The 144,179-nt window shown below is 36.4% G+C and overlaps 4 protein-coding genes across 4 annotated transcripts in view; 2 read left to right on the top strand and 2 right to left on the bottom strand.

Moving 5' to 3' along the window:
• Positions 1–12,120, top strand: part of LOC140166205 (putative GTP-binding protein 6) — a 15,780-nt gene extending 3,660 nt beyond the window's left edge. The window contains exons 2-8 of the mRNA XM_072189611.1: positions 411–1,236; positions 2,252–2,341; positions 4,448–4,677; positions 5,564–5,772; positions 6,861–7,009; positions 8,012–8,170; positions 11,389–12,120. Coding sequence (XP_072045712.1) covers positions 497–1,236; positions 2,252–2,341; positions 4,448–4,677; positions 5,564–5,772; positions 6,861–7,009; positions 8,012–8,170; positions 11,389–11,530 — 1,719 coding nt within the window. The 5' untranslated portion in view covers positions 411–496 and the 3' untranslated portion in view covers positions 11,531–12,120. The remainder of the gene's footprint in view (positions 1–410; positions 1,237–2,251; positions 2,342–4,447; positions 4,678–5,563; positions 5,773–6,860; positions 7,010–8,011; positions 8,171–11,388) is intronic.
• Positions 12,121–30,067: 17,947 nt separating this feature from the next.
• LOC140166204 (uncharacterized) lies at positions 30,068–58,411 on the top strand. The gene is made up of 8 exons (XM_072189610.1): positions 30,068–30,229; positions 46,350–46,544; positions 48,356–48,481; positions 50,334–50,471; positions 53,666–53,767; positions 54,278–54,448; positions 57,070–57,433; positions 57,965–58,411. Exons 1-8 carry the CDS (start codon positions 30,125–30,127, stop codon positions 58,087–58,089), a joined length of 1,326 nt encoding a protein of 441 aa, XP_072045711.1. The 5' UTR covers positions 30,068–30,124; the 3' UTR covers positions 58,090–58,411.
• A 7,156-nt stretch (positions 58,412–65,567) lies between these two features.
• On the bottom strand, positions 65,568–94,803 carry LOC140166203 (protein Red-like). The gene is given in 19 exon segments (XM_072189609.1): positions 65,568–65,946; positions 66,864–66,901; positions 68,090–68,201; positions 69,084–69,341; positions 69,866–69,892; positions 71,615–71,658; positions 72,574–72,642; positions 74,450–74,702; positions 75,864–75,938; positions 75,940–76,019; positions 77,065–77,228; positions 81,740–81,783; positions 83,425–83,525; positions 84,973–85,087; positions 86,530–86,627; positions 87,347–87,476; positions 88,101–88,208; positions 89,218–89,290; positions 94,669–94,803. Coding segments are annotated over 19 exon segments (1,827 nt in total). The 5' UTR covers positions 94,679–94,803; the 3' UTR covers positions 65,568–65,918.
• Positions 94,804–101,288: 6,485 nt separating this feature from the next.
• Positions 101,289–140,294, bottom strand: LOC140166202 (TBC1 domain family member 9B-like). Its single transcript, XM_072189608.1, has 26 exons — positions 140,152–140,294; positions 139,062–139,225; positions 137,877–137,954; positions 137,657–137,755; positions 135,975–136,061; positions 134,529–134,662; positions 133,296–133,498; positions 131,870–131,938; positions 129,562–129,694; positions 128,424–128,534; positions 127,393–127,481; positions 126,363–126,502; positions 124,424–124,489; positions 116,846–116,993; positions 116,253–116,456; positions 115,204–115,298; positions 114,434–114,580; positions 113,613–113,724; positions 113,207–113,463; positions 109,818–110,017; positions 109,463–109,636; positions 108,637–108,808; positions 107,498–107,610; positions 106,871–107,216; positions 105,704–105,819; positions 101,289–105,242 (listed from the first exon to the last, which is right to left on the bottom strand). The coding sequence occupies exons 1-26, from the start codon at positions 140,193–140,195 to the stop codon at positions 104,604–104,606; spliced, it is 4,140 nt and encodes a 1,379-aa protein (XP_072045709.1). The 5' UTR covers positions 140,196–140,294; the 3' UTR covers positions 101,289–104,603.
• Between the last annotated feature and the right edge of the window lie 3,885 nt (positions 140,295–144,179).

The following is a 144,179-nucleotide window of genomic DNA, read 5'->3' as shown; positions in this document are numbered from 1 at the left end:
CTTTTAAAAAAATGAGGGCAAGTTTTGAGTTGGGCTTTATACAAGTGTTAAGTTACCGACTTACCAACTCTGTATTCACTTAAAACCAATACATCTTAACAACCAAAAATCGCATTTTAATCAAATAACTTTTATTTTGTAGCAAATACTTCAGAGTATAACCATGGGCAATTTCAATTTCCTGTCATAAAGATAACAGAAATTTGATGATGGAGGTAGAATTTTTTGAATGACCCTCCTGTACCCACATTTTGGTGTCAGTACACCTTACTCATTCTGTTGTAGTAATAGAGGCCTACTGCAAGTGATTTTGTGGTGGCATTTACCCTTTAACCTGCCAATTGTATGAAACGTTTCCAATAATTTCTTTTTGTTTTACTTTAAACTCAAATCTTTCATTATAATTGCAGGTACAAATGTAGTATACCAAGATGATGTGCCGTTCTTAAACAACAGAAGTTTTATTCAGCTTCATGCTCGACATCAAAGACCAAATATGTCACGTCTCATATTGCAGTCTTTGGCACAAAAGAGATGGACTTCATTTCTACCAAAAACATTAGCAAAGTCGGTTTCTGAGAAACAGTCTTACACAGCATTCAGTAAGTCCAAATGTGATCAAAGATTGGTCCAACATCATATCAACTTCCACCTACGTCTGACTCACCAGAAAAACAATTTTATTCTACCAGTGATATCAACTCTGAACTTGCCATCATGTACGAATATCAAGTATGTTCACTCCCACCGTGCCATTCATACAAGTGCCTCTTGCTTGAAAAAGAAGCGTCATCATAAGCACGATATCAAACAGGATGAAGATGCAGATGCAGAAACAGACATTGATGATTTTTACATCGATCAAATCCTTGATGAAGAAGATGACTTATCAGATGCTGTTGCAACACACCCTATCCACGGTCATCGCATCTTTGTTCTTCAACCAGATGTGAAATGGGGTCCGAAAAAACAGCTTCATACCAATGCTAAGTTGCAGTTCGAAGAAGCCATCTCACTAGCAAAAACAGTTGTGGATTGGGAGGTTGTAGAAGGAGATATCTATAGCTCCAAGTCTCCCGATAAGAAACGTCTGTTTGGTAAAGGAACGTTTGAAGTCATAACAGAGAGGTTGAGGAATACAAAGGGCATTACAGCAGTGTTTGTAGGTGTGGAGAAGCTTACTGCATTGCAACATAAAGAACTTGAAGAAGTTTGGCAATTGGAGGTCTTTGATAGGTATGTACGGCATGGGATATTCCAGTTGAAATCCTTACACCCCCTATGGAAGACATGACCTTAATTGTCCACACAGGGAGTGTGAATATCAAATGGGGGTTATGGATTTCAACTGGAATAGCCCAGTTTAAATTGTAAGATATAATAATAATAAAACACCTTTATACAGGGTGTATCAAAATAAAGTATACAGTTTAAAAAATGCTACTAGATTAAAAAGTAAGAAGAATTTGGTCAAACTTCTTTGAAGGTAACTTTGAACATAAAAGTCTTCAGGTCTTTTTTGAAGTGCTCAGTTGTCACAGAATCTTTTATGTGATGAGGCATGCCATTTCCTCAAAATTGAGGCAGCAACAACCAGGCAGTTTGAAGCTGATTTTCTGGTCTAACATGACCTGACGAATGTCTGGACTGATGCCCTCATTTGTCATCTTTCTGAGTTGATGACTGAGAAACTTATGCGTTTCAAAAGTGTCAGAAATTTCCACCAGATTCTGTGGATCTAAAACTGCTCAGTTGTGTCCGAATTGACCTTTGACTATATTTGTTATGAACACATATTTTTAGAACTTTAGAGTTGTACATGGGTCAGTCATGCTATGGCGCACAACCAAAGCCATACAAGAATATTTTCATGAGTTCAACGCGATACAAACTTTAAAGTTTTGCGCAGTTGTCACGACTGTAAAAGCATAACACAAATACATGCGCAGTGTAGGTGACTGAAGGAAGTTAAGTCTATCAAAAGTCTCTGTGGTGGCCACTTAAAATGATTTAGTTGGATCATAAAGTACTGTCCCGTAGTATCATTTCTTGCTCCATTTCAGGTATTCAGTAGTAGTGTTAGAGAATCTATTATGTGATGAGGACTGTCTTTCCTGAGGATTGGAGCAGCAAGAACCGGGCAGTTTGAAGCTGATTTTCTGGTACCTGAGGTGGCCACTTACAGTGATTCAGTTTTAGCTACATTAATATTAGTAATATCATTGATCATTATTTTTTTGATCCATTTCAGATATTCAGTTGTATTACAGATATTCAAGGAGCATGCTAGGAGCAAGGAAGCAAAGTTACAAATTGCTCTCGCAGAAATCCCACAAATAAGGTCAGTGTTAAAATCGGGCAAGAGACTGTTTTATCCTGTTGGCTTTAGCCATAAGGGGGATATTGTGATGAGTGTATTGATGTATTCCTTCTGTGTGTAGGGGTGGGCGTGGGGGTGTATTTGGGTTCCATGGAAAATCCATACTCCAGACCAATGCAAAAAAATGCACAAGCAAGGCTAGCTGCATTCAATAAAAAGTGTGTGTGTGTGGGGGGGGGTGTACAATGTAGGGTAAAGTTTATGGGGTTTGAGTGAACAAGATGTGGATAAACTCATCTCGTCTTAATTGAATACATTTAATATCATAAAATCAGTTCATTTCATGTTCACAAATGGTCGCTTTATATAAACCAGGAAAAAATGTCAAACTTGCTCCATACCTTGACATTTACAGGAAGTTACTTTTTGCCACAATTTTGTGAAGTGTTTGGAATATGAAATACAGTCATTTGATCATTGTCGGGTTCCTCAAAAGAGGCATATTTGCACCTGTATTACTCACCAGCTGGGCTATTTTTTAATTTTCTTTAGAAAGTTTACTTTTCCCTAGAGAAAATTTACTTGCCACTAACTATTAGCATGTTTCAACAGAGGGCATTGCAAAACCTGTGTTTCGCATTAAGACGACTTCCAACACACCTTTTACCGCTTTTCCTGCTGCTTCTACAGTGACCTCTTACCAGAATGCAACACAGTTTATGCATTTTATGTGTATGTAACTTTTACTCACTATTGACAGTTTTGCCTATCATGGTTCGTACTAAGAAAGACATTATCAGAATGATGATTGTTGATCCTTACATCCATTTGGACATATCCTTTCTGTAGAGGGTGTATTATAATACACCCTCACAGTTTCAACAGAGGGCATTGATAAATTGCCCAACACAGTTTTTGGTGACTTTGGTTTGAGAGTTGTTTTTAGGTAATTTTGGGTCGCTGATTTCAAATATAGCATTAGTTTTTGCATATCACATCAAATTTTCACTCTATGGTATAACCCGCTTATATGAGAGGGTGTATTGCCCGGTCCATAAAGTTACTAAATCACATGAACCCAATTCAAAGTCAAAAGGTAAATGCATAAATATTGACATAATAATATCAACTATATAAAGGTACAAAAAGTTTTCTAATTGATGTTTTGAAATCTGATTGTATAACAATTAAATGCATGACTATAAATCATGTAGAAATATACAAGATTCCATGTGTTTCAGAGCTCTATTATGTGGCGCAAAGCATCATGGGAAGGTATGATTGTCTGCTATTAAGCTGTATTTATCAGTCCAATTCCACTTAATGTACAATATTTTTAAGACAAAGGCAAAAAGTATAACTCATCCTGTCCTTGCTTATTAAACATATGTGTTCTAAATAGTAATTCATGAAATTTCACCATTTGTCATAGAAAAAAACTTGACCTGATAGGGAAAAACTGATGCCATATGTGACACGATCAAGGGAAATGAGTCGGATGTCACTAATTGATTTTGAGATATTGGCAAAGAAAGTGTTACAATTCTTTTGTTTTATATTGTTTTCAGCGACTGATAAATTGATGTAACTTCACAAAGAAAAGTCATATCAACATGGGATTTTCAGTTTCTGAAAGCTCTAAATGTCCTCTTTAAAAACAAGTGTAAAACTCATTTTCGAAAAGGGCCAACATGTGACTCATTCCCCTTGATCATGTCACATATTGGAAATCAGCGACCCCAAGTTAGTTAAAAACAACTCTTAATTCCAAGTTACCAGAAAAAAAGTTAAATTTTGTTGGTCAGGAGAGGATTGTACATATGACTTAGGAAGTGGGCCCCCTCGTCTCTACACCCTCTTCAGTCTGGATACGTCCAACCAGAAATAAGGATTAACAACCATCATTCTGATGATGCTTATCAACTGTGATTGGTGAAACTGTCAATAGTGAGTAAAAGTTTTGGTTTTGTTCAAAAGAAATCTTTTATGTTTACCAACAAACTTGATAGTGATCTGCAGAGAACTGTAACAAACAATGTAAATGCTTTCTATGGAAGCACGCTATATGACAAGGAAGCGAGTGTTTATTTTCATCCCTGGTTATCATGATACTTATGATATTTTCAGGTCACGACTGAAGAGGAAAATTGCAAACATGGACCAGCAATCAGGTGCCCAGCAGTACATAGGGGGCGGTGGTGAGACCTACCTGGAGGTACAACAAAGGCTGCTCAACGACAAAATGAAGAAGTTACAGAGGGCGCTTGAGAAGGTGAAAGTAAAACGGCTGATAATGAGAGCTACGAGAATTAAGAAAGATGTACCTATCATTGCTGTTGTTGGGTATACGAATGCAGGTAAGAGCATCAATATATGGGGTGCATGGGGTTTTGGTATAGACTACTTGATATGTGACATCATTGCCCAGCAGTATGCACACGAATTATGGCAATTTACATTGTTCTTTGCCCTGCAGTGTGCGTACGCATCGTAGTTTGCTCAGGGCATGTGCATTTTAAATCGCCCACCACATTTCATATAGTACAAGAAAGCCATAGAACAGTGTAGCGGTTCATTCAAGCATATCGATAGACCAGTCCCTCACCTTTGTTGATAAACAATGATGTCAAGTGGTCTATACAGGGTGTATCAAAATGATTGGTACCCATCAGTTTCCAGTGATTATGGACATGACTGGCGCATCAAAATGCAACATAGGATCCGCATAATTTGTTGATTAATATCTTTAACAGTTATGTAACAATAAATTATGGTTATTTCAAGAGGATCTAATGTTGCATTAAGAAGAAGCAGGCTTTTCAATAACCATTAAAACTGTCGGGTACCAATCATTTTGATACAGCTTGTACTATTGCAGGTAAGAGCATTGGCTTTATGGGGTGTATGTGGGTTTTAGAGTGGCAGGTCAGTCACTTGGGAAGATATGTATGTGCAGCTGCCATGATCTTCTTTTCTCACTTAAACATAGTTTAAGATGTCAGATGTTCAGTAATTCTTAGTTTTCTCATATAAACTGCACGATTTTGATAAACTTAATTTATGAACTGATGGGGTTTTGAGCAAAATAAATCTCTGAGAATGGCTCATAAAATGAAATTGAAAACCGAATTTTTATTTTGATCGACATCAGACTCATTTTGCTTGATCGCATCACATATAATTGAGGACCTCTGCTTTAGACTTACACTGAACTATATTTAACACTTGATTCTTTCAACACAGGTAAAACTAGCCTAATAAAAGCATTGACTGGCGACTCAAAGATGATTGCAAAAGACCAGTTATTTACTACACTAGATGTAACCGTCCACGGGGGTAACCTTCCTAATAAGATGCGGGTCATCTATGTGGATACTGTAGGCTTTATTTCTAATCTCCCTCATGAGTTAGTAGCCTCATTTGCAGCCACCTTAGAAGATGTATTACTGTCAGTAAGTATGTCAACACTTTTTGTTAAATACACAGCTTATAAGAAAAATAATAATTGCAAGAATCAAGGAGGTATCTTGTGACCTTGAGTTGTGCCATCTGCTTCTTGATGTCCTGCCACTTCCTTCTTTCTTTAGCTATCCTGCTAACTCTGGCCAAAGAGATGATGTTCACTTTGTCAGGCTGCATGCGCGGGCTTGTGGGAAGAGATGACTGGTTAGTATAATTAGGGGCTTTAACCCTGGTGCTGTATTGGATATTCTTACACACTTGAGTATAGTTCGTGCAACCTTATTGGTTCTTACCCGTGTGATATGACACGATATCACACACTTTAGCGCGTGGGTGTCGACGCAATACTCGTACACGCTATTTGAACCAATCGGAGGTGCATAGCAACAGCAGGACTGATCAATTTTAAGCCCTAGGTAATTCCATGTAAAATGTAGGATTTAGTTTGATTAAAATTTGGTACACTTATGATATTTTTATTTTTATTGAAGTGTTTAAAAATGAGAATAAAGGTATTGTTTTTAGCCGCTGTCGTGCATCTATCGTCTCATATAACACGGGTGACATCATTATTTTACTCGGGTTCGCATCGTTGTTTTACTTAAAATAATGATGTCGCCCGTGTTATATGAGATGATAGATGCACTCCAGCGGCTAAAAACAGTACCTTTATTCTCTAATTCATCATGGTGCAGTTTTGCTCATTGGTAAGCTAGGCAGATGTGAGGTCCTCTCCTAGCCACCCTGATCTGTGTGTTTCTCACAAGTCGGTCATCACCTCACACTACATGCTACACTATATGCTACCAGGGACGGTCTCCTCCTTGTATGGTCCATCATATAAATATGACAAGAGAACACAGATTTTTGTAGGGGGGTCTTTGCACATATACCATCTAACAATCATCAAAAATGCCAGGTGCAAGTGGAACTATTGTTTTAATTGTTCATATAATAACTGTATAGTTAGCGGGCTGATGATAGGCAGTTACTTAACTTAACATGAGGCATTAAGAATCGTCTGATATCACTGTGTAATCCACTAACACAATGCACTGTTTTCCTATAATTTTTTCAGGATCTGATAATTCATGTACGTGATATAAGCCATCCTGACACGATAGCACAGAAACTGAATGTGATACAAGTATTAATGAATATTGGTCTCCCTGAGCATCTACTACATAATATGGTGGAAGTCGATAATAAGGTGGACTTGATTGGAGAGTAAGTATGATAATGCTTTTTGTCTTTGCTCTGTCAGAAAACTTACCATGATATGCCACTGAACATGTAAAATACTTGCACCCTTCCCATAAGAATTCTTACAAAGACCACACTGCTTTGAATAATTTAAGCTTCATTTAAGCCATAATGTGTGGTTTGCTCTACAGCGAAGCCCTCGATTTTTCTAGAATTTCTACTCTTTGCATGATTGTAATGCCCAATGGTGTACTAAAATACCAAGTTAAAGATTACGCCTGAAGTGCTTTAATTACGTTAAAAAATAAGTTTTTACATTAAATCCGGAGATCTCCAGTTTTATTCAGAGTTCACCAATTGAGTGCTTGCTATAAACACGTCCTGTGAATGTCAGGTCATACATGTATCATTGAATCAGTGACGTATAAATTGGGTGCATATCGCTATTTGTCGTACATCTTATATATACGTCCCAGCTGCATGAAGCTCCGTGCAATAATACATGTAATACGACCGACAAGCTAATACATGCATTGTAGGCGCTGGAATGAAAAAGCAATTTTCTTTGTTTTACCTCATTTGTTTGTTTGGCTCAAAATTAAAAGGCGACAATGTGATCAGTGAAAACTAACATTTGAATAGGAATCTATTTTTTATGTAAGACTCAAGAATTTTGTGATGCCTCGAGGAAGCCAAATGGATTATATAGCCTTGTGAGGCATTTTTTGGAAAATGACCCCATGCCCAGAGATGCCAACCCTCCCTAATTTGGAGAGAGAGTCCTTATTTTTGAAAAAAAATTGTCCATTTTGACATCCAAATTTGGCAACCTCCCTATTTCTGGCAAGTTTTGTGCCATTGAAGTTGCATGTAGTTTTGAAAACCTCCCTATTTTTGGTTTGAATCCTCCCTATTTTCTGGATGTTAATGTTGGCATCTCTGCATGCCCCTTTGTTGCTTAATTAACTCCAATACTTTACATGAAGTAACAAGGCATGTCCTATTTTGCCTCCTTTTCTGCATTAGTACATCTTTGGAAGATGTTGACGCCCATGGTATTATCATATCAGCTACTCAAGGAACAGGACTTGGTAAACTACAACACTATGTAGAGAAGAAAATACTACAGGTCACAGACACAGTGGTTTGTCAACTCAAGATCTCACTTCATAGTGAGCAATTAAGGTAGGTCTAGAGGACACTTATGGTGTGGGGTAAGGGGCAGGAGTAGGTCAACAGGAAGGTATATTGGGATACAGGCACAGAGGAGAGAGAAAACAGAGAGCGTACCACCAGTCAAAGTCCCCATGTATTGTATACGGTGAGTTCTCGCATATTCATGAGGGCCAATTGTTCGATCGTGCCGTGTCAAACAATCACACCAGCACTGCGTGCCTTTGTGTATACGCGATAGAGCGTTGCGTGCTTTCGCGATTACGCGATAGACCATGAAAATACGCGGTAATTGCGTAGTAGTCTCGCCTGTCTCATTTCATGGAACAATCGGCCCTCGTTATCGGATGATGCGGAGACTCTGACTGGTGGTACGGGCTCTGTTTTCTCTCTCCTCTGTAGATACAGGATACTTATGGTTTGGGGTAAGGGGACAGGGGAAGGTAAACACTCGCAGAAAGGTAGTGAGAACAGAGTAGGTCTACAGGACATATGTGACTATACGCGGCGAATGAGCTGTAAATTCCTCCCCGGTCAATTTTGTTTAATTTTGTGTTTAGAAAATATACATCATAAGCTTTAAAATGGTATATCATTTGATTTCAAACGATATCCAGAAGAGGGGTTATGGTTTGTTAAACTTTGCTTCTTCAACAAAATGGTAGCTTTTTTCGAGTCTACACGTGTCTCTTTTTCCACATTGCTGGCAATAAATATCAAACAGTCATAATTGGCGGTCATTTCAAATCATCCCCAAGTCAACGAGGTTCAAGAAAGTTCTCTCATTGTTAATTGTTGGTTATACAAACCTATACAAAATACAATGCCTGGTAACCCACCACTTGAACAGGTTTCAGCCAAAGCAAACAAAGACCAGAGCTGTTAAAAATTGGTTATTCCTTCATGTAATTTTGCACGAAATTAGGGTTAGGGTTAGAGTTAGGGTTAGTTTAGGATTAGGGTTAGGATTAGGATTAGGGTTATGATTAGGATTAGGGTTAGGGTTAGGATTAGGGTTAGAGTTAGGATTAGATTACACGAAATAATTACATGAAGGATCGACCTAAAAATTCTATAGAAGCTTATTATCCACTGATAACCATTGATTGGTGTTTGACTATAAAAAATGAGATAGATGTCACGCCAGCTTGTGTTACCGATGAATATGACCTTCATGCATATTTTACACTGTAACTCAGAATATGATTTAGGGAATTTACGGCTCATTCGTGCTGTACGGTCACATATGGGTTAAGGTACAGAAAATAGGATTTGATCAACTACAACGCTATACTATGATATAGGACCTATGCGAACTATGATTTGCGTATTGTGTGAATGACATGCACTTTTGTGAATTTACACCAACGTAAGTTGGGAATTTATTGACTCGCACAGTAACAAAACCAAATTATTCTTGCCTATTACTAGCTGATCATAGTATACAGTATGTTTTTAAAAAATTTAAAGAATATACTACATGATCATAGACATACAGTGGTATGTCAACTCAAATCTCACTTCATAGTGAGCAATTAAGGTAGGTCAACAAGGTGCTCATAGGTTGGGTATTGATGATCACATCAGGAGATTGATTAGTTTGATAGGGCTTGATAATGATTGTACTATGCAGAACATAATATACTACAAGTCAAAGACACATACAGTACTCTGTCAATTCCAAATCACCCAAGTGATTATTCTGAGATAGGTTTACAGGTTCACTCTTATGAGTTTGCATACAGAAACTTGGGTAGGCCAACAGGAATATAGTGGGAAAAGAAGTATCATGTTAATATCTCTGCAATGAAATAGTGCATTCACACTTTTGAGAAATCTTTCAATAACTAACATAAAATATTGACTGAAATGGGCTATGCCAGATAAATTCAGTACTCCCTATGGAACACACAGCTGGAATTTATGTAATCGAAGCATTACCTGCTGGAATGCCAGTATATCTAGTAATTTTCTTATATACTGTGCTTTTTCATAACTTTAAGCATATATATGTTTTAAGGAGGCTGTGTACTCTCAGACATGCATGTAGTAAAAGTGCAATAACTTTGTAATTATTCACATAAGACATATAAAAGTATACATTTTTATGAAGGCAAGACATCAATAAATCTTAATATAAATACAGATTTGGGGTAAAAAAAACAATTTTGAAGAAAATCAAAAAAAGTGAGTTTTTGGTAATATTTGTTAGGTACATCATAACAAAAAAACACTCTTTCCAAAATATTTTATTTTGTTTTTAGCTCAATCCTGAGGCTCCATTCCAAAAACGTTTTTTTAATTTTTTTGATATTGGCCTTATATTTTGAGATATTGACCATATAAGGCATCAAATTGAACTTTTAAATTCACAAACGCTATTTGCACAAAATGATGCCTAAAATCGGAAATAGACCAAAATATAAAAAATAAGAAAACCGTTTCTTGAGTCGATCATGCTTTTTACGATGATCATATTTGCTTACCTATAGATGCTGTATTTATTGAGTTATCGTGTACCTAAATCGTCATTTTACCGAGAAAATGAACATTGAAATAATGGCCGTTGAAGTTTAAAGTGGTCACATTTTGCACTTTCATCGAATCTACGCAGGAGAATCGCGGCAGTTTTAATTTTTCTACCTTACATTACATAAACATCGGGTAAATCCACGGCCCCTTGAGAAGTTTGAGCGAAATCCATTCATAACTTGATATTTAAATCCTTAAAATATTGCAGTTGGAGTTTACAAATCTGGATTTTCATTCCTTGTATTTATAAAAAACATAACAAAGTACAAACATATCAAAAAAACTCAATTTTGCGAAAGAAACAATGTCTAGAGTACACAGCTGCCTTAAATGCCAGTCAGAATTCCAGACCTGCTCTCAATTCCAAGTGGTATTTCTTATTTCACATCTCTTGAGGGGGTATGTAATTCACCTGGAATAGCCTAATGCTACAAAGTGGTATGGATAAAAGCTTTTAAGTTTTAGCTTTCATTTGTACTAAAATAACTTTTCTTCAGATTCCCAGGTACACGATGATGATGTTCTACGCGCTCGATGATGGGTCAAGCATCTTGTTTAATATGATTGGTGACCTGCCAATCAGCATGACCTGAATTCATGCGCATATACAGGTGATACACGGTTAATAACTCTGAACAAATTGGAAATATATTTTACATCATTAACCAATATATTATCATCTCCTTGTTTTGTTGCAGATGGTTGTACAATGAAGCTACTGTCCAGCAAACCCATGAATGTGAAGATGATACTGAGAGTCTACTGGTGGATGTTGTCATGAGTGGTGTCGCTTTCGCAAAATTCAAATCAAGGTTTGGAGACTTGAGAGTTAAGTCATGAAAGTGATAGCAGTCCAGTAAACCCATGAAGATGAATATGACCCACAAGGGTCTACTGGTGTTGTCATGAGTGGTGTCACATTTGTGACCTGTCAGGTCATTGGGCAGGATCGTAAATGGAGAAATAGCCAAAAATCTGCCTAAGGGGGATTTTTTCACAATTTGGGTTTGTTGCGAATTTGTGATGTTATTAATGTTAAAAATATTGTCTGATAGTTTCAGACCGGAATATAACTGGCATCCTGAATTTTTTGAGAAATTTTAAAGGTAATTCCTACTCTCAACATTGTCAATAATATTTTCAAATTTTATAATACCATAACTTACAAACTCAATATCTTCGCTTAGGAATGTCTGGTTTCATTGGGGATAATGGCATTGTGGAGCAAAATATCTCTTTATTTCAGATGTATAAAAACCTCAAAATTGATAACCTGCTCAAAAGTGTCTCCTTTTGACATGACACGTCACATTTGCTAGATTCAAATCAATGATAGTCATGATAACAGTCCAGCAAACCCATGAATGTCAAGACGACCCACAAGAGTCTATTTGTGCATGTTGTCATGAGTGGTGTTGTTTTTGCTCAATTCAAATTTCAAATCAAGGTTTGGAGACTTGAGAGGTAAAAGTGAACTCGATGTGAAGACCACTCTGAGAGTCTACTTGGGGATGTTGTTTTGAATATGAGGGGTGTTGTATTTGCTAGATTCAAATCAAGGTTTGGAGATCTGAAACCTAATTCATGATAGCGGTGCTATATCAGTCCAGCAAGTGCATGAATTTGAAAATGGCCCTAGAGTCTACTGGCAGATGTCATCATGAGTGGTGTCACTTTTTCTGGATTCAAATCAAGGTTTGGAGATCTAACAGTTAATTTATAATACGCGCATGAATGTAAATCTTGAATGAATGTATCTCACCAATAAAAAACCTGACATATTGATTACCTATAGTTTGATCAACTCAAAATCGGCGGGCCTTATTACACCACAGATTAATATCAATATATTTTATTTTGGAGAATTGTCTTGTGACATCTCGACAGAAGTATTACAAATTATTATTTGAAGTCCTGTACTTTGTCTGCTTTCTATGCAAAATATAGACCAGGCAGATGAACTATATCACTCTTAACGTGGGTCTACTTTTCGACAAAGTGGTAAAAGCCTAGTAATTCCCACCAATTACAAGCTGATAAAAGTATAGTAAATATTCATGAGTTACGTTATAGTAATATTAGATGGTGCAGTATTTGTGAGTGGACGCGGCGAATCGGCCGTAAACTCGGCAAATTGTATTCTGAGTTAAAGTGTAAAATGTATGTGAAGGTCGTATTCATAGGTGTATCAATTCGTTGCGACAAGTATCTTATCAAACGCTGTTTAAATCAATCAATAATACTACTGCTTAAGAGGATAATAAGCTTCTACCTATTTCTATAGAATAGTTCTTGTCTTTGTTTGCTTTGGCTAAATCCTGTTAAAGTGGTAGATAATAAAGCATTGTATTTTGTCTAGGTATGTATAATCAATAATGAACAATGAGAGGATATTTCTGAACCTCGTTGACTTGGGGATGATTTGAAATGACCGCCAATTATGACTGTTGGATATTTATCACCAGAAATGTAGAAAAAGAGACACATGTAGAACCGATAAAAAATACAATTTTGTCGAAGGAACAGAGTTCAACAAATCATAACCCCGCTTTTGGATATCGTTTGAAGTCAAATGATATACCATTTTAAAGCTGATGGTATATATTTTCTAAGCACGAAATAAAACAAAATTGACCGGGGCCGACTTTACGGCTGATTCGCCGCGTCCAGTCACATTTGATATAATGAAATAATGTTTTGGTGATGCGATACATTTTTGTTGGTTTAACAAGCTTATTGAAGGTTAAAAAGTCTTTTGTTTGGTCTTTTTTTTTCAAGTTAGTTCAATCAATAAGGTACTAGACTATGGTGCATGACAGTACATATTCAAGCCCCTGCAATGTCTATTTTTCTTGTGGAAAAATTGAGCTAGCTTGAAATTCCTGTGGACCAGGAACTTACTGCCAATTGTTCCGTTCTATCCATACAAAACTTTGGGAGCTAATCCTGGCTGCGATGGTTATTATATATATGTGGGCTGACTGGGGTTCACACCTGTATAGAGGTGTATCCCTGATGGTGGTTATTATTATATGGTACTAGATTTCGCGGTTCTCGGGTTGGGCGGTTCTCGTGATAGGCCTATCTCTAATTACCCAACACCCGTTACCCATAATACTTGTCCTGACCTTTCAAACTATTACGATATACGTCTCTCAACTCTGTTTTGTAGCTGCGACGCTTACTTCGGAACCCATAATCTGAAAACCCATCGTTCGCCTCTTCCAAGCCCTGTCCTGCTACCACATCGGAGGACCCAAAAATACCCCGAAATTCTAGTAGTGTCTGGATGTAGGCTGTGAATGCAAACGGTTTACATAGGCCTTACCATAACTGATGATTTTTATGTTAATCATGTCTTTAAAATAGGCCTATTGGTCCGATGAGATGCACCTGTTAGTCACATCACTGTAATGCTTTCCGATGCTCGCACTGCGCCCGTCGGTACTCCGCGCCTACGCGATAAGCGCACCTTGCGCCTGCGCGATACACTCTTGAGCACGCGTTATACGCACACCGAAAGCACGCGTTAGCGAGCCATCGCGCGACGCGATAGCCCAGCGTGGACAGAGGGACGGACGGACACGCCATGATTAGTATTATGATGGGATCATCAAGATAATATAAAAATAACTACCTAGGGAGGCCACTGGCCATTGACCAGTGGATATCATCCGTGAACAAAAATTCACATAAAAGCGGTCATTTTCAAGATTTGAACTGAACGTACTTAATGTGAATAAGTATCTAAAACAAGCAAAAGATACTTCTTGCTCAATAAATCACATGTATTAAAAGGGCATATCATGATCCACAGCACCATCCCCCACACAGCACCATCCCCACTTTTCTCAAAATAAGTTGAGATTTTTATACCACTGGAAACCTCTGGCTACCTAATGTTTATGTACAAAAAATTTCTTCCAGTTTAATTCGTTTAGCAAAAATATTGTGAAATTACATTCTGGTACATCAGAATAACATTTCAACACATTGTCTTTGAAGCAGTGTAATACACATATTCGTGCATAACTCTCAAATGCAAAATCGGAATCAACTGAAATTTTGGGAACAAGCTTTTTTTGTGCATATCTGCTGACAAAATGTCATAAAAAGAGGATGCTAGAATTACAGAATACTCCTTTAAGGGGTCTTTGGGAAAAAATTATGAAATCAGGTAACCTTTCTGACCTTGTGAGTTAACTTGTTCTTGATATGTGTTTGGGTGATTTTTGAAAGTCAATGTTCATGTATGATACCCGGTCAGTATCATCGTGCCAACCCCAAATGCTTATAGAGAGTGAATTGCTGAAACATAATAGTATGATTGTAATAAATGAATTGTTTACTTTCTATTGGTTTCAAAATCAATTTGTTGCACTAAATGTGTAGGATTTAAATATATCTCGATGTTCTCAAAAAGTGATTGCAAAACACTTGTAAAGTGAACTGCTGAAAGATAGTAAAACTGTGCCTTATTTTATGAATTGTTTTTAAAAATTACAATTTTGTTGCAGTAGATTTGAGAGCAAAAATTCTTGTGTTCATATATAGCGGCATTAACATAGTATTAAAGCCATATTGTAACATGTGCTGAACAGGATGCCCTCAGCCTCAAGTTTTATCAAAATTATGATTTACACATGATATAACATACCCAGCAAGACAAAATATGATATTTTTAGTAAAATGTGCTTTAGGTGCTGTATTTGTGACAAAATCTGATATTTTAATAAAGCGATGTGTCCCATCGTTTTAATGTACAATACATGTATGTGATCGATGTTGATAATCTTGTGCGAACATGGCGTAAAGTATGGTCATAACATGTCAATAGAATCAACCTCATTCACGATCAAGGCGGAGTGAAATGCATTGGCAACATCAGTGCTGGAATTAAATTGCAATTTTCTTCGTTTTACCTCAGTTGTTCATACAAAATTAAAAGGTGACATATAACAGTAAAAACTAACATTTTGTGGAAAAGAAATAAAAATTTGTTTTTATGGAAATGTTACAATATGGCTTCATGTAGTATCAGAGAAAATCATGAAGGGCATTTCTTTGCTATCAGTATCAAGTGATAAAAATTCATATTAAAATGTCAGTATTTATATATTTTTTGTGGGTAATTTTGTTCAAAATATTAGTGAAGTATTTTATATTAAAATAAAAGATGAAATATGATGTACTTTTTATACTAGTCTAGTTTTGTTAAGGAGTGTTGTTTCCGTTTTGTATGTTCTCTTTTCTATCTTACAATGACGCTTACAATTGTGACGTGTCATGTCAAAAGGAGACACTTTTGGGCAGGATCGTAAATGGAGAAATAGCCAAAAATCTGCCGGGGTGATTTTTTCACAATTTGGGTTTGTTCTTGAATTTGTGATGTTATTAATGTTTAAAATATTGTGTGATAGTTTCAGCCTGGAATATAACTGGTATCATGTATTTTTGAGACATTTTTCAAGGTATTTCCTACTCTCAACATTGTCAATAATATTTTTAAAGGCCAATATCTCAATTTCCAATTTTATAATACCATAACTTACGAACTCAATATCTTCGCTTAGGAATGTCCGATTTCTTTGGGAAAAGCAGCGTTGTGGAGCACAATATCTCTATATTTAAGATATATGTAAAAACCTCAAAATTGTTAACCTGCCCAAAAGTGTCTCCTTTTGACATGACACGTCACAATTAATTTTTGTGAATGGTTTCTATATTCATGTATACTATCTATTGAAGGTAGCAATATCTAAGACTGCAACAGAGTTATAGTACCAATTATTTTCACCCCTGTATACCCTACACTAAGGTAAATATGTCATAATTAGAACCAGCTGCATCTTTTAGCTCCGATTTAAGACCTCGTTCGTTGAAATTGGTCAAGAAATGAAGACACAATGATCCAGATTCCCAAGGAAGATGCAAAATCAAATCAATTCTATATTTTTGCATCAACTGAAGATAACAATTTCTATATTCATGTACGTTATCTACTGAATATGGCAATAATTCACATATTTTATATTCATGTATGCTATCTACCGAAGATAGCAATTTCTGTAACCTACTGAATACACCAATTTCTATATTCAATTACAGGGTGTATCAAAATGATTGGTACCCGTCAGTTTCCAGTTATTATGAACAAGACTACCACAACAAAATACAACATAGGAGCTGCCTATAGATAAATGTTATGAAAGGTCATAAAACTATAAATCTTGGGCATTTCAAGAGGATCCAATGTTGCATATTGAAGAAGCAGGCTTGTCAATAAACAACAAAAACGATGGGTACCAAACATTTTGATACAGCCTGTATGCTATCTACTGAATATCACTATTTTTATACTCACGTATGATATCTACTAAATATGGCATTAATTCACATTTGATATCTACTGAAGATAGCAATTTCTATATTAATGTATGCTGTCTATTGAATGTAGCAGTTTCTATATTCATGTGTCACATCTACCAAAAATAGCTTTTTCTATATTTACACATCTACTGAATATAACAATTTCTATATCATGTATGCTATCTACTGGAGATAGCAATTTCTATATTAATGTGCTATCTATTGAAGGTAGCAGTTTATATATTCACGTATCACAACTACCAAAAATAGCTATTTCTATATTTATGCATCTACAATTTCTATATTCATATTATGCTATCTACTGAAAATAGCAATTTCTATATTAACATATGCTGTCTACTGAAGATAACAATTTCTTTATCACATATGCCATCTACTGGAGATAGCAATTTTTATATTTATATATGCTATCTACTGAAGATAACAATTTCTATAATGGCAGATTCTATATTCATGCATGTATGTATATCTACTGAATATGGCAATAATTCATGTATGATATATACTGAAGATAGCAATTTCTATATTCATGTGCGCTATCTACTGAAGATATTCAAGCATGCTTTCTACTGAAGGTAGCAATTTCTATATCACATATGCTATCTACTAAAGATAGCAATTTCTATATTAATGTGCTATCTATTGAAGGTGGTGGTTTCTATATTCCCGTATCACATCTACCAAAAATAGCTATTTCAATATTTACGCATCTACTGGAGATAACAATTTCTATATTCATGATATAATGCTATCTACTGAAGATAGCAATTTCTATATTAACATATGCTGTCTACTGAAGATAACAATTTCTTTATCACATATGCCATCTACTGGAGATAGCAATTTTTATATTTATATATGCTATCTACTGAAGATAACAATTTCTATAATGGCAGTTTCTATATTCATGTATGTATATCTACTGAATATGGCAATAATTCATGTATGATATATACTGAAGATAGCAATTTCTATATTCATGTGTGCTATCTACTACTGAAGATATTCAAGCATGCTTTCTACTGAAGGTAGCAATTTCTATATCACATATGCTATCTACTGGAGATAGCAATTTCTATATTAATGTGTGCTATCTACTACTGAAGATATTCAAGCATGCTTTCTACTGAAGGTAGCAATTTCTATATCACATATGCTATCTACTAAAGATAGCAATTTCTATATTAATGTGCTATCTATTGAAGGTGGTGGTTTCTATATTCCCGTATCAAATCTACCAAAAATAGCTATTTCTATATTTACGCATCTACTGGAGATAACAATTTCTATATTCATATTATGCTATCTACTGAAAATAGCAATTTCTATATTAACATATGCTGTCTACTGAAGATAACAATTTCTTTATCACATATGCCATCTACTGGAGATAGCAATTTTTATATTTATATATGCTATCTACTGAAGATAACAATTTCTATTATGGCAGATTCTATATTCATGCATGTATGTATATCTACTGAATATGGCAATAATTCATGTATGATATATACTGAAGATAGCAATTTCTATATTCATGTGTGCTATCTACTGAAGATATTCAAGCATGCTTTCTACTGAAGGTAGCAATTTCTATATCACATATGCTATCTACTAAAGATAGCAATTTCTATATTAATGTGCTATCTATTGAAGGTGGTGGTTTCTATATTCCCGTATCAAATCTACCAAAAATAGCTATTTCAATATTTACGCATCTACTGGAGATAACAATTTCTATATTCATGATATAATGCTATCTACTGAAGATAGCAATTTCTATAGTAACATATGCTTTCTACCGAAGATAGCAATCTCTATATGCATCGACTGAAGATAGCAATTTCTGTATCACGTACCTATCTACTGAATATGACTATTTCTATATTCATATGTTACCTACTGAATATGGCAATACGTCATGTATGTCTACTGAAAATAGCAATTTCTATATATTCACGTGTGCTATCTACTATGAAGATAGCAATTTCTATATTCACATGTGCTTTCTACCGAAGATAGCATTTCCATAATCTACTAAACACATCAAATTCTATACACTTATGCTATCTACTGAATATGACTATTTCTATATTCACTTATGCTATCTACTGAATATGATTATTTCTATATTCACGTACGCTATCTACTGAATATGGCAATAATTCACGAAAAATGTATTATTGTCTTAATGCGATCTGCTGAAGAAGTATGTGAAGCAACTCGTTCCATATAATTATAAAGGTCCGTGGATTGACACTATTGGATATATTGGATAGCTGACTGTAGTTTGATAGCATGAGATTAAAGGAAGGTAACCTGATATATTTGGAAAGTGGATTTATTTAAAATTGACGTATAACATAAAAATGTCGTCCCTTTCAAGCATTTATGCAAAAAGAACACGTAAATGTTTCTTGTAAATGGGACCAATTCCTTATGGAATTACTGACAGCGTGATAATCATGATAATATCGTCTACAGTGTTTTATTATTGATATTCATGTAAATAAATTGATATTAAATGAGAGATTCTATTTTTCTCATTAACATATTGAAATTAGGCAAATCGGTGTATTATATTTCCGAAGATATCATCAAAAAAAACTGTCGAATTAGTCTCAAGCGTGGTATACCACAATTAAGACTAATTCAACAGTTTTTTGATGATTTCTTCAGAAATATACCGATTTGGAACGCCTAATTTCAATATGTTAATGAGAAAAATATGAGCTTTCATCTGATACCAAATCTGCATTTTGTTGGGGAAAAGTGGGGGATGAGGCTATCAATCAGGTTACCCACCTATTAAAATATTGAATATAGCAAATCACACATGGCTTTAAAAATATGATTGTTTTTCTTTCTAGAAATTTTATTAGATTTCCTTTTCAGAAAATAAACAAAAAATTGCTGGCCAAATTTCAACGACAAAAGATACCCATGCCGTCACCATGTGGAGTAATTAGTTCTAAATAAAATCGGAAAATCACATCATTGAGTGTATTGAGTCATGATAATGGAAACTAATGCTATAAAAAAATCCTGACAACACCCTCAATAGTTTCAGGTGAAGAGAATAATGCATACAATGCACAATGGCGTAAATTTCTTTTGAGATTGGGGGCGATGGAGGTTTGTATTGAAATCCTTGAGACGGAATGAAAGATTCCCATGATAACTTTTCTGAAACAAATGCGCGCTTTGCGCGTGAAATATGCCATTTGAAAATTGGAATCTAGAATGGACGTTACTTTGGAACAAAATCGCACAAATGCGTAATTTTTAAAGCTAAAAAGTTGGCCTAATGGTCAAATAATTATGAGGTTTGGACAAAACAGACATAACAGTGCATATTAAACATATGATATAATTGCATTGACCATCCCCTCTCGACGATCTACACATGCATGCCCGGGGGGGGCACTTCAATTTGAAATGGATATAGGTGTAGGGCAGGGGCATTCGGTGAGAGCAAAATGTAAAAAATATGGGGTCATGGGTGAGAGCATGATTTTTGGTATTCGGTGAGAGCAAAATGTAAAAAATATGGGGTCATTGGGTGAGAACATGACCTTTTTTTAAATGGAATCTTTGGGTGAGAGCCGAAACAGCGCAACAAAAACCTCGAAAATCGAATTTCAAGTTCTGAATGGCTTCAAATTTCTTTGTTTTTTCAAAATAAGTGACAAAATCAGTGATAAATGTGAGTTGCTGTTAAAATTGAAAGTTTGTAAGGGTCTTTGGGTGACAGATCAAATGGAAAAATAGGGGGTCTTCGGGTGACAGAGCATGTGTTCGTAAAAAAAAATATGGGGTCTTTGGGTGACAGCGACGCTGAAAAAGGGGTCTTAACAGCCCTACATACGCGTCACCTCCAAAGTTGGAGTGCCCAGCCCCCCCCGGGCATGCATGTACGCCTATGGAAATACAACTGCATTGCTGTAATCTTGTCGCTACTCGGATGAATAATAATTAGTTTCTAATAATTTGCCATAAACTTTGTATTATATCGCGAATTTTTAAAAAAAATCACAATTATTTGATATCATCAGGACATTCCTCATTCAGAGTACAATTTGGTGTGTCTGAAGTGCTTTCAGGTCCCACAAAAATTACTCTGCAAACGCTGAACCGATTCTTTAACAAGTCAACATTCGAGAGCAATGCATCGTACATCGCATGCAGTAGGATGTCCTTCTGTCCATGCTATAGAAGAACTTGCTAAATGACCATATAATTTAAGTAGTCATGCGACAATAATAAATTTGTCTTGTCTAAGTTGTTTATCTTGGACTCTTCTTTTGTGGTTGATATTTAGTAAATGTATACGCACTATTCATTGTGACATTGGTCAAAATAAATAAACTTGCATTGTTTGTATACTTATAGAGTTCACCTTATTTGAAGACGTCATAGACACCCATGTACCCGCTCATTTTATTCGTTGAGTATAAATTGGGCTCTTAATTCTGTATGATCAGTACAACCAAAATTACCACAATGTAGCTTGATTTTTATGATTAAACCCAACTAAAACCTTTCTAAAAGTTTGTCAAAAAAGATTTTAAAAAAAATATCGACTTCGATTGGAGGTGACATGGTCAGTTCTGCGAGGACGACGGCGAGTTCGACAACTACATACGGAGTCCGGAGAGGGTCAATGTCGGAGTCAGGTGCAGCTGCAGGTACTTACCATGAATATGCAGAAATAGGCCCATCATCAGTGTCTGGGACTGTGACTCGAATGCCACCATCTTTGAAGTCGGTAAGTAACTATTTAGGCCAACTGTGTTGAAAAGTATTTCTATATGAAATGATTAGGAGTTATTAGGATTATTACATAGATCAGTGGGTAAGTTGAACTTGAAAACGAGTCTACTCCAGTGAAAGTCATAAAACTTGATACACTTGTATACCATTTGTACCAATCGAGGAAAATCTCTTGACTTCAAATGGTTCGTCACACACCGACATCGCCTGGCTAATAATTATTTGGTGCAGCAGAGACATTAAAATGAATACACGGGATCGATACACGTGAATTGCTATGCACGATTTTGATATCAGACGAAAATCTTCGAATACTGGGTTAGAAAATGATGAATATCTCCCGTAAATGAATTTTTCTCAAGAAACCAGATGTGGTCTCATACACTTGAAAATACGTGTTGAACAGATATGATAGTCGTTAGCGTGCGCTTTGAAAATTGGCCGTGCGCTTTGAACTCAAAATTTGACCAAAACTCTTAATTTTATATTGCGTTGGTCCTGTATGGACTACAGCGCGCAGCAGGCTATAGCGGCACTCACTCAAGTGGAGACCATAACCATTGACCGCAATGTCGTATACAAGCTTGCTCACACAGCGAGAAATCAATTACCCCGTCTTGTCAGTAGCCTTAGTCAGGTCACTTCGCTAATTATGCATCTCATAAGGTCCGAATAAAATGGGCATGGGTGGCTGTGGATTCAACCTACCATGGCGATTTATACCATGAAGATATCGGGGCGATGTCACTGTGCGTCACCTCCTGGGGTCTTCATTGGTCTTTGCCAGCGCAAACTCAACAACAATTGCATGTACAACAGTATTAATTGATCTCTAGTATTAATTGAACTGTTCCGTCGCATAGAAAACGCGCACGCGGAAGGCATGGTCAAAAGTACTATTTACGGCTTGGAGTTACTATTTACGGCTCATCCGGGACATTGAAAATACTATTTACGGCTTAGAGGTAGGCCTACTATTTACGGATAGTAGTACTGATGGTAGAACTATTTTTAGTCATGTGATCCACTTTTAACCAATCAATGAACAAGAATATATTAATGAAGTATAATTATAATAATCGCTTTTGAAAACTTGCTTATGATTGCATAGGCCTCTAAGCCTATAGTGTATTTATATGTGTAAATTGTTTTGATTGTTTGAAACAAGAAAGGTCTATATGTAGCGTATGGGTCATCGGGGTGGGGGTGGGGGAGGGGCACCGACCATGATGGAACACCGGGCCTGATGGGGGGGGGGGGCACAAGTCGTTTTTTGACAATTTTCCTATGGGATTTTCAAATTGATTGGGGGCACGTGCGCCACATGCCCCCACGCTACATCACTGATTTACGGATTGTTTGTAGAGCACACCTAGGGATGAAATCAAAACTCTACCGCCGGTTGACCGGCGGCTGTTACCGGCGGTTGAACCGCGTTCCGTTGTTTAGAACAGTAGAAACCGGTTCATAACCGGACGGAACCGCGCGGAACCGGCGGTCGACCGCCGGTCGAGTTTTGATTTCATCCCAATACATTTTGACAGCACAAGACAGAACCTGTAAGCGCCTTCAAACGAGCCCAATCTTAATTTACACACCTTCAACCGAGGACACACTTCCTAAGTATGTACGTGTACGTCCACGTGTACGTGTACGTGTAACCGTGTACGTCCACGGTTCCTAAGGGAGTGCAGTATGAAGAAAATAACGTAAAAAGGCTATTTAGAGCACAATCATATCGCGACCTATAGGTATAAGGTATGTCCCCGATTGGATAGTACCATGTCACAGTATGTCCACGGTAAGGCGACTCACTGCTGAAACCAGTGTGTCCTCGGTTGGCGGTTACACAATTTCAGTCCTCGTTTGGAGGCGCTTACCGGTACTGAGGTGTGGGGTGTGTATGTTGCATATCGTTGTTAAACATTGGTAGGCCTAATAGCTTATTCTTTAACAAATTCCATATTTCTTTTTTCTTACCAAATTATCACATTGCATACCAGTCGGCAACTGTTTCGCCACCTCCGTCAGTCCATGCATCAGTTTCGTTAGCCTCAGGTCAGGCAAAGCAAACCAAAGGTCGCAAACATGCCAAATTATCGACTGCAAATTCTTCCCGAAATGCACCAACAATCGTCCAGAAAAAGCAGCGACAGGCACGTTTTACCAGGACACCTAGTATACCTTCTTATATGACGGGCAATCAGGTATAGAGTCTAAACTTGCTAAATAACTGAATCGCATAAACATAAAGATTATTTTAAGTTGCATCGTTTTCGTCAATTCTTGTCATCCTCAGGCTTTTGTCATCTTATTCTTCTACATTTTTGTTATATTTATTCCCCTCTTCCTTTCCTGCATTTCTTCTCATGGGTTCAATGTCATTTTACTGTTATCTTTTCTTCTAATTCTGCTTCTTATCAGGCATTTATTCAGTTCGCCCAGGTTGAGGTCTTGTTCCTGTCCTTCTAGTCTATCCCCGGGATCCCGCGGGAGTCCATCTTGCTCCTGCTGGCTGCTTGTATAATTCCAATTTATTGTTTTTCACGCACGCATGAAAATGTGCAACTAACGTTATTTTTCCATGCGTTGGATGCCCATGCAAAACTGTACTCATACCATCATCATCATCGTTGATTTTATTGCATGCAAGAATATTGTTAGAAAACACATTTGAACTTGCACAACTGAATATTCACGCAATTTAGTCAGTCCCTCGACTCGAGTACGCAAAGGAAGGAGCAAAAATCATCCAAGATTGAATAGTGTTAACCAACGTTTTCTATGTACCAGTTCTTTTCTTACATTTCTCTAATGAATTCTCTGCTACCATTGCCATAGATTAAATTATTTTAACTAAAAACGAATATTATAGAGAGGGTATTATAATCTGTGGTTGTAATTATTATGTATTTCTTCACAGATATATCGTGACAGTTCTGTTCTTAATACTCCTGCTCCAATTTATACTAAAGACTCTAACATAAAATCTCCCAGGAAACCATCGCTACTTCCACAGGCAACTAAGGTAACGGCAATTTTTATTTTAAATTTTACGTTAATAGTTCCAGTTTTTTTTTAAAACATAAGTATTACTAGATGAATTTGAAATACAACAATGAACTATTACCGATGCCTGCATTATGAAATGTATCTTTTTTTCTAAAACAGAAAACAAAACCAGATTCGGCAAAGAGAAATAAGTTAAAGTCATCAAAACCTAGTGCACAGCCAAGTTTAAACAAGTCTGGCACTACGAGCTCACTTGCCGCATACGCAGTTGGTGGTCCATCATCACCTAAGGAATCTCCGCCATCATACTCATCACCACATGCCGCCTTCGAACATATTGGACCATCTACAATTCCACCAGGATATCCTCCTAAGAAGACATTACCAGATGCAGCCTTCAGACCATCTCCGTCACCACCTGCTAAGAGGACATCACCAGCATCAGTTTATCGGAATAAGAAGCTATTGATGATGTGTTGCTGTGTCCTGGTATCATTGATGGTTATCATTGGTATTGGTTTGGCTGTGTTATTGACTGTTACTATGAGTGATCGAGATGACGAAACGGAAACTGATGTAAGTACTTCATTACCTGTTTGAAGACATCTGATCAAGATTATCCTACAGAAATTACCCCCAGTAGATGGTAGATAACAAACTTAGGTGATATAGTAACATGACTAGAAGTGTGCTATCTACTGAAGATATGAAGGTCACTCTCTTAAGCTATGGGCTATATGAGATCAATATTAAGCCCACGAAGTGAAATTGATATAATTAGTAAGATGGCATACATACAAATTGCCGTCTCCAGTAGATAGCATATAGGCCTATTACCTAACACCTTTCTTGATATTACAAAGCCATAGAAATCTATGCTCAATGCAGTTTTGGATCAAAGTCTCAGTTGTTTAACCTGACCTGGATAAAAAAAAAGGTTCAAGCATAATGTTTCATTGCCGGTAGATCATGCAAGACTCGGAAGCTGCTTCGTACGGTATTCATTATAGCTTACATTAAAATTAGAGTGGTACTTCTGTTGATACCATCATCGAGATTAGAAATCAATCGTCATCAGAATAACGTACATCAAATAATGTATGTTTGCTATCTTTAGTAGATAGCATTATAAACGAAAAACTAGAAATTGCTATAAATTGGTATCTTCAGTATAGGCTATAATAAATAGAGACTTAGGGTACAAGCTATTGTATAGGCCTATAGTCAGTAGTTTGTTTTTGTTGCTATCTACAGTAGATAGCAGTATACTGTCTCCATTATAATAGTATAATATTCCAAATAAAAATTTATCAGCGTTATTTAGTAGCATCATGAAAATATCACCTCATGTCTACAGGTTAACTCTGGTGAAAACACTGCTATCGACGATCCTAATCCTGATTTCAGACAATCTAACCTGGGTTTTCCGATTCTTAATCCTGGTTATCCATCCACGGATCCAGACCCAAACACGTTTGTGTGTGAGAACCAAATCTTCCACATCAAATGTCATGCCGATTATGAGCGTATCCGTATACTGTCCACCATGTATGGACGGATTCAGCAATCACCCTGCCAGCCACTAGACCAGCAATCGGACACTGCACCTTGCAGTAGTTCCTTGTCCATTGATGTTGTCCGGAGGCGGTGCGAAGGAAAACGAGAATGTCAAGTTCCTGCTGAGGATAGACTGTTTGGGAACCAATGTGAAGGAATTGTATTGAGCATGTTTGCGAAGGACGTGAGTTGCCCAGAGTCGAATTTGATTTTTCAGTGCCTTTTTCTTTAAAGGATAGGATAGCTCATAATTTATTTCCAATGGGCTCCATTGACAAGAAACATATTTAACTGTGGTCTGTGTTCATTTTGAGCTATTCCAAAGAAATAATGAAGATGTTTACCTCACACTTTAGCATTTTAGTGGCGTTTCTTCCTACACTGTATGGTTTCACCAGACTGCCAACCCATCACATCGACTGTTTCCATGATCTTCATTTTTCGTTATGGAGAGGATGGTGCCCTCTGAGATCTTACCGTGTCAAATATCTGCCAATGTGAAGGTAAGAAGGCATCATCCCATAAATCCAGTTGCTTGATGTGACAAACACCCAGTTCCACTCGCTTAAAAACTATCATCATCTAAAAAGTGGAAATAAAAATGTGATAAATAAGTAATTAAGGGATCTGGAATGAGCGTTTTGAGCGTTTCGACAGTATTTTTTGTGGGACATGAGAGCACATCAGACATATCGAATTGCATTCTGAATACGAAGAATGTCTTTCTGATATCAAATAATTTTCATTTTTGAAATTCACGATATAATACAAATTTTATGACAAATTATTAAAACTTGACATTTTTCACATTTTTGATATAATAACAGTCCTCGAAGTAAATTTTATAAATCTAATGGTATATTCTTAAAGTGTATGTAGCTGGGAGGAAGAGCCGACGATCAATTGAAAAATTTGACCTTTCATATTGAAGATATGGATTTTATTTCCAAAAAGACCTAATTTTTTGGCGTTTTGGGGAAAAATTCCATATCTTCAATACGAAAGGTCAACATTTTCAATAGATCGTCGGCTTTTCATCCCACCTACTTACACTTTAAGTATAAATCACCAGATTTATAAAGTTTACTTCGAGTACTGTTAAATATCAAAAATATCAATTTTTAATCATTTGCCATAAAATGTGTATTACCTTGCGAATTTCAAAAAATCAAAATTATTTGATATCAGAAGGACATACTTCGTACATTCAGAATGCAATTCGATATGTCTGATGTGCTCTATCTAATGTCCCACAATAAATACTGTCCAAACGTTCATACCCGTTCATATTAATTCACAAATTCATAAAGCCATAAATGATGAAGGATCTTATAATAATATGAAATTGGTTAACTTTTTTTCAAACCTGAAATGTTAATTTTCGATAAAATAGTTGGCGAAATTGTGTGGTCGCCTGTTCCGTAGCCTATACGATGATGGTGATGATGATGATGATGATTATGATTATGACGATGATGATGACGGCGGCGACGACGACGACAATGTTGATGATGATGATGATGAGAAAGAGGAGGGGGGAGGAGAGGAGCCTGGGTGGAGATGAAGTAGGATAAGGTGGAGGAGGAGGAGGTATGGTCGAGTTTTGATTGCATCCCTACAAAGATATGTATCGCAATTATGTCATCATCTGTATGTCATCATATATATAGCGTCGACTTTTCAGGTGACGGCGCGGGGCTCCGTTGTCCAGTTTTACCTTCATGGTAAAAGAAAATAAATGCACATGATTGTCTAGTAAAATAATTGTATAACATAAAAATTTATACATATCTGGTTTGATAGACAAAGGTACATTCTTCATGTGATCATTAAGAAATTTCATCTAAATATTCAATATAAGGGGTTAAAGGTCAACTTTCATTACATAGGCAGGCTGAACGATCCTCGTAATTTCACTGAGGGATGAAATCAAAACTCGAACAGCGGTTGACCGTCGGTTCCGTCCGATTTCTATTGTTCTAGTTAATGGAAACGGAACCGACGGTCAATAAACATACCGCAATTATGTCATGATTGTCATCATAATAGCGTCGAGTTTCCAGTAACGGTTTTGCCTTCATGGTAAAAGAAAATTAATGCACATGATCATGATGATTGTATAGTACAATAATTGTATAACATATGTACGTAAAAGTAAATTTTTCTCATCATTAAATCTCATAAGCTACATAATGGTCATCGTTGTCGCGATATTATTCAGTACCGGTATCTGATATAGCGTTAACTTTCCAGGGAACGGGGCTCCGTATATATTTTTTTGTCTTCATAGTAAAAAAAAAAGTGTACAATAATTATATAACATGTACATGTATAAGGCGCATATAATTAATTATTTTCTCATCATTAAAATTTATAGGCTATGTATGATAATGGTCATCTTCATCAGACTCTTGTCCCAACCATGCAGAAATGTTATTGATTTTTACATAATATTACTGGCTTGCTTTCATAATGTTGAATAAAGATACAACAAAGCTATAACAACGGTAGCCCTCTCTTGTCTGTAACTCCAGTTACTTAGTAATGAACTTGTGAATGAATGAATTGTTGAATGAATGAATTGTTGAATGAATGAATGAATTGTTGAATTGTTGAATGAATGAATGAATGAATAGTTGAGTGAATGAATGAACGACTGAACGAATGAATAACAAAAATGAGTGAATTAGCGTACGAATGAATGAATGATTGATTGAATGAATGAATGAGTGAATGAATGAATGAATGAATGAATGAATGAATGAATGAATGAATACAATGTAATTAATGAAATCGAATAATAGAATGACTAAATATATAAATAAATGCATGAATAGATGAATAAATAAATAAATAAATAAATAAACAATATAAATAAATAAATAAATCTGAACAGAATGAATGAAAATGAATGAATGATTGAATGATTGAATGAAAGAATGAATAAAGGGAATTAATGAAAATGAATGAATGAATAATTGAATAAAATTAACAAATAAATGATTGAATAAATGAAATAATTAGCTATAATTAATGAATATTAGAATAATGAATGATGAATGAATGAAATGAACTAAATACCGGTATCATAAATTAATGAATGAAAAGTGTGAATAACCGAAATTGAGGAAATCAATTCAGATATGATGACTATATATATCCATTGACTTCATTTCCTCTTTAAAAAAACAATACACCAACCAACAGGTTTGTGATTTTGATTCAAACAGGGTCAATCGTTTCGGTGCAAATTTCCCCAATAAAAAACCATGTTATTATTTTGGTTCCATCAAGCGATAGGGCCAAAACACAAAGACACTAGCTGACACAGACAATTCTATTGTTTCCTGCTTATGAACTTTCCCTTCTATTCAAAGCCTTTAGGTAATTTTACCCAATGACGTAAGCAGCTCCAAGGGAACCTTTAAAGGCAAAATTGATTCATTTTACGCCCAATGTTTGTGATCTTCATTGTTCTCACATCCACTTGTGTATAGAGTAGGCGAATTATTGGGTTGAAGAAATAACAATACCTTATATATTGATGCCTGCTTGGTTAACTGCGCAATGCACCGAGTGAATTTACCTTATACAATTTCCTCATAGGTGATATGCGACAATACATGCATATCAGGTAGCTTTAGCTAGCTTTATATTCTTGTATTTTTATACGTTTTTACTCAAGATAATTATATTTGTATAATGGTAAAGCCAACTCTTAAACCGGAGCCAGAGAAGGAGAAGAAGGAGGTAGATTTGAAAGATGACAAGCTGAAGGAATGGGGAGTTATACCAGCAGTAGTGTCGGTAAGTGGTATAATTATATTTTTCTCTAAGGCTAAATTTATGGAGCGAAATGTAATAAAAACTGCTGCATCATGCATCACGGGTATACTATTAGTATGCTTGAAGTAAACATGTTTTTTATATAATGCAGCGCTACCCGGAGATGTCTCCACTGTGCATTGAAAATTTGGAGTCATAATAAAATGTCAGTGGTTTTCCAGGCCTGGAAAAAAATCATTTCCCAGGAAATATGTAGACACATGCATTTCCCTCCATCATATCAGGAAGTAGAGGTAGAAGATGAGCTATATTATAATACTGTATTATTTAGAAATAAATATACGAGGGTCATTCAAAAAGTTCTACCTTCATCGTCACATCTCTCTTACCTTACGGGCCAGGAAATTGAAATTACCCTTGATCATACTTTTAAATCTTGGCTACAAAATAAAAGTTATTTGGTTAAAATGTGATTTTTGGTTGTTGAGATGTGTTAGTTAAAGTGAATACAGATTCGGTGCGTCGGAAACGGTCTGAAAGGAAAGGCTAATTCATTTGATTAAAAAGGTTGTTCACATTGATGGAAATCAGTGGCGTAGCGTGGGTCATCACATGGGGGGGTGGGGGAGCGTAGCATAAAAATAATAGGGGGTACTCACCGTATACTCTCTAAATGTATAAAAGAGTGAAAAACTCACTCCCAAAAAGAGTGATTCACTTATAAGACCACTCAAAAAGGAGTGAAATGTGTTTTTTAACTTTAGAACCACTCAAAAAGAGTGAAAATCACTCTTTAAGAGTGAATTTAACTCTTTCAAGGAGTTAAATGAAGGACAACTCTAAAATGTGTTGTCCTTCATTTAACTCCTTGAACGAGTTGAAATTCACTCTTTTAGAGTGGTTTTCACTCTTTTTGAGTGGTTGTGAAGTTTAAAAACACATTTCACTCATTTTTGTGTGGTTTTATAAGTGAATCACTCTTTTGGGGAGTGAGTTTTTCAATCTTTTACATTTAGAGAGATAGGTAGTACGAAAAGGATTTTTTTTTACTTTTAAAGCTGTAAATTGCGTTTGATGAAGGCCTTGGAACTTTCTTTTTTTTAATGTTCTCATGATATGAGCCTGTTGTATAGTAAAAGATTTAATTTAAAACTTGGTGATTTTAACGATTAGATGTTTGAGAATATTCACTATTTTACCCTGGAATGACAATCATGTTCTTACATCAGTGTTCTTACATACTCGCAAGATGGATGGATGGATGGATAATCCATATCAATCATTTTCAATAGTCATTAAAACCTCAGATCAAAGCCCTTTATTATACGAAATTGATATACCGAAAGTCTAAATTTTCGGCCAAATTTAACCCAAATTGTCTTAGTTTTTACAAATTTTCCCAATTTTTTTTGGAAAATTTGGCTAGATTGAGGCAAAATTGGGCTATTTTTCGGGAAAAAATTGAAAACATTTTGAAAAAAGGACCCAATAATCATAATACCAAAATTGTCTTAGAAAAAGGAGTCATTGATATACCAAAAAAGCCGAAAATGCTACCCATATATTATTAGCGGCACGTCCCCGTATGGTCATTTGTACTAAGTACCCCCCCCCCCCTGGGATTTTAATACAAAATCCCGGGCATAAAATATATACAGAGTGAGAAGGCTACGTAATGTAACATCCTGTGTAGGTAGTGAAGTGGGGAGGATGAGATGTTAAGGCGTTGCGCTGTCGGCCGCTATTCGAAAAGAGAAGGAGGACCTTCCCCGGGCGGGGGAGGGCACTCGAATATTAAAGTGACGTACCTGTGCCTATACCGGAATATCGTGGTGGCACCAGGAATTTTTAGGGGGGAGGACAAAGTATTAAATTTCAGAGGGGGAGGGAGGGCAAAATCAACAAATTTTGCACAAAATTGCCGCAAAAAGGTTTTTTGCCTCAAAAGTGGAGGGGGCGAACTGGGAGGCAAGAAAAATATTTGAGGGAAATGCCCCCCTTGCCCCTTCCCCGTAGCGCCGCCACTGCGGAGTACGACACAAGGTGGTCTATCGGTGGCGATTTTTGTCAAAGGGTGTGGTTCAGTGGGGGTTCCAAAAATAATTGGGGTCATTATGTGTGGGCAGTAGTAAAAGAAAATGGGTGTGGGTGTCAACCGTGAAAAACAACTTCTGCTGGGCAAAAATGTGCAAAATATTGCGAAATGTTTTTGGATGGGCCCCCGGGATCGGCCACTGGTACGGTGCACTCATAGAAATGACTTGTTCGCCTTGTTGGCGCAATTCAAAAGGAGTAAGTTTGGACAACTCAAAAATAGTGTAAAAATTCATTTTAGTTTATATCCGAACTTAAAAATGCTGAAAAAGCTCAAAAGTTCCGTCAACTAATCAACTTTGTTGGCATTACTTAAAAAGTTGATGTAAGTCGTTGCGTCAACTTTTTAAGTAGGCCTAATGCCAACTTCTGAATTCAAGTTCAGGGAACTTAGAAAAATATACAAGGTTCAAAGAACCAATTAGTTGAGTTATTGTAACTCAGCATGTAAGTTGATGTAACTCGTTCATATTAAGTTACTGGTACTTATTGTTTTGAGTTATTCCAATTTGGTACTTTGTTACTTAATTCACGTAATTGGATCATTTTCTGCACAATTAGCAGTATTCAAATATTTATTTTTGTAATCAGGGCAAAATTTTGTATACTATAACACACCTCTAGAAAATTATGCTAACCTAGTTTCATTTTCTGAGTTGTAACAACTCAATAAAGTATAAGTGCAAATGATTGCGACCAACATAATGATATCGAGTCAGCGTTACTCACAATTGTACGGGTTGGCCTTACTCGGAAAGTTGACGCAACGACTTACATCAACTTACTGAGTAATGCCAACGAACAATTTCTATGAGTGTGGTGAGAGGGTCGCGTTTATATAGGTTTAAACGAAAGTTGGAAAATATTGAAAAAAAAAATCAAAGCATGGCTCGGAAGTGCATGGTACCTTTAATAAGTTATAATGGAGACAGCAAGCACGTACAGGGCCTACATGTTGTATATATTTACGACACCAAATGCTCGTGGGTCACGTAATTCATCGCTGACGTTTTGTATCTTATCATGCTTTATGTATAAACATGATACTACTCTTTTTTACACCGTCAAATGTCGAATGTTTCATTTCATGATTTAAGTGGTTGCGAGAAGTTTCATAAGTATTGTGTGGTGAGGAAACGAAAACGCGGTGCCTGGTGGATTGGTAGGCCTATTATTCGGTAGGGATTATTGATTTCTGAGAATACTGTGACGTTGTTTTATTTCCGACTTTCCAGCTTGGGGTAGGCCTATGCTGAGCACTGCGCGCTCCACCAAAAACCAGAAATTGTCACAATTCCGGAATTTTGACAGTTCCTAAAATTTGACGCACCAAGCCAGAGTGAAGTAGAAATGTATATTTTAATAGGTTTACTTTAAGGGATCTAAAATGAGCGTTTATTGCGTTTCGACAGTATTTTTTGTGGGACATGAGAGCACCTCAGACCTATCGAATTGCATTCTGAATACGAAGCATGTCTTTCTGATATCAAATAATTTTCATTTTTGAAAATCACAATAGAATACAAATTTTATGACAAATTATAAAAATTTAATATTTTTCAAATTTTTGATATATAACAGTCCTCGAAGTAAATTATATAAATCTAATGTTATATTCTTAAAGTGTATGTAGCAGGGAGGAAAAAGCCGACGGTCAATTGAAAATTTTGACCTTTCATATTGAAGATATAGATTTTTTCCCAAAAGACCTAATTTTTTTTTGGTGTTTTGGGAAAAAAATCCATATCTTCAATACGAAAGGTCAAAATTTTCAATTGATCGTCGGCATTTCATCCCACCTACATACACGTTAAGTATAAATCATCAGATTTATAAAGTTTTCTTCGAGTACTGTTAAATATCAAAAATATCAATTTTTAATGATTTGCCATAAAATGTGTATTAAATTGCGAATTTCAAAAACCAAAATTATTTGATATCAGAATGACATTCTTCGTATTCAGAATGCAATTCGATATGTCTGATGTGCTCTAATGTCCCAAAATAAATACTGTCCAAACGTTCATACCCCAGCCCTTAATGAAAAAAAAAAAAAGAACAAGCAAAGAGAGGAAGACTTCCGAGGATCGTGTAACTCCAGTTCCTTTTGAGAACATTTGCCTGGCATAGAATCCAACTTAGTCGAAATGGGTCCAAAAGAAGAGAAGGAAACACACAAACCAACCCAACCCAAACCATCCCAAGCCAACCCAACCCAAACAAAACCAACCCAATCCAACCCAACCCAACCCAAACAAAACCAACCCAATCCAACCCAAACCAACCAACACAAACCAAACCAAATAAGCCCAAACCAACCTATAACCAACCCAACGCAAACTAACCCAACCCCAACCAAATCAAACCAAACCAAGCCAGGCCCAAACAAATCCAAATCAACCCAAACCAAAATCAAATCAAACCAACCCAAACCAACACAAACCAACCCAACCCAAACCAACCCATCCCAACCAAACCCCTGAAATCAAACCAAACCAACCCAACAACAATCGAGTCGGTATATTGGGAAGGTTCGCCATAGTTTGAAAATGAGGTTCGCCAGTCCGAAAAAATAAAAGGGGTTCGCTAGCCCAAAAGTTATTTATAGGGTTAGGGTTTATAGTGTTGTAGGCGTATAAACAAAGTTTAGGACTATATGAACCTTTTAATAGGACTAGTGACACTTAGAACCAGTGACCCTTACATGACTAGCAGCCATTGGGACTGGGACTAGCGACCCTTAGGACTATAGCGGACTTGCGTTCCTTAAGACTAACTAGCGATCATTTTAGGATTAGCGGACTTGCGATCATTTTAGGATTTTTTTTAGCGGACTTGCGTGCGACCCTTAAGCCGGGCCCTTAAGACTAGCAAACCCTTAGGTCCGGGCCCTTAGGACTAGCGGATATCGCGGATGTAGACTACTAAATCACATAACATTCTTTGTTTGTACGAATGCGGATGTACTTTGTATATAAATACTGTGAGTGAATCGACGTTCATAATCACAAGGACAGAAATAAAGGAGGAAATTAGACTAAAATAATGTTTGTACACATTTAGGCTCGTATTTCATTTTTGCACATATCCTACGTGGATATAAAAACAGCTTTGGCATGTTTGTGCAGGTAAAAGTTCAATGAAATGGAAACTATAAACCTATTTTTTTAATGTTCAAACATTCAGAAGCTTCTAAAATACTTGATTGAACTTGAAAATACCTTGCAGGCCTACATCGTGCAGTCAAGTTATCCCAATCGGTGAGCAACGAGGCGCTTTGTTTACAGGCTGAGAACATTTAAGTCAAAAACAGTTCCAAATTTGAGATCTTTTGGGAAAAATGTATATCTTCAATACGTAGCACGAAAGGTCAACATTTCGAAGTAAAACTTAGTAATCTAATGATGTATTGTGTACTTAAAGTGTATGTAGCTGGGAGGAAAAGTCGACCATCATGTGAAAATGTTGATCTTTCGTATTAATTGAAGATATACATTTTTTGCCGAAAAGACCCAATTTTTTTTTATCGTTTTAGGGGAAAATGTATATCTTCAATACGAAATGTCAAAATTTTCAAATGATGGACGGCTACACTTTAAGTGCATATCATCATGAAGTTTATTTCGAGGACTGTTAAATACAAAAAAATAGCCATTTTTAAAAATTTGTCATAAAATTTGTATTATATCGCGAATTGAAAAGAAAAATCAAAAATATTTGATATCAGAAGGACATTCCTCTTATTCAGAATGCAATTTGGTGTGTCTGATGTGCTCTCAGATCCCACAAAAAATACTGTGCAAACGTTGCTAGTACCCGATTCATTAAGGCACATCTCCTAAACCTGAGGTCCTGGTTCGATTCCCAGGGATCACTTTTTCTACTTGTCTCCTTTATTTATTGCGACGGCGAACCTGGTGACAAATTATGTTTGTTATATTTAATTCCCATCGATCATGCTATCCAGGTCTCATCTCCGTCTTTTTTTTCATGCCACATTTTCCCCGAAGTGACATTTTGTTAATCATATGACGTTAATTACGTCACCATGAAAAGTCCTAGGCCTATATTGTAGACCAGATGTCACAGTATTATACCATCTGCTGAAGACGCTAGATCCAGCGAATATGTTCCAGGTGAGCGAAAAAAATATGTAGGCCTAGGGTTCGGATATTAGATTCTTTTAACTCGTAAATTTACAACGCGTCTGAAGGTTTAGAAGATACATTATTTTGTAAATTAAATCTAATAATAGAAATAAATAATTTTGCAACTCACTTTGCTACGTTGCTATTATATAGTTCATGTAGTTTGTCCCAGCACACACAAAAACGTTTTTTAAAACGTTTTATTGGGTTTTGGTTTGGATACAAACGTGTTAATAACATTAAATGTCGGGTTATATAAAGGTCATGTAAACGTTTTAAAACGTTTTGTATGAAAACGCACTACAACAATATTTTGAAAATGTTCTCAAAATTTTATTGTAAAATATTTTTTGCAAACATTTTTTGCAGAATATTTTGTCATCACTACAATTACACTATGTTAGAATATTTGCAGTAGGTTATCAACAAATGTTTTTAAATGTTATGAAAACGTTTTATACCCTTTATATGCCCTTCATATAACCCGACATTTAAACGTTTTCTGGCAACCTTTTCTAACCTTTTGCGAATGATGTCGAAAACATTTTGTGTTTGCTGGGTTGTTCGTAATCATGATAATACGGGAATGATCATAAATTTCGCCATGTTAGTAAATTGTTTTGAAACCGACATGACACATGATACATGTTTTAAGGCGGTTCGGATGGGAACATGGCCAGGCGGTGTTTGAATATTGAGACAAATAAAGCTGGCACACAAGAAAAATGGTATGCGTTCAATGAACGAGATTACAAAGCTTGATTACATGCAACAGATGTCATATCCACCCCATGTGCATATTTTCTCGGCAGGGGGAAAACGCCCAAAACTTCCATTTTGATAAATTATATTGAACTCAAGAACAGCAAGACCTATGGAAATGTGATAGTTGCTCCGTCTACTCAATCTCTTTCTTCCATGGTCTACTCACTCCCTATGATAAGATCGATGTGTTAATATTAAGAAGTACACGTCGGGTTTTAAGTCAAATGACTAAAACTGGTAGAATATGGCTCCTGTCGCATGTCGTCTCACTCGTCTTAAAGGCCTATTCAGTGATTTGCTCATCCGGACGATCGTAAAAATCATCAAAATTCAGATTTTGGTATATACCATTGTCATTGTCATAGATGTGCCTGCCAGTGGTCAGCCGAAAGCCGTGTATTTAAGACAAAAACAAATTAATAGGACATTTACATGAATCTGTAATTTATATACTGACAGTAAATTTCTTAGTTTTTTGCCTGTTTTTTTTTTTCATTTCAAAAACAGGGACTGCCTTTTGACGAGAGCCGCAACCACTCTCTACTGCTCTCCTTAAATCTGATATAGGACTAGTGATTTTAGCTCTCCTTAGTTGACCATTCACAGCTCTCCTTGATGTCTCCAGAAAAGCTGTTTAATGCTCTCCTGCAAATTCCAAAAGACAGTCACTGCAAAAACATATTATACCAAATAACAATTTGAATGACTTATCCTTCACTTTTAAGCAATGTATAAACAATTTTAATTTTTTTACACTTTCGCTGGGATCACTTTAATGAGCGGATATTGTGCAACTACAAGCCATGTCACACACATGAAGATAATCTAACGTTTTTGTTCGATATAACGATCATCGTTATATTGCCGACACGCCTTCAGTTTCAAAAATAATAAGCCAAATTGATACTAACACATGCACGCATACAGGCTGGCTGTAACAATAAATTACAATTGAGAAATTAATCAAAAAATATATGTCACGTGTTTGCTTTTAGTTCCTGTATTATCAAATTAGTGATTTACAAGCAAAGATATGGACAATAATTATGTAAACGCCAAAGGCACATAAAGTCCCCTTTTTTACCCAAAAGAAGTTTCATTTGTGAGCGTAGCGAGCGAAAAAATAGGGGGGAGGGTGATGACTCTTTGGTGAAAAAAGGTCAAATTTTTGAAGAAAAAAAAGTTCACTTTTTCAAAAATCCGCCCCTAAGTCCAAAAAGGTACAAAATAATTTTGAAAAACGGTCCACTTTTTCAAAATCAGCCCCCATAATAAATCCTGGCTACGGGCCTGGTAAACTCCCTTTACCATTTTTGTGACTTTGTGCAATAAATCAATGTTAAAAGCAGGCCCGTACGCAGGATTTCAATTATTTTACAAAAACATTTTGACAACATTTAAAAAAAATATTGATGCAGCGTGTTTTCATACAAAACGTTTTAAAATGTTTTCATGACCTTTATAAAACTCAATGTTATTAAAACGTGTTTACCAAAATCAAACCCCAAAATCACAGTGCCCCAAAATATATGTTTAAAACGTTTTGGGGATAGCGCAATCGTTAGTTATATTTTTTATAAAGACTTGCAAATATATCCGAAAATGCCACTGAATGTTGCAATGAGTCAAAAGACATTTTTAACGAATTAACTATCATTTATACATACAGACATACCATAATGTATTAGGTCTACATAATTTATGCAGTAGCGTAGCCACTTTAGAGGAGACAGCGTGACAAAAAAGAAAAGTTCCCCTCGACAAAAATGTAAAAGAGAAAATCAGGAAGGCAAAGGAACCCGTTTTCCACCAAAATTCACCCTGATCATGGGCCAAAATAGTGTAACATACACAATTTTTGAACTGTCCCAAAAAAGCTTCTTTTTTTTTTTTGAAGTTCGAAGACTTTACATAAATGTTAGAGTCTTTCTAAAAAGTCGTTATGTATGTTTCCCATTGATAATCATGATAAGATGATGCATGCAACAGACTTTTTTTTCGTCTTTTCCCCGATATTTTACCCCCCCTTCCCCACCAAGAAAGCTGGCTACGATGGATTAATAACGTGCACAAACTGATAGTCCTACACCTGCATGACGAGATAGGGATGAAAATATGCCGATCCATGGTCACACCTTGCTATAGATATTTTGCAATCATTGACGCTGACAAAATTCTTAGTCACGAGATGTAAAGTGATGTATTTTTAGAATATCGTATCTTATTTTTCAATATCTTATACCCAGTATAAGTACGTGTTTGTATCCTTGTCATGCTTGAGAGGTAATTAAAAAATATATTAAAAACTGTGGTATATAGCGATTTGCCCCAAAGTTTAAAAAATAAAATAAAACAAACGAAATGAAGACGAAGAAAGACGCGAAAATTAAGCTACGCCGCGCTGCAAGGTTTATATTAGCGCATTAATAATAATAATAATAATAATAATAATTTATTCTTATATAGCGCATTACATCAAAGACCACAAGGCGCTTTACAATTAAAACATGTGTACATAAAAACAAAATACCCAATGAATTATAAATATACATCATTAAGAAATAATAAAAATGAAATAGGCACACGATGAACATTGCACAAAAGGGATTGCACGGAAAAAATGCATGCAAAATGAGCAGAGAAACAACTAAGTGAAATGTTCAAAGTGACGGCATAAGCAATAAAGCAAAATAAGTTTAACCAAGCAACAATTTTATATAAACAACGGCAATATACTGCAAACAAATATCAGAGATGAAATTAGAATCATAAAACACATTTTTTCTTTTTAAAAAACGCCAAGCTGTACACTACATTGATAACACGAGAGTAGAAAACAACAAAATGAAAATGAAGTATACAGCGAAGCAATTAAACACATGATCGATTCAATGCAATATCAAAAATGGCAAAACACAAATCAAATTGAATATGAAAAATTCCAAACAAATGGATACTTTTAACGCAAACAATACCAAAAGTGGTGAAGCAAACATATTTACACCAGGTATAATACTCAAATGAACAGAGCAATCACGAGAACAACCAAGAAAATAACTTGAGTTATACGAGGTGTAGGCAAAATATTATGCGAAACATATTGCACACTTTTTAAACATAATTAATAACCAAAATTGCACAAATATTAATAATACAATAATATCAAAATATCAACAAACAATACCAAAGTGGCGAAGCAAACATATCTACACCAGGTATAATGCTCAAATGAAAAGAGCAAGACACATCACGAGAGCAACCAAGAAAAAATAACTAATACGATTTGTAGACAAAATATTATGTGAAACATATTATTGCACATTTTTTTTTAAACATAATTGATAACAAATATTTTCATAATAATTAATAATATCAAAATATCAACAAACAATAGCAAAGTGTCGAAGCAAACATAATTATCTACACCAGGTATAATGCTCAAATGAAAAAGAGCAAGACACGACACGAGAGCAACCAAGAAGAACTTGAGTTATACGAGGTGTAGACAAAATATGCGAAATATATTGCACACTTTTTTAAACATAATTAATAACAAAACTTGCATAATAATTCATAATACAATAATATCAAAATACAATGTAATAGTTCAGACAATGAGTATACAAGATCCAAATGATGAAAAAAATTTGCGAGTGACACGAAGATACACGAAGCACAGAAAATGATGGCAATGCTAACATGATGCAGAACAATGACGTTATTAACTAGAGGAGAGGTTACTAGCACTTCACTCTAGTTAAATCAGAATAAATTGCGAAAATTAATCAGAAGCAGATGGAATGATATACTGTATGCAAAATGAAGCAATAAGTGACACAAGGGAGAGGTTGCTAGCACGTCACCCAAGTGTTGTGGTGATGGTTAATCCACGCAAAACTGTGAGCAAACATAGTAGATGACGAAATCATAGACAAAAACCACCAGGGAGAGGTTACTAGCACTTCACCCTGGTGTGATACACTAAATAATGCATAAAAGAGCTCCATTTATAAATTCGCGAAAAGCAAAACATATCAAACATGAAAACATTGGCGAAAAAAGATGTGTCTTTAATCGTGACTTGAACATTGGCAGAGATGTAGCTTGACGGACATCTGCGGGCAGGCGATTCCACAGAGTTGCTGCAGCGACTACAAAGGATCTATCACCGTAGAATTTCGTGTTTGAGCGAGCGAGTTGGAGACGTGTTGCACATGACGATCGTAACGGTCTTGTAGGAACATACAGATTAACAAGATCACAAATAAACGCAGGCGCCATTTCATTCATGGCTTTGTATGTGAGTAACAGGATCTTAAACATAGATCTGTATTCAACAGGTAACCAATGCAGTTGACAGAGCAAAGGTGTAATGTGCTCACGGCGAGATGCACACAAAACAAGACGAGCGGCGGTGTTTTGAACACGTTGGATCTTCGCGATTTCAGATTGAGATAAACCATACAAGAGGAATTGACGGAGTCCAGCCGCGATGTCACGAAAGCATGTACTAGCCTGCAAGTCGTGTTGTTATCCAGATATTGTCGTATCTGACCGATTTTTCTGATGGCACACATAGCAGATCTACACAGATTATCCACGTGATTTGTCATACGAAGTGAAGAATCCATAACAGCTCCGAGATTACGAGCTCGTGGTGAAGATTGAATCACGGTTTCACCGATGGATAATTGGGAATGCACTGCAGGTGACTTGCTGAACTGAGAGGAGAAATGGATAAACTCAGTCTTCTTATCATTGAGAACCAACTTATTAGTTGAACACCAAAAACGTATATCAGCAATGCAGGTTTCAATCTTCTTTATTGCGGACTCTCGATCTTCAGGATTGAATGTCAAGTATAGCTGAGTGTCATCTGCGTATACTATGCTACTGACACCATGCGATTGTATGAGGTCATGAAGGGGCGCACTATAGAGTGTAAATAACAGCGGCCCAGCAACCGATCCCTGGGGACACCGTAGATTAATGGCAGTGCATCAGAGAGAACACTTTTGATGCTAACAGACTGAGTACGTCCACTCATGTACGACTGGATCCAGCTTAAGGCAGTATCTTGTATTCCATAGCGTGTGGCAAGGCGGCGAAACAGGAGACCATGATCAATTGTATCAAATGCCGCCGAGAAATCCAAGAGGACTAGAAAAGCCTCTTGGCGCTGATCAAGGGCGCTTAAGATGTCATTCTGGACACGTAATAAGGCGGTTTCCGTACTATGATGACGTCTGTAAGCGGATTGAATGCGGGAATGTAAGTGGTTGTCGGTAAGATAAGATCATACAACCTTCAAACCTATCGAAAGCCACCATTGTCCGGGACCATTGTATTCTATTCGACTAATAGAGCTTCTCTAGAGAAGATAGATGAGAAACAGAATGGAGTATATGAAAAACAACCCGTCATAATTTAGAGAATACGGGTTGGTTTTCATACGGCATTATTGTGCAAATTTCTCAGGACACTGTCTAGATTCGTCTGAAGTGTTCAAAAGAAAAACCTTCTAATGTGATTTTATGATTTAGTCTAGGAAGCATATCAAGTTATTTGACTTTGTCCAAGTCTTTGTGGATTGGGGATTCTGTGAAAATACTACCGATGTCTGGATAAATAGAGGTGTTCAAAATTTCAAATTATTTTGTTCAGATCTTAAATTTGAATACCTCAGGAAAGCGTCCAATATAATGTGTTCAAAATCTGTTTATCATTTTGAACACATCCGACTTTCTGACTTTTGTATCGCCTCTTTTGAAATATGCATATATACCCAGATATCTGGTTTTTTTTCTTGTACAAACAGAATTCTCGACCCATAAAGTCAAATATTTAAACTTGGTATTATTCCTGGGCTTGGGCTTAATCATGTATTCGTCATCAGACCAGTAGCGTAGCCAGCAGGGGGGGCAGGTGGGCCAGAGATCCCCCTGACAAAAATGAAAGAAAAGTGCCCTCTGACAAAAAATGAGAGAGAAAATCAGAAGGGCAAAGGAAAAGAAAAGGGCAAGGGCCTTTTCTAGCAAAATTCAGGGCCAAAATAGTGTAAAATACAAAAATTTTCCGCGCTACGCGCGCAAATTGTAACAATAAAGCCCTTTTTAGCCGGATAATGGACGAAAATAGTGTAAAATACCATTTTTTTCGCGCTACTCGCGCACATCATCCCAATAAGGCCATTTTCAGGAAGCTCGAAGACATACAGTCTCTATGTATTGTATGATGCAACTCCAAATTTTTTCGTCTGTGCCCCCAAAATTTTATTTTGCCCCCCCCATGACCAAGAAAGCTGGCTACGCCCCTGCATCAGACGATTTTTCTCTTGAACACTTCACTGAAAAAATTGTGTCTTGGCAAAGACACTTATATATCATCAATTCTCGCTATTCGCAATAAGGGCGCCGCCAGCTTGGTTTGCGATGTAATCGTGATGTATCATGGGAAAAGGTCGACATCCAAGTCCGCGCAATACGAATATTACCATGCTAGTACATAGGAACACGTGACAATATTTTTTTAGTTTGTCAAAATAAAGGTGTTACACGCGAATCGATATTCAATAATACTTAATAATGTGATTTGAAATGTGCACAATTAATTTTTTCTCTATCGATTTGCGTGTAATACCGTTATATTGACAAACTAAAAATATTGTCACGTGTTCCTAAAATAGCATGGTAATATTCGTATTGCGCGGACTTGATGTCGACCTTTTCCCATGATACATCACGATTTTCCCGATACATCACGATTACATCGCAAACCGCTGGCGGCGCCCTTATTGCGAATAGCGAGAATTGGGAGACATTTATCTATTTAGTAGGTATGTCACAGTGGCTGCACAATAATTCTGTCATACTGTGCACGCATACATAACAGTGAATCAAAAAGCGCGCGGATCAAAGTTGGTCAATTTTTGAAAACATACATGTCAAAAACGATTTCCTCGTTATGTTTCATTGATCACAATAATTTGTCTTTTTAATATATGGTAGGTGAAACATTTCCTAAATCACTATCAACTCCGCCGAAATTAAACACTGCCTAGTTTAAGAGTTAAGACCTGTTTTATGGATTTTTTTTGTTTGTTTATAAATCAATAAATATACGTCTCTTGAAATAGAGGTCCTAGTACCACCGGTCTGAAATACCTGTGTTTGTTATCATGTATTTTTTTTTTTTTGGACAATGAGTGAAACACTTCCCTATACCAATTGAAAACTCGGTGCACTTAGGCAATTAACTGCAGTTTCTTTAATCAACATCACAGCAGGTTCATATTTGACAAAATCATGCTGTATGAATAAAACATAAATAAAACATTGAAAAAAGTAAAAATTACATATGCCTAATTAACATAAGAATGGCATAAATATATAATTAGATGTAATTAGCTAATTTGCATAATTAATGATTTTTTTGTGTATTTTTTTTTTCTTATTGAAAGAACTTTGGGTACTTATGTGTGCAAAAAAAACCGCATCCTCATATCATGTACGGTTCTCTGTTGGCATTATTTTTGCATATTAATTAGCTGTACTTAGTCATTTTTAAGCTTTTATTTGTCTGCAGATTGGTCAAAATGGCTAAAATTGTATATTTGGTGGATTTATTACATTTATTCGAGGAGAGATTTTTTAATCTTGTTTTGTTTAACGAAGTCCGGAAAGATATGCAATTAATCTGTGATACTTAAATCAATGCTACCTTTTCAAGTAAGTGTCCGAATAAGCATTACAAATCCCAAAATTACCATTTTGCCATTTATAGCAATTTGTGGCAGGTTTTCACCCGATTTCCGGGTATCTTCAAGTTGACGTTACATCACTTTGCATTATCCGATTTCAATTCTGTTTTTTGTTTTTTGAAGCATTCATAACGATGATTCAATTAAAAGCGTCAAATAACATGTTTCTGCTGCGCTTATTTTTGGGGTGATATACCTACTATTTAGACACAAAGTCATGTCTCTGTACAAGATATGTTCAAATGTAACGTCTCTTTGCAAAACACTTATTCACAAGTCATGTTTTTATGCAAGACACTTCGGGTTTCTAAGAAGACGTGTCTTTTGTCATCAATTGGGAGACATGTCTGGCTGGAAGACGTGTCTTTGTGTCTTAGATTAGGTTTTTATTGGTTCTATTTTCTTTTATTTCTATTGTTCAAGACACGTCTATTGTCAAGACATGTCTTACAATATGACGCCAAGACACCATTTTTACAGTGTTTTACTGTTGACGAATCCAGAACGCGTCCAATGTGTTCTGTGAATTTTGCAGTGTAGGGGCCTACATGTACGAGCCCATAATGTAGAGAAGATTGATAGTCATATTTATAAAGAACCTTGGCATTTTGTATGTTTCTAAAAACAGCAAAAGAATATCATCACATGTAAAGTATTAACACTCGATAGATTTTAAACAAATGATTGAAGCAATCATATTTTTATGATATATTATTTTGTTTTCGCAAGGCAAGATTTATAGCCTGAAAGTGTTTTATTTTAGAGAATAAAATCATGAATGTAAAAATATTTGTTTGTCAGTTTTAATCTTTCGTAAAATGTCTACACTATAGATAGCACTTCATCATCAAAGCAATGGTTGCATGGTGATTTGTACTCAGATGTACGCTTCATAGAACTAGAAAGATAGAATTTTCAAGTTGCCATGGCAACCTACATCAGGTGCTTCCAATTAATATAAAAAATCCTTTTTACATGCGCTACCCTGGAATTGACGAAGCGCTGTCGGTCTAGTCTGCTTACAGTACAGGTCGTATCAAAATGATTGGTACCCATCAGTTTCCAGTTCTTATGGACAAGACTGACAAATCAACTTAATGATCCACCTAACTTGTTGGTTAATGTATAAAAGGTCGTAAAATTCTGGTCATTTCAAGAGGATACGATGTTGCCCTTGAAGGAGTGTGCTTTTTAATTTCAATAAACAACAGAACTTGATGAGTACCAATCATTTTGATATAGCCTGTATGAAAGACAATGCTGAGGACAACATTGAGGGTTACAAAGTCGTGTCGTTGCCAATTTGTGCGGGGGATTTTTTTTTGGGGGTGAATTTTGAATATACTGTGACTCTTTCTCTCTCATTTGTGCACAGATTGAAGAGACGGAAAAGGAAAAAGACAAGAAAGACGCCGAGGCAGCCCTGTCGGACTATGACAACCTAGAGACGGATGTTGACGAGGCTAGACCAACTATTGTCAAATGCTGCGCCTGTTTTGCTGTGTTCACAATTATCATTATTGTCACGTGTACTATTGGCTCGTTCATATATTTCCATTATGGGAATTCCGTAAGTATTATTATACATTATGTATGACAAATGACCATTCGGGATTTGTCACAAACTGGATGGGTAGCATTTTTAGTCATTTGGCATATATGGTTGGGTCATTTTTTGGTAATAATTTGGAGAAAAAGTTGGTAAAACACTCTGCCAATTGCCCGGGGCCAATTGGTGTTAAATTTGGCCGAGACTTTTGGTATAGAGATTGGTCAAAATATCTTGCAAAAGTGGAATAGAGCATGATGGGTCCACGTTTAGATTTTGAGCGGCTCCCCCTTATACCCAAACCAAGCTTTGAACACCTCTATTTTTGCTTGTAGTTTTGACAACGTGGACTGACTCCTTGTCAAAAATCCCAGCTACACCACTGGACCGACAATTGCAGTCAGACGATCACGAGCCGACAACTCTCTCCATATATGTCAAATTTTCTGCGTCATCGGCATAGTGAACAATACTTACTAATTATTATTTGACAAACACAGCATTTGCCATAATGATGTAAATTAATTAGAGACTACTGTAAATTAACAATTAGGGCTGCTGTTATGTATAGTTGTGGATTTTGTTCGTCCGTCCGCATAGTTCTAATCACGACTAATTGCATGTATACATGTTTGTACCTATTAGATATGAAAAAAAAAATTCAATGCCAAATACGTGATTATGATATATGTAAATACTCAAAAATTTACAAAATTGAATATACATCATGTGAGTTAATGTTCGATTTTGATTAGTAGACCGCGTTGTCATGGTTGCAGCGAATCCTAGGTGGGTGATGGTGGTGGTGGTGGTGCCCTGTTTGAAGGTATTACGAACAGGCCTGTGCCACGGTTTTGGAGGCATTACATTATGCTGACAGTGCTGTACAAATCAAAACAGAAAGACCTATGAAAAAATAAATCACAGGTCATTATATTCGTCATACTTTCACCTGTTTTAACCTGGTTAAAATAGGTGAAAGATTAGGATGATGAATATAATTATAACAGCTTATGACCAGTGATTTTGGTATTTTCACGGGTCTTTCTGCTTCGCTTTTTTAAGGCGCCGTCCACGTAATGATCAGAAATGTTAGTACAACTCTACTTCAATATTTTATGCATAGAAGTAATGGTATTTATTCGTCTAATTCTTCTCACTTTTTCATCACATACTTTTTCCACCCTGGTTGAATTATTTTCACTCTATCCATCCTATTGGTTATTTGTCCGTATTTCAATTCAAATCCTTTTGATATGACTATGAGGGTATAAAACTGCGCAATGAATAATGCGAAAATCAAATTTTCACAGTCACCTAAAATCAACTGATACTTTTATCTCCATTTCGATGGACAAGTTGTTGATTGGACCATCTCCTTTTACTCCTGTTGATAATATTCAGGGGCATAGCCGGGGAGGGGGGGGGGGGGTTCCCCAGAAAATTTTCAGGGATAAAATGGGGACGGTAAAGAGTAAAGTGTCCTTAAAATGACTACAAATGGGGGGGGGGGGGCAAAATATTGACAAATGGGGACGCAAATTTGGCTTTGCCCCCTCACACTAAAAACCTGGCTATGCTAGAGTAACATTATTAGGCATATGGTGTGTTCGTTTGTTCTTTCATATTTTCCGTTAATTCCTTTTCTTTTCATTGCTTCATTCATCTTTCACTTTCATCTGAATTCCTTTTCTTTCTTTCTATATTTTTTTAAATATGATTTTCAGCTTCATTCATTAACCGAGTACCGTCTGTTTCGCTTCCTCTTTATTTTGATATTGTTCTTCCTCTTGAAAGCTGAATACATTTTAACGTTATTCCTTTTAACACAGGAGCACAAATGGAAGGGATGGTGTTCAGTACGCTATAATGAAGATGATCAGTCCGGAGAGCAAGGTCACCATGGACATCACCATGGCGACCGATCGGAAGAACAGGGACATAATAATGGACTCAACGTACGTAATGATATTAAATTTTACGGATGTTTTATTATATAGCTTTTATTAGTTTTCACTTACGATTTTTTAATGCTATAATATAATTTGAGACTGCATGCCCAGATGATGGATATTTGAGTAACATCAATTCATTGTCGATCTTTATATGAAGAGCTTTGTTTCAAAACCCCTTACATCCACTTTTGGCCAAATTGAGTTATTGGCATAATATTATAGTGTGGGTAAAAATACACATTTTGGTGGTTGTTTGACCTTCATACTACCTTCCCTTGGGAAATCTTAGGGAATTTCCGGAAATCTGAACTTAAAATGAATATAGAATTGTTTTATTTTAAATTTTGTGATGTATAATGGTAGCCTGGAATGTTCTTTACTTATTAAAACCAAAAGGAACTGTTTTTGGGTCACTATGTTTGAAAAAATCATTTTAATTAACAAAAGGTGTAGCTTCGGAAATACCCAAAAAATGGCCTTTTCCCGAATTTAATTAAAATTCATAATTAAAAAAGTAAATGAGATATTTCAATTTTTCTTTTTGATTTTCAAAGCATTAGTCAAGTTACATAATGTAGTGCAAACAAATGGGCTCAAATTTGATTGCAAAGGTGGTTTCTAGAAAATGGGTCAATTTATTTTGTTGCAAAACCCCTTACATCCACAAAAGGTGCGATATAAAAGAAATAATAAAATAAATAGGCAGCCTTGAATATTGTCCCAAACCTATTCTTTTAGTTTCTATTCATCAACACTTTATCCAATCCCAAATTGAATCAAATCGAACAAGTAATACTTGCACAATTAAAAAAAGCTGTTTTTCTCAAAAAGTCAAAAGTGGATGTAAGGGGTTTTGCAACAAAGCTCTTCATATATAGGCCTACTGTAATTGTCCAGAGCTTCATGTGGAACTAAAACTGAACTAATTGCAGAAAAGCACACATTTGAGTCCAAATTGTCGATTCTACTTAAGTCTACTTAAATTCTACTTAAATTCATATGTTCATTTAAAAAAAAATATAATCCCTACTCAGTTATTTTTGATCCCATAACTATTCGTTTTGATGAGATACACTTCATTTTGATTATAGGTTTATTATCACTTTGACCCGACTATCTTATCAAAATGATTAGTCCGTTTTATTTCAACAAGTAACTATTCATATTTGACAAGATTATCCATTTCATTTTGACAAGATTCTTTTATACCCCCCTCTGACAAGACAACCTACTCAAATTTGATAAGTTGGGTCATTTTTGATAAGAATCTATTCATTCTAAAATGAAAATTGACAAGATCGCGGCCATTTTAAATGACAAGGTAGTCTTAGAAAATAAATATGATATATTTGAATAGTAACTTGTTATTTTGATAAATATGCGAGTCATTTTGAAGAGACATCTGTTATGTCCCCATCTGAATAGATTCCCATGTCAAATTTGTCAAGTTTCTATTCAAAAATGAAAATTTCGTTTTAAGAGTGTATGTCTACAGGGTATTTTTTTCTGCATTTAAAGGAAGTACTTTTATTGCAGACACTCGTTATACTATCAATTCATCGTTGACTTTTAAAACCAAACTGGAAAACAGTAATTTTGCATTGTCTATAAGACAATACGTCCCTCTTGGAACTCCACTTTAAACGGACTCATTTTACCTCATTATTTTGGCCCAAACTGAACAAACACATTCATGACAGTTACATTGTATTTCATTACTAATTATTATTTTATCATTTTTGTACATTATGGCTTTAAAACAAACTCTATATAAATATAGGGCCTATTATAAAAAGCGCTTTTCATCGTTTTGTTAATGTTATACTCGTTCTTTTCTTCATCATCTCAAATACAGCCTCGTGTTACGGGGCCTCCTGGCGGCCGTCAATGTGGCATGGAATCAGAAGTGGACTTAGACAATCAATTGGAGCGTGTTGAAAGGCCAGAAGAAGAAGATTGTGAACGAATTACAATTTTACACGATTACAATGTGGTAAGTATAACATAATAACCAAACGCTCGAATTTTGTAGCCCATTTGCATTTACTTGAAATTTTTTCAAAATTTTCACATTTTTCCTGTCCCAAAATAAAACTCAATGGTTAAAAAGGTTTTATTGAGATGACCATCTTTTAAATATTTCACTCAGAATTACTACTCAGTTTCACTTCAAAAGAGAAAAGACCTAAAAGGGCCTGATAAAAGCTGAAAATAAATAAAATGTCATGTCACAAAAAACCTGAATTCATGCATAAACTTGTAAAGTTGATTTCTGACCACGTATAAAATAATATGGGTTCATATATATTACTTTGCTAATCATGTTGATTGAATACGAATATTATGTTACTCATTGCTATAAGAAAAAATGGTCAATTTCAATTATAAGCAATATTATCATAACACATGCATGTACGGTGTCTGATCTCCGCCAAACTCCCCCTTTTATAATTCATCTCCCCAAATTTTCAGTTTTCCCCCTTTTTGCGAAATGCTTTCCCCCTTTTTCAAATATTTCCCCCGTTTAACTTTCCCCCTTTTCAAATAGTTTCCCCCTTTTCAAATAGTTTCCCCCTTTTCGACTTTCCCCCTTTTCAAATAGTTCCCCCTTTTCGACTTTCCCCTTTTCAAATAGTTCCCCCTTTTCGACTTTCCCCTTTTCAAATAGTTCCCCTTTTGACTTTCCCCTTTTCAAATAGTTCCCCTTTTCGACTTTCCCCTTTTCAAATAGTTCCCCCTTTTCGACTTTCCCCCTTTTCAAATAGTTCCCCTTTTCGACTTTCCCCTTTTCAAATAGTTCCCCTTTTCGACTTTCCCCCCTTTTCAAATAGTTCCCCTTTTCGACTTTCCCCTTTTCAAATAGTTCCCCCTTTTCGACTTTCCCCCTTTTCAAATAGTTTCCCCCTTGTCGACTTACCCCTTTTCAAATAGTTGCCCCTTTTCGATTTTCCCCTTTTCAAATAGTTTCCCCCTTTTCGACTTTCTCCCTTTTCAAATAGTTTCCCCCTTTCGACTTGCCCCTTTTCAAATAGTTTCTCCTTTTCGACTTTCCCCTTTTCAAATAGTTTCCCCTTTTCAACTTTCCCCTTTTCATATAGTTTCCCCTTTTCGAATCCCCCTTTTCAAATAGTTTCCCCTTTTTTAATTTCCCCTTTTTTCAAATAGTTTCCCCGTTTTCGAATTACCCCTTTACAAATAATACCCTTTTTATTTTCACCCATTTTGTAAATAGTTCCCCTTTTTACAAATAATCCCCTTTAACTTTCCTCCCGCTTTTCACAAATAGGTTCCCATTTTAAATAGTATATCCCTTTTTAAATAATACTCCCTTTTTGTTTTTACTACTCCCTTTTTGTTTGGGACTCCCCGTTTGCCGTGCGTAGGCTTTACCAGTAAGCCTGGACCCTGGAGAGTACCGTGCACTCACTAGAGCTCATTTCGCTACATCCATTATTGGAAAGGCGTTCTATATGAATTTGGATACCAACGTAGGTAGATTTATAGCCTGTTGTGCAAGCGCCGCTAAATTCAATGGGTTAGGGATCCGTCAACTTTTATGCACGTTTATAGAGGGGCTGTACAAAGAGCAAATCCGATATGATTGATAAACCAAATGATTTTCAGAATGTTAAACGGGTGAAACTGGCATGCATAAATATTTATGCTGGTCAAATTCATAGCAATGATGTTTGAAAGTCTGTGAAGAACTTGTCTATAAACAGGGATATGTCAGAGACAACAAACAACTGGCTGCCATTGTTACAGAAGCCTAGACAATAAGAATTGTTTGTGCTATTATTCAAAAGGTTTTTTTTAAAGTTAGCACCAAAGTTTAAAACAAGCGGTCTTAACAGTGAAATGACAATAAAAGCATACATTTATAAAACGGGCCTGGACAAAATGGGCATTGCATATTTATGACAAGTGTGGCTGTGTGATTTTATGCAACTTTATTTTTAAGCCAGTTCCGAGTAATTTTCGCTATTCTTTGTTTGTCAACAATTCCGTTAACCACAAAAAAAATGTGCTTTCTAATCAAAGTCTCTATGGCGTATATTCAATTGACCAGACAAATGAACCAGGGACTTCGGTCAGTGGTGCACGCCTCAAAAATCCAAAAAGAATTAGTAGGCCCTATTATGTTAGATGAAGAATTAAGTAGCAATTAAGCCTAGTCTTTTTTTAAAGTCGAGACAAGTCCAAAATAATAACGATTAATAAGCCAATCGAATTGATTCGAATTCCAAACTCCTGGCCTTTTCCTGGGTCTATATTTAGTTGCATGATATAATTCAGATTATGATTTTTCTTAAATGTAGATCTATATCCTATAGAATTCATAAATTACACAATAAGTATCATTTTATTCATTTTATTTAGCTCAAGAATTTGTATCAGACAATCACGTGCTTTTCAACGCGTAGGCTGGACCTATTTCAATATCGAAAGTAAAAGGGGATATTTACAAAACGGGTGAAAGTAAAAGGGGATATTTACAAAACGGGTGAAAGTAAAAGGGGATATTTACAAAACGGGTGAAAGTAAAAGGGGGATATTTACAAACGGGTGAAAGTAAAAGGGGATATTTACAAACGGTGAAAGTAAAAGGGGATATTTAAAACGGGTTAAAGTAAAAGGGGATATTTACAAAACGGGTGAAAGTAAAAGGGGATATTTACAAAACGGGTGAAAGTAAAAGGGGATATTTACAAAACGGGTGAAAGTAAAAGGGGATATTTACAAACGGGTGAAAGTAAAAGGGGGATATTTACAAAACGGGTTAAAGTAAAAGGGGATATTTACAAAACGGGTTAAAGTAAAAGGGGATATTTACAAAACGGTGAAAGTAAAAGGGGATATTTACAAAACGGGTGAAAGTAAAAGGGGATATTTACAAAATGGGAACTATTTGTAAAAAGGGGAAATTTAAAACGGGGAATTATTTGTAAAAAGGTGGGGGTAAGTAAAAATCGGGGAATTAATAATAAAAGGGGGCATTTGGCGGAGATCAGACACCGTATGCATGACATGAGGTATAGTCAAATATTGTCAGCATAATTGCCTAAACGTAAAACGCTCGTATCTCAAAATGATCTGACAAGAAGTTGCACCAGTCATTGCTCCCAGCAAGAAGTATAAATCTAGCTTAAAAAAAAAATAATTGAATGGTTTATGTTTTTGATACAGAACATATCAGCATATCGTCTGTGGAAGTCGGAGATATGTTATGTGACATGGATCGAAGATGAAGTCCTGATGAACCCTGCAGAATTCTGGACCAATATGCAGGTATGAAGAGAACTCTACAAAAGTTTTAAAAACTGTACTAAGAAAAAAATTAAACCAGATGTCATGTGAAGTGGGTATATAAAGTAGCTATCTTGTGCTCACGTTGGAATTGATGAAGAAGCTATCTACTCTCCATTCCAGAAAAATACAGCACTAATTTTGGGGGATTAACAGTTACTATCAAGTTCTGCCAAATGAAACATATAGCTCAATCCTAAACATTTATTTATTACTGACCATTGATAATATTTTTTTGATCTCAAAAAATTAGTGCTGTATTTATCTGGAATGGGGGAGTAGTGCTAATATTGGTATTTATGAAGTAGCTATAGCTATCTACTGATATTGGTGCCGATGAAGTAGGCATCTATTGCTAATGGGTGTTAATGATATAGCTACCTATTTCTGATATTGGTATTGATGAATTAGCTATCTACTGCTGATATCGGTATTATGAACAAGCCATATCTCTCTTCTAGTTATATAATGAATGTTTGTGTTTTATTTCAGGATCCCGAGTTCTTGAATCAATTCTTCAATGAATTATCTCTGACATACCGGGCTGTATTACCTGTTATTCCTACACCACTTCATGAGCAGGAGAATGGCAAATATGGAGAATATCTGGATGGACCCAAGGATTACTTATGCCAAGGAGCAGAAACATACTGGATTGAAAAGGTATAACATCAAGTCATTTCTTTAGTTAATTTTCTAAACTGATCTTACTGATATCTGTAATGACCAAGATGCTATCTACTACTGATATCGGTATTGTTGAAGTAGCTTTCTACTACTGATATATCAGTATTGACAAAGTAGCTATCTACTGCTGATGTCAGTATTGATGAAGTAGCTATCCATTACTGATATCATTATTGACGAAGTAGCTATCTACTGCTGATATCGGTATTGATAAAATTGCTATCTACTGCTGATATCGGTATTGATGAAGTAGCTATCTACTACTGATATCAGTATTGATTAAGTAAATATCTACTGTTGATATCAGTATTGATGAAGTAGATATCTACTGCTGATATCGGTATTGATGAAGTAGCTATCTACTGCTGATATCAGTATTGATGAAGTAGCTATCTACTGCTTATATCAGTATTGATGAAGTAGCTATCTACTGCTGATATCAGAATTGGTGAAGTAGCTATCTACTGCTGATATCAGTATTGACAAAGTAGCTATCTACTGCTAATATCAGCATTGATGAAGTAGCTATCTACTCCTGATATCAGTATTGATAAAGTAGGTATTTACTGCTGATATCAGTATTGATGAAGTAACTATCTACTGCTGATACCAGTATTAACAAAGTAGCTATCTACTGCTGATACCAGTATTGACAAAGTAGCTATCTACTGCTGATATCAGAATTCATGAAGTCGCTATCTACTGCTGATATCAGTATTGATAAAGTAGCTATCTACTGCTGATATCAGTATTGGTGAAGTAGCTATCTACTACTGATATCAGTATTGATTAAGTAGCTATCTACTGCTGATATCAGTATTGACAAAGTAGCTATCTACTGCTGATATCAGTATTGATGAAGTAGCTATCTACTGCTGATATCAGTATTGATGAAGTAGCTATCTACTGCTGATATCAGTATTGACAAAGTAGCTATCTACTGCTGATATCAGTATTGATGAAGTAGCTATCTACTGCTGATATCAGTATTGATGAAGTGGCTTTCTACTGCTGATATCAGTATTGACAAAGTAGCTATCTACTGCTGATATCAGTATTGATGAAGTAGCTATCTACTGCTGATATCAGTATTGATGAAGTAGCTATCTACTGCTGATATCAGTATTGATGAAGTAGCTATCTACTGCTGATATCAGTATTGATGAAGTGGCTTTCTACTGCTGATATCAGTATTGATGAAGTAACTATCTACTGCTGCCTGATATCAGTATTGATGAAGTAGCTACCTACTGCTGATATCAGTATTGATGATGTGGCTTTCTACTGCTGATATCAGTATTGACAAAGTAGCTATCTACTGCTGATATCAGTATTGATGAAGTAGCTATCTACTGCTGATATCAGCATTGATGAAGTAGCTATCTACTGCTGATATTATTGACGAAGTAGCTATCTACTGCTGATATTGTTATTGATGAAGTAGCTATCTACTAGGTCTACTGATACCAGTATTGAAGAAGTAGCTATATACTGCTGATATCAGCATTGACAAAGTAGCTATCTACTGCTGATATCAGTATTGACAAAGTAGCTATCTACTGCTGATATCAGTATTGATGAAGTAGCTATCTACTGCTGATATCAGTATTGATGAAGTAGCTATCTACTGCTAATATCAGTATTGATGAAGTAGCTATCTACTGCTGATATCAGTATTGATGAAGTAGCTATCTACTGCTGATATCAGTATTGATGAAGTAACTATCTACTGCTGATATCAGTATTGGTGAAGTAACTATCTACTGCTGATATCAGTATTGGTGAAGTAGCTATCTACTGCTGATATCAGTATTGATGAAGTAGCTATCTACTGCTGATATCAGTATTGATGAAGTAGCTATCTACTGCTGATATCAGTATTGATGAAGTAACTATCTACTGCTGATATCAGTATTGGTGAAGTAGCTATCTACTGCTGATATCAGTATTGATGAAGTAACTATCTACTGCTGATATCAGTATCATGAAGTAACTGCTGATATCAATATTGATTGAGTAGCTAAGTAGCAGAGAGTTGTTCCTCTCATGGCTCCTTAAAGAGTGGACATCTCACTCTTTTGGATTGAAATTCACTTTTGGAGTGAAAATGTCACTCTTTTGGAGTGCATAAATACTCACTCTTTTAGTTCACTCCTTTTACAATTAGAGAGTAGCCTATACTACTAATACTTTATGAAGTCACAAAATACCAATTCATCTTGGTCTGGGCCTAGTTTTTGATTTTTAAACTCACACATTAGTCTAAATCACTGCAATTACATGTTGTTAACTTTTGTCCAATTGGCCTATTCCATTTGATATCTGCCATCCCCCTGTGGAAGATTTAATAAAAGTCTAACACAGAGGGAGTATGTTTTTCAAATGGAATTGGCCAGATTAATTTTTACACCCATACTCCCCCTGCAAATAGCTTTACCTCATATTCCACAACTGGAGTGAGTATTTCAAATGGAAGTTATGCAATTGTCTATTCTAATTGAAACACATACTCCCTCTGTGGAAGACTTTAGTTATATCTACCATTGGTGGAGTGTTTATTTCAAATAATAGCTAATTGTATCTTTTTATTTTGGCAGATCCCAGAAGAAGAGATTGAAGAATTCATGCAACTTGTCGACCAAATCATGGCTGAACTGATGGCCCTCGCTGAGCAGTACAATCAGCAAGAGCCGCAGACATACCCTGAATACCACTATGGTATGCCATTCCCTGTCGGTGGTCAAGGCGGTGAGGGCAGAGAAGACCAAGGATATGAAGACTGGCCAATGGATGGATGGCCCATGAGTGACCATGACCGACATCATGGAGGTCATAGTGGTGGTCATCATGGAGGTCGTAGTGGAGGTCATCATGGTGAACCTCATGGCATGCGCAGACGTCGTGGTGCAAACAAATTCTTTAATAAGATTAAGAAGCATCAGAAGGATGCCATAGAAGCTAGTAAGTGGTTTTATATTATTCTGTTGGGATTTGTTGTGACACAATCTGGTCCATGAAGGCCAAAGGAAGCATTTTTGAAAATTGAGTTATTATAACTACTACTTTATGACAAACATTAGGCTATCATATACTGAAAGCACCAATGGTCCAACATACTTAGTTCTGAAGTTCTGAAGTTTTGTAATGTATATTTTCTTATGTATTTTATTGTCTTTTACTCCATATTTTTGCCTTTATCTGGAATTCAAATTTGCCACCTTTGGCCCCCATGGACCAGATTGTGTTTATAATTTTTTGTTTCCTTACATTGACCTATACACAAAAAGAATATATTCATGTGTTATTTTTGTAGCGTAACAATTTACACATTTACTATTGTAAATGTGTCAATTGTTGCTGACAATAGACTGATTACGCAGATTGGACAGGGTGGGGTTGTGGTGCATCCTCATCCCCCATCCCCTCGGGTTGCCACTCATATTCACATCAGTATTTTAACTGATCGTCAATTTCTTGTTTTCCATTTCACAGAGGAATGCATGCAGACTTTCTATAACAAGATCAAGGAAGTGGGCAGATCCAGTGTATTGAGCAGCAGCGTTGTTCCACCATGCGTCATGCAGAAAGTCAACAAGAAGATGGAGATGAAAAAGTAAAACCAATATATGCAAGAAAATAATGACTTCATGTTAAGTGGTTGAATATTATTGTTAAAATAATGCACATCTATGCAAGAATCTAAGGCTGGTTACAACACCAATTGTGACATAATTAGGCTGAATATTGGGTCAATTTCTAAAATTTTGATTCCATGAAAGAACTTGATAGAATCAAGGAATATCAATCCTAAGGGAAATGTCCATGAATATCAAACCTGATCCAATCCATATCCTTCTGATCTAATCCATATCCTTTTGATATGCTAATCCCATGTCTTTCATCAAAACTGTGACACAAATCTTTACATATAAAAAACAATTTAAATTTAAATTTAAATTATTTGTTGTGGATTTCTTTAAACTGACAAATCGTGGATAACTACATACCGTCCCTTTGTATTTAAGTGCGATGGCTTAAAATATTTTGTATTGCAGAGCTGCATTTTTCCATATGATTGCTGCTAGTGGTTAGTCAGTGAATATAAAGTCCCTTCCATGTTATATACATGTAAGGACTTTTAGTAATTTGGTATTCATCAGATATGTGTAAATCAAGAAATATGCATTAAAAATGTAATACACTTTTTAATTAGGAGATTTGATCATAACCTTAGATTACGTATACAGCTGCATGACTATTAAAAATATGCGTAATCGCACTGAAATCATAATTGGTGTTGATAATCACACAGTATGATTCTAGCAATTTTACACAGAAAATAAATTATATTTTTCTTCACTTAAATTGGTGTTTTCAATTGCACCTTGATATTTGATGTAAAATATTATATAAGATATATATAAATGAAGGTCTATTTCTGTCATGGTTTTGCAAACTGCCTAATCAGTTTTCCTTGAGAATTAAGACATTCGTTTCAACCTCTGTGACCACTTTCAATGCAGCAATACTTCAAATACGGTTCTTATACATTGATACATACTTGTAACTATTATTCATATACAAAATGAAATAGTCCTTAAATTGAGGTTGGCTCTCCAACTCTTCAGATTTAGAAATCAAAAATGTTTCTTGGTAACATATTCTACATCTAACAATCAATACTAGTCAAAATTTTATGATTATGTGTAAAACCAACGGCAAGTCAATACATTAGAATGTTTGGGCTGCCCTCCCCTCCTAAAATACTATCAACTTTAGTATTGGTAAAGAAAACAGCAGTGGCATAGCTACGAGTTGTGGTGCCTTCCAAGAAAATGTGAACACATTCTAATGTGGTTATAATCCAAGTTGAATTTCCGTCTGTCGAATGACTATTTATGTTGAAATGGGCGCGAAGCAAACTGAAATTTTGACTTTCACTGCTTGGAGCGGGTGCAAAATTCATCTATTGACAGCTGAATTGCCTTCTATGCCCAAACTCTTCATAACTTATAAAACTAGATTACATAGTTTGGCAAAACCATGACAGCTAAATATTTTATTGTTGTATTGTTGATAGAAGAAGAGTTTAGGAGCAATCAATATTTATATGGGGGACGGGTGGGGGAGGGGAATGAAATATTTGAATCCTCGTCGCATGAGCTAAAACACTCAAGTTTCTTCATTTAACCCCATGGGTACTAATGTCTTTCTTACAGTGCCCCTGATTGGTTACTCAGATGATTATATCATGTAATTAACCAATCAAAATACAGCTTTAGATATCTAGGAACATTTATGCTTCAGCACCACTGGACATTCTTACAATATCTCTGATTGGCCGATAATTATGTGGTCATCTCTTTGCAACCAATCAAAATAGTTCTTAGAAGCCAATTATTTGGCCGGTCTAGTGCCTATTGGGTTGGGTTAAATTTTCTTGTTCCCCTTTTACCCCTACCCCCAAAAAATGTTGATTCATCGCTTACCCTTCTGTGAAGTGTAATTTATAAAAAAAATATATAGATAATTATAATCAAATCTCAAGACAAATTGTGCCTTCTTATCCAAGTTTTAAAGGATATGTCATATCATTGTGAAGGTTTTCTCACATAGTTATACAGATGCTGACATTGGTATTTTTCTTCTTAATACTACTAGTACTATACTCACTGTATACTATATAGACCCATACCCACTGTGTGTGTATGGTGCATTGTGTGTTGGATAGGTATGTAAGTGGCATAACTAGGAAGTTTTGTCAAAGGAGGTAGCAATACATAAATAGAGAGTTAAAAGAGGGGACTTGCTTCCATATCAGGAAGCTCATGACATAAATGTATCATATTGGAGCAAAGTTGGCAAACTAAAGCCTAGTCCAAATATAAACATTTCTGCTATTAATAGGCCAAGGCAAGAATTGTGGATAATAGTGCCACCCCTTAGGCCTACATAGCTTTCTGACCATACCCCTCCTATACATCCATGTGCAGTCCTTGGTTGCCAAGTTTCGTTAGGTAAGGTGTTATTCATGTGCCCCACTTAGTAAACCAATTATTGTATACAGAATTTTTTACTAAACAAATAAGTGCACCTTGGTGATGGCTTGAAAACCCAACCACTGGTAGACCACCAGCACTCTGCCTGCCTGACAGTGATTGAGTTTTGAAGACAGCCCTTTACTAGGATATTTAAAGTATATGTGTGTGTGTATATAGAGTTAACTTGTGGTCACTTTATTTTTATATATAAAAGAACATTTTAAGCTACAAAAGTCAAGATTAACAAAAAATAATAGGCTCAATAAAAATATATACACGTAATACTAGATATTTAAACAGTACTAGATTTTTTAACAGTTTGGCATAAAAACGTAACATTTACTATACAAGTAGTTTACAGGTTGCCATAGTCAGGGATGCCGAAAATGCGGAGCGGGGAACACCGCTCCTAAGAAATGACTTTCAGTATTGACAAAATGAAGCTATGTGGAAGTAAAAGGATAGAGTGAAAAGGAAAACAGAAAACCTTCCTCTTGAGGAAGAAATCACATTCTACATCCCTGGCCCTAAGTTTTAAATTGGATTTGACATGGGTGGGATAAGCACATAAACCTGATGTGTAATGAACATTTTGTCCGTATTTATGCACTTGATCGATATCTGTGTCAAAGCTTTAGATACAATATTGTTATCCATGTTGACCATGGATTCATTGTGTTGTTGTGTATAAATTAATCTTTCACATTGTAACTACAAATTTACTATAATGATGCATTAGGAATTGACAATGGACTATTCCAGTTGAAATCCATACACACCCTGTAGAAGACACGACTTTGATGCACCACACAGGGGGTTTCAATTTTAAATGTCACCTGTTCAGGTAACCCCATTTGATATTCACACTACTTGTGTAGAAGATTAAGGTCATGTCTTCCATAAGATGTACCTGGTTTTCAACTGGAATAGCACAAAGCCTCTATTATTTGTAGTGGTTTTTGACTTATTTTTGTTATTCTGACTTTTTCTGATTTTAGAGAGGGAGTTCTTTACACTGGACCAAAGTATGCAAGAAGGGTCTACCTGCAATAGCTGCCCTATAGTTATTTAACAATTTCTGCATTTTATATTGCACATAATATCATACATGTCAGCTATTGCAGATAGGGTTTTCTTGCACTAAAACATTAATGTTTTAAAACAAAGACAAGTACTACAGTTGATATGGTTTCAACCATACATATGTGCCTATACATAATTAAGTTTTCTTTCAGTAATGCAGTCTTTCTTTCCTATTTTTTTTGTGCTGTTGACAAGTTATGAGATTTATCTAGCTGACAAAAGAATAAGATAATAAGATAAACTTGTAATGATTATTTACAATTTAAGTTATATAATTTGTGCAGTTAATTAAGAAAAATGCTTTGTCTTTCCTGATGCATAAATAGCCAAATAAAATACCGAACTGGGTGCACTTAAAATTTGCTGGCTTGTGTGTTTATGTTTGTTGATGTTGATAGCCCTACTGGATAAGTCCCTTTCAGTATGCAGCCCTTTGATGGTAAAATGATCCAACTCAAAATAATGACTTTTTGAGATAAATCCATATCTTTGGTTGTCTTTGCATCTACGGTATCCTCAAATCAACACAGCGCTTAAAATAGCAGAAGCTCTCTTGACATTTGTTCAACATTTTCTCTGTATTTTAGACGGTAAAATGATCAATCTCAAAGTTAAACCATTTAACCTCATTAATCAAGACCCTCTAGAGGATGCCAGATCATAAAACGGCAAAACAATAAAACCGGATTGCTTGGGAAATTCTTGTGGTTCTCCGGTGATATTGGTTTTTCGGAGGTTGTAGTAAAAGCGATGCTAGTATAGCAAGAGTTTGACATGGAATTTTAACCTCATGGCACTACCAGCTGCATTATCAGCCTCTTTTGATTGGTTACAAAGTAGCCTCATGGTTTGAGTCTGAGATATGGCAAGAATATATAGTCAGTAGGGTTGAATGGGATTAAAGAGGAAGCTCTTTTGGGATGCACCAAACCTGCCTGGTTATCAAATTAATCAGTGACATGGCTATCTCTAAATTTGACAGGTGCTAATTGATGCAATAATATTAAAACATCAATTAGCACCTGCCAAATTCAGAGATAACCCTGTCCCTGATTAATTTGATAGCCATGCAGGTATGGTTCACCTAAGGTGAACTGCTTTAAGCTTAGAATTGTTGAGAGATCTACAAGCTGTGATTCATTACCCAAATGATTACTAATATAATATAATTAACCAATCAGGTTTGTGAACTCATGCATAATACTAAACTGGCAATCATACACACAGCAGCTAATGGACATACATCCTTCTGCCGCTGATTCAAAAGTGGCCCAATATATTTGGAAAATTGAATTCTTTAAAACAAAAATGTTGTCCCTTTTCAAGCATTCATGCTTAGAGAACACATAAATGTTCCTTGTAAATGTGACTAATTCCTTCTTGAATAACTGACATTTTTTTGAAGGCCTATGGTGTGATACTGGTAGTCTACAATGTTTTTATTAAATGATAATACATTGATATCAAATGAAAGCTTGTTTTTTTCTCTCTCATATTGAAATTAGCCATATTGAAATTAAGGAGTTCCAAATTGGTGTATTTCTGAAGATATCAAAAAAACTGATGAATTAGTCTCAAGTCTGGTATACCACAGTTTAGGCCAATTCCAACATTTTTTGATGATATCTTTGAAACTCCTAATTTCAATATGATGAGAAAATCAGGATCTTTCATATGATATCAAAATTTGATGGGATGAAGTGGGGGATGAGGTTATCAATCGCTCACCCACCTTTAAACCTGCTTGAAATTCTTTAAGCTATCTAAATACTTGATGAAAAACAAAACAATTTGTGACGTGTCATGTCAAAATCAGACACTTTTGGGCAGGTTATAAATTTTGAGGTTTTTTACACATCTTAAATATAGAGATATTTTGCTCCATAACGCCATTTTCCCCAATGAAATCGGACATTCCTAAGCGAAGATAATGAGTTCGTAAGTTATGGTATTATAAAATTGGAAATTGAGATATCGGCCTTTAAAAATATATTATTGACAATGTTGATAGTAGGAATTACCTTGAAAAATGTCTCAAAAATACAAGATGCCAGTTATATTCCGTCTGAAACTATCAGACAATATTTTTAACATTAATAACATCACAAATTCGCAACAAACCCAAATTGTGAAAAAATCACCCCGGCAGATTGTTGGCTATTTCTCCATTTACAATCCTGACCAAAAGTGTCTGCTCTTGACATGACACGTCACATTTAATAAAAAGTAACAAATAATTGAAATAAAATTTGAATTTATAACATTATTTATTCCATGTTTCTTCTTAGCCCATTACTAATACAATTATTTACAAGCACATGATACATTTTAAATTACACTATTAAAATCCAGCAAATTTGCCTGTATAGTATGCAGGGCTGGAATACAGATGCAGGACTAACATGGCACAAGATACACAAAGTAACTTACAATCAAGGACCCCAGATCTAAAAAGAGGTTAAGTCACAATGAAAGCATTGCGAGAAAAATGGCAAAAACATATTTTTTTAATAGTTTCTTGTTATGAAATAACATGCAGATACATGATTATTTCTTGCATTGTTGAGACTATCTAAAAAAGTTAAATACTGATAAATGTGTTTAATTTGGTTGTTTTTACCATTTTCAAGTACTGCTAATCCAAGGAGGTGAAGTCCAATTGGACATGATAAATGTAATACCATCTTTATTTTAAAATACAATGAAAGAAGGTGGTTATGTCCATGTGTATAGACTTGACCTCCTCAGCCTCAGGTTGTACCCCTCAGTGTTATTCACACAGTCATGATATACTATATTTCTTCACTATAAAACTTGCATAGAGGGTACTGAGAACCCCCTTGTAGCAGAAACAGACACCAACTCATATTTCATGATTTTATGACTTCATCCACTTTTAGATCTAGGGTCCTCAATTTCAGCCAAGATTTGGTAAATTGATACTTGCAGAGATTTTCACAACCACAGCTGCTTGAATCAAGAGTTGATTTTCATTAGCTACATAGAGTGACTGGGCTAGTCCACTGAAATCCATCCTATGGACGACATGAACTTAACCTTACACAGAGAGTGTCAATTTGAAATGGGGTTACCTGAATGGGCGACTCCATTTGAAATCTGCACCACCTGTGTGGAAGATTAAGGTCATGTTTTCCATAGGGGGTGTATGGATTTCAACTGGAATAACCCAACGCATACACTTTCTGTTTGCATTGAACACAGTTAAAACTAACCTTTAGCAAGCACCTGCAAATTAGTCCTTGCAAATACACCAAAATAGATTAATGCATGGAATCAATATTGACTCACCAAAAAGGACACAGGGCCTCCTGGATGGCTGTGTTATAATATTTACTTGCAGATGATGTGAATACTTAAGAATGTGACTGATTAACACCTGTCTTAAGTGGTGTAGCCAAAGGGCCAGGGAGGAAGCTGTCCCCCTGTGAGAAGTATAGCCCACCCCCTTGTGAGATACTGGCCACCCTGATATTTAAGGTTTTTATGCCGTTTCCTACTTTTAACCCACTTCCCCCCCTCCCTTGAAAGTTGTCTTCCCCCCTTTGCCCCCCCCCCCCTGAAAAAATATGCCATTGCCTATCTCCCAATACATTGACAGTATCTGCTGTTATTCATTCTACTGACGACGACGATCCTAAAGAAAGCTTTTCAACATTTTATTGCAAATTTTTCATGTTATGAGCAGTGCACAGATGAGCTTTTTCATACAAACAGTCGACAAAACTAGAGTGCCTCTTCTGAAGAGCATAAGGAATTCTTACGGAATAGACCTTTAATTACTGTTCATTGACACTCTTTTAGGAATTGTGCCACATTCGCCAGAAATTTCCATACACCCCCTATGGAAGACATTCACACACAGGGAGTGTGAATTTCAAATGGGGTGACTCCATTTGATATCTACACTCCCTGTGTGGGAGATTAAGGTCATGTCTTCCATAGGGGGTGTATGGAATTCAACTGCAATAGCCCATCCCAACCAGGCTAATGGAGGCAATATATAGAAAGTTGAGTTATCATCATCATCAGGTAACAACGCGTGTTACGTTGAAATCCTTGCATACCTTGAATACCTGTTTGCAAAGTTTAGAGCATTTATAACATTAATTTTCATGTGTTTTAATGTTTTTTGCTCCTTGGTTTTGCTTTTATCTCAATTTCAAAATTGCCACCTTAATCCTGGTTACATCACATTATGCACAAAGGATAAGTGTCCGTCTCAGGAATCCATTTGGAGTTGAACCATGAAGAGCAGTCGCTCCCTACTACATAATTCCAAACCCTGCAAATTATGCTGTCAATTAGTACTTGGGTTTCTTGTATCTATCACTGAAAAAAAAGTATCAAAAGATATGAAAAATCAAATTAACTGGGTAGTAAATAATACAAATATAGCTTTCATTAAAGGCCTATTCAGTGATTTACTCCTCCGGAGAATCGTCAAAATCATCAAAATTCAGATTTTGGCACCTTTGTTAGTGAAATTAAGCTCATAAAATATGGACAAACTAACACTGTGAACATCCACGGTTACAATTCACACCTTTAGAAAAAATTTAGCCAATAAGTCCTTCATTGGACAGAAGTCCAGGTTATTCAATGCGAAATGTCCATCCTCCTTGGCCTATGCAGAACGCAAGGGTCCTCGGTTGTCAATGAATATGAGTAGGTGTGCATTTTTAATTACCTGCAAACGTGGACATACATTATTTTATTAGGATTCACACATCACAAACACAGACACACCTGCAACTGTTGACGTCCAAGGTTGCTGGCTATAACCAGGACAACACAAGCAACATAAAAAATGCATTTAAATGTGGTCCACGTTGAGGGGGTTCAGGATGGGTCACGGTTGGATAGAAAGTTGTCGAGTGTGTGTGGGGTAGGTCCACGGTTTGCTGATTGAAATCGGGTGTATGTGTCCTCGGTTAGATAGGATTGAATCATATACAGACTGAGGTTTTCGTTTGCAGGTATTTACAAACAAGGGTGTGTTTGTGTGTTTTGGTGTCAACTGGGGCACTACTTTTATTTGACCCCCATTCCAAAAAAGACATTTGGAATCTTAATTAAATAGATAGTGAGACATGTCATTGATAATGCAATGTTACATCGACCTACCATCAAACACTGGGTTATTTGAATATGTATGATACTAGAATGGAAGTATGGTTATATTTCACCTAATAAATGATACCAAAGAATGGCACATAATCAATTTTGAAGGTTAAAAGGAGTCTCACCTGCCGCCACCTGGGTCACTTTTCCTCTTTGCTAAAATCTATAAGAAATGGAATAAAAAAACACATCATTAGCAAAACATCTTATATCCTGTGTTGAACTCAAGACCTATAGATAATAACATCATTGGTCTTCCCTATCTGACTTCATTAGCTCAGTTGCTAGAGCATCGTTCCGGTAAAATCCTGGATGGCCAGTGAATATTTTCTCACTGCTTGTCATTTATGTATGTGGAGACTTGTGTTAAAAATCATTTCTCACAATCTTGTATTATGGTTGCTTCTGCTTTCATACAAAGGAATGTTTTGACGACTAGTCATAATAAAAAGGAAAATGTTATTTATTTTTAAACCAAAGTCCAGTGAGTGTTTCCTCCAAGCATTAGAAGTATGGGCCAATGAAGCAAATTTCAGGACAAAATTGGTTCATAGATCCATTAAAATACATTATTCTGTTATTATAATGTTTTTTATTTTTTTCTCCAAATCCTTACATTACATGTAGTAGTTTAGCTGCTAAGCTCCCAAATTTGTTACAATTGTGCACTTTGTGATAAAAGCATGAGTTTCCACACTTAAAAGTATTATACCGGTCCAACGTTTATTTTAAGATGAGGAGGCATTTTGGATTTGACCCCTAGTGACCACTAGAGGTCACGAAGGGTCACACAGGGGTAAAAAATGCAATTAATTTGGTGTATCTGTCAACCACATTTTCATATTTTTACCCCTGTGTGACCTTTCGTGGGTCAAATCCAAAATGCTTCCACATCTTAAAAGAAACTTTGAACCATGTACATCATGTGTGGACACTCTCATGCTTTTATCACGAAGTGCAAAATGATTCAGCTTAGCAGCTGTTCTATAGGCCACAACATTTTATTTGTTTGTCCACATACAGACCCTCTCCAAAAAGGTAGGGTCGGTCAGTCAGATCATTGCCAAAACATGCACAAGCTTAATTAGTTTGATAAATTTTTTTTTTTAAATCGGGATTGTTCTCAATGCCCTTCAATCATGATTTAAAACAGTTTCAAAGTGTAAAGTAACTATTTAAAAATGTGTGTGTTATAATTCATGATGTCAAAATTCTGAAACAAATAAACACCTTTTTTCTGGAATTCCAGAATTGGGCCAGTATTCAATTTGTACAGTAAAAACATTCTCCCAAATTTCAAGATTAGGGTACATTGTGTGAGGACAAACAAACTATCTTTCCCCTAACATACCTGACTAATTTGTTGCCATTCTCGGTCTAACTCGGCCTTTTCATTCTTCTCTCCTCCGATCCGACGAGTTTTCCTTCCCTCAGACATTTTGATACCAAACTGGAATGCAGCTCTGGAAAAAGTAAGACATATTGTTAGAAGTTACAATAAATGAAGACATGTATGTAACCTATACTTAAATCAGTACAAAAAAACACAATACCCAAAAGTGAGAAATGAAATGAGAGCCTTACGATTTCCTGCTAGTTACATAACATAATCATGTAACGGTATAATCATTGCTACATTCAGTTTTGTGGTTTGAAAGACGGAACCTTTATGATCAGTATCAAATTTCACTAAATAATGCATATATGGAAGTAAAACTGGAGTTTTCAAGCATTCTAAACTACCCTTATATTAACAAAAAAAATTCTTCCTCTTTCAAACAAAACGACCCAACAGGTCAATGACAATCTACTTCATTATGGGTGCGGGTTAAAAATCTGGATTATGTTTGTAAGAAAAACATCAATCTAAATGGGTAATTTTCAACATTCCAGATTACGCTTCTATAGTAGGGAGGTGGGGATTGGCTGAGAAAGAAATGCAAAAAGTGCAGTGATTGATTGTGTGCTACAAACAGGCATAAAATCACAAGCCACAGCACACTCTACTGACCACTGTGGCCCAAGACACACCATATACACCATATAATTTTTATACAATGATGTTGTTCCATAAATTATCTTTTTTAACCCTATTGGAATAACATGTTGACCCCTTAAGAAATATTTTGATTGGTTACAAAGAGGGCTATATCATGTATTGGGCCAATAACAGAAATGGTAATAGTCTGTAGGGCTGAAAGAGATTAAGTTTAAAATTGCTAAGAGACCTTAAAGCTCTTTTCATTGGCTACTCCGATGATTATATCACATAATTTACCAATTAGGAGCAGTTTAAGAAAGGCAGTAGTTCCCCAGGGGTCAATCCCGGGGGTCAATCTACTTACTTTGGCATAGCTTCCTTCTGATTCATATACTGACTATACTCCTCCTGGGTGTCAAAGTCCCATCGACCAATAGGTCCTTTCTTATTACCCTGATCCATCTTAGAATAGTCGACTTCATCGTCTGAATCATCCAATGCGTCTGCGGTTTCCATGGCACCTGGGTAGCATTCGGCATAGCTGTCTGGTTCCACTTGACCTTTGGCACCCTTGACCCCTCGCATTTTCTTCTCAACTCCACCACCCCCTTTCAGAGCAATTCTGTATTGTGGAAATGATGATGGTAAATATATTTGTAGTTAAAAATGACAATCAGAAATTTTCTGTACAGACTATTGCTCCATGAAATGATCAACAGTCATAAATGGGCCAATTTGTTCATAATATCTCATTAAACATATGAAAATAACTTTATTTAGTGTAAACTACTGTATCCAGCTTTGACCAGTAGCATAGGGGATAAATTGGGGATGGCAAAGAGTAAAGTGTCCTTGACTAAAAATGGGACAAAAAATCGACAAATTGGGACTAAAACTTGGCTTTGCCCCCTCACACCTAGATCCTGGCTATTTAGCTAAGATTTAGCTGAAGTATTCCACAGACGTCATTTTTTTTTCTTCTTTCAACCACAACATTTCACAGGGTAATGAGACAAATAGGAGCTTTCCACAATACCAAAAATCTCCACTTTGATGGAGGAAAAGTGGAAATGAGATTGTTAACTGAACCATGCTCCTTCAATGTGGCTAGCTGAGTGAGATTAAATAGATCAACCGTACACCTACCCTTTAGTTCTTTCTCTCTTCTCCTCAGTAAACATCACTGTTAAGGAATAAATCTGTTATATTGAAACATTGGCATGTTAAAAACCACTATCCCTTTTGTCTTGCTCCAAAATATTTCATAAAGGTGAGATTTAAACACAAAAAAATAAGCTTTCTAATGTATGCTTGCAAACAAACTCAGATGAAATAAACTCAAAATGCAGTTTTTGAGCAATGTGTACAAAAAGGACAAGTTTTATTGTCAAATAGACCTACCTATACCTATGCAAAGTGATCAATTCACTGAGTATGGACCATTTTTTACACAATATATGTATGCCCTTTTAAACAACAACAACATTGGTCAAACTTTTCGTAGTGGTAGTGGCATTTGATCTATATTTTGATATTTGTAGTTATCAGATTGTTTCTATTATATCAAAATGGCTATGAGGCCCAATAGGAGTTTATATAGCCTTGCTTGTATAACTTGTATAAATGCCTCACATAAGGACTCATGCCATATGTGAGTGACCATATCAAACAATGCATTTGTCCAAAACATACACCTGCTGCATGTCCACTGTCCAGTATTGGTTGCATTAGCAACGCCCTAATATCAAGTTGCAAGCAGTCGACTTAAAGGCAACTTTGTCGCTAACCACAACTGGACGCTGTTGGCAATTGTGAAAAGGCTACCACCGTTTACTACCGAGTTTTAAACCGCACACTGCGACTGCTATTCCAGAAAAATACAGAGCTAATTTTTTTGGATTAAAAAAATAGCTGTTTTGTCAAATGAAATAGCTAGATCTTAATCCTTTAGTTAGTTCTAACTGGCAACAAAAGTTAAATTTAAGATTTTTGCAATTTGAGGGAAAATTGGCCAAAAAACATGCAATTTTACATGTTTTTATACAATTGTAGTCACAAAATTCTAAGACTTGGCACAAGTCTAAGCAATCTAAATCTTCAGTGTAGGCTAATAATTTTAATATTTTATGTTATTTTTGATAATTGGTTTTGAAAAAGATTAGAAAATGTGTTTTCCAAAAATTACAATGCGTAACTTAAATTAGTCTTTGTACAAGTCTTTAGACTTCATTGTCACCGTATAAGAACACATGCTTTAAAAACACATGTTTTTGGCCCTAATTTCCAAAAATTGATGAAACATTAGAAGTTGACTATCACTGCCAGTTAGACTTAACTAAACGATTAGGATTTAAATTTCATTTGGTAAACTAGATATTTTTTTAGTCCAAAAAAATTAGTTCTGTATTTTTCTGGAATAGGGAGTAGTATGATACCGTATTGTTTGTAATAAACGCTCCCCCTCTAATAAACTCCCCCTTCCAATTTTTCTGTGAAAAATTGACAAAACTGGCATCAGTCAGTCAGTCTTGTCAGGGACGATCAGTAAATTGCATGGACAAAACCTGTTATGACTCACACTTCCATCTATTCCATTGCCCAATTATGGTAGAATTTCACTAGATTCTTGCTTGATGATGTACTTACGGGTGTAATTTTGATGCATTTACCACGAAAATGATATTTTCCATGGGCGTCGGCATTAGTATAGCCGTAAATCCCTCTTTTCTACAGGAGCACCATCAGGAAATTTAACCTGATTTTAAAGTTTTTTTCACTGACAATTCACCTTCAATAAACGCCCCCCTTTTGGAAAAATGCAACGCCCCCGGGGCGTTTATTACAAACAATACGGTATGTCCCTTTACAGCAAAGACAATATATAACAAAGGATATTCTTCAGCAGGTTGCCATGTACCAGCAAATCTCATCTCAGCAGCCTGAAACAAAAGACAAAAGATGAAACAAGATATCAGAAAACTTCTTCCACTTTTTTTTGCAAATCGTTCCAATTATAGATGGTTTTAAATCCGTATCTAAGCTGTGTTTTTACTTAGGTCACAAATATTCAAAGTTTGAAAAATAGGACCGGTTTACCACAAAATGGTGGTCAAATCTGATGCAAATTCCTGTGGATACAAATAGGCAGAGAGTAATGCAATAACAACTGGTCAACATCCATTGATGGACCACATTGTGGTCTAGCAAGGCTTTTTTCCCTAAGTATCCACTTTTCTGGCTAATAACAACTTTGATAGATAATCCATTATGCAGTGGTCACACATTTGCGTAGTTACAGTGAATTTCTAGCCTCACCTGGCTAGTGTCACAACTTTGTGGTTCAGCCCTTCAGATCTATGGACAAGGTAATGATAGAGCTTATAGGCTTTTTATATACTTGAAAAAATTATAATTTTTCTTACATTTCCAGTGACTAATTACCCCCAATAAAATTGTTGCAGAGAGCTGACTTTTAACTGGTTTGTTGTCTGAAAAGTATATAACTGTCAAGCTTTCCTCAGAATTAGATCAGATTTTTTACGACAAAACTATTAGAAGCATGTAGGTGCATGTATACTGTAGACATGTAGTTGTAATATCATGCCAATTGTTGGTGAGATTATGAGAGTTTGAGCACTACCTGCCGATCTATCATTGCCTCTGATTGGTCAATTACATGATATTTTCACTTCAATCACCAATCAGAATGGAGCTTGGCAAATAATTCAACCCAATTTTTTGGCGTGGTGAAATTATTCTAACAATGTTGCTGATTGGTCCAATATTGATAATGTAAACTTCTTTTTGGCCAATCGGCAGGTAGTTCTCATGGGGTTAAGCTGTAGACTTCTTACCTTGCCATACTTTTCATTGATGCTCTTAACAAAGTCTTTACCACTGGGTCCAGATTTGGAGTCGGCAGGCTGAAAAGAAAATGACATTTTAAAGGTTAAATACCACTGGTATTACCAGCAAAATGTAAAAGATGTTGAACATCACTTTGTTACGAACCCTGGCGGTGCCTAGTATCCCTCGTGGTAAAAATTGAGTTAGCTTGAAATTGCCCTGGATAAGGAACTTGATGCTAATTGTCTCGTTGTAACCCGTATGAAACTCGGGGAGCTGATCCTGGTTGCGATGGTTAATTGTGGAATGTCTAGGGTGTGTGCTCTTGTAGCAGCAAAGTCCCTGATTTGTTGTTAAATGGTTTATGGAATGATGTGGGGCCGTAGTGGTCAGCAAGAATCTGTAAAGTGTGCTGAGACTTGTGGATCAATGTCTAGGCGTTGTGGCTGTGCGTAGCGGACTATAAAACACTGCGCATTTTTTTACAACTTATATATATATGTTGTTCCTTCAAGGGATTAAAAAACACTAGAAGAAATTGTAAAGCTGAATTTATATGATTGCTGAGCGATTACGATGCACCACTTTTGGGAAGTGAAAGGCCTATCGCCAAATTTTGCAATGCATCGCTCGTCGCTTTTGCATTTATAATAATCACAACTTAAACAATTGAATACCTGAGTGGAAGAAGGGCCCAACTCCAATTTTTTACAAAAATGAGTTAGACCCAGCATTTTATTGCCAACAGACTGATCTTCCTTGTGTGTGAAGGATGAGCCAAAATCCACTCTCCAAATAGTCTTCCACGCATACACTTAATCATGGTTTTCATTGAAGAAAAGCCCAACTCCATAGAGTTGGGCCCTTCTTCCACAAATATAGTGTTAAAGAGGAATTTTATTCATCCATGTAATCTGCTTTTCACTACAATAAATTTTCTTGCCAACCTATCACATGAGTTCTACTTGTGCAATTAATGGTGATTATCTAATTTCTGTAGCTATTTATAACACAGCACTGGTACTTGTGGTATATTAGTGGAAGAAGGGCCCAACTCCAGCTCAGATATTAAGACCTGTACCGTTGCCATGGAAACATCATATTTAATTTTGAATGTATGTACTATTGTATGTTCATGTATTAAAGGTCCCTGAAGATAAAAAACGTTCTGCCTATAAAACTTTTCCAAATATTAAGTTTTTTCTTAATATCTCAAAAACAGTTTTGATGGAGTTGGGCCCTTCTTCCACTCAGGTATTCAATTCTACCAAATTTGACATCAGTGTGATCAGCTATGACGAAACACAAAATATCAATAAACCCTTACAGCCCTGAATACTACAAAATACTACCGGCTAGGCACATCCCCTTCAAACCTCCCCCCAGGAATTTAGGGTTAATCTGGCTCATATGGTAGAAAGTAACCACTAGAGGTTTGGCTGAAAAACACCAAAGAATGCATGCCAAAGGTTTTATATATATATATAGTGCTGTTCGCATAAGGTATATTCACAGGGAGAGACGACATAGGCCCATTGGTAACCCGCCCATGCCAAAACTTATAACCAGCAATCTTGCCCTGGCCAATAGCGCTTCCCTGCCCCCTCATTCCCAACACGCCTGCCGTGTGTGTGGCCTCTTTTTTTCCTCTCGCCACAACCACAACAAAATGTGTAACTTCAACCACTACCCTCCTCTTCAGCATGCTCATTATTGAACCATAACCACCCTGAATGCTACAAAACACTACAGGCAGGGTGTGCTCTCCCTTACAGCAGGCGGGGCGGGCAAAACATATGCCACATCCGATTAAACCCTCCCCAATGAGTTTGGGTTAATGATGTATTTAGGAAAATGGAATAAAATTTTCCCACCAATATTTACCTCATCATCTGTTTTTGGTTTCTCAAAGTAACTCCTGGGTTTCCTCTCCCTGTCCCTATCTCCTCTCTCCCGGTCTCTGTCTTCCCTGTCACGATCTCTGTCTCTTCCTCTGTCTCTATCACGATCCCGTCTGTCTCTGTCCCTATCTCGATCTTTGTCTCTGTCTCGTCCTCTTTCTGATTCTTTCTCCTTGTCCTTTTCTTTCTTAGTTTTGTTCTGATTTGGTACATAGCTCCCTATATCACCAAAAATGCTGCAATACAAAAGAAAGTGTCAAACATTAACTCACAGTTTAAGGTTGGTCTTGCCCTGGAATTATGGAAACTTTTGGGCCTGCCAAATGTTTGGTCTAAAGTATATAAAAGTACAAATAGAATGATAGACATTTGATGAATCTATTAGTGACGTCAAATTTAGGTTCTTAAGTATCTTAACTAGATCTTGAACTGTTTTTTTTTTTAAATTTTATTAAATTTGTTTAAATTTGACCAACTTCACCTAAAATGGTTTAAATTTGGGTGAAAATCATGCATACGATTGAGCAAGGTGGATGGTGTCATTGCAACACATGTTGTTTTCCACTTCACATTGAGGTCCATCACCCAAACATTCTTATTCTAAATTCTATGTTAAACTGCTTAATTTCTAAAACCAATGACAGTGGCCCATAGAACAGTTCACAAATTCAGCAGCTGTATGTAACTAACCCCACACTCTCATGCTGTTGTTCATACCATCTAATCCAATATCTGTAATCCAGAGTTGTTCAGACCACCAAGGGCCCATTTCACTAAACTTTAATCCTTCGTAACTCAAGGATCTGTTCGTAAGTTACGAATACCAATACAATTACCGAATAGGGTGCAACTTGCTAGACTTGACGCCAGTACTCGTTTACGGTTAGGGTTTAGGCTTGGGGTAGGGCAGTCTTGTAATAAGACTAGTAAAGTTGCACCTTATTCGGTAATTGCTCCGAATATCCTTTCACTAGACATAACTTTACGAAGGGTCCCTATAGTAAATCCCTATTACTTACGAAGGGTACCGATCGCAAGTCATTTTAGTGAAATGGATTTTACGATGCGTTGTATGTTACGATTGATGGAGACTTTAGTTTAGTGAAATGGACCCCTACTCTTATATTTCATAATCCAAGCCTAAAATGTCACTGGGGTTATGAGAAAAATATGAGTTTTCACCTGATACCAAAATCTGCATTTTGATGGGGTTATTAATTAAGTGGGGATGCGGCTGTCAACCACATAACTTTAACACTATTTATCATAACTTATTTCTACATTACTGTACAAGCATTTCTATTTAAGCTCTAATGTGTGAGGAGAGTTGGTAGGGGAGTGTATAGGAGGTCATTGCCAAGTGTGAAAGGACCCTGCCAGAGACTGTAGATACTCACTCTTCAGCAGCAGCCACTTTGTCGAGATGGAAGTCTTTACCCAGTTTACCCTTGTCCTTCTTCTTGATCTTGCGCCTCGCTGGCCTTGCCAAGATATGACAGAATCTGAGTCAGCTTGTTGATGACAATGTCATTGGTGGTTAGAGTTGTATGCGACTGAGGTAAAGAAAGAAAAAGCGATAATACCGTGAGTAATAGTATTTTTGCTGTTATATGCATGCAAAATTGGGGCAAAAGTGGATGGATTTTAAGGGGTCAGTTACCCACCTTTGCACAGTATTTTTTGTGGGGGCTGAGAGCACATCAGACATATCGAATTATATTCTGAATACGAGGAATGTCAATATCAAATAATTTTGACTTTTGAAATTTGCAATATAATACAAATTTTATGGCAAATTCTTAAAAATTGATATTTTTGATATTTAAGAGTCCTTGAAGTAAAATTTATAAATCTAATGATATTTACTTAAAGTGTATGTAGCTGGAAGGAAAACCCGACAATCATATGAAATGGTTTTTTTTTGACTTTTCGTATTAAAGATTTACATTTTTCCCCAAAACACCTAAAACAGCTCGCAGAGAGGACAACAGATGCATCATGAGGTTAACTGAATGGCAGCCAAGAACAGAAAAGAGAAGAAGGGAAGACAAAAACAAAGCTGGCATGATGATCTCACATGCGCACAGCCTAGGCAAGGGAAGACCAGGACATGCTACTTGAGGGCTACATCCGACAGTGGCAGATCTGTCAACCTACCCAAGTCAGAAAGAGGGACGGACATTGAGGCCAAAACCTTGTATGTACAAAAAGCAGGTACTGACAAATTCAAAGACTTGAGGCGTGCAATACTTTCAGAATTCAGGGAAGGATTTGCAGGTCTAAACTGATCACAATAAACTAAAGAGAATGCTATAGCATAATTTTAAAGTGTAATTTGCATCATTTTCTGGTGTTCTTACCATTTAAATTTGCCATCACTGAAATTTTCAGAAAGCAGGACTGTCCCTCTTTTCACTTTGGAAAACCCCAATGAGGGACAGTCCCTCAAAATGAGGGACAGTTGGCAGGTCTGCAGTGGATGACTTGGCCTGTGAGGTGAGGTGAGGTGAGGTGAGGTGAGAATAAAAAAATGTTGACCAACAGCCTCCCAATAAATAAGGTCTGTCTATAGAACAGGTGTTTTCCCTGTCACCTTACCTCCATGGTGGGACAGTCGGCTTTACTCCTGATAAGCATAGTGGGTATATCACTCTCTGAGAACTCATCATCCAAGTCTACGCTATAGGCTAGTCGACCAGGAAGAAACAACTCATTGCGCACAGGAGGCTCACTGTGGAATAATGTACGGTAGACATTAAGAGCTGTAGGAGAAATGGTGAATACAAAAATTAACTTTGGTATTTGGGGTTTTTTTCTCTTTTTTTTCCTCTATCATAAAAAAATACTTTTAATGAAAAAATTATTTGTTTGTACTTGAAAAAAATTTTCATTATTTTCACTTTTAGTTAGGGGACAAAGTTCACTTTGGTGACCACTCTCTGGCTAGTAAGGTTTGACGATTGATTCGACTTCTATGGACCATTTAGAAAAAAAATAGCCACCATGTCCCTCGCGAAAATCCCGGCATTTTTCGCTAGAGGCCAAAATCCAAAATGGCCGCCACCACCATTTTGAAATTTTAAGTTTTGAACCAGAGCACCTATAATCATGCACAAAGACACTTTTTTTGGATATGTTGAGTACGAGGATTCCGATTCTGACATTAGTTTGATATTACGGCATCATTTTCACCCAGAAATCCAAGATGGTGGCGGCACCATCTTGAAAAAATTAGTTTTGAACAAGAGGACCCTAAATCGTGTACAAAGACACTTTTTGGGATAAGTCGACCACAAGGATTTCAAATTTGACCTTACTTTGACATTACGAACTCATATTTACCCAGAAATCCAAGATGGTGGCATGGTATATCTTGAAAAAAAATAAGTTTTGAACCAGGTTACCTAAAAGCGTGTACAAAGACACTTTTTCCGATAAATCGACCCCAAGAAATCCGAATCTGACATTAATTTGGCGTTACAAAATAATTTTTGCCCAGAAATCCAAGATGATCCCCATTTGGTAGAGCGTAAATGTGATTTTTGAATGAGAGCAGAAGCATAAGTGTGTCATTTCCGCCTTATCTGGGGTTCATGTCTCTTATATGGGGTTTCAACTGCCTTATCTTGGGTTTACATCCCTTATCTAGGGATAAGGCGCCTTATCTGTGGTTTAGACGGCCTTATCCTGGGTTTACGTTCCTTACCTGTGGCTAAGATGCCTTAACCTTAGCATATCGCAGTCTAAACCCAGATAAGGCATATAAACCCCAGATGATGCGCCGTAACCCCAGATAAGCGACGTAGGCCCCAGATAAAGCAGTCTAAACCCCAAATAAGGCGCCTTAACCCTAAATAAGGAACATAAACCCCAGAAAAGGCATCTAAACCCCACATAAGGTGCCTTAACTCTAGATAAGGGTTGTTAACCCCAGATAAAGGTCGTAAACCTCAGATAAGGCATCTAAACCCAAGATAAGGCGCCTTAACCCCAGATAAGAGACGTAAACTCAGATATGGCAGTCTAAACCCCAGATAAGGCGCCGTCTGGGGTTTACTTCTCTTATATTAGGTTTATGTTCCTGGCCATATCTGAGGTGTACGTCCCTTATCTGGGGTTACGGCGCCTTATCGGGGGTTTAAACTGTCATATCTGAGTTTACGTCTCTTATCTGGGGTTAAGGCGCCTTATCTTGGGTTTAGATGTCTTATCTGAGGTTTACGACCCTTATCTGGGGTTAACGACCATTATCTAGAGTTAAGGCACCTTATGTGGGGTTTAGATGCCTTATCTTAGGTTTATGTTCCTCATTTAGGGTTAAAGCGCCTTATTTGGGGTTGGACTGCTTTATCGGCGGTCTACGTCTCTTTATCTGGGGTTACAGCGCATTATCTGGGGTTTAGATGCCTTATCTGGGTTTAGACTGCGATATGCTAAGGTTAAGGCATCTTAGCCACAGGTAAGGAACGTAAACCCAGGATAAGGCCGTCTAAACTACATGTAAGGCGCCTTATCCCTAGATAAGGGATGTAAACCCAAGATAAGGCAGTTTAAACCCCATATAAGGGACATGAACCCCAGATAAGGCGGAAATGACACATTTATGCTTCTGCTTTCATTCAAAAATCACATTTACGCTCTACCAAATGGGGGCCATCTTGGATTTCTGGGCAAAAATTATTTTGTAACGTCAAATTAATGTCAGATTCGGATTTCTTGGGGTCGACTTACCGGAAAAAGTGTCTTTGTACACGCTTTTAGGTAATCTGGTTCAAAACTTATTTTTTTCAAGATGGCGCCGGCGGCCACCATCTTGGATTTCTGGGGAAATATGAGTTCGTAATGTCAAAGTAATGTCAAATTTGAAATCCTTGAGGTCGACTTGTCCAAAAAAAGGGTCTTTGTACACGATTTAGGGTCCTCTTGTTCAAAACTAAATTTTTCAAGATGGTGCCGCCACCATCTTGGATTTCTGGGTGAAAATGATGCCGTAATGTCAAACTAATGTCAGAATCGGAATCCTTGTACTCGACATATCCGAAAAAGTGTCTTTGTGCATGATTATAGGTGCTCTGGTTCAAAACTTAAATTTTCAAAATGGTGGTGGCGGCCATTTTGGATTTTGGCCTCTAGCTTAAAAATGCCGGGATTTTCGCGAGGGACATGGTGGCTATTTTTTTCTAAATGGTCCATAGAAGTCGAATCAATCGTCAAACCTTACTAGCCAGAGAGTGGTCACCAAAGTTAACTTTTTCCCCTAACTATTTTGTTGGTTAGCACTAAGCTTAAAATATTACAAACTAGCGGGAGACCCACGCTTTGCGCGGGTCCCCGCTAGTTGAGTAAACGGGAGCGGTTAGTAAATGGGAGTGTTTAGTAAACGGGAGTAAACGGTGATGATAATCATGCTGTCTTGGTGTAGATTATTCATCCAGCAATAATCAGATGTTGATAATCATGTTAGCTCCTGTCATGTAAGAAGTTAAACTTTTATTTAAGTGAATATTCAGATCTGTGATAATGTTGTTATACTCACTCAATCCCTCAGATTTATTTTGCAAATCTGTCACCCAATGACCCCTTTTTTCATCAGCTTACACCCAATGACCCCCCTTCTTTTTAAATAGAAATTTACACCAAATCTGCAAATATTTTAGGCGCTTCGTGCGCATTGTGAAAAAAATTTAACATTTTTGTAGCAATTTCAGTTTCAAAAAGGCAAATTTTCACAAAACGTTGCCCAGAAAGTTATGTTTTACGGTTAATGGCACTGAATTTTAGCGTTCTCACACATTTTCTTGGAGGCCCCCACTACTGAATAACCCCCTTTTGACCATAATCGCCTTCGATAGACCCCTAGTCTCATACTCTGGTAGGGACAGGTACATTACTTTCATATTCGAAAGTGCCCCCCTCCCGGCGCACCCTCCATCAGACACCCTCCCTCCGCGTATTGATAAGAAGCTTGTTTTGGACATCCGATAACAACTATTATAGTGTCAAAGTGGTCACGAAATAGCTTCAATTCGGTCTTTATTTTGAATTTTTTTTTCAAATAGGGCCTACCCAGGGGGCCACATCCCCCCTGGGTATTAAGAAGTGCCCGTTGTTGCTTCTGCTTCGGACAGCTGTACACTGCCGTTTTAAACGAGGATAACAACATTAGTGTCAAAATGGTGCTTCAATTGAGCCTTTATTTTGATTTTTTTTTAAATACTCAATTCCCCCCCTTGATACCCCTGCGTATAAAGAAGTGTCCGCTTTTGGCTTCTGTTTTGGACACCTGTACACTTTAAAGCAATTACAAAACAAAAATGGTCCCCGAAATGGCTTCAATTAGGCCTAGGCCTTTATTTTGATCAAGTGTTCAATTCTGAGTGGACACCACCCCCCCCCTCCTCAGACCATCAGACAACCCTCTGCGGCGCGTGACCTATAAACCCAGACGCAGTACGTGTCGGGGTGCGTGACTCGCCACTAATTGCGCGCGTGCATTTGACGCGTTTTTGGTCATGACCTGAGCCGTAAGGTTATTGACCTCAACGGCCTAGCAACCAACCATTTTTTTTGTTATTTCCATAGTGATTGAATAGTTTTGCAAAAATGAACCTCAGATGGTTTAATGGCAATATGTACCCGATCAATGTACGAATAAATAAGAGCTGAAAGTGAAATCATCTCTGAGTCTATTCGCGAACAAGATTTAGCGACTTCCTTTTATTTATATAGATGACTATTCATAAGCATATTGGAAAATATCATACATGTAAGTGGTGTCTACACTATCAGTTGTAATGGCCTGTGAGTATGTATATACATACATTTTTCTGTACTAAATCCTTACTGCTTTCAATGAGGTGCTATATTATATTTCATTAATTTATTTCTTTTCTACTTTTATGCAAAGGGGTTAACAGGGATGCCAGTGGTCTGAAGTGACTTCACAGTAAAAGCCTGAAAAAGTGTGCAAATTAGGGCTATAAAGCCTCAAAATGGGCTGAAAATATATAAAAGTGCAGAAATTTGGAGTTCTAAAAAGCAGGAAATCAGGCAATTGCCTAAAAACTGGCATCTTTGGGTTAACATTTTTTGTTAACTGTTTCAATCAGGCCTTAGAAATAGTTTCTGGGAGATTTTGAGTCTTTGTCACTAGTTTTCTGTGAGCGCAAAAAGTGTGACAAAGTTAAGATTTTGTACAATACGAAGTCCGCATGAATACTTCTGACACTCTAGCATTTGCTAAACTTTACAAAATGTAATTTATGTAGCTTACCCATTTTTGTCTTGAATTCAACTTTGGGTTCATCTTTAGGTGGTCTGTAATAGAGAATGCATAGTAAATGATTTACTTGAGTGTATCCCATTAGACCTTAGATGTTAAGACTTAAAGGTCCGTATTCACAAAGCAAGTAAGACCAGGTCTAGTGTTGAACTATTTCGGTTAGACTTTGGGAGGAATCCTTTTACTCTTTTCTTTTCATCCTTTATTCCAAGTAAAGTCCAAAGGTTAAACTGCAGCCATCTTAATATTAAGCTAAATGCATTTACCCAGGATCTAAAATAATATGTAAATACCAGAGAGTTCCTTCTCCCTAGGACTTATCTCCATAATTACGCCAGGTCTGAAGCTAGACCTGGTCTAACTTGTTTTGTGCATACGGACAAAAGAGTACAAACTCACAATGTGAAATGCTATGGTAAATCCTCCATACTGGATTGTCACATTATTGGAGCATTTATTGGCAAACACCAAAAGCGAATGATAAATTGCATCTATATGTTTGAGTGTTACAAAGGTTTGTGTGCGTGAGCCCTCATCATCGACACAATGCATTACATGCAGAAAACAAACACACACTTTAATTTGAAGTTTACAGGTGAATTAAGAAATAATCCAGTGGTACACAGGGCAAAATTGTGTACCTCTGCATTATTTCTCAATTCTTGTGTTGCATTTGGAAGCAGCAGGCTTCTCAATAAACTCCAAAACCAATGGGTACCAATCAGTCTGTAGGTACTCTAGGGTTTAATCCACACATTGTGATACATCATAGCATAGAATTCAGTCTACAAATATATTTGCCTGTAAATGAATTTTTTTAACGAAAGACACAAAAGGCAGACAACCTCCACAAAAGCATTACAATAGACTGGTCTTATATACAATAAAACATGTTTGTGAGGCCGCCTGTATCAGTAATATAGTTGCTCAGAACTCCGAATAATGTTTTTGTGGAGAGTGTCTGCCTTTCGTCTCTTTTGTCAAAAACCCTCATTTAGAGGCATACATTGTATATGCTTGTAGACACAATTCTATGGTATAACAAGTATCATTTTCAATAAAGCAGAGAAATTCATGGCCCAGTTAACCTTGCAAAATAAAACAGAGAATACACACACTGATCGATATCCCAAGAAAATTATGGTTGGTTTTAGACTCTTTGAAACAAATCTAATAAATCGTGTTTTGAGCCTCAAATATCCCCCAGTCAAGAGCAGTTTCCAATACCAAATTCCATCTGTGACTTCCAGAAATCTGGAGATTTTGGTACCTTGGTCGACAACATTTGTTGGGGTGTCAGGTAATGTGTTTGATTCTTATAGCTTGTAATATTTGAATATGATGAGCAAATTCGCACATTTAACAAATGTGACCCATCACATCGAAACAGACCACCTCGCGGCAGAAATGAAAATTGAGATTTAAACACTAGGATAAACTCCTGCTTTTTAGCTTGAAAATGACACCTTACTTGTTGAAATCAGATAGAGTAAAAATGTTTTATGAGGCAAAACAAGCTCAGAATTCCTTTTATTTTCTTTATATTTTTCCATCTTCTTTCATTGTTATCTGCCAATGAAGCTAGCCGCGAAGTGGTCTGTTTCGATGTGATGGGTCACAAATACTCTTGAGAGACAAAAATGAGTGAAATTGGTGATCATCAATGTAAAGCTTACTTTTCCACTTTGACAGCAGCCGGCTTAAGCGGCTTTCCTTGGAAGCTGATTTCCATGGCATCTTCCTCTTCCCGCTCTTTGCTGGTGATTTCAGCTCGCACCTGTCATCATCAAAACATGTGCAGAGGGTGTTAATTAGACTGCTGCCCTCATTCGTCAACTGTCTGGGTTGACAACTGAGATAACTATGCGGAAAAAAGTGACGCACTTTGACGCACTTGTAAATAATTCAGTTGTCACTGCTCATCATAACACAAGTACATGCAGTATGTAGACAAGTAAAGGATTTAGTCTAAACCTTTGATACTGAGGGGACATTTTATATTTCAACAAACCAGCACTGATTAATGAACTAGTATTGAATGAGATATCTCTCAAGTTTACTAAACATCATGGGCAAATTTGATTCAATAATCCAGCTGCATGTTTACTTGGTGGACCTTTTTTTTTGTAAAAAAAGTTTACATAACTTCAATTTTCAATTAGTTTGGCTTATAGCCAAAACAACTTCCCATTTTCATTTTCAAAAGTTTTTCACAGCATGTCAGATGTTGGTAGAGTGTTCAGGTGTTTAACTCTATACTTCCCTTATCATGACTAGCCCTCAAAAATTAAACATCCTCTCTGTTGCAATGGTTAAGAAAGGAATGCCTACTTTTCGTTGATCCTAATGATGGATCTTAACTATTACCAGAGTTTATTCCACTCAAAAAAATCAGCACTGTTCAAGGCATTGTTCTCCATACTTTCTACATCCGCACCTCTTTACATTACAGCCACTGGAGAGTGACATTATCAACATTTTTACAGCGCAAAGCCTTTTTTCTTGGTCACTACCTGCTTCTATCACATAATCACACTCCACAGGTATATACAGGTTCTATACAGTTGCTTTATAGTAACCGTAAGTATTTACCATGGTTAATTCTCATATACAGGTATTTGCCACGGTTAATTCCCACTAGGGCAATGCCACTTGCTCCAATGCCACTTGGTCAAATTCCATTTGGCCCAATCCTCTTGGCTCAGTTTACAGTTAGCCCAGTCTCACTTTAATAATCCAGTTCCAACTTAGTCCAATCCCACTTAGTCCAATCCCACTTAGTCCAATGATCTCACTTGGTCTAATTTGGTTCTTGGTCATGACCACAGAACCACAGAACCAGGACTCGCCCACCATGCTGCAGGCATGGAGCAAACATTGGGGTATTCGGTTAGCTCGGAATGCGCTTAAGGCAATCATCGTCATGTGAAAGCGACATCACATACCAGACGCATTGGAGGGACCCCAGACAAACAAGAATGGGAGGGACGCACTTGTTGCAACCTGCACGCAATACCTAAACGCTTCTGATGAGAGGCAGAATTGTTTTCTTTCGTTTCCGTACACCGTCAGCAAGGACCCGAATACCCCCAATTTTTCGCCCATAGCTGACAGCGCTATTGTACATGGCGTTATAGGAAGTCTGGGTTCTCTGGTTTTAGTTCTGTAGTCATGACCTCTTTGGTCCATGACTGAAAATCACAATGATGTATAAAGTAGTTTACCTTGTGTAATAGGGCATAATCAAGCCCCTTCACCAAGTGAGTATGTTCCATGTCACCACCGAGGTATTTACTCTCTTCAATCAACTGCTTTCGTCTGTTGGCTGCCGTATCACCACTACAATAAAATGTACACACAATATAAAAACCAATCACAATGGAGCATATTGTTACAGCTATTCCAGTTGAAATCTGCATACCTCCTATGGAAGACAAGACCTTAATCCACACAAGGAGTGTGGCTTTCAAATGGAATTACCTGAATGGTGACTCCGTTTGAAATCTACACCCATGTGTGGGAGATTAAGGGCGTATCTTCTCCATAGGGTGTATGGGTTTAACTGGAATATCAAATTACATGCTTTTAAATCACCAAAGTTGAACAAAACATAAACAAGATAGGAAATAATATTGCTTCAATTATCCAAGCCAAGGCTAAGCATTATGTTATTTTGGATTTGTCCGTATTAAGTTTTGGTTGTTTCAGCAACTGGACAACCACTTATTTTGAACGCGGACTTTGAACCCTTTACTTATGTTGCACTTATGACTGTACATATTGTGCTCAGGCCTTGCCGTTTGAGGCGAGCGATCGCTCTCGCTCGCCACCGCTCGCCCAAACTCCATTTCTAGCGAGCGATTTTCCACTCGCCATGGACACTATATCTCGCTCGCTGCGAATCTCCCAAATCAGCCATCGAATCAGCCAATTCAGCATTTAATCGATTCTGTGCCATCTCTAACATGTCATAGCGGAGAAAGTTACAAAGTTTAGCGCGTATTTCAACAACATAAATACCGTTTTAAGACCGAAGATCTACTTGATTATACGTATACCTAAATTAGTGGTATTTGTGCAATTTCGACCACTCGCCTGGCTCGTGCAATTTCGACCACTCGCCTAGCATCATGATAGCGAGTGATTTACAACTCGCCTTTAAAATCTAGACAGCAAGGCCTGGTGCTATAACCCTACAGTTGTACATGGTGATGATAACATGTTATTATTGTATTTGACCTCCATATATTACCTTTGACCCTTTCATATGACATCCCTTCAGATGGCTGTAATCAATACGCTTCAAAGACATTCATTTTATCCCTTTCCTTGAATTCCACTCATGACTATACATCTAAAGTACTGCAATAGTTAGCTACAGTTTGTCCACTCTGAAGAACAAAGTGACAACGCGTGCGTATACAGCGCATTAACAGTGCGTAGTGCTGCGTCTCTGCTGCAGGTATGCGTGCTTTCAAAGTCGGCACAATGTGTGCGTCTGTGTCGGTACTTTGTACTTCAGAGTAGACTGACTGTATGGTCCGGATGACATGTCATTCTATTTGGACCCTTATATGGGCTATTCCAGTTGAAATCCATTCACCCCCTATGGAAAACATGACCTTACATGACCTTACACAGGGGTGTAAATTTCAAATGGAGTCACCTATTCAGGTCCTCATTTGAAATTCACACTCCCTGGTCATGTCTTCCATAGGGGGTGTATGGATTTCAACTGGAATAGCCATGACCTTTGAACCCTTTTCTCAAGGGCCACTTACGACTGTGCATCTGGCGCTACTGCCCTATAGTTAGCTGTGGTGCTGATTACGTCTGTGTCATCGTAATCTTCATTCTTGCCTTCTCTACGCTCCTGGGCCTGTAAGCAAAGAAAGAACAAATAAAGACGAGAAAAACACAACCAGAAAATTGTTCTCCACAAACATGTGGAAGTGCTCACATTGATTGGGCATGTTGACAATATCATTATTTTCTACATAGAATTGATGCTTTTATAGGATTATCCTGACAAGTGGCAAAATAAAATGTGAAAATTGGCTCTAGATTGAGGATATTGAGGAACTGCAAATAAGCGATAGAAACCAACAATATTCTGGTCATACAAGGTGTCTCAATTTACACATAAATACCAGGCTCATCTCAAGTGGAGGTCACCTCAAACAATCCCCAAGTCACATGGTTAAGGAATGTTCTCTGTATTCCAAAACCATTGGACTTGGGGATGATTTGAAGTGACCTCCACCTCAGATGAGTCTGGTATATATTCCTAGCTATCATGTGAAATGAGACACCTGTAGCAGCCGACAAGTGCATCGATTTGATATGGATGTACACATACAATTATCGTTAGAAGTTAAGCAGACAGTCAAATCCGTATTCATCTGTTGGTAATTTGTGTTATGCACAAATTATTTTTGAATTAGCAAACATGGGATCAACACTTAAGCTAGAGGGCAGCATATCAATTTTTAAATGGTGATCATCGAACACCGTGTTACCCTACACCGTTAGCTAACCCTGTATGCCGCCCTCTTTCACTTAAAACTTATCACACTGATCATGTCATTTCAAACTTACCCTGTCTCTGTATTTCTTTGCCAGTTCAGCCTCTCTCTCCATCTCTTGCTTCTTGAGTTTAGCGTAGAAACTCTTCTTCTTACGACGTCTTGCCGATGGATCATCTTCCTCATTGTACTCCTTGGGCATACTAAATAATCCAAAGAAACATATATGAAACTTTATCCAGAAATTAACTTTCTTACTGAGGCCCCCAGCCATATCCAATTAAGGTAGCACCTCGACAGAGGTCAAGGGGCAGTGAAAATCTCAAAATTTTTGGGACTTTAAACCACTTTTGTCGACTATTGTTTTTTGATGCTTTAAATCACTTAAAAATTTGTTTGCATCAATGTACAAAAAATTTAACAACAGAAGAATTCAATTCATGTTTCTCCATATATTTCACATTTTATCCCTTATGATATCTCAGCAAAATAGATGTTTTTTCCTACTTGTTTTTTACTGTTCAGCCCATACTATAATTTGGTTCACTTCAAGTTTGGTAGTGACGTCAATGCTTCTTTGCGGTTGCGCTGTAAGCGTGCCAACAAAATGCTCATGTACGCGTGTGTGCACACTTAGGGTGTTTAACTTTGCATGCACGATTTGATACTGCGGCACGGGAAATACGCACATACGTCACTACCAAACTTGAGATGAACCAAATTATAGATGGAAATTGAAAAGTGCCTTTACATATAAAATGCAATTTTCATTCTTTTCAGCATAATATACATTAAACCCATAAATATTATATATGTGCGTAACTTACGGCATAGACTGTTCTCCTGCTTTTGGCTTTGATGGTGGTGCTTCACCAGGTGTAGCCCTTGGAGTCATCAGCAGTTTACGAAAGTCATCGTTTGTCAGCGGGGTTGCCCTGTAAATGGCAGACATGTGTTATTACAGGCATTAGAAAGATCACTTCCTATTATAAACAAATAGATCTATTGAAAAGCTATTGATCGTTTAACATTTCGGCATTTTCTTATGTCACAGGTACATACAAATTAAAGCTTACATAAGGAGGAAGGGGGTCAAAAGATACCCCGGCAACCAGTTTGTGTGTTGTGCAAGTATAAATAAAAAGAAAAACAAAATATAACGGTTTATTTTTCATGAGCAAATTAAGAAACACAGCTAGTGAGAAATGAAAAAATATGGTCGTTAAGAAAAGACAAGTCACATGAATGATACGAGGAAGAAATAAGACTACAATGAGCATTAGAAATATGGAAACGACCCCTTGATTCCCTTCATGTAGATACCATGTTTTGGATAGCTACACTTGGTATGTATAGAATACATGTATGTACACAGCAATTTTATGTTTCAGCTATGGATACCTGATCAAAGTGTTTCTATGTCACCAACATTGTGCTTCCTCCAGAATGGTAATTCCAGGGAACTCAAGTTGCTTTTCTCCACTTCGACATGTACCGACAGTACCGTACACATATGTGACCCCTCGGCACAACTGAGCCCGGATGTCGCCAGTGCCACTATTGAGATATGCTCCATCGAACTTAACAATAAACAATAGGAAACAAAAGATTTATTGACTGTTTTATTGATTTTTCACTACTTAAATGTCAAGTACTATAGACATGATATACATCATTTTAAAGCTAATTTCAAGCAGAATATTTTGGTTGAATATCTCAAAAATGATGATTGGCGACTTCAGGGCTCAGTTGTGCCGCTGGGTCACATATGTAGTCCACTCATGATAATGTGATCTAAACTCTCACTGTTATCACATCAGCAATAAGCTGGTATGAAATTCCCTTCATCCCTACTGACTCTTAATATCATATCTCTGATTGGCTCAATACATGATTTAACCCTCTGTGTAACCAATCATAATAGTTGTTAGAGACCCAACTTACCCAGGATCTTCCTCCACACTCTGTCTCCTGTAGTCTGCTGGAGGCAGAGGATTGGAGAACGTTTCCTCTCCACCTGAAAAAATAAATCATCACAAGTTATCAGTAAGAACCAGAGCACATTTTACCTGCAATATTACCAAATTTTTGTAGATTTTTAGGAAGCTAACACATGCCACATAGTCCAATGAAAAATTACATTTCATTATTTCAACAAACTTTTTGCTGCCACAACCCAGCAGGGTTGTTTGATTTAAATCACGCCCAATTTAAATCACTGATTTAAATCACGATTTAAATCACTTGATTTTTTTAAAGAAACCACTGATTTAAATCAACTTTTTTCATTTTTTACCATTTTTGAAAAATATAAGTTAATTTCTTTCTTAAAGGAGTGTTTCGTGATCCTAGCATGCTCTTTTTATGACATTTTTCAGTAGATATCCAGGAAAAAAGCTTATTCCCAAAATTTCAGTTGATTCTGATTTTCCGTTTGCGAGTTATGCATGATTATGTGTATTACATCGCTCCATCGACAATGTGTTGTAATTTTGTTCTGGTATACCAGAACGAAATTCAAATTTCACGATATCATTGCTAAACGAATAAATCTGCAAGAAATATTTTGTACATAAACATTATGTAGCCAGAGGTTTCCTGTGATATAAAAATCTCAACTTTTTTGGAGAAAAGTGGGGGGATGATGCTGTGGATCACGAAATGCCCTTTTAAATTGACTGTTTTACTTCATTCCTAATGTTTCTACAACTTTTGGATACAATTAAATTACCTCTATGATGTCACTTTATTTATTGCTAAAAATTCATTTTCAAGGTGCAGAATTCAACAGGTTTTTCCTCATGATTTTACAATTTTTTTTCTTTGAAATTTTCACACATGTAAAAACATGTCTTGATTTTTTTGTAAATACCTGGTAGGATTGTGCATATGACTAGCATTCCACTGGTACTTTTTTGATTTTTTCATGGGGTATAGCAGTTCTTGGAATAAAAAAAAAATCTGATTTCGGAAAGTGCTATAACAAAAAGGTTTTCGGTTTTGGCTTTCTTTACTCAAGGGCTTTAATTTGATATATGAAATAATGCAGTTTGATGGCAAATTTGAATTCACCTAGCATACCTACATTCTACTTGTGATGTTTCTACATTGTGTAGAGAGGATCTAGTACAAGGAACTTATACGATGTCCTCATTCACAAATACTATCTGTCCATCGTATTACCGTACGGCAGCGTGGTGAAAGAAAATTACACAGTCAAGAATAGGCTCCATCATTTTTTTATTCGGATCCCTCCCAGTCTCCCAAAACATCAAAAGCGTTGCACGTATACTTACTTATGACTGTCCTTTTTCACATACATGTAACGCAGACAAAGTAGGGCCAACTTGCCTAGAAATGGTCAAATTTTGGCAAGAAATATCTCTGTGTAATCCTATGTAAGTCCCATATCACATCGTTATCGGCGATCGTGTTTTTTTTTCTGGTACCCACCAGCAGTCCAGCATCATGCACGTGACGTGACACACAGGGTTCGAATCCGTTAAAAAATTTTGCGCAGCAGTTTTTGGCTAATTCATCATAATCAGGATACTTCTATAAAGCTCTATGAAAAGTGCTATACAAATGCAAAATTGGGTAGCAGTTACTTCAAAATGTGGAGCAAACTGCAATGCGATACAGGCTACAGCCAAATTCGAACCCTGGTGACACAGCTAATCGGGGATCATTAAAACGTCAACAAATTTCAAAACACAGAAATCAGTAAACTTAATATGGCGAGCGGTCCGAATTTTGAGCCGTAAAAGTTTATGTGGTGAACTAGAGAGGATCTACAGCATCTCTGAGGTAAAACTGACAAAAACCAGGTATATTTCTTGATGCTCATGATGCTTGAAATTTGGATTTCTTAAACGTAAAGTGCATCCCTATGTACCGCTGCAAGACTTCAGGTCCATAGATGTCATTATGTTTATGATAAAGACTGAAGTCTTGCTGGCAGGACTAGAGAAAATCTAGAAATTTTATGTCAATCAACATGATCAACATATCATTATCAATACAATATTTAGTGTCATTGATTGATAAGGGGTGTTTGGAATTCTAGTCATTGAAAACCACAAAAAGGGGTTGTTTTGGGCCAAATTTTGTCCTCGATTTTGCATGAAAAAGGGGGTAAATTTGATGAAAAATCATTGCAAAGGGGGCTTTTGAAAGATTTGGTAACTCTCATGGTTGTTAACTTTCATGACTTGTGTTGAGTTGGGGTATGTCTGGTTCCATTCTGCAATACGCATTATTGCTATCTGGTTAGCAGGTACGAATAATTCCGAGTGAATTGAGACGTCGGAGCAGGCCAAACACAGAGAACTAGCCTATATCCCGTATCACTCAAACAAGCAAATCTCTTCACGAATTCACTCACCTTGCAATCCTACATCATCAGTTGAAACAAACATCTAATCTAAGTTTCCAAAAACAACTTTGTCATTCCTCAAAACTACAAGTAACTTCATTAATAAAAAATTGAAATCCTACTATTACCTGTTAGGCCCTTTGCACTTGATTATTAGTTTCCTGTTGAAGATTTTGAAAAAGGGACGAGGTGACTTTTAATTATTAATTATTAATTATCTTTTATTTTCTTTATTTAGTTTGAACTATTACAAGCAACTATTGACTCGTTTTGACTAGAGCGGGCATTTAATAATTTCACAACAATATTTGATTTGATAAATAAGTGAAGGTGGAGTTGTACTCTTTGTTCATTCATCATTATTGTTGATATTATTAAAGTCAGAAAATGGCAAGTAGAAGTAGTTGGAAGTTATTTTAAAGGAGAAAATAAGAAATAAATATAAAATAATTAATTATTTTGAGATTTTCAATTTTGGACGCGCGCGGTAAACAGGAAACTAATAATCAAGTGCAAAGGGCCTTATTGAAAATTTTGTTCGATTTATGTCAACCAAAGGAACACACGAGTCGAGTTCAGTTGACCAAAATGGTATCTCCTGCCTCCTGGTCACCTCAGATATGACGTCAGTATCACTATCAAGCTGTTTATTATTTATTAAATATTCATGAAAACCGACCACGTGGTCACAATCGGTGGATCGGATTGGTTGAAATCAACGCCAGGTTTTTGACCTTACAAGGGTCAGAGATATGCATATTCATGTATGAAAACAGCGATGCGGATTAGTTCACCACGTAAACTTGTATGGGGTCATGTTTTTTGAGGTGGGACCCAATTGCGTCACATCTTGCAATTTGCCCAAAATCAGCTCCTTTTTTGTATTTCTGATTATATTTCAAAAGTTTTCACCCAAACTATGTAAAATTATACATTTTAAAAAAACATAAAAGGTCAAGAAGGCAAAACTGTAAAGTGTGAGTGGATATAAAAAAAGAAAAAAAAAATATACAGGGTGATTCCACTGAAAAATACATAAAAATTACATTTCTTTACCACTCCAATATTTCTACATGGTATATTAAATTTGAAAATAAACTTGATATTTGGAATGAACACAATTAGTGTTTTCATTAAATATAAAGTTTGCACTATATTTGTTAAGCCCATTGTGTAATACAGGGTGTGAAAAAAGTTAAATTTTAAATTGTTTAATTTAATGAAAAATTTCACTAAGTGCCATTAATTTGGAAAATATATTCAAAATAGTTTAAAGAATTGCTATAATATCACATAAATATCCAATTCCCATATAGGGTGTTCCAAAATCAATATACAGTGAATAATTTGTAACAATGGTACATGTACAATAGGCATATACATGCACAATTAGCCTACATCAGTGAACTATTTAACAATAGCCAGAGATCAATATGTCATCAGATTAAATCCTTGACTGTAATAATCTCCTTTGAGAAGATTTATTTTATAGATATTTCAAAGATAAAACAATTTAAAAGATCTATTTATGACAGATGAAATGCATGCAAAATTTAAAGCCCATTATATTGCATGACACACATTCCACTGCATTAATTAAAAGCTTGTTAAATCCTTAATTACTAAATTTATTAAGATTAACTAGCTAATTATAGTTATAGAAAGCTAAATAATAAAATTAACATCATGCAAATGCATTTTTACTCCTACTGAGGCAACAAAGTGCATAAATTTTAAAATGAACACCAACTTCCCATTGGAATTACACAGAGCTCCTCCGCTTCCGGCTCCACCCCTGACTAATTAACTTAATTAAGCTGTTGAAATTAATTAATTGATTTGTTCAACTGTATTTGTTATTATTTCATTTAGTTAATAATTTATCTTCAAAATAAGACCAAAACCATTTCTTCATGATGGATTTTAGCAAAAATATAAGAATAATAAGAGAAAATATTTTGGAAAATGTGACAGCTCCACCTTTTTTGGGTGCCCACCTCAAAAAACATGACCATGGCTCAAAATTCGGACCGCTCGCCATTAAGTTTACTGAGCTGTGTTTTGAAAGTTGTTGACGTTTTAATTATCCCCGATTTTCGGTCGATTATTTTAGCTGTGTCACGTCACATGCATGACGCTGGTGGGTACCAGCCAAACTTCAGAAAAAAAAACCTTGATCGCCGATAACGATGTGATATGGGACTTACATATAGGATTACACAGAGATATTTCTTGCCAAAATTTGACCATTTCTAGGTAGCTTGGCCCTACTTTGTCTGCGTTATATGAAAAAGGACAGTCTTAAGTAAGTAAACGTGCAACGCTTTTGATGTTTTGATGTTTTGGGAGACTGGGCATGTGGGAGGGATCATAACACAAAAATGACGGAGCCTATTCTTGACTGTGTAATAGTCCTTCAGCACATTATCGTATGGCAATAACCTTATACGATGGACAGATAGTATTAGTTTGTGAATGAGGACATCGTATAAGTTCCTTGTACTAGATGCGGATATAGTATCATCACCGGGATTGATGCGACATTTTCGATGTTTGTACCGGGGAATTTCAGACACGGAGACTCCGCGGAGATTTCTACAAATTCGTCCAAAGGTAACCAAAGGGTTGGGGATCACATTTTTAACTATCACTAAATGTTTCGGAATTGAGGTCGGCTAAAAAGTAGACCGTTTCGGGGACTGTAATTGGTGTAGATGTCACATTTTGAACAGTGAGCGATAAGTGACCAATTTGACGTTCAGCACAAGTGTTTATCCTTACTCAGGGTGGAGTTGGGGGCCGGGTCTTAGCACTAGTTCCAGTAACTGTAACTCGTCAGGTCAGTAGATGTCATTATGTTTATGATAAAGACATGAGAGACTGTACTGTAGTCTTGCTGGCAGGACTCCGACTAGTCTTCTTTGACTTTAATAGCACTACAACTGTACTATTGTACATCAGTTTTCTAAGTAACAGAAACGAATTAGTCATAATTTATAAGATGAATACAATGTACTTACGTTCCGGCATGTTTGTGGTGTCGTCTGAACACTCAGTATTTATCAGCTGAAACAAAATTCAAGTGTAAACATGAGGAGAATTTTCTACGATCAATCACTGAACGCCGACATTTTCCTGGTCAAAATAAAACGAGAGATGGCGATATGACGCTTACGTCGGCGGCCAGGCAGTAGCGGCGCGCCAGTCAGCGGCCTTACCTCACGAGCACGACCCCATTTTTCAAGTCCCTCTCACCCAATAAAATGACCCCCTTTCTTGTTTTACTAAATAAACTACCTCTCACCCACTGACCCATTTTTTGTTTTCCTGTCACCAAAAGATCCCCTCTTTGCCAAAATTTTGGGAAAGTTTATGATAATCTCTCACTCTGAATGACCCTGTCAGTTTGTCCTTCAAATTTTATCACTTGAACTTCTTCAAGTTTCAAAATTAAGTTTGTATCAACTTTTATATTTTGACCCCAAAATTTGTCCCAGTCTCACTGAAATTTATGTAAGATTTCCCCAGTCTCACGGAAACCCTTTTGGGGAGCCCGAAGTTCTCCACTGCCTTTTCTCACCGAAAGACGGCCCCGTCACTTCCAAAGTCGAGTACACCCCCCCATCCACCCGGGGCTCCCAATAATTCACAGGACCACGGTTCACTTTCGATATTAGGGCTATGTCTTTTGGACACTAGGCGTCAATCCGAAGTTGATGGGGCGGGGGGAGCGGGGGTGTCTGAGGTGTCGTTGGAAAAGTTTACACTGGCGCCAAATGATGAGACATTTGGTTAAGTAGGCTACATTGTCAGTTGGAAAAAGGCCCAATTGCAGTTTCATTTCTAGTATGCCTGGACTTTTTGTCGAGGGTGGCCGGGGGCATATTATACCGGGGTACAGTACCCAGTGAGTATTAGGCCGGCCTCGGTTTTGCTGCGCGAAAATTTCAGTTTCATACTAGCTCATACTCCCGGGGGGTCACTCCCATTGTGGCCTGTATACACCATGTACCATCCGCGATAATCAACTCTTGAACAAGGATTTAACCCTTGGCTAAAACGATACCCTAAACACGCGCCTGTTTTCACACCCTATTCCTTGCATCAAATTTCATACCCTTAAATTCCATTTCCGCGTATTAGCAATTGCAATTTTGCTACCTTTTTTCCAATTTTTCATGTTTTTGACACCCTAACACGATACGCGCGTATCGTGCCTACCCACGAAAAACTACCCTTTTGGCCTTTTTACGCGTTTTATTATCGCGGATGGTGTACAGGCCACACTGAATGGGAGTGACACCCCTGGGCTCATACTATTTGAAGTGAAAGTTGCTCGGGAAAGTTGATATTATTTCAAAATTTTCTACCCGATGACCCCTTATGCCGGTAGGCACATACCCGTCACTTCTAAAGTTGAGTGTCCCCCTCCCCTCCCCGGACTAGGGCTGAAAGTTTGATCATTTCGCAATATACCATCACGTCATATCCGTCACAATTTTGTGACGGATATGACGTTCGGAGATGATTTTACTACGAGAGAGTCATTTCCGTCACATGACGTCGGAGATGATATAATAGCATTTCCATGCATTGACATTATCTCCGTCGCTCTACAGATGGAACCTTCCACCGATTGTAGCATAAACATAGGCGTAGATCCCGGGGGGGATGGGGGGGATTTATCCCCCCCAATATTTTGCCAGGGGGTGGTCCATACAATCATCCCCCCCAATGTTGACGCCTGATTATGGGTTTCTGACCAAATTAACCTCATATTTGCCCATTTTAGCCCCAAAAGTGCAAATTTTCGCGCTTCGCGCGCATTTAATCTACTTTTACACCATATTTCATCAGTTTAGCTTCAAAATAGCAAAATTTTCGCGCGCTTCGCGCGCATTTATATCATAAACTAATTAGGTCGCCAAAGGGTGCTGGATTGACTATACTTCAAGATTTTTTTCCAACTTCATCCCCCCCAATGTGAAAAAGAAATCTACGCCACTGAGCATAAAAGCATGTCAAAACACCACTCTCTAGCAGTTTACTGGTGTCATATTAGATGGTAGTAATTGCCAGGTTATGGTCACTTCCAACATCAGCTCCTCTGTACTGACCCCCCGGATGTACACCCTTACGTCTTTTAAGGAGTTACGCCATTTCCGGTTGATTAAGAGCTATTAAGGTATAGTCAATTTGGTTGACTGTCCTTCCATTGGGAGAATTCCAAGTTAACTTGTGGATTTTCTTGTGTGGGAAGAGTAACGATCCACAATGAGATTGTGTTCTTTGTGATTGTGTTATTTTGGAAATTTTGGTGGCCATCTTTTGGGTACATTTATTGGGTTTATGCAAATAAGGCATCTTTCCCATACTTCTCTATATACATGAGAACTTTAGTATGTTGTTCAGGGAACTCAAATAAATTTTATTAAGTTGAAAGAAACTGTTGATTTGTTCCAAGGGTAGTTTTACATGTTGTTATGTTTGTGTAAATAGGCCTATATAGGTAATTTACACGTTGATGGCCATTTTGAAAATATGCTAGTGATCATTCTCTATAATCAGTTTATATCCTATTCCATAAGAATGGTTGTGTCCACAAACCCACTCCGTTTAGCATATTTAGAAGCTGAGACTAGTAAACCAACAGTCTCAGTTTAGAAGTGAAGGTATGTCAATCTACATTTTCTGAATTTTGGCAGGCAGCCATCTTTGATTTATGCAAATTAATCATCTGTTTCATACTTGGATACTTTGGTACTTTTAGTATAATATTCAAGGGTTCTCAAATGATTAATGTGGTATAAAACAATGTTGCAGTTGCTCCCAAGCTATTCTACAATACGAAATGATGTGTGTCCTGTATAAAATACAGATAATTTACATTTTGGTGGCCATTTTGAAAATATGCTAATGATGCAGCTGTGTAAACATTTTGCAACATATCCCATTAGACTCGATGTGTCCATAAATCCATTCCTAGAATGTTAAATCATTGTAATAGGCCATCTAGAAGTGAAAGTATGCCAAATTCTAGATTTGTTTTGAAATTTTGGCTGCCATTTTGGATTTATGCAAATTAGGCACCTTTCCCATACTTGGATATTTTGGGACTTTTAGTATATGGTACTTTGGGAACCTCAAGGAAATGCACTGTGGTGAAAAAAATTCTGTTGCAATTAGTTCCTTAGATACCCCCATCCCCCATAAAGTGCTAGGCCTATAGTGGAACATCTCAGGCTAAGCAAAGAGCGAAGACGGAGGTTGCCAGTATAGAGACAATAATGAATGTATATAGCTTCATAATTATCAACACCACATTTTTCTTCAGTTTTGCCATTTTTTTTTATTTGAAATTATGTTACTGACATATCCTTCACATCAAGGCCAATCCTACAATATTATTTTGTTAACATTTTTGCTGGGATCACTGATAGAGCCTTTACTTTGCAGTAATCTGAAGTACAAAGTGACAACGGGGGTATCAAAATGCACATATCTAAGCCACCTTTTTTTATATGTTAAAATACTGTGAATACGGTTAATAGTTCTGAAGAAATAGATGTATTTGCAATGGCTGTGGTACTATTGGTGAAGTCTAATGCCACATAGATGTGCATGTAGCTGGCTCTACCGTATTGTCACCACCTGCACCAGGCCAAAGCCTACATTGTATTATAGATGTCATTCAAAGTGCTTTTGTACTTGTACATTAACTTTGAAAATAAATGTATCAAATAGACAAGTCTTGTGTCACATTTGTATTTATTTCATTCAGAAATATTAATTCTTTACTGCTTGCTTTTATATTGTAATATATCACACAGAACCAACTTTGACCAATTTACTACGTATACTGGTACCACACACATTTTTTCCCCAAAGACTTTTTTCTTCTGTTTGCTATTTTTCACCATGATTTATATCCGATTTAACTCACACATTATTAAACCATGTTAACAAAGAGTGCTTTTCCAAAACTGGCTCATTCAACCCCATTATGTAACTCATAGTAGCCAGCTAATATTTTAGTATTGAACCTATTTAGAGAAGGGGGCATATTGAATGATATACACATCCAAATTGGGAATTTAATACACACATTAACATTAAAAAATATAGCGTATCTGAACTCAAAATCATCATAATCCTAAGCCAGAAAGGTTTAGATGTTAATTGTGTTCAGATGTTTGTCAAATTTTAGTTGTACAGGTGCACCGAAACTGGAGAACTTGCAGACCGTTTTCAATTGAAAAATTATGTAGGGATCCCAGGGGAGGGGGTTAATTAGGTCGAATGCGGTAATTGCGGACTACTGTTACAATTGATATTTACTACATGTATTTTTAAAAAAATTAACATTTCTTAGAAAAAACATGCTGTTTAATTATAAATAGTAACTAGTAAATGAGGAATAGTGGTGGAGCTAGCAAGTTTAGTTTTTAAAAGGTGGTCTCCATTTTGGTTTCATTTTACACACTTACAGTACAGTTGCAGTAACTTAGCTGAGACTCTCATATTATATAGACATGATTAAGGGCAACATTGACTTACTGGGCCCTGAATCAAGTAGGCATAAGACCAAAAAATGTTTTGGTTTGCTTGCCCTCAAACAAGAGACCCAAAATTGGCCAAAATCAGGGTTGGCCCTTTAAAAAAAATACTTTTATTATTTTATCTGTGTCTATATTTCATTTCAAAGCTAAATTTGGCCAACAACATTTTTCTTAAGAAGAAAAACATTACTGTAAACTCATTATAACCCTGTCCATTCCTGCATCAATGTTTCCAATAAATGCAATCGTTCTACTTGAATCCATTTCTATGGTGTATCTTACGTATTGAAGGTCTGAAGTGAAGTATTGATGTATCTTTCCACATATCCAATGTACATTGCCTACAGGCCTATACACTAGTGAGTCATTAAAAAAAATTGGCCTAATAAATCATGACTGGGTCTATGGAATTACACAACATTTATGTCATACATTCAAATGACTATTGTTAACACCCTGGTTGTATTAATGTGAACATCCAAATCACAAATGGGCTGTCATGTTGGCATGTTCACTTTTTGAGATATTGGGCAATCAAATTCTCCTCAAAATAAGCTTTCCAATGATATATGTAACTATTACTTGTTTGCAAAGGAGCAACATATCAATACATTGGTAGGAAATTCTTTGATTTTGTTTAATTTTTGGAGTTCAATAGACCATATCTCAAAACTATTTCTGCCAACATTACAGCCCATTTGTGATGGATGGGCACAAATATGATACAAAATGTACTGTTAAACTATGTTCAATTAACTTAGTCAGTTTTATTTATTTATATTTTAAATAGACTTGAAAAGAAAAATGTTGTATCCTAAGATCTAACATGTTTCCATAAATTATACCTCATACATTTTAAGTTGCTGGTAACCAGTATTTCAAAAAAAAGGGTGTAGCTTTGAATTGATGTGATGGGATTCAATTTCTTTCAATATCTATGCTGACCAACAGATCGTTCTACGGTTTCACGATTTAAATTACTATATGGCCCGAGAGAAAAGCAATGAGACAAACAGTGTGCATGTCAAATGTTCCAAAGGCTAATGATCGAGAATGAAAAGAACAGATTAACTTTATCATGTTTGTCTCCCTATGCATGGATGCGTATATTTATGGCCTTTACAATATTATCTTATGTTCTTGATATGGTATGAGGTATATTAAAATATAAATTTTTTTTATATTAAATGAAATCCTAGCACAAATAAATCGTCTTCATTCAATTGTCTATACTGTGTGCATATTTGTGCTCTCTTTAAAGCAAGTAGAAATAGCTTGTCAACTTTCAACATGGGAACGCGTTATGCAGTATCTGAAAAGATATAGCTCAGCGGCCAACAAAAAGTAACTGGCTATAGTAGGTCCTATACGACAAACAAGATTTTCTCTCTGAATTGGCCGTATGTTTAGTTTTTTACGTGTAAGAAAATCAATCGCATTATCGTGTTCACTCTGGTTTAAGTTTGGGCCCTATTTGACTCATTAGAACGTTCGAAAGGACCCCCGCGACTGCCAAGGTAAAATGAATCAAGTATAACAGCAACAAACAAATATACAAAGGTCATTTCTATTCAAATTCTAGGTTTGTAACTAGCTATCAACTTAAAACCACAGCTGGTGCCAGATTTTGTAGAGCTTGGTTTCAAAATTGCACAGATTCTGATGTTGGTATTTAAAACCTGCTAGGCCCAAGGATACAATAACACCTTTCTTTCATTTCTTATAAAATATGGTTTTCAAATACACAATAAAGTTAATTGAATACATAATATCAAAAGAAATGGTACAGTTTACAAAATTTCAAACTTGTCTATAGTAAATAAAAAATTGCCATTCATATTTATTTCAAATAGTAGAGTGCCACATGATAAAGGCTACCCATTTTTAGCACTGCAAAGTAATTTCCCAGATATCTGAGAATAGCACAAGGGCATGAAAAAATGGGCAAGACCTATAGGAAAGAAAAGTTTCGTTTTGGTGACATCTCCCCATCCAATAGTTTCTCGTCCCCGCCCGCATAGTTTTTTGTTGCCTCATCAAAAAAAAAAAGTTTCGTTTTTTTTTTACAAAAAAAAAAGACGAAATTTCGATAGATTTTCCCTGTCAGTACCTTTTCTACCTTTTCTACCTATATATTTGTGTGAGTTATGGAAGTCTTGCTGAAAAGAAAAGACACACTAGACCTATCGTCTTTGAGGTTACAACCGTTTCCAAAAAGTGCTCTCAACATCCTCCTTTTTGAAAAAAGTTAGGATGAGAAACAAATAATTAATTTGACTTGGCCTTATTCCTGACACCTTTAACATTCAATCAAATGTACACTTCCAATTCTTACATACATGTACATTTCATTCATACCATATATTTCATATTTCATTGATTCATATTTCATAAAATACACTTTTTCATGTAGAGCTATAACAATAAAATATTCTATAAGATACTCTTTCATTGACTTTAATGCAATTTCTATTCTTTCAAGAAGAAAGAAATATTAATGCCACATAACAATAAATTGGTCTATCATACATGGCCTGGTCAAGTGAAATAATCTATGTCCAGACCATTAACCTGGAGTACTAAATAACTCTTAGTCATGGCCTTTAAGAGTTTGTCGATGTACAATTATTATAGCAAGGAAATATATCACACCTAATAGAGGCCGTCAGCGTGACATCATATGCCGCCATCTTGTGGGTACACGCTGTGATGGACGTTCGATCTCCATGCGTGAACAGCAAAATCACCGCGTTGATCCGCGATAACAGCTGCGTGGCAACCTGCGCCCTGCGCGTAGTGTCCGACGCATGACCACACAGATCATTTGTACCCACAAGATGGCGAAAGGCTGACGGCCTCTATTAGCATTATTTAAAGGCTGGGGGTGCCTATTATTTAACATAATAAAAGTGAAACTAAACATGTGACATGTACATCAATGTAATGTTGAAATTCTAGATAACACCGACTATAAAACCTGACAAAGCGATATATTGCAAATGTGAAGTCGTGATAATTTCTCTCCGATGTAAATCTTTTATCAGGAAATAAAGTCAGAAATCCCATATGATGCATACCATGGATACCCCTAAAATTCTGACTATATTTGCATTGTGGCAATGATATGCTGACATAGTTCATACATGTACAAACATTGAGGTACAGGTCTTGTGCTTATTATTTTTTTTAATTTCATCACCATATTGCAGGAATGCACTTTTCAATCCAATCTAAATATTTATCTATAAATTTAAAAAAATCTTCAGCTCTTCCCCAGCTGACCCAGAAGCTCACTTGGTGAAACACTGGACCGATAAACCAAAAGTCCCAGGTTCGAATCCTGGATGACCGGTGGAATTATTCTCACTGGCTATAACATTTTGTGTAGTGGGAAGTTGAAATATGATTAAATCTAAATGTGTCTTTAAAAAACATATATTCAGCAAACTACAAAAATAAATTTGGGAAACATGTTTAGGCTTAAAAAAACATTTTGTTTTCTCTACGTATTCCAAAACCAAGATGCCAAATTTGAGGTTTTCTGGCAAAATATACTTTCCATGCCAAACATTTATTGCCAAATCAATTCCTTGGTAAGAAAGCGAAAAATATAACTTTTAGGAATGCTATGGATTGATTTTGATTATATTATTGATTTCACCTGCTTGTAAACACTCTTTAAAAATATTTTGAAAATGTGTAAGGCATTTTATGCATGCAAAATATTTTCTTCTGTATTTCTCAAACATTATGAAATACAAAAAAAAAACCTCCCCCTGAGGACTTGTTGAAAGCAGCGAAAAAACATATAAGTTGTACTTCAGTTACATTCTAATTGTAAAGAACATGGCTGATTTATCTTCCTGATCATAGCTGCTAGATCCCCAAAGCACTATTCACATTATATACATGTAAAATGCATATTTCCATGATTATCCATAAATTACAGCACCATATCAAGAACTGACCGATCATCATGTGACATAACAACATGATGTTGATTTGTCAAACACAAAATCAATAGCAACAGTTTCCTGACCAACCAGCTACCAGATACACAATCAACCAATCATTACCATCAGTATAACAACTAGATATTGATTGGTCAAAACACATATTGACCAATCAGCATAATTGATTACTGACCAATCAGCAAGCAGATACAATAAGAGCTTGATGTTGATTGGTGAAAACACATGCTGATCAATTCTAGTGATGGATGACTGACCAATCAGCAACATGATTAACCAGTCTGGGATTTCTTGAGATGTTTTATATTATTTTTCTCCCATTGTATGTGGCATGACCAAGCAAGATGAACTTGTTGTATGTATGTGGTTACTGTTTGGTCAACAATCCATGACTGGGATTGGTCAACATGTTTTCACCAATCAACATCAAGTTACAATCTTACATCATGATGAAGATTTGGAATATCAAACAGCGATACAAAGTCTACATAACAGATGAAATGACAATTACTGGCAGTATGACTTTCTTGCTTGCATTAACATGGTCCCCACACTACAGTGTATCAATAATAATGTAGTGAAAGAAGTATTATAGTAACCATTGGATATGTTTAAGCACATTGTTTCTTCACACACCATATGTATACAAGATAAAGAATTCAAAACAGACTATTACAGGGTGAGCCAAAATGATATACCCAAGTTAAGCAGTAATCAAATAATAAAAAAGAAATGATATAGAGTGATGTGTTGTTCATTATAATTATGTGAAAGTTTGCACAATAAAATTATTTGAAAAAGGCACTCCCAAAAATGTGGTGCACACAAAATGTTCAATAGAATCTGTAGGTTGACATGAAACTGACTAGTTGTCAAAATTTTTCTAAATCTTCTAATTGAAATAACCAATTGGTTAAATTAAAATTGTCTATGGCTGGTAAAGCAACATTGCATCATACAAATATGTTAGTACCTATTTAGAGTGTTCCAAGATGCCAGAAAAAAGTACAAACTTAGGTACAGGTTATTTTGAATCGCCCTGTATTAGATAATGTGCCTTGTTCAGGCTGTGGCTCACTCACTAGCTAGTCCTTGCAAGCTTCACCCTGTAGGCTTGCCTTGCAAAGGACTTTAAGAAGCTCACCACAATCTGAACAAGACACATTATATCTGATAATGGTCTTATTCTGATCCTTTATCCAGCACATACACGGAGTACCGGGACCGGGGATGACATACATATACCTATTTGTCCCATGTGTTAAGCTCAGCACATTATGACGACAGTGATTGCACATTGAATTAGAACCAAACGTCCAACAGCAGCTGAACAGAAAATTCACATTTAACATATTTTATATTTCTATATATATGTAGCAATATTTTGCCTAATATTTACAAATTTTCAACACAAATTTCACAATTCTACTGGGATGGTAATTGTATCATGCTAAATTCACTGAGTTGACGCTGAAATGTCCTTCTTTGACGATAGCCATTAATCAACGATATCACGCCTGGCCTTTGTTCAAAAAAATCCACTAGGCTAGGCTCTGTTAGCGTTGATGCTAAAAATTGTTCAAATGTGATTTCCCAGTAAGCATCTAGTGCAGTCAGCGATAAAGAGTCTGGTCTGCCATGTGATGGTGATTCATCATCAAGTGGATCTCCAAACGGATTGCGACGAGCTCGGTGTCTTGGGGTACTTCCTGTTGAGCTACATGATGCAGAATCACTGATCTGCATACTGGTCATTTTCTGTGTTGCCTCCAGGCTGTCACCGCTTCCATTTGCCCCATCATTCTTTGCACAGTTTCCCTCCTCTTTGGTAGTCTCATTCGCAGTCTCATGTTTCCTCGCAAGGTGTGCGGGTGATTCTTCATCAGTTCTTTCACTCTCAGAATCTGTTGCTAGTGGTGATTTTTTCTTGTAAAATTGTTTGCCTACTTCTCCGATTTCAAAGAGGAGAGAACCAACTTTGGCAATAGAACGGTACAAGTCTTGCTCCTTCGGATGGTCTCCAAACATGTCATATAACGTTTTCAAAAGCTGGATAAATTGTTGCTGGAATCGAAAAAAATTGAAGAGGATTATATTGCCATCTTGTAGAGAATTTCTTCACATTAACATTGTATTGTTGTTCATTAGCACAAGTACTGGACCACAAAAAAGTGTATTGATTTTTTTCAAAGTATAAAGTTTATTTTGAGTTTTGGGGATATGAGATGCACAATTGTATCAATCATCATGATGCTCAATAATCTTAGAGCAATTTTAAAATGTTTAAAACTGCTCCGATTCATTCTACAGAAATGTGTTGAATTGTTCCTTTTTTAGCTTCATCTTTTGACTAATCTTTAATCTTGGTAATACAATAGTTGAATAGAAATTTGCATAAATCTTAATAATTATAACAAGATAATATCACTGTCACACCATTCAATAAGCAATTAAGTACAAGATTATGAACTTGTACAACAAATTTTGTCCATAACACATAAAAAAGCTTCTATGGTATTCCATACCTGATTCATCCTGGGTAGGTTCTTGAAGCTTTTCTTTCTTTCTTCATCTTCCTTCTCCTTTGCCCATTTTTTGAGGTAATAGCGATAACCTTCTTTCTCTTCATCTTTCTCAGGATCTGTGATCAAAAAAGATATTGTAACTTAATTGCTTAGCTTGCTGATATATTCTTTTCAAACAAGTCCAAATTTTCATTTCTGGATCATGGATATTTAATTTTATCAGGTTTTAAACTGAAAAGTGCTAAATTGCTTCAATTTGATCCGATACAGGTGTCGCAGTATTTCCAGCAATAGATATGGCTGAATTAACCTTAACATTCTCAGAGCGGTCTGTTGCTTGCCCCTGGCCTAATGAAGGGTGGCACCCAGACTGTAGTGTTTATTTTGTAGTATGAGGTGATGCTAGGGTTAGTGAAGTTGGGCACTTGTCTTGCAGGTGTGGCATAGGGCAAAATGAGAGTGTGCACAGGCACCTCGAGGAAAACATGGAGGTGCTTTGGCCCAGAACATGGTTGCATATTTTCAGTTACAGCATGGGCAGGTGGGCTTTTAAAAAAAAATTTAAAATTCGATTTTTAATTTTTTTAAATTTTTTTATTTAAATTGGATTGTTTTGATTTAAATCAATTTTTTTTTTTTTTTTTTTTTTCAAGAACTGGTATACCCCATGATCAATTAAAGTCAAAAGAGACCAGTGGAATGGTAGACATATGCACAATACTATTACAAAAAATCAAAACATGTTTTTACATGTGAAAATTTCAAAGACAAAAAGTTGGTAAAATTATGGGAAAAAACCTGTTGAATTCTGCACTTGAAGATGATTTTTTGCAACAGATAAAGTGACACCATAGAGGTATTATAATTGTGTCCAAAAGTTGTAGAAACATTAGGAATGAAGTAAAATGGTCAATTTAACGAAGAAATTAACTTACATTTATCAAAAATGGTAAAAAATTAAAAAGGTTTTGTGATTTAAATCAATGTGATTTAAATCAAACTACCCTGAATCCCAACATGTGCCTTTACCTTTATTTTTACCTTCAAGTTTGTCTTATAAGTGTAATTAAATTGTCCAAAAACCTCATACATTCACTGGGGTTTTTTTTGTGCCGATTTTCATCCCATTCTGACCCAAGAATCTTACAGTTCCATTTTGTTCATTACCTTTTTTCTCCTCTGCATTGGCCTCCTCACCAGACTCCATCAGTACAGCCTCTTCCACAGATAACACATCAGTCTCTCCCTCAGACTTCTGCTTGTCACTAGGTACTTCCCCCTCATCTTTGTTCTTGACTTCTTCAGACTTCTGGTTTTCTGCCGACTTTTCTTCTCTGTTTTTGTTTTCCTGTTCAACCATTTCATCTTTATTTTCTGTTGTTTCCTTTTCTGTTGTTTCTTGTTTGTTTTCTTCTGTTTCTTTCTTAAGACTTGGTGGTTCTTGTTGTTCAACTGGTGGAGTTTCATCTTCATCTTCTTTTGGTGCTATTCCTTCTAGCGATGTACTTGGTACCTGTCGTGCATAAATAAAATGTGTTTAGGATCAAGCAAAATTAGTCAGACGTCATCAAAACTGTTTTGAAAATCACCAAATAATGTATAGCGAGTATTTTTCTATTGTTTATCAGTCTCTGTACCTACATATGTCGGAAACTACTGCATCGCAGGATCAATATCTCAGTACAATCAAAACTTCACATTATGAGACCATTCAATCAAGAGTTTTTCTCGAGGTAGTTAAAAATCACGTACAAGGCAGAACAGCAATGATATCATATCATCTTTCATACATACCAGTGTATGTTCCTCCTGTGTTGGTGTCTTCAGAGTGGCCTCAAAGAATTCCACTGCATCTAATGCAGCTTCAGTGTCCAAATCTGGGGATGCTTGTCCTACTGTGCTACCTTCTGAAATGACTCAAATGACAGGAGATACTTATTTAAATTGGCAAATGTACTGCATACTGTAATTTATTTATTTATATATAACATTTATTTATAACATTCAGCCGAAGCCAGGCGAAGCCCAATAGTGCTCAGAGGCTACCAAATTCAAGGGATGCCATCCGGATATGACGGGACAGGGATATGGGAAGAGGTCCGATTTTAGATGCAGGAGGAAAACCGGAGCACCCGGACAAAAACCTGCGAGGAAGAGCATGGCTCGGCAACCAAACTCACATGTAGCACAGCAGGGAATTGAACCCCAGCCACAGTGGTGAGAAGCGAGTGAGAAGACCACTACACTAACTCAGGATGACAGGTGTGGGCACGTCACAAAAATCCATGGAAATTGATTTAAGGAATCAAATCAAAACTCGACTGGCGGTTGACAGCCGCTTCCGGGTGGTTCCGGCCGGTTTATTGTCAGAGGTCATTGCTATATTAATTTCAAGAATGATGAGTTTCCAGAATGATAGCAACATTGACTGAGAAGAACTCCTGGGATGGAAAATCAATTCTTTCTATTGTACTACACTGGAAAATTGTATTACTTGCGCGGATAGCTGGGTGATATCAACCAGCCATGTGAATCAGGGTGACACGAATGACCTCATTAATATGTATATTCCCAAAGACTTTTAGAACTACCAATAACCGCCCAGAACCGGCAGTCAACCGGTGGACGAGTTTTGAATTGATCCCTAACAACCTATGGTTACATGTTAAACATGATGTAGTGTGAAGACTTGCCCAGATCCGCCAATTTGCTACCAAAACAAGGGTTCTCTATAGAAAACCCCATGGACATGCAATAGTGCATTGTCCTCATAATAATATCATAAATTGTATATGCCCGTAAAACATGCATATGAAAGGTACTCACACAAACAAGAAACAAAAAAGGAAAATGTTCTTTTAACATATTCTCTTTTTTTCCATTTCTCGTGCCAAAACCAGTTGTAGTTAGGTAAAGCAAACCATTTATCTCACCTGCTTGTGGGTCCCCTATAGGACTCTCCAGATCCTCTGGTAGTAATGCAGGGGGTAAGTGTAATTCATACAAGAGCCGTAATCTCTCATTCATCTCACCACGATACATGATCCCAAGCCCCAAGGCAAAGTCGCGGAAGTTTAGTAATCGATCACTGTCTGTGTCAAAAAACTGTGAAAAACATTACAGAAGTTTAGTAAGCTGTCACTGTTGGTATCAAAAAACTGCGAGAAAACATTACAGAAGTTTAGTAATTGATCACTGTCCGTGTCAAAAAACTGTGAGAATACATTATTGTATTTCTATTACAATCTTGTATTTTCAGGCACTGATATATTTCAAGCTAATTGTTCAAAACATAAATATAAAGCTTATTCCTTATGGTTAGACGAAGAGTTTGAGGAATTGTACAACTTGATTGTACCATGTTTATTTATTTTTTATAATTTAACTGACGGCCATCTTGGATTTATGACCCTTAGCTCATTTAGAAAAAAATGACAACCTAAGATTTTAACACTTTAGACTATAAAGACTCAGAACCAAGTTAAATTGTGCTTTTATTATAACATGCAAAGCATATGACTTTACATATTGGCTAGTACTAAAATTCATTGGACATGCATAACTTCTCCCTTTTTTGAAGAATAAAAATTTCCACAAATGTATGGCATTACCCTTGTTTTGCAATATCCCTACCAACACTTCTGTTACACTATGCTTGCTGTTTCTACATGCATCTTCTGTATTCCTGGTAAGATATCTGACCCACACAGTCAGCATGCCAAAACAGAACATTTATCCATGTCTATCTTGCACACTTACCCTGAAAGCTCTGACAGCCATGATTTCAGCCTGAGTCTCCCCTGCCCACGGTGACAAAGCAAGGAACAAGGTGACATATTTATCCATGTCAATCTTCACACTTGAAAGAAAATGTTGCGTTTGGTCCAAAACGGGGCCTGAAGGTAGCAGTCCACTGCTAGTCAGAAATTCCTCCTATAGAAACAAAATATGTACCTTGATTATGAATATAGCTTGTTTTTCAGATTTTCACAGCATATTGCTTGTATTTTAGATTTTTGAAAAAAAAAGTAACTGTCTTTTTTGGATATATCTCCATTGAAAACACTCTGATTCACTCAAGACAAAAGGGGATTCTGCACATCATAGGACTCACTTTAAATAATGTGTATAATTCTTCCAATTCATGAGCAGCAAACGGTATCTCCACAGCTAGACTCCTCACAATGGTCCTCCTAGCCGAGTCCTCCAACCCTTGGACGACTCGTAGACGTTGATTTAGTCTCATCTTCTCGATCTCTTGATTCTTGAGTAAACCAAACTTACGATAGGAATCTAGAATTAGAGTTGCAATGTCTGTTGTAGGCTGCAAAATTTATAAAAAAATGAAAAATAATTTATTGGTTGGATATATCGGAACACTTACGCCATATTCATTCTTTATGGCTCTATAACACACACTACATGTATGGGGAAAATATTAATTTCTTGATTGTGAAAGCTCACTTGGCATGAAATAATAATTGCGTTGCGAGTACAATGCTTACCACACACACTTACAGTAACGTGACACCTTCCTGTGTTCCAATCACAGCCTTTGAATACAGTTTTCACTAGGCAACTGGCTACAGGTAAAAGGCAGGTCACAAAATCATGTCATTCCACAAAATATGTGACATACACAGTGCATGCAGTGAGTATGTGTTCTCAGAATCAAGAAATTTATAGTTTCCCTATTCCTCTAAATCAACTTGGTGAAATGATTTTTTTGTAGAATATTTTGAAAAATATGTGGAGGCTTACACCTGCAGATGGACCGTGGTATGGTTATATGGTATTTCATTTACACAGAAAAAGTGAAATAAATGATGCTATTTTTTTTTTCAAAAAAAATATATGTTGCACTATTTATAGGTTAAAGGGAATCTGTACCATAAACTAATCAATGGCTATATAGTTGCAGCAATAATAAAAACAACAAACAGTAAAAGTCCCAAGCTTATATACGTCCAAATAAAGGAGAAATTCTTAATTCCTTACGACGATTAGCGGTGAGTTTGCGATCCAAGGTGGCTGCCATATTGATACCCGATGTATTTTTATTACGCTGTAACGGTACCCTGATTTTGAAACCAGCGAAATCCGTGCCACAAGCCTCGTCCCTCGTGAACTTTGGTGACACGAAGCGAATACTACCGAAGTTCAGATTCAACATTCGTTCAAAAGAAAACGCGACAATTTCTACCCATAAAACTACAGAACATAAAAAAATGTATTTTAAGTAATATTTATGATATTTATGTCTTTTGAGAACGAAAAGTAAAAACAGCACTAAAAACCAAAATTCGCTGTAGGGGTTGCGAATGCCATACTGCAACACACGCTCACCGTGGGTCTGTGAGAAAGGTTACAGTACCGTTTGTGGCAGAAAGGATTCACAAGCAGCTATCATGGCGGCTCCCTTGAATCGCAGAAACAAAGGATTAAAAGTGCTTTTTCTTTGTTAGGAATATTCCGAAATTCATATAAAGCGTCTGGTATGTTTAATTTAGGGGTATATAACTATATTAGCCATTGATTAGTTTATGGTACAGATTTCCTTTAATACATGCATATCACTTTCTGGGAGTGAAATTGTACAAAATAATGCACGCATACTGAGATGTTGATGCGTCTATTAACCTATTTCATACACGAGAAAAAAATCCTGTGATTTTTGTAATTTTTATAACAAAATTGTCACTAAATATGTTGGAAAATGCAAGCAAATACAGGGTGTCCCAAAAGTAACTTGACATTGTAAACTGGCCATAACTTGCGTTGGGTTAATAGTGTTGTTACAAAAATTGTACAGTATGTAGATAATTCTTTTAGAAATGTTATGAGACCAAACATGCCTATGTGGTCATGACCCTTTGTCATGAAATTAACGGATATCTACCGTGCCGTAAAACCCACTTTTATAAACGCAAAAATAAGTCTCGCTTTTGAGACGTGATACACGATATAACGTGTTATCGTTTTAAAATCTGTTTTGTTTAATTTTGCTATGTTTGTTTGATTGTTTGTTTGTTTGTTTGTTTGTTTGTTTGTTTGTTTGTTTTCAATGCGTAATCTTCCTTTTGTGCTTTATCTGGATTTTATATGAAAACTGCTTAAGATTTTTTCTGAGGATTCGATGAACAGTTGTACGCGGTACGTTGTTCTCCATTGAAAGTCGATGTACTGATAGTCTTGGGCTTTTCGCCACCGCTCTTCGTATGACATCGATGTTTGTAGCCAATCTTCCTGTTCTTTCCGAGAAAGTTCATGGACAGATCCCGTTGATAGGAATTTCTGCCCTAGTTGCTGGATTGTATTTCAGCCGGGTGCATAATTTACATTAAAATGTTCCTTAAACTTTGCTTGAGTGAGTTTGTCCGACTTTGTCTCGGCAAAGAACCATACGATCTGAATCTGTTGATCTATAGGAAACTTCATCTTCACTTCAACTGTTTTAAAGTAAAGTTTAATATTGTCAATATATCCTATTTATAATCTACAACAGCAGTCATGCTTATGCTAGGCCGTGCAATCCATGAATGTTCATACCTAAATGCAGCGTGTGCAGTGAGTGAACTAACTCTTTCGTTCAGGGAAGCACATCATTCATGTGCTTGAACAAAGAACATAATGAGCTTGCTTTTGTGGGTTTGATACACACATATGTACAGTCGCACAGTAAGGTCAAGGGGTCATCAATAATGCTGTTTTTGGTATCAGAATAATTCTAAAAGATCAATCTATGTGAATATGTTATCCATTTTGGTATGAAGTAGGAAATATTTGAGATATGGCAGATTCACAATGTTAAGTTACTTTTGGGACACGCTGTATAAATAGCTCAACCTACAAGTAAAATGAACGCGTCTGAAAGTACTGCGCGTACTACGCGGAGTGCGCGCCTGTGCAATTGTACAACATTTATGCACGACTAGTAATTTACTAATGTTTTCTCTGATTGGTTATCACTATCTAGGAGTGCACGAATGAAGTTTAAGCTTTCAGCTTTTTCTTTGGACCTCTGAATACCCCTTGGGGCTGTGGGACAATCAATCAATCAATCAATCATGACCTACCATAGTTTTCCTATATGCAGCACTCATTGTAGTAAGTGAAGAGGTATGTGGCATATGAGGCAATGGTGTATCTTTATTGGTCAGATTATACAAGTATGCAATCAATCAATCAATCAATCAATCAATGACCTAATCACTCAATGACCTACCATAGTTTTCCTATATGCAGCACTCATTGCAGTAAGTGTAGAGGTATGTGGCATATGAGGCAATGGTGTATCTTGATTGGTCAGATTATCCAAGTATACAATCAATCAATCAATCAATCAATCAATGACCTAATCACTCATTGACCTATCACAGTTTTCCTATACGCAGCACTCATTGAAGTAAGTGTAGAGGTATGTGGCATATGAGGCAATGGTGTATCTTTATTGGTCAGATTATACAAGTATGCAATCAATCAATGACCTAATCACTCAATGACCTACCATAGTTTTCCTATATGCAGCACTCATTGCAGTAAGTGTAGAGGTATGTGGCATATGAGGCAATGGTGTATCTTGATTGGTCACATTCTCCAAGTACGCGCTAAGCACCGTCATGGCTTGGCCGTCATCTTCGCATCCTAGTAACTTGTCATAGGTTGCATCAAGCACTGTCAGCGCAATCTGGAAGATGATTTTGGCACCATCGTAGAAGAAACAGTCCATGATGTTGACGGCACTTTCAAATGGCATCACACTGGATTCAAAATGGGAGAAAGTGACATAAAGTAATAGTACATGCATTTTTTCAGCACTGCAAAAATTACTTAACAAGCAATGCTACTGCAATGCTAACATCAGTATGAGACTTGTCCAAATTGGCTTCATTCAGGGATATATACTGACCTCAAGAATATAGTGAGAAACCATGATAATGATATCATACTAAGGATGCCTAGTTGATCCATCTTCTCGTATAACTCAGGAAGATGCTCTTTGGTCAGTGCTTCAAATACACCTACAACAGAGAAAATAGAAGTCAATAAAAACATTCTGAATTTATTATCTACTTATTGAGAAGAGTGATCTGCAATCTGCATCCACATATGTTGTGGTTTACCTTTATTCAAGTTTAACAAAAATTGATCTTGCTGTTTTAGAAAAGTAAAGGTTCTGCTGTCATCAGGTACCAGTGTATTTCCCACTATAATTGCATTGCAGCTCCACCTGTACGAAATAACTATAATACTGCAAAGATATGGCATCAAGTGCAGGAATGGGATGTCCAATATGTACATCTTAGGTTTGTACATTAAACGTTAATGGTGATGCATGGCTGTACATGTGAAATCCTGTGTGTATGTAAACATCAAGGGTAAAAATAAGTGGAGACAGGAGCAATTTTTCTCCTAGAAACTCTAAAATGGCCCCTGGTTCCATCTCAAATTTAGTTGACCAGGGGACATGTTTCTCACGAAACTGGACTCCTGGATAGTGAACCAAAAATATCAAATTCAAAGCAACTAGTGCTTTTTAAACTCATTCAGCACATATTTATATTTATGGGCCCCTTGGTGATTGAAAATGGTCCCTGGTTCCTAGTTAAATTTGTTGAACCAGGTACCATTTTTATATAACAGTAGCCCCTGGTCCATCACTCCTTATTTTCACCCCTGGTAAGCATGTAGGGTAGGGTGTATGTGTATGTTTACATGTTTACAACATACCTTGATCAATTAAGGCTCCTACAACCCTGTTATTATAATAATCAGGCAGTAATCGTTCACATATAGCAGTGAGAATCCAGAATGCTTCTTCTTCATTGGCATAGAGAAGAAGCACTGATGTGACTATATTCATAGCTTGGCAGTAACCTGTGAAATTATGTGAGAACAAAACACATTAGAGAATGCATAGGATATGATAGGATATGATATATTTACTTGCACCAGTTATCATCACAGTATGTACAAATCAATTGATGCCTATCTGAGGTGATGCATAGTAACATTACCACTAACCAGCATACAACATTAGAAGTGTTCAGTTTTCAATGTAAGGTTTGCTTTAGATATTTAGAATACACTAGTTCAGATATTTTAACATTTTTTTCCTCAAAATTAGTGTGTTTCTCAATAAAATATTTATTCTGGAAGATTAATTTCTACACAACTGCTTTTCAGAAAATGTTAAAAATCATTGGAATATTAACAACAGCAATTAATAAAAGAGCCCAAACTTTGTTAACAACATAATAATAGACACGACTCATAATAATAATTGCGACTCATAACATTGTGAATTATAATAGAATGATAGAATAGAATGTTAACAAAGTATGTTTGCATGCTGCGTATTTGGCAGTCTTGTTTCCATTATTTATGGGCACATCATTAACATTTGCATTATAAAACCAAATATTTTTGTCATAGTGCAGTTATGAATGTACAATGACCCTGAAACAACATTGTTCTATACAAAATACATATGCAGATACCTATACTAGGATTCCTAAATGCATATGCTGTGAGCACACGTCTTAGTGCAGCAATGCCCAGCTCTGATTGGAATGCAGGATGCTCTGGTAGTGATCTGTGGACAATAAGAAGCACAAACAAAGTCAAATTTATTTAATGATTCAAGATGTATGAGGTAACATGGTTTACATGAGTAGTTTTATCAGTTTCAGCAATTTCTAAGTTATTCAGTACTCCTACATTATTAAACAAACACTGTATGTATGCTGCATCACCCAACGGATGGAATTACCATGTGACTAGCACACACTGTATGATTGGTCAACCATCCCACAGGAGCTGTAGTTTATGATAAGATCTGATCCATCCAGGCCAAAGAAGGAAATTTTGAAAATTGAGTTATTGCCAATCTACCATCATCATCAAATTGGCAACAACCAAGTGTGCTATTGCTCAAATCTTTACAGGTACATAGTTATGATGATGTTTTGTAATGCATAATTTGCTGCCTTTTTCAAATCCTTACAGGTACATAGTTATGATGATGTTTTGTAATGCATAATTTGCTGCCTTTTGGCATGGTTGATCAGAGCACATTACATACTGCAATCCAGATGAATTCTCACACCTTTATCTTTTGGTATCAATGTTGACTAGGTCATTGAAAACATCCCTTAACCCTAACTCTGTAAAATCTTACAAAGCAAACCACTGCGCAAGCATGCATTTCACCTGATACCATGATGCAATCACCCTAAGTCACTGACTGGGCCAGTGAATAACCTGTGGCTAACGGTTGGTGATCTCAAACTTGGCACCCAGGGTCTAAGGAGCAAATCTCGGGGATGCCAAGTAACTTCTTTGTTCATCTTCTCTCCTTTTTTGTTCCTTCTTTCTAAAAACCACTTTTAGCATTAGGGTTACAATAGCCAATCTAAAAGTACTTTGAAAACAGAGCACAATCTATTCTCTTTATGAAATGTCAGCTTAATGGCGATGCACTGAAACACATTAGAGCAGTTGACCAGAGTTGCCAAATTGAAAACAGCAAAATATTCCTCAAACTCACCTATGTAAATCCCTCTCTATCTCATCCGTTGCTATACTTTCTTTGCCCAGACTTTGTTCCACTAGTGATTGGTAATAGCCAGGGTGAGTTGCCATCTCATTTACAGCACCAGAAAACAGCAACCAGATTTCTCCTCGTAGACTCTCTGGCATGCCTTTGACTATAAGCTCATTGGTTTCTACTGTTCTATACATGCTTACACCCCTGAAATCAAACAAAATATAAGACAAATATATATAAACCGTACTGGTAAGTAAAAAAATATATGTTTGTTGGTCATCTCTGCCCTTCCCTTGCAATAAAAATCACACCCTGTTACAAATGATTTTGATAACTTGAATTACCTACATGTACACATATTAATCTCACTAAATTGGATAAGTCAATTTATTTTTGACATTTACTTTTAAAAACAAGATCGTTGAATTTATACCAGCAATCATTTTGAACCACAATGATGACAAGAGTATACACACACTATGAATTGTAAATTTGTAATATTTATACTAATAACTGATTAGAATACATATATATCCAAAGCTGCTTGACTCCAAACCAGAGAGTCAGACCCCAACCTCCTACACAATCCTTACCTTCCATACTCTTTGAAATGCATATCCCATAGATGCTCCTTGACTGACTCCTTGGCAGAGACTGTGTCTGACCCTTGCTTGTTGAATAGCGTTACTAGGGCTGGTTGAAGCTGCAGGGCTATGGATGCTGATGGATCACTTGGCTCATCTGAACAAAATATTAATGATTTTATCACGATTAACCCCCTGAGCACTACATGCCGATCTAACATTGCCTCTGATTGGTCCATTACATGATATCTTCATTTTAATCACCAATCAGAATGGGGCTTTTCAAATAATTCACCCCATGTTTTTGCGTGGTGAAATTATTCTAACAATGTTGCTGATTGGTCCAATTGCTAATGAAAACTTCTTTTTAACCAATAGGCAGGTAGTTCTCATGGGGTTAAGTGAAATCAAAAGTGCAATGCAACAACATAGATAGATTTTACAATTTATCAAAAATACATATTTAAATTTTGCAAGTGCAAACATGATGATTGGTTTGTATGTGCATGTGTGATATAAGCTTCCCTATCACTGCTCAAAAAATGTGCAAATTGCAGTTGTAAATGATAGCAAAGCATGACAAACAGTCAAGTTAGCTCAATCAATAAGGTATTAGACTACTGTACATCAGTGGGGCAATTCAACTTTGAGCCCCGCAGTCACATTAGTTTGCTCTCATAAAGTAATTGAGCTAGCTTGAAATTCCCCTGAGCATGGAAATATCTGCTATAATCTCAGTTTACCCATACCAAATGGGGGAGGTGATCCTGGTTGCGATTGTTATTTCCACAGCAGCTGAAGGGAGTATCCCATCATGCATTGCAGTCTATCTGATACATACAAAATCAAATACATACAAAATACAAGTAAGGGCCACTTAAATATTGAGAGCTATGGATAGTTTCATAATACTTTAGAGATCATATTTTTTCAAACAAAAGTCTAAGTTCCTCTGATATAAGAGTGGAATTGAAAGTTGAAGCGAGGGATTGTGTATACAATTTCTATGGCATGTGCAGTTCTACTATGATACTGCAGAGCATGATGGGATACACCTATCAGCTGCTGTGGGTTATTTCTATATGAATGCTGATTTAGGATTCTGCTTCAATATAGAACTACATCCCTAAATGATATTAATAATACTGTGTGTCTTGAGCTATGATAGCGATCAGTGATTTTCTGTCAAGCGTGCTTAGGCCTGTTGGTTTGGCATAGTGCACTATAAAACCTGTTTTATTTGATATGATATTTCACATTCCTATAAGTTCCTACAAGTATTAGTCAGTAGTTCATGACTAAAAAACATAAATTTCTGCCATCCCATGGTCAGATATTTATCTACAATTTGCACAAAATATTCATATGCATAAGATGATATCAATCCTAATGCTCTGGAAAGCCACAACATGCTTGCCTCCCATGGAGTGGAACTATGGCGGTCAACACATTCATGTAGGGCTACTCCCTTACACAACTGCATACAGCTTAGGGTTTATATGCATGGTAATGTTGCATAATATGATGTGATTATTCATTCAAAAGTGCATGATGTTGGTTCACTCACACACACAAAAAAAGGGGGAAGCGTACAATTTTCTCTTGGATCAATAGTGAGCATATATTATGCACAACTTTTTTTAGAAGCTTCCATTTTGGAAGTTCCTCCCTATCTTTCATGAGCATATCAATATTTTATAATTAAGGGCTTATATTGAAATACCCTACCACGTTTTCACACAGAAAGAAGGCAGGATTCCCCTCGCTAAGCGCGCGCCTCAGGAAAGCTCGGTCATAAAACGGATAGATTATATGCATCAGTGATACACCCTGCCCAGGATTTTAACAAAAGAAGGCTAGCTCAGGAAAGCTGCAGGATGGCGCACACCTTCCTGTGTAAGGGAATTTCAATATGAGCCCTAACAGGAAAGAAGTATACCAGTTTCCAAATGGGTATGATGGAACTTCAAATAATTGCTTTTAAAACATAATGTGTGACATGCTTATGTCTTTGAATTATGATTTTTCGATAAAGGAGCATATATATTAATTGAAATATGGACACATATTCCTTATGAATATATCACGGCGAGGCAAGGGATGCAAAGTATTGATCTGGAGTGGGTCATGAAGTCAACCAGGTAAAAAGGACTTCACACATATGTAATCCAAATGAATGATCTACTGCCCCCTGCCTTTTCCCATTTCATCCATGAGCCATTTTGTCTACTGTACCCTAGGCATATAATCAAACAATAACCCCTGCTCTCTAATCTGAAGCTTTTCCATCCCCTTAAAAGGGCATTCTTAGTCAGTGGGAGTGGTCTAGTTTGTAGACACATTTTGATTGGACAATCGCAAGATTTCGGTGCCGCTTATCAGGCCGTAGACGCGACCCCACGCCATCATGCGCCTTGATAATGCCTTACACGCTTGTAGAGGTGCGCGTATGTATTGCGCTGTAATGCGAGACTAGTGCGGAATACGCGACGCGCTAGTAGTACGCGCAACAGAATACGTGAAGTTGTAAACAAGTTTCGCTTCATTTTATAATGAGGGAGTTTTTATGACGGTAACTTAGTTTTGCTTTAAAAAAATTGTTTACAGTTATTAAAATAATATTTAACTGATTAAGAATGAGAATAACGATAGAATTTTTATTTTGCCTATCTCTACCTATGATAGACAGGCAGGTCCAATATTTTTATCGTAGTGGATACCGCTGCGCCGGCATCCACTACTCAAAATATTGGACCTGCCTGTCGCCTATCATACGGTAGAGGATAGGCAAAATAAAAATTCCTATCGTTTATTCTCTAATTTTGTGATCCACAGCATCATCCCCCCGCACTTTTCTCAAAAAAAGTTGAGATTTTTATATCACTGGAAACCTCTGGCTACATAATGTTTATGTTAAAAAAATTTCTTGCATTTTTTTTTCGTTTAGCAAAGATATCGTGAAATTTGAATTTCGTACTGGTATACGAGAACGAAATTACAACACATTGTCTATGAAGCAGTGTAATACACATAATCATTCATAACTGACAAATGCAAAATCAGAATCAACTGAAATTTTGGAAATAAGCTTTTTTCGTGGATATCTACTGAAAAATGTCATAAAAAGCGGATGTTAGGATCACGAAAATACTCCTTTAACCTTAAATTTATTGCTTAACCTAAACTACAAAAGATAATGAAGACTGTACACCAGGTGACAAAGTGGTCAATCATCAAATGATAAAGTGGCAATAAACAAAGGTCTGGGGAATATGTGCTACTCCGGCATCACCAATGGGCGCTATCATTGGCAGGGCACTACACATCAATGATCATAGAGGGAAATGGACGGTCCATAATATCTTTTAATTATAATATCATGTATATTTTGTTATTATTTAATTTTCATAATTACTTGCTATCCACCAATATGGAAATGCAGCATATATGCAGCCATATTATAACATTTCTGTAAAATAGATTAGTATTGTCAGTTTAAACCTTCCAATATTTTGTGAGTACCATTTGAACAAGTCACATATTTGAGGTAGTTGACTCATATTGCTTAATTTAATCCCATAAATTTGCATCCCTGTTCATAGCATTCATGAAAGCGATGACACAGTAATGATGTGGATAATCATTAAATGCTAATACCTTCTATATCTTCAATGGCTGGATTTAAACTGAAATAAGACCTAGGTGTTAGAAATGACCCAATTGGTCGTTGATGTGCTACAGAGTTAGAAATAAAAGCATGCAATGGCAATATTAGACACCAAAATCTGTGAAAAGATGAAGTTTGTAAGTGTTACAAACATTTATCAATTTGCTTTTTAGATGATACATGCACATACACGTATAGTTGCATCCATTAATGACCTCCGTGTGTGACATAGTGAGAGATTATGGGCCCCAATGACTTCCAATTCCAAATGCGCAACTACCATATTTGTACATAGCATCATTTTTGCGCTGCTGTAAGGGCTCATATTGAAATTCCCTTACACAGGAAGGTGTGCGCCACCCTGCAGCTTTCCTATGCTAGCCTTCTTTTGTTAAAATCCTGTGTGATTATAACACTTCAATTAGCCGCTTAAATTAGGAGCGCGCTTTCCTGGGTTGTGCGATGAGCCATAGTCAATTTGTTTTCTTCCCATTCATCATGGACCACTTCAAAAGGCAGGGTGTATCACTGATGCATATAAGGTCATTTTCACAGTAAAGGGTGTAACTTTTGATTTTTAGGGTCAAAATTTCAAACCACTTAAATATGTTTCTGTTTACTGAAATCATGCATAGAAGCAACTTAAATTCCAGTAAAATAATGTTTCAAGGCTTAAACCTTTTGATTTCTAATAAAAATTTGACATTTCCATAACATTTTGGTTAAAATCTAAGAAAAATGTATTTTACATAACCTCAGAAAATTATGACATGAAAGCTGGAATACATGTGAAATCCCATTCCAAAGTAAGTCAACAGATATAAGTTAAATTTTATACCATGTTTTGCTATGTTTGTAATTGCAGTTTTGAAAATTTTAACATCAAGTGTCATTTACAATGGAAATTTCCAAACCTTAAACATATTTTTTAAGTTTTAATTGGGTTCCTAAAATAATTTGAATGTCTAACTTCATGTACAAATACTACTTGATGAAAGGAAGCTCCCAGCCAAGTTTCACAGAAATTGGAGTTATTTTTTAGAAATGGCAATTCAAGCGATTTGTGTTTCGGAGGCTTCAGTTAACAACACAGGTGATCATAAAAGTAAAATATTTGGCTAACTACTACAAGTTGACATAAAAAATAGGTAAAAAATATCACAATTACCAATTTTCATGCTTTGCTTCTAAGTATTGAATTTCAGTTGTGACAAAAATTAAATTATCACAGCAAGTCATTTTTTTTTGTTTAGGAGGCTTCATGTTAACAATTGTTAAACATTGCAGAAGGAGTTTTTTTTTAAAACAACAGTGTTGGGATCATCTAAGCTGTTATTTTCTTGTGTGTATTGAATCAATGATTCTATGCGGCAGATATTGTAGATTTATCACATGTTAATTTTTTTCACCCATTTGTTAAGTATGGTGTTTTTTGCATGTGAAGCCTCGAAACAGGCTTTTTGGGTATCAGTATATTTTTCAAACATTAACCATAATGTCAAAATTTTTTTTAATTTATGACATTCTGCACATATCAAGTAATAATTACAATGCAGATATCAGTATGAAACACACCAATTTAGATATGCATAGATGATAATTAATCGTATTGTTGTTTCGGAGGCTTCATTTGTTTCGGAGGCTTCAATTGTTAACGGAAAGTTTGTATTGGGTCCCATTTTCAAACGGTGATATATATCTCCACGATTTAAAAACATGTGACTTGAGGATCTACTTTGCTACATTTTGATAAATAGATTGGATGAGCACTTTTATTTATATTTGCACAAGCTTGCTGAACAGTTTGTTTCGGAGGCTTCAAAAAAGTTAACGGAAAAACGGCTCTTTGAAGTCAAGATTTTATAAAAATTTTAAAAGCTTGCAAATCGACTAATTTTTGTTACCCATTTCAAGTTAAGATAACAACTGTTATGAATCAAGAAGAAGTGAAGAAATAACCGAGAATTATGAACCAAAGCTACACCCACAAAGTTTGTTAACAATTGTTAACGGAAAATGAAGCCTCCAAAACAACAAATATCGAAGTCCGGTTCTCAAAAATACAGGGCTGTTCACAATTAAATCTAATGTGGCAGTGTTTACTGAACATATGACTGTACTTTCAGGATAAGAAAAATTATCCATGAACTATCTGAAGAAAACACAGGGTTTTACAAAAATGTTACTGTTTTTTATAGTTTTTCAAAATGGCAATATTAAGTACATTTAAGCCTGCTAAAACTGAACGCAGTAACTCCCAAAGCTGATTATGCTACCCAAGGTAGCTGCTAACTAGATGACTTATGTGGCCAAAAATCATGGAATTCTGTGGCTTTATTAGAACACTACGGATTAAAATGTTAAAAATCCAAAGTTACACCCTTTACCGTGAAAATGACCATAATCCATCTTTATAATCCGTTTTATGACCGAGATTTCCTGAGGCGTGGGCTTAGCGAGGGGAGGGGAATCCTGCCTTCTTTCTGTGCATGGAAATAAGAGAATTCTCTTATTTCCATGTTCTGTGTGAAAACGTGGTAGGGTATTTCAATATGAGCCCTAATTGGCTGTTAGTGAACCCTTCAAAAGGGTTCCTTTGCACTTTTTTCACATTGAAGCTCATGTACAGTGTAAATATGAGAGACCCATCTGTGACTTGATTCTTTTCATGCACTAAACAGGGTGTCAATGTCATGTTGGCAGGTTCATGCATTAAACAGGCTGGCATGTCAGCAACTTAATACAATAAACAATGCTACATGTTAACAAGTTCGAAAGGACCTTGCATACCTTCTGTCCCATATATATGCGTGCAAACATGGTGAAACCCACCTTCACCAATTCAACAGAGAGGAATGCACTTAAGTCAGAGTCAAGGTGTGCAACATAAGCCATGCTCAAACATTTGCAACTAATAAAACATGTCAAAATGTTACAATTGACAAGGTGAGTTGATGTGAGTACATGTGTCTACTAGTACTAACATCCCAAAATATGAAACCTATTTTAATATCCACAAAATAATATACACCAAATAGCATGCTACCAATATTGTGCAGATAAACTATATACAATAAAATACCAAAATGACAAAATAAAGGCGATGCAGTATTTGTGTCCAAGGTTGAAAAAAAAACATGGAAGATAATGGGTAGAAGAGACATTGTTCATCAAGAAAAGATACTTTGATCCATTGATTCTATCCAACCACCCCCCAAAATAGCATGATTTACCACCTTTTTGTCCACATTATGTGGAGTTGTTTACATCAAGGTAAAGCATGCACATGTGTCCACCCTACAGGGTAGGTGACAGCTTGCGTTGAGATAAATGATTGTATAACCACACATATCCATAATGCTCTGTGTATAATGTTTCACAGTTTATTCAGATGCATACGAAGTACATTACTCTAAGCAACGATACGCACATATGTGGATAATGCATCCTTGGGTAAAAGAATTCATTATACAAAATGACCCAATTGTTGAATATGGCAAACACTACTGGAGTCTATTTCAGCTTTTGAGTTCAAATAAAAATTAGACTTGAGAGAGTCTTGATCTAAGTCTAAGTGTGCTAAAGTCAGCATATAGTAAACAGGGATAAAGTGATCACATTTGTGCTAATCATTGACAACATATGACACAGAATAAGTGACTCAAATTAAGACTACTTTTACTACATTTCGAAATTTGAACCATGATTCAACATAACAAAAATGTGTCAAATGAAGCAGCCATGTCATTGTTTTGTAGTGTATTTTTGCAAATTAAGAGTATATTTTTGCAAAAGAATTGTTTGCCTTGCTAGTCCTTTTTAAATCTTTTTTTATGAAACTAATTCTGTTAATCTGCCATCACTCAACAAAACAATGACAATTTGATTCCCAGCCATGTAACATATTAGTATGCACTCACTAGGTTCCATGTCACTAGTAGCTACAGTTGAATAGTACATCATACTAAGAGGCGGAGGGGTATCAGCTAAAGGAAGATTAATTAAAAAGCAAATGAAAACCATCAAAATAAAACAGCAACCCATTTCACAGACTTGCAACTGATCTACTTACAGGAGTTCCAGGGCCACTAACAAGCCAAACACATTTCAAATATACCTGCAGGTTTTCCTTTACATTTAGAGTTGGTCAATGGTCAAGTATCAGTAACTGGCAGGACAGATTTGGCCAGCAGGATGGATTTGGACAGCGGGCTGCCTGTTGAAAACCTGATCTATTAAGTTTGATTTAATTGGGTTATTAATTAATAAATCAAATGTAAAATCAATTGCAAATCTTTATGAAATGGGCCACAGTTCACATACAGGTGACCTTTGACCTGTAGGGGTTAGCATTTCAAATAATTCTTATCCCAATCAAGCATTATGAAAGGGAGACATGCAGTTTACATGTAGGTCATTTATCTTTGCTAATATTCTTTTGCAATTTTGCCATACTGTTTACAATATTTTTCATGCTAACATGTATCATGCAAATAATTAGAGCATCCATTTGAAGGACATATGAGACACAACACCTGTTGTCCTAGTATTTATAATTCTCATTTAATTTAATTCACACCAACTGACTGTTTTCGACCAACAATACTAAGGCAGAACATGAAATTTGCTTGTATAGCACTATCGGTACCCTGATACCGATGGCTCTTTCTATCGTACCCTGAACATTTGCATAGTGCTTATTTTTTATTCAAATTACAAATGATAATACTATGTAAATGTTAATTATTATGCTTGATACAATTTATCACATCAGCAGGGTATGATAGAAAGTGTCATCAGTACCAAACTGGGCACTGACAGTGCTATTGGACCCAATTAGCTGTGGTGCCTAAACTGTTCAGAAAAGAAAGAAAAAAACTAATGAAGGGGGAACATTTTTCAAGAAGTTTTTACTTCTTTTAGTGAAATCAATAATATTTAAATTGACGGTTTTCATTTATAATGTGTTAGTATATAGATGTTTTTCAAAACATATGGTATTAGTATATGGCAGGTCACTCTACTTTGAAAGTTAACATTAACAGATTCTGCTATCAGTATCAATAATAATATTATATTTAATGCATCAACTATACTTCATTTTAACTAGAGTTTGGTAGAGATGGCAGTGCTTTATGCAGTCACACCACGAACATACCAACAAACTGCTCTTGCTGCTCTTGTAGGCATCTGTATATGCTCAGTGGGATTCAGTTACTCCCGATTCCAGAAAAATACATCACTAATTTTTTGGAATTAAAAATTATTATCTTGTTTTGCCAAATGAAACATAGCTAAATCCTAATCCTTAAGTTAGTTCTAACTGGCAATAAAAGTTGTATTTTAATTTGAATTTGAGGGAAAATGGGATACAAACAAATGTTACACTTGGCAAAACAATTTAATATTTGTTTAATCCCAAAACATTAGTGCAGTATTTTCTGGAATCAGGAGTGTGTGTGATTTGATGTTTCGAAATACGCACCTACGTCACTACCATACTAGAGGTGAAACAAAGGTACACAGTACACTTGATCCCACTCTAACTATTATCATGATAGGCAGGGAAAAAAGTTCATTTTGGCATTTGTGAGGGCAGCCAGGCAATTCTGCTAAGGATTGCTAGGGCACCAAGGCAATCACATGCTTAAGAATACATAAAAAGTTACACATTTTGAAGGGCACTAAGGCAAAGGCATGGGGCACCTAAGGCAATGCCTTTGGTGCCTCTGGTAATTTATTTCCCTGTGAGGACCTCTGCTCTTGCTCTATCGGATAGTTATTTTGATTATTTACTACAAGAGAAATTGGTATATACGAGAGTAACAACTGTGCTAACACTCGTTCAGTCTCTCCTACCTGATCTTGTGCTGTGGCTGCTAGCATTACTGCCCATGCTTCCAAGACTACTACTGAGTTGTGTAAGAGTTTTTGTAGACCCACTCTCTACCAAGCTACTGCTACTAGAAGATGAAATTGAAACACTGTCACTGCTGGGCCTGTTGAAGAGATGAATAGCAATGAAAATTTTGATAATTATTTACATATAGGACTTAGCCATTGGTGATCAATGATAAGCCTTGTGTAACACTCAACTTGTTAACAAACTGAAAATAGAAAGGGAGTATGCAAGTGCAAAAATGTTAAAAAGTTGAAAGGCTCTGCGTATGCTCATCTGCATCCCAGCATCCGTGTTTTTCGGTAATTTCTTACCACATTTTTATCAATCAAAAACAATTTACTTGACCATTAGGGAAAACAACTGTTGAATTACCTGTGACATAAAGTCTGCACAATAAGTAACGTAGCTGTTATAAATACGCCTATAGGTTCAGAACTAATAATAGTTTTCACAATATTTTAACGTAAAAAGAAGGATGATTTATTTACGCGCATTTTGATACCCAATTTGTCCAATTTTGTATCAATATTAACAATACAGCAGCGTTTTGAAAGTAAAATACCCAAATTTAAAAGTTGCAGCTATTTGTATTGATTTGAAGTAAGCGTGAAGATAATGGCGGGCTTTACATGCTACAGTGCTGGTATAATAACCATTGATCGTTGTAAACTGCAACTTTTAATTCCGCGTGTTTTTCTTTAAAAGCACTACTGTGTTGTTGATATTGAACAACATTTGACAAATGGGGTATCAAAATGCGCGTAAATAAATCATCCTTCTCTCTATGTTGAAATATTGTGAAAACAACTATTAGTTCTGAAGAAGCTATAGACGTATTTATAACAGCTGCATTACTTTTTGTGCAGACTTTATGATTATTATAAAAACCACATACTGCTCACATTATAAGTCATGAATAAGTACATTATAAAGGGATGGGTTGAATTCTGGAAGCAATTCAACCCTCTGGATTTCAGATTTTCTTACCTTGTATTTTCTGTGGTCTTAGATAAGAAATCTGAAATATGATGCACCAAGAAAGTTCTATCTCTCAAAGAAGCAAACAGGAATGTCATCTAAAAATAAAAAAGATTTTAAAAAACTTACTAAATTATGCCCCTTCCTTCAATTATTTACGACTAAAAAATATTAATAGGTCCCACATTACGCTCTAAAAATTGAGTTCACATACACACACACCCCCTCAAGGGAACACCATCAGTCAACACTATATGCTCATTTGCATTACTAATTTCATAAAATTCTCAAATTGAAATGCATTTCAAAATTATTTAGAGAAACAAAATTTTCATAAATTTGTGTGTTAGGTACCAGGAAGAAATTTGTTTGATCTTAGGATCGACCGTCGATGCTGCTTTGATGCTTGTTATTAACGAATTATCAACTTACTAATCAGAATTAACGCAAAATTTATATTGGCCACTATTACTACAGGTACAAATTACTATTTTATCACAATTAACAATAGTAAATTAATTGATTTCATAAATAATAAGGATCGACCAAGCATCAATGGTCGATCAAAAGATAGAACTAATTTGTCTCTATTGCCTTACAATTCTTTGATTTATTTCACAGATTAAGTCATACATGTTTCCCCCATCATCCATCCTGCCACTTACATCCCCTAGTCAAATAAGATATCTCAGAAATTAAAACTGTTGGCAAATTTTCAGATATTTTTCCCCACAAGTAAGTCTAGCATCTTATTTCATAAAGCCAATATGACTACTTTTGGAAGCTTTATCATTAGAATCATGCTATCGGTACTACAGCTTGTCCACTTTAAAATACAAAGTAAGGTACACACATTTTGTGTAAGTGTTTCGTGCGTCGTGTATCAATACGCTCATGCATTTGTGTGTGTCTAGCAGCGTGTTAATTCCTTCGGACATTAAGGCGCTCCGAAACTGCATAATTTTCTGCATACTTTGTACTTCAAAGTGGACAAACTGTATGGATCTATGATAATTCCAAATGGAATGCAAAGGACTTACCTTGGCTTTAGTAGACACATGTATACCATCCTGTATAACTGAAGAATTCTCAACTTTCTCTACTACTGTCACATCTCTCATTGGGATCACTAAATGGACTAGATTCTTCACCTGAAAATAAGTAAGTAAATAAAATATTATATTTAATTTATACGATGCTGAAAACAATAAGAAAGAATTTGAGAAAAAATTTTGTCCAATACCTAAAAAAAAAAATCAATATTTACAATATTCCCCTTGATTTTGTCACATATGTGTAAATATACTATACCAGTTTTAACGAATCGCATAGCAAACAACATGTACTGAAAGGCAGCTTTCCATTCAATAAATATCAGCAATTATTTTGACTGAACAATTCAGGTAGGTCAAAGTACTCCCCAAACTACATTTTTCACTGGTGTTATTTACCAGTGTTTTTTTTTTCTTCAGGTGACTACTTACCAGCCCTCGAATTACGGATCTGAAGGGGCACTGCAACTTTTTTAGGGCAAGTTGATAATTGCCTTGGATTTTCACTGAAAAGGCAAGGCAGCACGGCAGTTTGTAATATTTCAAGAGGGCATCATGGCAACTGTTGAAAATTTGAGAAGGGCACCAAGACAATTTCTCAAAAGTGAAGAAAACACACACAAACATAGATAGATGATTTTATAATGAAGGGACAGGGCTGGGGCACCGATGGCAACTTCATTAGAGGGCACGGCAAATGACTGCCTTGGGTAAAGAACATATTTTGAGGGCATTACGGCAGTGGGGTTGGCATGCCATGGGTGCCGTGGGTTAATTCGAGGGCTGTAGCAGACAACATGTACTGAAAGGCAGCATTCCATTCAATAAATATCAGCAATTATTTTGGCTGAACAATTCTGGTAGTACGTCCCAAACTACATTTTTCACTGGTGTTATTTACAGGTGTTTTTTTCAGGTGACTACTTACCTATTCCAATGAATCATTTCAACTTTATTAACAGGGTATGTGTAATTAAATAAAAAGGAAATAAGACTCATATTAATGTGGGAAAAACAAACAAGCAAGTCTATATTTTCTACCCTGCTCAAGCCAGCCACAGTAAATTTCAGAAAATCTTGTGAGCAAAACTAGCAATCACTCTATCTGTATCAGTCAATCTCTTACCCGACTTGCAAAGCACATGTAATTCCTTGAGAGGTACATCATCCCAGTGACATGCGTCTTGTTGTACGGAGTCCACAATGTACAAGGAATGTTCCCATCCAGCTTCTCTACTTGGGGAAGCCTAAACACTTGTCTGAAAACAACCAAATTATCAACACTCAGTTTTAACTAAAAATAATGATGACAACATATTTTCTGTTGTAAGTGTAAAGTTGTTTCATGATGCAAGCAGAAATTTAACACTATAGCCAAAATAACAATTTCTCGATCATGAGAGGATGTACCTTTTGCGTCAGCGTACTTTTCATAGAATAACACGATCGCGCGACCTGCATGACCGAACCTTGACCTTAACGACCGTGTGATTGGTGTGATCTCAATTCTCAAAAGCTGTGTTTGAGCCGTAAGTGCCGGTATTTGCGTAGTACGCTCGGCGCAAATAACTGTGCGTACCCAAGTTGGCTCTCATGATCGAGAATTTAATATTTTGGCTATAGCAATGCTGATATCTTGCAGATATTCTCACTGGCCAGAGGGAACTTAATGCTCAGTTTGCGTCAGTATTTAACAAGTCTGATGATCTTCCTTTGCCTGATAAGGGACCTTCACCATACCCTCATATAAATGATCTTATCATTGAAGAGGAAGGAGTAGCTAAGCAACTTCACCAACTTAGCTCAAATAAAGCTAGTGGGCCGAATGACATTCCAGCTAGAATGTTACATGAGTATGCTGATGATCTTGCACCAATGCTAACTAACAACATGCAGCAATCCTACAGACTTGGTAAACTTCCATCAGACTGGACCAAAGCAAGAGTTACTGGGATATTTAAGAAAGGTGATAAAACCAACCCAGAAAACTATCGCCCAGTGAGTCTTACCTGCATTTGCTGCAAAGTGCAAGAGCATATTGTGGTTAGTCATCTTGCCAAACATTTGAGCAAAAACAATGTCATCATAAATAATCAACATGGATTTAGAGAAAAACTCTCTTGTGATACCCAATTATTGCAAGCTGTAAATGATTGGTCTACCACACTCAACCAACGTTGGCAGTCGGATGTCTTGTTTTTAGATTTCAGCAAGGCATTCGACAAAGTGCCTCATCAACACTTGCTCCATAAGTTATCCTTTTATGGAATCAATGGCCCAACACAACAGTGGATAGGAGCCTTTTTATCTGGTCGCACACAATGTGTAGCTGTTGATGGTGAAGAGTCGGAATGGTGTCCTGTCACCTCTGGAGTGCCGCAGGGCTCAGTTATGGGTCCGGTATTATTCCTCATCTTCATCAACGATATCACAGATGGTATTACATCGAGTATGCGCCTTTTTGCGGATGATAATGTAATCTACAGGAATATAACATCTCCTGAGGACCAGAGGGCACTACATCAAGACCTGATTAAAGTGTTTGAGTGGGCTAAGAGATGGGGAATGCAATTTAATGTGCAAAAGTGTGTCCATGTAACAATCACCAAGAAGAAGAAGCCACTTGATTACCAATACTCAGTAGGCACAGACACAATACCCAAGGAACTGTCTACCAAATACTTAGGTGTCACCATATCATCTGATTTAACTTGGAGTAAACACATAGCAAACATCAGAGCCAAGGCATCAAGAACACTGGGGTTAATCCGGCGTAATCTTGGACCCTGTGATCGCACTGTAAAGGAGAAGGCGTACCAGAGCCTAGTTAGACCCCAAGTAGAGTATGCTGCAGCCGTATGGAACCCCTATACACAGCGTGATAAATCAATGCTTGAGAGTGTGCAGAGACAGGCAGCACGTTTCACCATGGGAGATTATAGATAATAGGAGCCATTGTTTGGAAATTCGTGCAATTTTAAAAATGACAAATTACGAATTGACCACGCAAAATCCAATGCATGGTATCAACTTGTTATGTGGCCTGAAGCAACCCGTACAGGAATCATTGTACACTTGCCTGCGCACAATTGAAAGAGCGGGGTATTTGATTTGCATTTTGACATGCATGGGTAAACCTTTAACCTGCAGGCCCATTTAGGCGACGTAATTCTTGGCACTCACACTAGCTCTGCAATTCCCTATGTCGTTTTTAAAATTGCACGAATTTCCAAACAACGGTTCCTGTGCTCACGATGATTAAACTTTTGATATCAAATTTGGTATCAACCTTTGAAGGAATGTGTATAGAAAATTATTATATAAATTATTTTGCCATAAACTCATCAGACTCTGATTAAATGGGGATAGAACTAGTGGAGACTTTTTATTTTGGCTGTGTTTATTTTGGTGTTCTTGCTTTTGTTGTTATTTACCTGTATGCTTCACTCCTAGCTCTGGCATCCAGATCTCTTTTGATGGAAGATACTTTCTTTTTCTTCTTGCTAAAAAAAAGGAAAAAATTGGGGAAAAATGTGCAAAGGTACTGTAAAAGTTAACATTTTTATGCAATTAATTTATCACTCTTTGCCAGTTATTCACTGTTTCATTTTCTTTTAGATTTGTAATTCTAAACTTCCTCACATTGACCTATACACAAAAGGAAAAATGTGTGATGCGATCAAGCAAAATCAGTCTGAAGTAGGCCCAGGTCAATTTTGGGATTCTTACATTTTCATTTTTAGCGTATTCAAAGCTTAGTGAAAAAACCCATTTTTACATTTTCCCTTCTGAATTTCATCAAAAAATATTTTCATGTGAAAGAAGAATGTTTTTCCCTTCCATTGATTTTTCCACCCCAACACACATTATTTGGCCCATATCTCAAAACTACGCTTGCCGAGTTCTGACTGGTTTTGTTTGATCACATCACATATTTGTGTGCTGATGTTTGTTTGTTTTTGGTGCAGCTGTTTGGAATGTGAAAAGTGCTTATTTCATAATCGTGTTCTAACGTTGTGCAGAATACTAAAAGTTGAAGGCATATTTCCCCCTTTTTATTTATTTCATATATCACACACTCTCTTGTGTTAATATATTCTTAACACATATTAAGAAACACATACATATCTTCCTTCCTATTACCGACATTGACACTTCTCATGTTCACTAATCATGACCATTTCAAATTAAGGGCATTACTCACATCCAGAGAGGCCAGGAAATTGATGACCAACTTAGTCAACACGATTACAATAGTGTTAAGTGGGTGCGACTAATTTTTCAGACACAGAATCTGTGGCAGTTTTCAGTATGGTCTGAGTGAGCTAAATCTCAACCAATTTACCTGGACTTTCCGAGACTATCCTTGCACATTCTGGACTTTCCTCTATTTCTCTGGATAAACTGACCTAGGATTTTAGTAAGACTATTTATCTTCACCTGGACTTTCAATGGACTACTTGAGGATAATGCCTGGACTTCACTCACCTAACCTCACCTGGTCTGGACTTTTCTTTCCCAAAATTGGTACTTTCTGGATTTTGAGTGATCGATTTTAGCATCGATCAGTATCACCTGCAGCATCATCACTACTTAAAATATTCCTATCCAAGTCCATAAGAAAGACAGATGGGTAAACAGAACCAGGCCCGTATCCAGGATTTTTTTTGTGGGGGGGTGCTGATTTTGAAAAAGTGGACTTTTTTCCAAGATGGAGGGCAATTTTGTGAAAAGTGGACTTTCTTCCCCAAATCTCGCTACGCTCACAAATTCTTAAATTTTGGGACTTTTTGTAATGATACTTTGGCAAATTGGGGGGGGGGGGTACACCCCCTTGCTACGGCCCTAAACAAAACCTACCTAACTTTTGGCCTATTAGGCATATCCTTGTCTTCTTCAAAGCCTTCTTCAGATAGCAATTGTTTCATGGCCATGTTAGCCAGTTGTTCCATTAACCGGAATGTTTCAGCAGGATTTACAAACATGGAGAAGAAATGTCCTTGGTCTCGAGTTGAAATCTTGATGCTCTCAGGAAACAGTACTGCATTACTCTTTTCTAGCCTCTGTAAAGGGAAATAGATAACAAACGAAATAACATTGCTGAAAAAACATATTTATGTTTGTGATATTATGAAGCTAATGTTAGGCTATGTAGATTTTTGACATATTCAAAGCAAACAGAGTCGCATTTTAGAATTTTTGAATTTCGGCATCATTATTTGAGTAATTTAAAACAAAACCCCATCAACATTAGCCAATATGGTTATCAGGCTATGACACAAGTAAAACATCCTCTCTTTTTCCATTTTTCAATTGTATTTTCACCACATTAAAACATTCAATGTCAGCTACTGTTCTCTCATGATGCCCAGGGCAGGGTATATGAACACCCAGGCATTACCCTAGTCAGATCTGACTGTAAGATCTTTGTCATCCACTGTTTCTGCAGAACAATTCAAATATATAGTAATGGAAAGAGTGAATGATTGTTCATGATGTATGCCTCCACATGGAATCAAACCCAGGACCTCTTACACCGCGCTGCTCTCATTACCTTAATCATCCCACATATTTGCTTTCTAAACCGGTTTACCAGCAATTATTCTTTGACTCCTGTTCACATCTTATTTTTTTTGTAATGTCTTGTCTTGTCCTGTTTGAATTTGTATTTTCGTTTGAACTGTTTGCCGGCAACCCGCACCCACGAGCTTGCTCCATGCGTGTTGCCCCACATCTTTATTTTAGGCTTTTTATTGATGCCCCTCTTAATCTTGTCTCAGGCCCACTTTTGTCCTGTCTCTTGCCTTTTAATAGGTTGTTTGTTCTAACGTAATCGCATTTGACTGTCATCAGTGGGCTTGTGATCAGATACACTACTTTGCTTTGTATGTAATTGGTTTGAAAATTATGGCATTTGTCATTTATACTATGTATTTTTGAAGTTGTGAAATAAATGTTTCTTGAATTGAATTGAATTGAATATTATTCCCCTAAACTTTGCACTCACATTTGAAGGAAAAAAAAAACAGATTACAGAGCAGAAAAGTAACAAAACTTTATCAATCGGATTGGTAGTATAGTACATTTACTTACGGTAACATCTGTCCATCGTATTACAAGTCTCGCCTCTGTGCCCATCAGAAAGGAATAGAATGACAGATGACTGACGCTAAGATACAGCCAGCCTTGACGGGGAACACGACTCTTCCAATAACTACAGGAATAGTCTGTATTCAGGAAAAACAAGAAATCAATGTTATCTTGAAGCTCCATATTGTTGCATGTAATTTTACAACATTATTACAACGATAATATGGTCCAGGACCATATGGTACAGGAGCATGTTTGACTAATAAATATTTTCAATTTAAGTACATGCTCCAGGGGCATGTTTGACTTAGAATGCTCCAGGAGCACATTTGACAAACATGCTCTTGGAGCTTGTTTCTAATTCAAACATGCTCCTGGAGCATGTACTTAAATTGAAAATTATAAGTAGTCAAACATGCTCCTGGAGCATGTACTTAAATTTAAAATATTTATTAGTCAAACATGCTCCTGGAGCATGTACTTAATTTCAAAATATTTATAAGTAATCACTAATCAAACATGCTCCTGGAGCTGGAGTATGTACTTAAATTGAGTCAAACATGCTCCTGTACCATATGGTGCAGGACCATATGGTGCAAGACCATATGGTGCAGGAAATGGTCCAGGACCATATTATCGGGCCAAAAGCCATTCGGCACGGTTTCTATTTTTTATGACCTCCAGAGTTATGAACTGCAAAAGTCACCTTCATTTGAAATACAATGCAAGTTCCAAGCTTATGACATTACCCATAATGCACTGTGTTATGACTTATCCAACTTGCTTGTTGTTAGACTTGATTTTCATTTTCCATTTACACCATCAATTCGCCATAGAAATAGTGATGTGACAGGATTAATTACCATAGCGATGGGTCCGATCGATTTTTCAATGTATTGCCCTTCACTAGACGTACACTGTACGTCTATATAGTAAAGGGCACCATACAGATTATCAAAGAATAGGCATGAAGACCTGGATCATATTTCTATAGAAATTTCACATTATGCTCAGTCCATGCATGTTTCAATTGCACCTGTAAGATTAGTGTCTTTGAAAAGTGCGGTATTGTATTCAATCTGTGATTGGATTGCACACATACACAGACATGGCATGTAATGATTGCAGCCTGCTTTATACACTTAGATCCACAACATGCTCAACTATCAGGCCAAAGTTCTTTGACCCTAATACATTGGTACGTTAATTGAACGACCTTTGAAAATTTGGGTACAAAAACTCATCCTATGCAATTTGAGGTCAATTTTTGCACTGTGATTGTTTAATTGAGGTTATTGTACTATGCCAATGGGATGAGGCCATTGGCATTGTGGTTCATAGTGATAGGGCAGGCAATACATTCTAAAACAGTTTGGACCTATCGCTACGGTAATTAATCCTGTTACATCATAACTTCTACGTCAAATTTGTTGTTTCATCACTACTTACAGTTGACAAGCTTCTCATCTTCTGGTAGAGTGAAGAGACGTCTCCATTTATCACAGGCAGCCTTGAAATCACGGCTATCTTCATCAACTGTAAAGAATACATAGCAATCAAGGAGCTAGTGTTTTTGGCATGAATTCTTGCAATGACTCTTGCAAACGCCTTTAAGTGAACTTAGACATAGGTTTTATAGGTATCAAGGCTTCAAGCTTCACCACAAGGCATTGATTAACTAAAATGCAGAGCCCATTTTTGACCTTGCAACACATTTGTTCCCATAAACCATAAATAATTATGGACATTCCCATCATGTACTGGACTTATTAAGACACATGATAGAGCAAATGAAAGTTGATTCACTGAATCAGTTAAACTTGATACAATACTCAGCAAATTGGTATGGGCAGATTCCACTTGATTCTAACAGCCTTGTTTCATGTTAGTTTCATCAATTAGTTTTTTGTTTGTTTTTCCTCAAGAATTACATAGCGCTCCGGCGAGTGTACCAAATTTGAGTAGCGTAGAAGTATACATTTGCTTTCTATTTACATTGTTCATGTTCATGGTTTGTATTAATTACAAATTACTTGTATTCATTATTTGCCATTATGTTGTACTTGTACAGTACTCCGACTCGCATCGAAGTACTCATACTCACAACCAAGTACTCGTACTCATAAAAAGTACTCGCACTATAAGTCTGGTTTATAACGTAACACACAAGCCCACAGTATTTATAATGCAAATAAGCTCATTAATATTCATTAACAAAAAAAAAATTCAACTAAACAACTCTTAGTTTTGAAGCTTATATTTTTGCATTATATGCGGTATAATATTTATGTATAGAATTGTGATTTCTCTGTTAATCTGCTAACCTTGAGTTTCATCAGCTGTTGTATTGACGTAAATGTAGCACAGTGGATAAATTGATATGCTTATGCCCATGTCACTCCTATTCCAGAAAAATACAGCACTAATTTTTTTTTAATTAAAAAATATTATCCTGTTTTGCCAAATGAAATGCATCTATATCCTAAACCTTTATTTAGTTCTAACTGGCAATGTGAAAGTTACATTTTAATTTTTGGAAATATAGGGCCAAAAATGTGCATTTTTATGGTGTTTTCGTATACTGTGACAATCAAGCCTAAAGACTTGTACAAAGACTAATTTCATGTTATGCATTTTAACTATTGGAAAACACATTTTTTTTTTTTTTTTTCCATTTATAACCAATTATTAAAAATAACATAAAATATTAAAATTTTGAAGTCATTCTTAGCCTATAATCAAGATTTTCAATGATTAGACTTGTACCAAGTCTTAGAATTTTGTGATTCAATTGTAAGAAAACATGCAAAATTGCATGTTTTTGGCCCATTTCCCCTAAAATTGCCCAAATATTAAAATTTGACTTTAATTGCCAGCTAGAACCAAATAAAGTATAAGGATTTAGATATTTTTCATTTGGCAAAACAAGAATATGTTTTTCATTCCAAAAAATTAGTGCTGTATTTTTCTGGAATAAGGAGTAGATTGATGTCACAGGCAGAGAAACAACTCCATTCACATCCTACCAAATATCCCAACACACCAAGTTGTGTGGATAATTTGTCATTATTTCAATTTGGAATACATGTAGAAGTGACTTTATTTTAGTTCACAATGCCAGAAAGCCTTACCTTCCTTGAACTCTTCTTCAGCAGTCTCAATATTAGCAACAAGACTCTCAATTTTGCACTTAACAAATTCTGTCACATCCTCCTCTGCCTCAAAATTACCTGAAATATTAAACAAAACACATGGTTAGAAATACTAAACTTAATACTTTGAAATTATGGACTAAGAAATACATGTACATGTATGTAAAAATACTTTTGTAATGCGAGGGCTAAAACTTACCCAAAGTTTCCATGATGTTTTGTTCTAGCCATTCCCAATGTTGAATGATCTCCCTCTTACGTAAAGCAATTGCTACAGCTGTGTAGGAATAAATTTGAAAGAAACTGGATGTCAACAAATGACAAATTAAAAAAAAAGCTTGAAGCCCCTCCTAACATCCTGATCCATTTTGCTTGAGCCAAAAACCATTTATAATTAACTAGAAACATCACGGTTTTCGACACAAGGTGACGATTAGGAAGCCTCGACCATGGGGCGAATTAAATATTGTATATGTTGCAAAATTTACTTTTTTGAAAGTAAACCGACTCTGACTTTGGAGCTTTAAGGGCAATACAAACTTTGTCTTAATTGGCACTAGTATGGATTTGTTGGCTAAAGGTGGTCTTTTTCCTTTTGGCACACTTTACATTGTATCGTTGCTTCAGAGATGTTTATTGTCCATAAAATTTAAATGAAGAAACATAGAGGGCAGGTTTCTCACAAGTCAATAGAAAATGTGTGATTGAAGTAAGGTTCATTACAAAATCTCCAAAAAACATATAAAACTCATTTTCGACCAGGGTTGACATGTGACTCATTCCCTTGATCATGTCACATATATAGCAAAGAAAAAACCTGGAATTGGGGAAATGCGACACACCTTGTTTGCACTGGCACATAAAAAAGGAAGTGAAAGAATGCAAAAATCAAGCATGAACTAAGATAACATCAGTTTCAGATACATAGATGGACTATTATAATATTGCACATTGTGTAAATTGGGTATTGCAGTTAAAGACACTTAAAAATATATAATTGTGCATGCGATTCACTCCATATTTTCCACACATGACTATTGAGTGCAGCATAAGATTTCAACTGCTAAAAAGTTTGTAAAAACAGTGTCCAGATCGACAGGAATTAAATAAATTGAACTTTTTTTGTTGAAAAAAAGTTCAGAAATAAATATGACTGCTTTGCCTCACTACACATTTTTGCCTTGTTATATTTCAGCACATCACATCAAAGCTCCGACTAGGCAAACCATTCCTTTTTCAAAGGAATTTTTATTTGTCTTATCCGGTAATAATGGCATAAACATGTCATGTATACATGTATGGAGTCTACCTTCACCTATTAAATTCTTATAATTTGCATTTTCCATGATAAAATAAGCAAAAAATCACAAAAGTACAAACTTACTCCAACTAATTTCTGAGCTAGTAGTCTGGTGTAGTATTCTGTATGGCAATGCTTTAGAATCCAGCACAGTGTCCAGTGTGCCAATAAATAATGATGTCAAACTTCCTCCTCCATGTCCTTTGCGGCGTTGTAAGATAAAGAAGGGATTGGCTCGCTCGGTGATCCTGCAACATGAAAATATATACACATGAACTATGTTCTGCTGCATCCAATGGACCCGATGTAACTGAATATAATGCCTTGTACATAAAATATATTTGATACAGGCAGTGTTCAGGCAAAACAGACAAGCCATTTATTGGTATGACATTTTCATTATAAAATTGATGCTGCCCTATTTAAGTTTACACGGAAGACCCATCTCAGTTTGGTGTGACAATTTGTGGAGTCAGTAGTCTCCAAACCAGTATGTTTAAATGAAGTGATGTAGTGCTCGCGCAAAACATAAGACTGCGTAAACTTCTAGTCTAAACATTTGTGGCTTAATTTTTCCGGGGGATTTTTCACACTGAATCGTGTCCTAATGAACATTTATTTATTTCTGAATGAAGTATTCATTTAATTTCCTGCATATGAGTTAAAAAATCATATATTTTGGGTCAAGTGAAGTATAGAAAACATATTTATGTACGTTTCCTTCTTCGGCCAGTTGTTTTAAATTTCTATGTAAATATGCATTGACATTGTCGGTGAATTTGGCTGACTAGCAAATGTGTTAACTAAGGTTTGCCTGGGTTACCTATATATAAGTTCCTTGTACTACAGCAACACGCAACTTCAGATTCAGACATTTATGATTTAATTAATACAATACTGTGAATACATGCAGAACTATCCGGCATATGGCCCTAGTCATGCTAGTTCTAGTGAAAGACATTGTTCATTTGTTAATCTACTTCGAGCAGCAACTCTCTGGATCGTATTATATTTTGGACTACGATGCATCATGTACATGTAATGATGTATGTAAAGCAGCTTATATGAGTTGACATGTTGAACTTGTTTTGATTATTGATGATGACGTGAATTCCGATGACGTGACGAGTTTATTCCCTACCTGAAAATACAAGACCAAAAAATGTCTACTCACCACAAGGCATTAGCCAGTAGCACCTCCTCTGGTTTGACCCACATAATGTCTGTATTAAACTTGACTTGATGGCAAAGATTTCAACATTAAGCTTTCAATCTGCAAGCTGGTAAATTTTCCTGCAGTGAGCGGCCATCTTGAATGTTGACGTGGAAACCGCCCTCTTGCGACTGTGTATGCCGAGTACATTAAGGGCGCTCAGCACCAAAATAGCCACTCAGGGGTGACAGCCAAGCGAACTTCCGAGGTAGCCTACCTCCACTCCGTCAGGAGAGCGCACCACCAATGATTGCGCCATTGGATTACACAGGGAAATACGCACGTTTGGATGGCGTTTTGTCACTGCAAAACGTAATATAGATAAAAAGTTTGGTATCAAATTAAAGCTTATCACGTGTAGAATATTATTCTTTTAACAGAATATATTGGTGACCATCTACTTTTTTTGCTATTTGGCCGCAAAGAAAAAACGTGCAAATTTAACCCTAAAAATCACTCAATTTTGAAACCGGACATTGTCCAAATTCGCGCCAAAACTCCATCTCTGAAATAAAACATTGGGACTTTTTCTCATATTTTGTCATGTAGACACTTGTCGGAAGCAAATGAGCTGAAAATGGGCAAATTTTGGCTATACGTTTTGAAAATAAAGCCGCAACAAGCTCAAATAAGCGGTGGACTATTTTAACCGAATTTCACTGGTACATAAATCGTGGAGTGCTTTGGTGGTGCGCCCTCTTATAAACGTCAATAGTTATATCCAATTTTTCACATTTTTAAGTAAACTAGAGACAGTTTCTAGTCATTTCCCAAGATTTCATCCCTCTACGACTTTCCGTTCGGAAGAAATGGTGCTCTAAATATCAGTTCCGAATCACCAAAAGACCCAAATTTCAACGTGTTTATCAACATGCAGAAGTTTGAAGAGGTTGGACATACAATTGAATGTTTTATGCAAAAAGATACTCTTTAATTTTTATTTTTTTAATTGTGAAAAGTACTTTATGTGTGTACAAATATTTTTAATACCTTAAATATAGGCCTATTTACATAATTGAGTCAAATTACCCCCCCCTCTCGTTCTCTGCCTTCAAACTAGGCCTACTGATTTTGGCATTTTAAGCAAAAATACAAGTTTTATACGTTATTCTGATTTGGTATAAATCTATAGCAAAAGCGCTCATATAAGTAGATTTTTGATGCTTTTCTTAACGTCAGAGACCTGTATTTTTGGATAAATAAAAAAACATTATTGCTAAAACTAATCACAAATGTTATTTCAAGCATTTGCGAATGAAATAAAATGATTTATTAAGACTTCTGCCCTTATTCTATGTTTTTTGTAAAATGCGCGTACATAGCAACACACTTTAAAAGCCGCTTATAAGAGAGCGCACCACCAATGATTGCGCCATTGGATTACACAGGGAAATACGCACGTTTGGATGGCGTTTTGTCACTGCAAAAACGTAATATAGATAAAAAGTTTGGTATCAAATTAAAGCTTATCACGTGTAGAATATTATTCTTTTAACAGAATATATTGGTGACCATCTACTTTTTTTTTTTTTTTTTCGCAAAGAAAAAACGTGCAAATTTAACCCTAAAAAATCACTCAATTTTTGAAACCGGACATTGTCCAAATTCGCGCCAAAACTCCATCTCTGAAATAAAACATTGGGACTTTTTCTCATATTTTGTCATGTAGACACTTGTCGGAAGCAAATGAGCTGAAAATGGGCAAATTTTGGCTATACGTTTTGAAAATAAAGCCGCAACAAGCTCAAATAAGCGGTGGACTATTTTAACCGAATTTCACTGGTACATAAATCGTGGAGTGCTTTGGTGGTGCGCCCTCTCAGGCCCTATCGCGGCGGCGTCCTACTTTACCCACAATCCTGTTCGTTTTTACCCATAATCCTGTTCGATTACAGAGAAGCGGCCGTGCGCATAGGTTAGGAGACTGACGGATTTAGTCTAGAGGGCAATCAACTTCAGAAGTGACGGGTATGTGCCTACCGGCAGGTTTCTACCGGCGTCGCGAAGTAGAGGCCTACAACACGTTGTCTTAAAAGGGGGGGGGGGTCATTGGGTCACTGACAAACAAAATGAAAAAGGTGGTCATCGCGCCACTTCCAATCATAAATAATGGAGTCGTGCATAAACATACTTATGTATAGGATAATGGCCAAGGATTAGAACGTGAGTGGATAAGAATGGCTGAGTCGCGGAGCGACGAAGCCATTCTTATCCACTCACGTTCTAATCCGCGGCCATTAACCGACTTAATACACACCTATGACGTCGCGCTATTGTTTTACCGCTCCATTATTTTTCACGAATGGAGTGTTATTGAAATGTGTTGCTCTTTACAAATGGATCAATTACTCATTGATGCCGGACAATACACTAATATAATGATCGTACTAAATTTTAGGTGCGAGTGCAAAAATAGTCCGACTCAGCTTTATGTAAAATTTCTATAGAAATACCCATCATATCACGATCCAGGTGTTTAGTTCAAATCATCCGTAACCACCTTCTTGAATTATAAAGATTTAAAATGTTTGTTACACAAATTGAATAAACGTAGATTCGTAAAATCATCCAAGTGATTAGACCATCAATAGTTCTTTATGCCCACTTCTAATGCGTTAACTGTTGAAGTAGTTGCGTTTAGGTCTCTATTTTGCATAATAAGGAAAATGGGCAAAAAGGTCATATAGGTTCATATGAAATGGTCATTACAGTTGTGTACCTCAAGAAAGCCACACCTATCGCTATACCTGAGCAATGATACTCTTCTCTGTGAATCGAGTGTTCGATTTTGGAACAACCATGCAATTATGGACACTATTGTTTATCTTGGATAATTTTGTGGTGGAATCATTCCGAGGATATAATATCGTTGATTCGCAGCATGCAGAAGGACCAAAATCAGGTACGAAAAGGTACGAAAATTTTAAATGTACTACAACACATTTTACCTAGGCCTATTATGTCCCTGAACTTTGTCGGCAAAAAACAAAACAAACTTCGCCGCCTTCGACGCGCATAGGTTAGGAGACTGACGGATTTAGTCTACTTCCGAGGCTCTGGTTCTGGTTCTGGTTAGTTACTCCAACAAAGCGGGATCTCGCATCAACGTCAGAGGCTGCGGTAAGCTGAGGCGACATGTTTTATAATAAGGGAATCTTCAAAAATACTTTGGTAGGGGGGTTGGGGGCAAAATGGAGGGGGGTCAAAAAAGTTTTTGGTCTCCAAAAAAGGGGGTCAAAAAGTTTTGTAAGCGCTCATTAAATTTACAACCATAATGACAAAATAGGCGAAAATACTGAGTAACTTTTTGCACAAGAATTGCAATTTAAAGAGACTTGGCCATTAATCGCTCATTAAAATGAAGTTAGTTTGTGGACAATATAAGTGTGCGCTTTCATTTAAGGGATCTAGAATGAGCGTTTATTGCGTTTCGACAGTATTTTTTGAGGACATGAGAGCACCTCAGACCTATCGAATTGCATTCTGAATACGAAGCATGTCTTTCTGATATCAAATAATTTTCATTTTTGAAAATCACAATATAATACAAATTTTATGACAAATTATAAAATTTAATATTTTTCAAATTTTTGATATATAACAGTCCTCGAAGTAAATTATATAAATCTAATGATATATTCTTAAAGTGTATGTAGCTGGGAGAAAAAGCCGACGGTCAATTGAAAATTTTGACCTTTCATATTGAAAATATGGATTTTTTTCCCAAAAGACCTATTTTTTTGGTGTTTTGGGAAAAAATCCATATCTCCAATACGAAAGGTCAAAATTTTCAATTGATCGTCGGCTTTTCATCCCACCTACATACACTTTAAGTATAAATCATCAGATTTGTAAAGTTTACTTCGAGTACTGTTAAATATCAAAAATATCAATTTTTAATGATTTGCCATAAAATGTGTATTAAATTGCGAATGTCAAAAAATCAAAATTATTTGATATCAGAAGGACATTCTTCGTATTCAGAATGC

Source organism: Amphiura filiformis, chromosome 12, assembly GCF_039555335.1.
Source record: "Amphiura filiformis chromosome 12, Afil_fr2py, whole genome shotgun sequence".
Lineage (NCBI taxonomy): Eukaryota > Metazoa > Echinodermata > Ophiuroidea > Amphilepidida > Amphiuridae > Amphiura > Amphiura filiformis.
This window is presented reverse-complemented; position numbering and strand designations above follow the sequence as displayed.

Excerpts from the sequence above, each read along its gene's own strand:
- LOC140166204 (XM_072189610.1), top strand. The coding sequence starts at position 30,125 with ATGGTAAAGCCAACTCTTAAACCGGAGCCAGAGAAGGAGAAGAAGGAG. Across the intron at positions 30,230-46,349 it reads TTATACCAGCAGTAGTGTCG|ATTGAAGAGACGGAAAAGGA; the intron begins GTAAGTGGTATA and ends ATTTGTGCACAG. Across the intron at positions 54,449-57,069 it reads AAACATACTGGATTGAAAAG|ATCCCAGAAGAAGAGATTGA; the intron begins GTATAACATCAA and ends TTATTTTGGCAG.
- LOC140166202 (XM_072189608.1), bottom strand. The coding sequence starts at position 140,195 with ATGTGGGTCAAACCAGAGGAGGTGCTACTGGCTAATGCCTTGTG. Across the intron at positions 133,499-134,528 it reads TACGATGGACAGATGTTACC|AGGCTAGAAAAGAGTAATGC; the intron begins GTAAGTAAATGT and ends TTCCCTTTACAG. Across the intron at positions 107,611-108,636 it reads TATAGGGGACCCACAAGCAG|AAGGTAGCACAGTAGGACAA; the intron begins GTGAGATAAATG and ends GAGTCATTTCAG.